The sequence below is a fragment of the Eptesicus fuscus genome, chromosome 4 (assembly GCF_027574615.1).
Source record: "Eptesicus fuscus isolate TK198812 chromosome 4, DD_ASM_mEF_20220401, whole genome shotgun sequence".
NCBI lineage: Eukaryota > Metazoa > Chordata > Mammalia > Chiroptera > Vespertilionidae > Eptesicus > Eptesicus fuscus.
In genome coordinates, this window is record NC_072476.1 from 7,203,777 (window position 1) to 7,343,205 (window position 139,429).

Genomic DNA, 139,429 nt, shown 5'->3' on the forward strand with positions numbered 1-139,429 from the left:
CTGCTTTGGGCCTCCCAAATCTGTTGAAACCTTTTCATCTGTATGTGCATGAGAGGAAAGGAATTGGACGTGGGGTTCTCAGATTCTAAGGGTCACCCACTGCAACATACAGCCTGGAGACCACAGGCCTCAGGGAAGGCTGAGAAAGTGAACCAGGCCTTAAAGAAGAATATAGCCAAACTATGTCAGAAGACAGGTCTGCATTGGGATCGGTGTTGCCAATTGCCCTGCTCAAGATTAGAGTAGCTCCCCGAAGCGGGATTGATTTGAGTCCCTAAAATATAGTACATGGGTGACCCTTCCAGGCTGCTATAGGAACAGGAGATGTATCTGAAGATCATGATGTTAAAATTAAGAATGATATGCAGCATCTTAAACACTGAGTGTAATGAATGATTTGGCATGTGCAAGGATTTTTCTGTCACAAGCCCGCTACATCCCTTTGACAGGAGACAGAGTTCTACTCAAGACATGGAAAACTGGCCCTAACCGGTTTGGCTCAGTGAATAGAGCATCAGCCTGTGGACTGAAGGGTCCCAGGTTCGATTCTGGTCAAGGGCATGTACCTTGGTTGCGGGCATATCCCCAGTAGGGGATGTGCAGGAGGCAGCTGTCGATGTTTCTCTCTCATTGATGTTTCTCTCTCTCCCTCTCCCTTCCTCTCTGTAAAAAATCAATAAAATGTATATTTTTAAAAAGACATGGAAAACTGGATGGCCAGACGATCAGCTGGAGGAAAAATGGATGGGACCCTGGTGTGTGCTTCTCACCACTCCAACTGCTCTGAAGCTGGCAAGGACCCATCACTCCAGAGTAAGAAGGTGCGAAGGGGAAGAATGGGTGATCACTCCAGAGTAAGAAGGTGCGAAGGGGAAGATCATCTTTCGAAGGCAGCATTCATTATCATTGCACTCTTGACCACAGCTGGTCTGGCTGAAGGAAAACTAATTCTGTTCAGAAGAGATGAAAATATTTGGGTGGATTTAACAACAACAACAAAAAATGTTCCTAACATCTCTGACTTTTGCCTTTCACAAGGAACCTATGCAGAACAGACCTTTCCATCTTGCCTAGTAGGAGTTGGGACACTGATTGTGTTATACAGAATTGTACGCGTTCTATTCTTTTTGGGAAGAGAGTCACAGATGGGACCTTTATACACTGGGACCCACTGTCTGAGAAAAGGATGCAGGTTGCTGCAGTAGCTTCCTGTGGTGAGTGTCTGGCTTTGACCGGGTGTTCTGGTTATTGTCTTTCAGAATCTAATAACTACAGTATGTATTGTTCTGGCAATTTCACCCTTCCTTATAGTAATGGACACACTAAGCTGCCAGCTGATTGGTTTCTGATATGTGAGGTACCTGCTTAGTCATATGTCCCTGCCAACAGCGCTGGGGCCTTGTTCCTTAGGACAACTGACCGTCCTTATGCCCCCACAACATCACAGGACCGGGACCAGAAGAGGCCTTCTCATGGCCGTGGCATCAGACTGCAATGATGATCGCCACCTGTGGAGCCCTGCTGACTGTGCTGCTCAGTTAACTGCCACGCGTCCAAACGGAAACCACCCCCACATGCCACGATATTTTGAATTTAATTTAAAAAAATCAATTTGCAATGAATATTATAAAAATAAATATGTTACAATTTGGGTGTTCTTGAATGTTTTCAGTTGAAAATTCTCACGAAAAATGATTTTTTTAAAGTGTCTATAGGTGCTTATGGCGTACAAAGGGTTAACCTTTTTGTTATGCTGGTAATGGTAGGCTCCCTCCTTTCAGAGTTACAGCTTAGGTGAGCCTGGGAGTTGCTGAGGCTAGGCCAGGACTCAGATCAGGAATAAGAATGGGTACAATGGTTACAGATTACAGGTAATATGGGCTGAGGGCTGCAAAGATCGGCACCTGGGGGCGCCATTGTTTCAGCAACAAGGCTAATTTTCCATGATGATAGGCAGTTCTATTCTATTGCTCCCTCCCACCCTTAACATAAGCTCTATCTTCAAAGTATATCCAGAATCTGACCACTTCCATCACCACCACCCAGTACAAATTACCATCATCTCCTACACATTGTGCCATGCATTATTGCAATAACCTAGCAGGCCTCCCTTCTTCTATTCTTGCCCTTCACCCCCCGCCACACACACACACACACACACACACACCATTGATTCTCAACACAGCAGCCAGCATGGTTATTTTAAAATATAAGTCATGCCCTAGCTGGTTTGGCTCAGTGGATAGAGCATCAGCCTTCGGAGTGAAGGGTCCTGGGTTTGATTCCAGTCAAGGGCACATGCCCGGGTTGCGGGGTCCACCCCCAGTAGGGGGCATGCAGGAGGCAGCCAATCAGTGATTCTCATCATTGATGTTTCTCTCTCCCCCCCCCCCCTCCACCTTAACTTGCTCTACGTTCCCTCACCCCCATGGCCTACACGTAATGTATTTTCTCCTCCTGTTACAATACAAACTTCCAAGAAGGCAGGAATCTTTGTTTTGTTCACGGAGCCCAAACACTTAGAACCGTGTCTGGCACACAAAAGCCACTCAATAAATGTTAAATTTAAACATTAAGTGCCCATATTCCCCACAATATTACTATGGATAAAGTATAACAATATCGGATGGTGGGACCCAGGGGTTCTTGGAGTCCCACTACCTTCACCCACACCTAGGAGAACCGTTATTTTGAACTGGAAACACCGAATTGTCAGTCACCGAAGTCCTTTCTCTGCTCAGCTTCTCAAAAGTGTGCATCCCGCCCTCACCGTGTCCAACCTGGGCGAGGTCGCCTTTCTCTCAGCCCCAGACACTCCAGTGACTGTACTTGACTCATCCAACCAGCCAATCAAAATCTCCGTCCATTTTGCCCCTTAAAGGACTTCACTTTCCTTAGTTATGCCCAGAGGGGCGGAACGCAGCAAATCTAGCCAGTGGGAGTGACGCTGGATACGTTGCCTAGGTCACCGCACAGCTTTTCAGGTGCCTGGAGGAAAGTGGGCGGAGCGAGGACGCGGACGTCCCGCCCCTCTCACGGCGCGGCCCAGGATTGGCTCTCCGCTGGCTGCGCCAGGTTGCGAGGACCTGGCGGTTTCAGTCTGGGGAAGGGGTCTCAAAGGCAGGGACCCCTGAGCCCTGCCCGAGTCACCCCCACGGCCCGGCGCAGGGAGAGCTGTCTCTGACCCTGCTCCCTGTGGTCACAGGCCCCGGTTACGCATGCAGGCTGCCGTGCGAGTCTGGAGGTCTGGATCCAGGTCCAGTAAATTCTGAAAAACCTCAGTCCGGGGCTGGCAACTTGTCTAAGTCCCTGTTAAAAGAGGGATTGGACTCAATAGACGATCTCCAATGGCTTCCTCCTGATCAAGTGTGATGGGTAGGATCAGAAAGCCCAGAACCAGCAGTGCTCGGGCACTCACGTGCTGCGAGGCCTTGGCAAGTCACATCCTATTTTTAGTCTGTGTTCCTCATGGCAGTGTGAAGGGATTGGGCTAGATGTCATCTTAGGTCCCTCTAGTTCTTCCTAACTGTGGAACAGCCTTGACAGCATGTGAAAAGGCTCTGTAAATGTATGGCATGTTATACAAATGGTCAGCAATTCATATTGCTACCTTCTCATCCTCCTCCACTTTCTTTACCCAGAAGTCCCAGGAATGGCAGGAAAAGTCTAGAAGGGCACCCAAAGATAAAATAGGGACTCTCCCCAGATACTGGAAAGGCTAATTGCCTGCAACTCAGGAGATGATGCTGGAGAGTGGGCTAATCCTTTACCCTTTAACCCCTTCCCCCTCATTTTATGGAAAGCTTTGAAACTAAGTCAGGCTGCTTCTATAAGGGGGAAACCCAGATTTTCTGACTTGATACAAGGATCAGTCATTTACACATAGTGTTGGCCAACAGGAGGCATAAACATGAAAGAGCAGGTAAAGAAATCTTCCAGAGACAAAAACAGATCATTTCCTTTGTAACATTTCCCACTTCATTTACTTAGTATTCCTATGCTATGGACATTTGGAGTAACTTCCAAAGCAGGAACAGAGCAATAAAAAAACAAAACAGAAGCAAGTTATCTCCCTCTCTTGCTTTTCTGTTACCCTTATCTTCCCAGAAGAGCTTCTCAACTTTATTTATTTATTTATTTATTTATTTTTAATTGATTGAGAAACAGAGAGAGAGGAAGGGAGAAACATTGCTTTGTTGTTCCACTTATTTATGCATTCATTGGTTGTTTCTTGTATGTGCCTTGACCAGGGATTGAACCCACAACCTTGGTGTATCAGGATGTCGCTCTAACCAACTGAGCTACCTGGTCAGGGCAAGCTTCTCAATTTCTGATATTTCAATCCCCCTTTGTAATATTCTTCAGTGGTCACCCATCTTCCAAAAAAATAAAAAAAGGAAAGTGAAAAACCAAATGTGCCATTTATATGACCTGTCCAGAATAGGCAAATCTACAGAGACAGAAAGAACATTAGTGGTGACCTAGATTTGGGGTGGGAATGGGGGGTAGAGATTGAGGAGAATTAAAAAGTGACTTTTAAATATTTTTTAATTGATATCAGAGAGAGCAAGGGAGAGGGAGAGATAGAAACATGAGAGAGAGAAACATCAATCAGCTGCCTCCTGCACACCCCTATTGGAGATGGAGCCCGCAACCCTGGCCCATGTGCCCTGACTGGGAATCCAGTTGTGGCTCATAGGTCAATGCTCAAACACTGAGCTACACCAACCTGGCAAGAAGTGACTTCTTACAGATATTTTGGGGTGTGATGAAAATGTTTGAAAATTATGATGATTGTACAGCTCTGTGAATAGACTAGTACAGTATGTGAATTTTACCACAAAGGAGACATGCCCAAAACAAAGAAGTCCTATGTGTTTACATCTCACTTGTAGGAGACCTGGGTGGCAGTCCGGCCTCTGCCCCTGAGGACGCTTCCTAAATCTCCAGGTGTGTCAGCCCCAGGCTGCCCACCGCCGGCTCCGGCCACCACTTTACACTCTGCCTGGATCCCTGCAACTGAAGGACGCATGCTAGTTCCCCTGCTCACCTGCTCAGCTGCTCAGCTGCCACCTCATTTCCTGGCCACCCTGGACGGCGCTGGGATAAAGCCGGGAAGGACAGACTTGGCAGAACAGCAGTGAGTCTTGTGGGAGATTGGAGAAGTGAGCCACTGTCTACAGCAAAACCAGAAAGAACAAAAGGAACGGTTGAGAAGGCAAAGAATCACTTTCAATCTCTGTGATTTTCCCCCTCCTAAACTATTTCCATAGTGTTTGAGCAGCTTTCCTCACGGTCTGGGTTGTCTTCCTGCTGAAGTTCTATTTTTATGTTGTTGTTTTTTAATTTTTTAGATAGAGAGGAAAGGAGAGGGAGAGATATAAACACTGATGAGACACATCAATTGGCTGCCTCCTGCACATCCCCTTCTGGGGATTGAGCCGCAACCCGGACATGTGCCATGACCGGGAATCGAACCCGGGACCTCCACTGAGCCACACCAGCCGGGCTGGAGTTCTTGGAGGGAGCAGCCCGCAGTTGACTGTTACACATCTACTTCAAGTCTTTTCAAATTCACCTTCCCAGAATCTCCTCTGGCCTCCCTAGCCAAAATGCCAACCCCTTTCCCACTTTTGTCTTATTTTGTTTCTCTGTTCTCCTTAGAATTTAACCTCTGTAAGGACAGGAACTTTTATTTTGGGGTTTTCATTTTTATGTTTTGTTCACAACTATTGCCTTGAGTGCCTAGAAGAGCCCAGAGTAAGCACTCAGATGTATTTACTGAAGGAAGAAGGAAGGAAGGAAGGAACCTACTCTGTGTGGCGCACTTTTGTAATAAAAAGGGAGTCTTAAAGGAGTATTTTGTAAACCTGACAAATTCATAGCTAGGAGGCAAGGGAGATAAAGAGGCCTTTTTTTTCCCCCTCATATGGACCCATCTAAAAAAAAAATCTGGAATACAAGGAGGAGGAGGCCTAGAAGGACATCTGGGCTGTGAGGGACTAAGGTGAGATGGACCCATAACTCCTGTCAGCAGCGTCTTTGACCCAGAAGCGGGGCTGGATGCCGCCACCTTCCTGACAGCCTGGGCGCGCTCCTGGATCCGAGCACCAGCCCCCCGTATCCTTCTGCAAAGTTGTACAACGTGTTAAGGCCTCGCTCCCCTCCTCTGCACCACAGAACAAGGCTACCTTCGTGTTTGTGAGATTCCGCGAGATAAAATCTGGAAGCCTCTGGGCCCCGCCAGGCACAGGGGGGCTCCGCTCACTGCTGCTCCCCCTCTGCCCTTCCTCCTGTGAGCACCGGCTTGTCAGTCAAGAGTTTGAAGTTACAATGTCAGTTTGATTTTTTAAAATCTGACCTTTTCTTTTTGGACTTTTTAGTTTCTTGGTTCTGAAGATACACATTGTAATGCCTTAGGTAGGGAGTTAAAGAAGAATGTAAGAAAAAATGAGTGAAAAGGCACTGAGGGTTGGCATCTGCATGGGGTTTACTACTTGGCACGTAACCTAGAGCCCAAATTGGCTGACAGCTGAGTCTCTGGGTCCTGCCCAGCATCCCTCTTCAGCCTCAGATGTTCGGAAGGAACACAGTACTAAGCACAGGGGCCCTGGAATCAGCCCACGTGGACTTGAACTCCTGGTCCAGCCTGTTACTATTGGCCTTAGGCAAGCTACGCAGGCACTGGAGCCTCCGCCTTCTCGTCTGCCAAGAGGAGATACAACATTGACGCCAGGGCGATGGTGAGGATGGAAGGAGGCCATGGATACAAAGCATTTGGCAGTGCGTGGCTCCGAGAGGGCCCCAGTGCATGTGAACTATTATTGTTCTAGAGCTTGGAATTTAGAACCAGAATCAGGTTGGGTTTCCGCTCACAAGGTCACGCGGACATAGCTGGGTCCTGAATGTGCCTTCGGCTGAATCCTGAACAGAGCCTCCAGGTCAAGGTGCTGTGAAGTGCTCCCCACTTTTAAAACTGAGTAAGGCCTCTGCTCTCTGGGGCTGCCTCTCCCTTCCTTGGCACCTCGAAGGCTTCGGGGATGAGGTGGGGGGGGGGGTGATGCTCCCAGCTGTGGGGCAGGATTGAACCTCCGTATCTGTTGCTGGTCTGAGCCCCCCGCCCCCCGCCCCCCATGGCACGTATTTTCTCAGACATTACCAAGTGTCAGCTATGTGCCAGGCACTGTGCTGGTTGCTAGGGCACCGCAAAGAGATATAATTTGAACCCTGCCCTCAAAGGTCTTACAATCTAACGAGGGGGCTAATGTTTTGTGACTGTGCCACTTACCCAGTTGATAATTATTTACTGATCACCCACCACGTGTAAGACATCGATTCAGGCACAGCCACAGAAACCCAGAGGAGGGAGAGATGGTGGTGGCTTGGGCATACCCATCTAACCCAGTACGTGGCCTCCAAAAATGCCGAGATGAATGGGTGGAGTTGGTGGGATGGCTGTTTGTCAGGGAAGGTTTCAGAGTAGGACTGGCGTGGACCTTGTTGAATAGAATTTACTCTGTGGCCATGGTGCAAAGATACGGCCCTCCGGTTCACTGAGGCTGCGAGGCAGTCACCTAGCCGCATGGAAGGGTTCCTCTAGGGCAGGCGTCCTCAAACTACGGCCCGCAGGCCACATGCGGGTGTTTTTGCCATTTTGTTTTTTTACTTCAAAATAAGGTATGTGCAGTGTGCATAGGAATTTGTTCATAGTTTTTTTGAAACTATAGTCCGGCCCTCCAACGGTCTGAGGGACAGTGAACTGGCCCCTGTTTAAGAAGTTTGAGGACCCCTGCTCTAGGGCCTGAGTAGAAAATTCCAATGGCTGTGGAGTAAGAGCAAGGAAGTCAAGGAGGCTGCGCGCTTGCTCTCTGTTGTCTTCACACGTGCCTCCCTCTTGTCTGCTCTCCATTTGTGCACTTTTGAGAGAGACCAAAGCCAAAGAGCTTCCTCTAGTTTATGAAAAGCATCAGTGCAAGCACAGCCGCTGACCCTCAGGCTCAGAGACAGGAGTGTGTGGCAGAGACGGAGGCGAACTGGGGACACAGCCCTCGGTCAGGGCAGCCACTTCTCAGTGTAAACCAGGTTCTGGATGCAAGAACGCTGGCCCACTGCTGCCAGCTCCACGGACGCTTCAAAAGAAGCTGGAAACATGGGCTTTTTAAATGAAATCGCCCCATTTTAAAATAAGCATCAACTCGAATTTTACGAAGACACTTTGTGGAGCAGTTGAGACAAATTTTCCAACTGTAGCTACTTAGGGAACCAAGGGAAATCAGCTTAGAAAGATGGGCTGCAGCCAAGTTTCAAATGGCCCTAAATGCCACGTTCAAGAGTTTGACGTGAGCTCCCAGTTTTCGTTTTAAGGATCAAATATGGTTTGTGGAACAGGGGAGTGGATGTGAAACAAAGGCAGGCGGGGTTGTAGGCTCCTGCAATAGCTCGGGTCTGTCAGGATCAGGTTGAAGGATGGTGGCAGCGGGACTAGAAAGACGGGTTGTGTCCAAGATGAAGACTAAGCAGAGGGTGAGAGATGAGGGAAGTGAAGGGGAGGGCGGGAGAAAGAGAACTGAGGCTCCAACTTGGCGAGGAACCGCCATCTCCCGGGTGTTAGGCCTGCGAGCTGGGAGAGGTTGGCCTGGGGGTCAAGTCCTCACCCCAACACCTGCGCCCTGCAGCCTGGCCCGCCTCCAGGGGGCGGGCGTCCCCAAGAGCCGGTGTAACGGGCTTTCTAGGCAAGAAGCCCACAAAGTGGGGATGAGGCCGCGGGCTTCGCAAGGCGGCTGAGGGGAATAGAGCCGGCGGCCCGGCGGCCCTGGGGACGGGGAGGGGAGCGAGTGCGCTCTTACCCGGGCTCGGGGAGGCCCGAGGGCCGCGGAGGGCCCGGCGGAGCGCCTGCTTCGGCGGCACGGGCCACCCGCCCTGCCCGGAGACTCGCCGCCGCCACGTGCCTCCCGGCTCGGCCGGCGGGTGGAGGCCCAGAATGCACTGCGGCGGCCAAGTTCAGGGACGCGCCCCTCCCGCGCCCCGCGCGCTCCGGGTCTGCGCGGGCCGGCCCTCCCCTCCCCCGCCCGGAGCCCTCCCCTCCCCCGCCTGGAGTCCTCCCTCTCAGGGCCCTGCCCCGCCCTCCGCGCCTTGCAGGGGACGGGCCCCCGCGGGGAGGCCGGGAGCCGAGCGCCGCGAGCGGGGCCGAGCCGGCCGGGTTCCCGGAGCCCCGCGCGGGCCGGAAGTGCGCTTGCTCCCGCCCACGCGGCGCCTCTCTAGGAGCGGGTGCGGCGTCTCAGTGGGAATAACCCCTTCGGCCCCTGCCGGCGGCGGTGCCGGGAGGAAGGGTGGGTGCGGGCGGGGGGGGGCGGGGGGGGGCCCGCGCGGTCGGCAGGGCTGCCGCCGGGGTTTAGTCCCAGCTCGGCTGAGGTGCTGAGCAGCCCCGGACGGGTTGCCCACCCTCTCTGGGCCTCGGCTTTCCTGTCTGTAAAATAACGTATCAACCGCAAAGGCTGCTGTAAGTACCCAGTGAAGTAACACACGTGCAGCATGAGAGCAGTGCCTGCCTCATACGTGCCCAACACATGCCGGCTAGTATGTTACTGCGCCCTTTAGGAAAGGCCTTTAGGGAGAGGGGCCGTTCTGGGACAGGAAAACGGAACAGGGTGGAAACCACAGTGAGCGCTGCTATGTTTGAGGGCCTTCTTGTGCCCGAGGAAGCTTGCAGCAGGTGGTGCCTGGGCGGGCTAACTAGCCATCTCAGACGGGAACAGGGAAAAACAATGCCTTTAAGGAGAGGGGACTGGGAAATCCAAAGGAGAGGGCTACACAGCCCTGAGCCAAAGGGTGTTGGGCCCAGGACGGCAGCAGAAGCACACTCAGGGCAGTGACACAAGGAAGGGCCCAGGAGAAGCCGCAGGAGCGCCCAGACTGGGCCGCTTGGCTCACTGGGAGGTCAGAGAAAAGGGCGCCTTGGAGACAGGTTCAGGGTTAGCCCGGGACGAGCTGCCACTGCCCATTGCTCCCCTGGTTGCAAGACTCTTGGGGTCCCTGAGAGGTTGGGGGACCGTGCCTGTGGGGGAATGGCACGGGCGTGCTCCTTGGAGGGAGGGCAGGCACTGGTCCTTGGTCCTGAGCATATTGATCGCTTTCCTGCGGGTGGAAATCTTGGGAAGGTCCAGGGGAGGGCCTTGTTAGAATGTCATCAGCTTCCCAGCTGTGCTCTCAGGGTCAGGGTCTCCGCTGACTGGCCGGGGGGTCATTGGTCTGTGCAGCTGGCGCCCAGGCGGCCTGGCATCACTTGTCTGGTTTTGCTGCTCCTCTGGGCCTGGAGCTGAAACACGACTGAGGCCCAGGTGTTATCTCAGGGAGGAAAGGCCAGGGGGTTAAGCCGCCTGACCAGATAAGCTAGGGGAGGGCAGGTCACCCTGGAGGCAAGGTCCTTGTTTTCCCCGGTTAGCCACTTGCTAGGCACCCGGCGTTTTCTGCCTGGCGAGTTTCTGTACCTGCCCATCGTCCTTCTCTGTTCATGTCTACCAGCTACACACCTTCTCTCCGTGTCCTCAGGGCAGCTCTGTGAGGGGAGTGCTGTTATTGTCCCCATTTTATGAAGAAACAGGTTAAGACTGAATGTATGTCAGAGTCTGAACACAAGGCTCTCTGGTCCTCGGGTGCAGCTGTTTCCTCTCCACACGGCACCTCTGGTTTTGGAAACTGTTTCTGGGAATTCCAAGCTAAACTGTCAAAACCCACGAGGAAGCCAGAGACGTCCTAAGCTGAGGAGGCTGTGCGAAATCACCTGATTCCTCCAGCAGGAAAAATCAACAGTGAATAGCGCTGCCCCAGAATGAACACCATCCTTGCTTAAGAGGATCTTGTGACCTTAAAAAGAAGCCAGTTGCAGACATCCAAAGGATAAAATAAAACCACATTTTAATGTGCAAAAACAATTACCATCCAGCCCAACCTTTCACACCATGGGTGGAAACTTCAGAGGCCAGTCCGACTGGCCATTTTTTCAATCCTCACCTGATGATATGTTTTTATTGATTTTAGAGAGGAAGAGAGAGGGAGGGGGAGAGAGAGAGAGAGTGAGAGAGAGAGAGAGAGGAAGAACATTGATGTGAGAGAGACACATCGATTGATTGCCTCCTGCACATGCCCGATCGGGGCCAGGGATTGAGCCTGTAACCGAGGTACATTCCCTTGACAAGAATCAACCCGAGACGCTTCAGTCCTAGGGCAATGTTCTAACCACTGAGCGCCTGGCTAGGGCAAGCATCACTTTTTAGAAAAACACAAAATGATGGTTACTTGTTTTCCCCCTTGCATTTTTCACCAACATATTTTGGAGAATGTTTCTTCTCAGTTTGTATGTATCTGCTTGTTTATTTTCACAGTTGATGAGTATTCCATTATGTGGATATGCCATAATTTATTTAATCAACTCCCCTATTGATGGACATGTAGGTTATTTCAGTCTTTTGCTACTGGAAGAAAATTCCTTTTTTTTTTAATTTATCTTTATTGTTGAAAATATTACAGATGTCCCTTTGTTTTTTTCTTGTTGGCTTTTTTTCCCGATTGACCCCCTCCTCCCCACACCCACCTCCCAAGCCTTCTCCACGCTATGGTCTGTGTCCATGGGCTATGCATATATGCATATAAGTTCCCCGGTTAATCCCTCCCCTGATCTTCCCCCCCCCCGCCCCCCCAGAACATTCAGTGCAATCACTGGACCTGTAGGATCTACAAGTGGACTTGTTGGGTCAAAGGGTGTGGGCATTTTGAAATTTGACCAGTGTAGCCAAATTTTCCTTCCTCCAAAGAGGCAGTGAAGATGTACATTCTTTTTTTTTTTTAATATATTTTTATTGATTTCAGAAAGTAAGGGAGAGGGAGACAGAGATAGAAACATCAGTGGTGATGAAAGAGAATCATTGACCGCCTGCCTCCTGCACGCCCCCTACTGGGGATTGAGCCCGAAACCCAGGCATGTGACCTTGACCAGAATCAAACCCGGGACCCTTTAGTCCGAAGGCCAACGCTCTATCCACTGAGCCAAACCGGCTATGGCCAGATGTGTATTCTTACTAATAATGTTTGAGAGTGCCTGTTTCTGTACATAGTATATATCCAACTCTTTATATTCGATAGCCTTAGATTTGAAATATTTCATGGTTGTTTTTATTTGCATTATGAGATTTGTTTTATAACAAACACTGGTAAGAGGGAATTGAAACCTAACATTGGAGGTGTGAAATTTTAAGGAAGCCTTGTGCTGCTTTGAGTTAGTCCACATCTCCTGATCTTACGGGGAGAAATAAAATGAGATAATTTGCCAGTGAGCGCTCCAAGCCACCTGACTCCTTGGAGAAGAGACACAGAAACTGGAGACAGACAAAGGACATCCCAATTTCCAAAAAAAAGGGGGGGGGGGATATTAATGACACAAACCAAAGGGGATTCGCAGGAGAGCTTTCTCCCAAGCCTCCTATGAATTAGGTAACAAATATTTACGTGGGCCTCTAGAAATGTCAGCAGATCTGTACCCCACTTTCAGCAGCTGTAAAGCAGAGCTTTGTCACGTTTTGTGTCCCAACCCTGGACTCCTGTTACCGTTCTCCCCATGTTTTCCCTTTTCCATTTGATTTCCTGTCCTGTTAATACTTTATTCCCACCCTACCCAGTTTGGCTCAGTGGATAGAGTGTTGGCCTGTAGACTGAAGGGTCCCTGGTTCGATTCCAGCCAGGGGCATATGCCCACGCTGCGGGCTTGATCCCAGGTGGGGGGTGTGCAGGAGGCAGCCAATCAATGACTCTCTCTCATCATTGATGTTTCTCTCTCTCTCTCCCTCTCCCTTCCTCTCTGAAATCAATAAAGATATGTTTTTAAAAAATACTTTATTCCCCCTGCTATCAGTAATGATAGCCAGCATTTAGTGGCACCTGTTGTATATGTAGCTCTATAAATGCCTCAAGTCCTTCTCGAAACAAGCAAGGTACTAGTATAAGTAAACAAACGCAACTGCCAAATTCCCTCGTCTCCTTTTTTTTTTAAGGGTAGAATGATGGGTAAGCACACAGACTTCTTTTTTTTTTTTAATTGATTTCAGCGAGAGGAAGGGAGAAGGAGAGAGATAGAAACATCAATGATGAAAGAGAATCATTGATCGGCTGCCTCTGAGGATGGAGCCTGCAACCCGGGCACGTGCCCTTGACCGGAATCGAACCCTGGACCCTTCAGTCTGCAGGCCGATGCTCTATCCACTTGAGCCAAACCAGCTAGGGTCCTTGTCTCCTTTCTGTTACCCACCTACAGGTGTCTTTTTAACATCTGAGGCCGTAAGTATCAGAGAAAGACTTCACATCTTTCTCTTTATAGTTCTCCTTATGGACCTGTATTTGAAAAGAAACAAACCTACAAAACAGACAAGAATCTCTTAGCAGTGAAAAGCCGTTAGTCACGTGATAATCACCTTACAAACCTAACCCTGAGCCCCAGCAAGGAAAGTGGCGATCACTAGGGCCCCACAAAGAGCCCCGGTACCAGACGACTCTGTGTCGTTTATTCAGTGAAAACAAGGACGGGGGTTGACAGTGACCAAGTGCTCGCTCAGGCTTGACCCTGTCTAAGCTGTTGTGCATGAATGTGCTGCATCCTCACATCCACCCTGTGAAGTGGGAAACATTTATATGGATTTCTAATTTTTTGGTTCATTTTCAATTTTATTTTTAATTGAATTTATTGGGGTGACACTGGTTAATAAAATTATATAGGTTTCAGGTGTACAATTCATAACACATTATCTGTATATTGTATCGTGTGTTCACCACCCCAAGTGGGAAGTATTTTCTACAGTTACAAGGTTACGAGGTTCATAGGCCAAGGAACCTGTATTTAGTTTATATGGATTTCAGCAAGGATGTACTAAAATATCTGCTCCCATCCTTTAGATAAGATGGGCAGATATTAGCGGAATATCCTGCATTTAGAGTCACAAGTAATGACAAGAGAATGCACCACAAAGCCAGGGGAATGGTCACAGATTTGACCCAAAAGGGAAGGGTCACATGGAGAAAAGGGCGCCTTGGAGACAGGTTCAGGGTTAGCCCGGGACGAGCTGCCACTGCCCATTGCTCCCCTGGTTGCACGTCTCATGGGGTCCCTGAGAGGCTGGGGGACCGTGCCTGTGGGGGAATGGCACGGGAGTGCTCCTTGGAGGGAGGGCAGGCACTGGTCCTTGGTCCTGAGCATATTGATCGCTTTCCTGCGGGTGGAATCTTAGGGAAGGTCCAGGGGAGGGCCTTGTTAGAATGCCATCAGCTTCCCAGCTGTGCTCTCAGGGTCAGGGTCTCCACTGACTGGTCGGGGGGTCATTGGTCAGTGCAGCTGGCGCCCAGGCAGCCTGGCATCACTTGTCTGGTTTTGCTGCTCCTCTGGGCCTGGAGCTGAAACACGACTGAGGCCCAGGTGTTATCTCAGGGAGGAAAAGGCCAGGGGGTTAAGCCGCCTGATCAGATAAGCTAGGGGAGGGCAGGTCACCCTGGAGGCAAGGTCCTTGTCCCCGGTTAGCCACTTGCTAGGCACCCGGCGTTTTCTGCCTGGCGAGTTTCTGTACCTGCCCATCATCCTTCTCTGTTCATGTCTGCCAGCTACACACCTTCTCTCCGTGTCCTCAGGGCAGCTCTGTGAGGGGCGTGCTGTTATTGTCCCCATTTTATGAAGAAACAGGTTAAGACTGAATGTATGTCAGAGTCTGAACACAAGGCTCTCTGGTCCTCGGGTGCAGCTGTTTCCTCTCCACACGGCACCTCTGGTTTTGGAAACTGTTTCTGGGAATTCCAAACTAAACTGTCAAAACCCACGAGGATGCCAGAGACGTCCTAAGCTGAGGAGGCTGTGCGAAATCACCTGATTCCTCCAGCAGGAAAAATCAACAGTGAATAGCGCTGCCCCAGAATGAACACTTAAAAGGATCTTGTGACCTTAAAAAGAAGCCAGCTGCAGACATCCAAAGGATAAAATAAAACCACATTTTAATGTGCAAAAACAATTACCATCCAGCCCAACCTTTCACACCACGGGTGGAAACTTCAGAGGCCAGTCCGCCTGGCCATTTTTTCAATACTCACCTGATGATATGTTTTTATTGATTTTAGAGAGGAAGAGAGAGGGAGGGGGAGAGAGAGAGAGAGAGAGAGGGAGAGAGAGAGAAGAACATTGATGTGAGAGAGACACATCGATTGATTGCCTCCTGCACATGCCCGATCGGGGCCAGGGATTGAGCCTGTAACCGAGGTACATTCCCTTGATCAGAATCAACCCGAGACGCTTCAGTCCTAGGGGCAATGTTCTAACCACTGAGCGCCTGGCTAGGTCAAGCATCACTTTTTAGAAAAACAAAATGATAGTAGTTACTTGTTTTCCCCCTTGCATATTTCACCAACGTATTTTGGAGAATGTTTCTTCTCAGTTTGTATGTATCTGCTTGTTTATTTCCACAGTTGATGAGTATTCCATTATGTGGATATGCCATAATTTAGTTAATCAACTCCCCTGTTGATGGACATGTAGGTTATTTCAGTCTTTTGCTACTGGAAGAAAATTTCCTTTTTTTAAATTTATCTTTATTGTTGAAAATATTACAAATGTCCCTTTGTTTTTTTCTTGTTGGCTTTTTTCCCCGATTGACCCCCTCCTCCCCACACCCACCTCCTAAGCCTTCTCCACGCTATGGTCTGTGTCCATGGGCTATGCATATATGCATATAAGTTCCCCGGTTAATCCCTCCCCTGATCCCCGCCCCCAGAAGAACATTCAGTGCAATCACTGTACCTGTAGGATCTACAAGTGGACTTGTTGGGTCAAAGGGTGTGGGCATTTTGAAATTTGACCAGTGTAGCCAAATTTTCCTTCCTCCAAAGAGGCAGTGAAGATGTACATTGTTTTGTTTTTTTTTAACATATATATATTTTTTATTTCAGAAAGGAAGGGAGAGGGAGACAGAGATAGAAACACCAGTGGTGATGAGAGAGAATCATTGACCGCCTGCCTCCTGCACGCCCCCTACTGGGGATTGAGCCCGAAACCCAGGCATGTGACCTTGACTAGAATCGAACCCAGGACCCTTTAGTCCGAAGGCCAACGCTCTATCCACTGAGCCAAACCGGCTATGGCCAGATGTGTATTCTTACTAATAATGTTTGAGAGTGCCTGTTTCTGTACATAGTATATATCCAACTCTTTATATTCGATAACCTTAGATTTGAAATATTTCATGGTTGTTTTTATTTGCATTATGAGATTTGTTTTATAACAAACACTGGTAAGAGGGAATTGAAACCTAACATTGGAGGTGTGAAATTTTAAGGAAGCCTTGTGCTGCTTTGAGTTAGTCCACGTCTCCTGATCTTACGGGGAGAAATAAAATGAGATAATTTGCCAGTGAGCGCTCCAAGCCACCTGACTCCTTGGAGAAGAGACACAGAAACTGGAGACAGACAAAGGACATCCCAATTTCAAAAAAAAAAAAGGGGGGGGGGAATATTAATGACACAAACCAAAGGGGATTCACAGGAGAGCTTTCTCCCAAGCCTCATATGAATTAGGTAACAAATATTTACGTGGGCCTCTAGAAATGTCAGCAGATCTGTACCCCACTTTCAGCAGCTGTAAAGCAGAGCTTTGTCACATTTTGTGTCCCAACCCTGGACTCCTGTTACCGTTTTCCCCATGTTTTCCCTTTTCCATTTGATTTCCTGTCCTGTTAATACTTTATTCCCACCCTACCCAGTTTGGCTCAGCGGATAGAGTGTTGGCCTGTAGACTGAAGGGTCCCTGGTTCGATTCCAGCCAGGGGCATATGCCCACGTTGCGGGCTTGATCCCCGGTGAGGGGTGTGCAGGAGGCAGCCAATCAATGATTCTCTCTCATCATTGATGTTTCTATCTCTCTCTCCCTCTCCCTTCCTCTCTGAAATCAATAAAGATATGTTTTTAAAAAATACTTTATTCCCCCTGCTATCAGTAATGATAGCCAGCATTTAGTGGCACCTGTTGTATATGTAGCTCTATAAATGCCTCAAGTCCTTCTCGAAACAAGCAAGGTACTAGTATAAGTAAACAAACGCAACTGCCAAATTCCCTCGTCTCCTTTTTTTTTTTTTTTTAAGGGTAGAATGATGGGTAAGCACACAGACTTCTTTTTTTTTTTTTTAATTGATTTCAGAGAGAGGAAGGGAGAAGGAGAGAGATAGAAACATCAATGATGAAAGAGAATCATTGATCGGCTGCCTCTGAGGATGGAGCCCGCAACCCGGGCATGTGCCCTTGACCGGAATCGAACCCTGGACCCTTCAGTCTGCAGGCCGATGCTCTATCCACTTGAGCCAAACCAGCTAGGGCCCTTGTCTCCTTTCTGTTACCCACCTACAGGTGTCTTTTTAACATCTGAGGCCGTAAGTATCAGAGAAAGACTTCACATCTTTCTCTTTATAGTTCTCCTTATGGACCTGTATTTGAAAAGAAACAAACCTACAAAACAGACAAGAATCTCTTAGCAGTGAAAAGCCGTTAGTCACGTGATAATCACCTTACAAACCTAACCCTGAGCCCCAGCAAGGAAAGTGGCGATCACTAGGGCCCCACAAAGAGCCCCGGTACCAGACGACCCTGTGTCGTTTATTCAGTGAAAACAAGGACGGGGGTTGACAGTGACCAAGTGCTCGCTCAGGCTAGACCCTGTCTAAGCTGTTGTGCATGAATGTGCTGCATCCTCACATCCACCCTATGAAGTGGGAAACATTTATATGGATTTCTAATTTTTTGGTTCGTTTTCAATTTTATTTTTAATTTAATTTATTGGGGTGACACTGGTTAATAAAATTATATAGGTTTCAGGTGTACAATTCATAACACATTATCTGTATATTGTATCGTGTGTTCACACCCCAAGTGGGAAGTATTTTCTACAGTTACAAGGTTACGAGGTTCATAGGCCAAGGAACCTGTATTTAGTTTATATGGATTTCAGCAAGGATGTACTAAAATCTCTGCTCCCATCCTTTAGATAAGATGGGCAGATATTAGCGGAATATCCTGCATTTAGAGTCACAAGTAATGACAAGAGAATGCACCACAAAGCCAGAGGAATGGTCACAGATTTGACCCAAAAGGGAAGGGTCACGTGGAGAAAAGGGCGCCTTGGAGACAGGTTCAGGGTTAGCCCGGGACGAGCTGCCACTGCCCATTGCTCCCCTGGTTGCACGTCTCATGGGGTCCCCGAGAGGTTGGGGGACCGTGCCTGGGGGGGAATGGCACGGGCGTGCTCCTTGGAGGGAGGGCAGGCACTGGTCCTTGGTCCTGAGCATATTGATCGCTTTCCTGCGGGTGGAAATCTTGGGAAGGTCCAGGGGAGGGCCTTGTTAGAATGTCATCAGCTTCCCAGCTGTGCTCTCAGGGTCAGGGTCTCCGCTGACGGGTCGGAGCCAGGGCAGGGGTCATTGGTCAGTGCAGCTGGCGCCCAGGCGGCCTGGCATCACTTGTCTGGTTTTGCTGCTTCTCTGGGCCTGGAGCTGAAACACGACTGAGGCCCAGGTGTTATCTCAGGGAGGAAAGGCCGGGGTCTAACCCGCATGTCCGGTGATAAGCTGGGGAGGGCAGGTCACCGGGGGCGGGGTCCTTGTTGTCCCAGTTTTGCCCCTGGCCGGGCACCCCGAGTTCTCTGCCCTGGTGAGTTTCTGTGCCTGCCCATCGTCCTCGCTCTGGGGGTCCGTCAGGAGTTAATTTATTATACTTTCTTTTGTATGGTTATCTTACTTTTCTAGGGCATAAAACCCAGGTATTTAAGCCAAAATGGAAGTTGAAGTTAATGGGAAAAGCAGGGGAAGAAGGGAACCACACTCATAGTCAGTGGGCGCCTGTACCTCATTAATCTTCACGCTCTCCTGAGACGTGTTCCCATTGGACAGATGAGCAAACAGAGATGCGGAGAAGGCCTAGCAATGAGGACAAGGTCTCACAGCTGGAATGTGGTGGAAACAAGAATTGTGACAAAGTCTTATTTGTTTCCAAGTTCACACCCTTTGCACTAGCAGGTGTCCCCAAATATAGAGAGGGCTCAGCAAGGCGCCCCTCGGGGCAGACACACACAGGAGGGCCCCTCCCTGGCAGAAGCAGTCCCTGCCCCACAGCCTCTGGCTTTTGGATTAAGCCTGGGTTGAAATGCAACCATATCTGTCCCCGTGGCCAGCACCTTTGTGCCGGCAATGAACTGTAGTAGCGCTCACACAGCCCACGTGGGCACTGGTGGTGCCCAGGTGATCTTGGGTGGTCTCTGCCAGCGTGCGGAGACAGCACCCTGAGAAAGTGACCCGTGGCTCTCCAGGCCCTCTGGTCCCACCCAGGAGGAAGCCTCGGGTTGGTGCTAAGCCTTGAGCATCTCTCAGCTCTCGTCTCTGTCACTCTTTCTCTTTCTCACACATACACACAAGACAAGCCCCTCAGACCCAGAGCCTCACCTTAATTAGACAACAATATATAGGTGGCATTTAGTAACATAATTTAATATCAATTGTAGTTTTTGCCATGGGAAAATTCACGTAACATTCATAATTTCAACATTTTAAAATATATATATTTTTATTGATTTCAGAGAGGAAGGAAAAGGGAGAGAGAGAAACATCAATGATGAGAGAGAATCATTGATCGGCTGCCTCCTGCAGGCCCCCTACTGGGGATCAAGCCCACAACCTGGGCAGGTGCCCTGACTGGGAATCGAACCCTGACCTCCTGGCTCATAGGTCAGTGCTCAACATCTGAGTCACTCCAACCGGGCTCAACTTTTTTAAAATATACAATTCAGTGACATCTAGTATCAAACCATCACCATTATCTAGTTCCAAAACATTTCATCACACCAAAGGACTCTTTACCCATCAGCAGCACTCCCGCCCCCGAGCTTTCTGTCTATGGATTCGTCTGTGCTGGATCCTGCATATAAACAGAATCATAAATATGCAGCCTTTTGTATCTAGTTTCTTTCACTTAGTATGTTTTCAAGGTTCATCCATGTTTTAGCATGTGTCCCTGCTTTATTCCTTTTGGCCGAATTGTATGGATAACACCACATTTTGTTTTTCTGTTCATACATTGATGGACAGTGGGTTGTCCCCAGTTTTTGGCTGTTATGAATAGTGCTGCTATGAGCATTGTGTACCGTTTTTGTGTGGACATATGTTTTCATTGCTCTTGGGTATATTTCTGGAATTGCTGGGTTTATGATAATTCCATGTTTAACTCTGAGGAATTGCTAAATTGTTTTCCTGCAGTGTCAATTCCATTTTACATTCCCACCAGCAGTATACAAATGTTCTAATTTCTATACATCCTCACCAACATTGGCTATTTTCAGGTTTTTAAAAGAAATTATTGCTCTAGCCGTTTGGTTCAGTGGATAAAGCACAGGCCCATGGACTGAAGGGGCCCAGGTTCGATTCCGGTCCAGGGCACATGCCTGGATTGCAGGCTCAATCCCCAGCCCTGGTTGGGGCATGTGCGGGAGGCAACCAATCAGCATGTCTCTCTCACATCTGCTGTCTCCCCCTCTCTTCTACTCTCTCAAAAAAAAAAAAAAAAAAAGGGAAAAATAACCTCAGGTGAGGATTAACAAAATATTATGATGATGATGATTATTACCATTCTAGTGGGTGTGAAGTACTCTGTAACGGGGAACACGTGACCCAACCTGTCCGAAGTCTGTTTTCTCGTGAGTAAAGCGAGGACGCTAGCACATACCCTTGGGGGTGTCGGGAGAACCATGCCTTCTTGGGCAGGAAAGTGTAAACTGTGAAATGTGCCAGAGGGGGTGGAGGAGGCCCAGCCGGTGAAAGCCCAGAGCAGCCAGTCCTCTCTGTGTTGGGGGCGGGGCGGGCAGGGCACGTGGTGCTGCCTGAGAGCGGGGTGACCTAGGAGAGCACTTGGGGAGAGAGGCTGGTTTCAGATGGGCCGGGCCCGCCAGGAGTTTGGACTCACTGTTCTACAAGCACATTCTGGTTCCTTGGGATATGCCAGTGGTAGAATGAGACTTCAAATGTCTCCAGAGTTTACTGATTTTTTTAAAGCATTTTAATGTGTGTGATAACATAATCCTCTCCTCCCTCTAGCTTCAGTCCCCTGTCCCACGCTTAGGCCACAGCAGAGCATTTGTTTTTAGGGGTGACGGGGCTTCTTTAGAAGGTTAGTCCATGGTTCACATTGGGTAGGAAATGAGTTGAATTTGACTTAACATGATTCAGGTCAGTACAAACCTGAAAAGGAAATCAACATGTTTTAATTCCATAATCTCCACCCCCAACTTTATAATCTAAAGAGTTACCATTTTAAAAGTGTTGTTTTCTTGCCTTAGCCAGTTTAGCTCAGCAGATAAAGCGTTGGCCTGTGGACCAATGGATCCCAGGTTCGATTCCGGTCAAGGGCACGTACCTCGGTTGCAGGCTCCTCCCCAGCCAGGGCCCTGGTCGGGGCTTGTGCAGGAGGCAACCAATCGATGTGTTTCTCTCACATTGAAGTTTCTCTCTGTCTTTCCCTCTCTTCCACTCTCCCTAAAAATTAGGCATTTATGTATCCTCCCACAAATAATCAAATACACAAGTTATTCACAAAGAGTCAGACTTAGTGGGTGGAGAGCATCTGATTAGACCCTGTCATTTTGCACATGAAGAAACTGAAGCCCTGCCCTAAACAGTCTGGCTCAGTGGGTAGAGCATTGGCCCGAGGACTAGAGTCCCGGGTTGGATTCTGGTTAAGGGCACGTACCTGGGTTGCAGGCTTGATCCCCAGCCCTGATCGGGATGCGTGCAGGAGGCAACCAACCAATATGTCTGTCTCGCATCAGTGTTTCTTTCTCTCCTCTCTGTCTCTCTCCTCCTTCCACTCTCTCTAAAATAATCAATGGAAAAATATCCTCAGGTGAAAATTAACAAAAATAAATTAAATCAAATTTTTAAAGAAATTTAAAAAAAAGAAACTGAAGCCCAGAAATGTTAGTGACTTAGAGTTATTTCAGATCACACCTTCATTAAATATTTGGTTACAACAGGATACATATATTTTATTAGTATTTCATATGTACACACACTTAATATGTGCTTATTTTATTTACCCAATTACATATGGTTTCTATAGTTATTTTGACTTTTCAAAAATATAAAAATTCTGGAATTTTCACACATGAAAAAGCAAACAGCCCTGTCTTGGCTAGTGAGGGCCATGGAGGCACTCTGACGGCGAGCGGGCGCTTGAGGAGCGGGTGGGAGAAGGGCAGGGCTGGACGCGGGGCGGCCACTGCGGGGGCGCGGGAAGCAGCAGCAGGGCTGCCGCGGCCTGGGCAGGGGGACGAGAGGTGAGCAGACTCAGCAGGGTCCCAACAGGCCTGCAGACTTACTGGCTAAGGGGGTGTCGAGGAGGGCACCCCCAGGCCGGGGCGCGGCGTGGCCAGGGCTGTGAGCAGGGGGAGAGGGAGAGCAAGGCCCCGAGGGCCGGCGGGCGGCCAGCAGCCAAGGGTGTTGGAACTGACCACAGGGAGCAGGAGAGTGTTGAGGAAGGAACGTGAAGGACTTGGTTCTGCGCCTTCGAGAACACGGTAGCGAGGAGGCGCCAGGGGGTGGGATGGGGTCTGAGAAGCCTTGGGAGCCTCTCGAGGTTCTTGAGCAGAGGAGTGACTGACCCTGGAACCCCAGACTCTCAGAGGCAGACGGGAACTCCCCGGTCCTCGGAGCCGGCTCTTGGCCCCCCTCTGAGGACCACAGTCCTGGAAAGCAGCCCCCATACACCTTGTGGGCGTGGCCCTCCCCAGGAAGGGGACCCCACCCTGTCCTGTGCGGCGCCTGCCGCCTCCGTGCCTGTGGTCAGACAGGCTGGTCTGGGAGGTGGCTCATCAGCCTCACCTGCTTGGCCTGTGCGCCTGCCCTGAGCGTCCCCTCTGCCGCGCGGAGGAGGAGGCCTCTGGTGGTGGCCCCGGTCCGCCCAGCTTACCCAGCACGTGGGCCAGACTCCCGCCCCGGCTCAGCAGGCAGGGCTGTGCGCTCTGACAGAGTGAGGCAGAGAGTGGGTCAGCTCAGAATTGTGCATCAATTCACTTAACCCTCCTGCTTCTTGCGAGCCAAGGCTTATCCCCTTTCGAAAGAGGAGGCCGTCTGCGAGAGGCAGTGAGATGGAGCGGGGTGAGGACCAGGGTCCGCCTCCAGCACCCACTGCTCCCACAGCCGCCTGGGCCTCCAGCACCCGCTGCTCCCCACACCAGGCCTGTGTGGAGGGGGCAGGCGCGAGGCTGGGGAGGTGTGGCCACGGAGACCAGGCGGTGGGTTTACATGAAATACGTGGTGCGGGAGGCCATCCTTCCTTCCAGGGGCGCCCCTGCAGGAGAGTCTCCTTCGTGCCGCCGCGCCATGTAGTCAGAGCGCCCTTTCCTCCCTCGGGACAGAGCGCACAGATTGGCCTGGAGAATGCCTGGCCCCAACGGGGTGCCCTGCCTTTCCAGACCCCTCTCTCCAGCTCCTGAGCAAGATGAGGGAGAGACTGTCGGGCTGCGGGGCTCACCTGTGAGCCCAGACCCAGGCGAGCCAAGCAGGGAGCCGTGGTCAGGAGCGCGCAGGCTCTGGAGTCAGCACGCCGGTTTGAGTCCAGCTCTGGCCCTGTGAGCTGTTACAGTGACGCGCTCCAGCCTCGGGGTTACAGTGACACTGTGGCCGTGAGTTGTGAAGTGTCAAGGAATTACAGTCATTCGCCACTTACCGACAGGGATACAGTGTGAGGAGGGCGTGGGCCATTGTGGGAACGGCACACGGAGCCCTCACACCCCCAGGGCCCAGCCGCTCACGCTGCGCTCTGTGGGCCCCGCTGCTCCTGGGCTGCAGCCGGCGCAGGAGGACCGGGCGCGGTGAGCGCCAGACGCAGGAGGCTGCCGCCAGCCTAACTCGGCACGCTGGCACTCAGCACACTTTGTTCACAAGCAGAACGAGTCCACTCTAGAATCAGATAGAAGGAGAGTATAGTAAATGCATACACTTGTAATATAGTCATTATTATCGTTATTAAACATCACGCACAGTACATGACAGTATGTATTTTTATTGATTTCAGAGAGGAAGGAGAGAGAGAAGAGAGAGAAACATCAATGATGAGAGAGAATCATCGATTGGCTGCCTCCTGCACACCCCATACTGGGGATCGAGCCCACAATCCGGGCATGTGCCCTTGACCGGAATCAAACCGGGACCCTTCAGTCTGCAGGCTGACACTATCCTCTGAGCCAAACCGGCTAGGGCTGCATGTGCTATATATACTATTACGACTGGAGAGGCAGTACGTTAGGGTTAGGGTTAGGGTTAGGGTTTGTTTACACCAGCATCACCACACACGTAAGTAATGCGTGCCCGTGACGTTACCACAGCTACAATGTCACTAGGCAACAGGAATTTTTCAGCTCCATTATAATCTCATGGGACCTCCGTCACACGCGGTCCATCATTGAATGAAACGTTATGTGGCGCATGACTGTGCATGTAAACCTTGGATCGGAGCCTGGCACATAGTGTAACTGTCAGAAGACATCAGCCCCATTGTCACTCTGCACCTGGGGACACAAACCAAGGGGTGCAGAACCCAGACCTGTAGTTGAAGGGTGTTGGAGCCCCACCAGGGCACGGTCATTGATAGACCGAGACCACCCCCCGGCCCATGCGTGGGGACACGGTGTGATGCACGGCAAAGCAGTGGCCTCTAACGGAAGCGCTGCCCTGTGAAACACGGTCATGTGCTCACCTGTTGCCATGTGAAAAGCCGGTTTGGCTCAGTGGATAGAGCATCGACCTGCAGACCAAAGGGTCCCGGGTTCGATTCCGGTCAAGGGCACGTACCTTGGTTGCAGGCTCCTCCCTGGTCAGGGCTTGTGCAGGAGGCAACCAATCGATGTGTCTCTCTCACATCGATGTTTCTCTCCGTCTTTCCCTCTCTCTTCACTCTCCCTAAAAATCAGTGGAAAACTATCCTCAGGTGAGGATTAAAAAAAAAAAAAAAAAGTGGGTCATGTTGCCACATCTTTGTATTTTTCCAAAGAAGTAGGGCGTGTGGGTTTGTATGAAATGTACTGATTTTAAAATGTGGCAATTAACTCAGTTTAAAACAAAATAAAACTGCGAAGGCCAAATTAAACTCCTGTGTGAGCCTGCAAGGCACAGCCCTCCTTGGACCACTGTCCCAGGGCCGGGTCAGGCTTTCACAGCCCCAAGCCTCCCTGGTTCCCGCTGTCCTGCTCCCACCTGCGTCTCAGGGTGAGCGGTGAGAGGGGGTGCCTGGGAGTGAAGGGGATTGTGCAGTGGAGGCCCATCTGTCCTGCCGGGGAACTGACCCGGAGACAGGTGACGGGGCAATGCTGAAGACAGTGACCCGCTCCGCTCCATGCACGGAGCACCTACTAACCGCGCGCCAGTCACTGTCCTAGGTGCTGGGGAGACAGCAGCGAGGACCAGAGGCCCGTCCCTGCCCCGTGGAGCCGACACCAATGTGAGTGCGCAGCAGAGCCAGGCAGAGGCAGGTGAGAACAGACCTTCCGCCAGGGGTGCTGCGTGCTGTGGGAAACAGAGGCGGGTCAGGGGCCCAGGAGGGCAAAGGCCCTGAGGTGAGGGTGAGGTGGCGGAGGCGATGGACCAGGGATAAGATGGAGACAGGCAGGTGAGGAGGTGAGGCAGGCAGCACTGGGGCTGAGCAGAGGCTGGCCCAGCGGGGCCTCTCCTGCTGGTGGCCACTCTCTGAACCCAGGCAGAGGCCCAGATTCTTACGTACAGCTCGTTCCTCCCCCGGCCTCACACCGGGACGGACAGCCCTTTGCCCGTTCACCTGCGATCCCTTAGTGTCTATAACACACACCCTCACGCTCCCTGAGGGTAGAAAGCCTGACTCTTGTTCAAGTCGGAGGTGTCCCCACCTGGTTCCCCACGTGCCCGGGAATAACAGGACTCAAGAGACAAACGTGTCCACTGGGAATGACGGCATGGCCCTCAGCACCTTACCTCGCTTCTCGCCGTGGCTTCCTCTCCTGTGAAACGGGGATCAGTGCGGTCCTACCTCAAGGGGTTGTGGTGAGGAAATGAGGTGAAGGATATAAAATGGGAGCCCAGATCCCCTGGGCCTTGGGAGGCCACCCTGTCCCCAGGCTGTTAGAGATCCCTTTTGTTCTGAGCTGCGGAGAACGGCTCCTGCCCTCCTTGGTCAGGGACTCCCGAGGACTTCCCTCCTCCCCAGTGTCCTCCTCTGCGGGTAGCAAATGGCAGAAGAGGGGGCCAGGGGCACAGACTCCTCCCGGCCGCTTGGTCCCAAGCTCTGCCGCCATGACTTACTCTTTCATTTAAACCATTTAGTCTGTGGAGGCTCTCCCTCAGATCCTCCCCGCCAGCCCCGGCACCCACCCCGCAGCCCAGGAGCCGGGCCCATCTCTGGGTCTGAGTCCCAACAAAGGCAGGCCCCAGGGGACCCGCAGCCACCAATCCGCTTCCTCGGCGGCTGGCAGAGCCCCTGCGAGATGGCGAGTGGCCAGAAACCCGGGGACCCTCCCCGGCCCTGGGCCCCCCGAGAACCCGCTCCCACCGGAGACAGAGAACCGGGCCTCGTCTCCCCACCGCCCCGCTCCCAGGCCTCGCTCGCTCCCAGGCCGCGGGAGGCAAAGGGTTAAATCCCATAGAGCTGATGCTCTGACTCCAGGCTAGAGGGACCCGGGAAGCTGGGGTCACTTCCTGCTCCGTCCCAGTCACCCTGAACTGGTCCCCGGGTCCTCAGCCCGGGATCGCCCCTGGAGGAGGACCCCGGCGTCCTCGGCGCCTAGCCCGCCGCCCCCCGGGCAGGGCACTCAAGGGGTTAAGTCCCCTGGGGCCGGACTCTGCCTTCCGCCTTTCCCAGACCCCCGAGCCGTGAGTTGGGGACGCCTGGGTTCCCGAGGGGTGGCCCGCGGCCCGGGAAGGCGGCGGGAACAATGGGGCAGGAGGCGGCGGCCGGCCGAGCCCCTCCGGGCCCCTGGTCTCAGGGTGCGGGCGGCGGGCAGGGGGGCAGGGGCCGAGGATTCTGGGAAGAGCGAGGGTCTGGTGTGGGGGAGGGGAGGCGTGGGCATTCTGGGAGGAACTCACCGCCCGCCGGGCCGGGGGCTGCGAGCCAGCGGGGAGCCCTGGGGGCCCGGGGGGCGAGGATGCCCAGGCCCGGAGCTGGGAGCCGGGAGCCGAAAGAGGGTGGCGGGGACCAGCTGGAGCAGAAGTCCAGGGTCGGGGCTGGCGCGGCCGTGGGGGGGCCGGAGACCGGATGGCTACGTGCCCACTGCCGCCTCCACTTAAGGGTCACCCTGGGCCGCTCTCCACTCCTCTCTGCAAGGCAGCCTCCCTCCCTCCGCAGTCGGACCAGTCGAGGGCCGGGGTCAGGGGCCTGGGCCTAGGTCCGCTCCCAGCACTTCTTGCCTCCCTGGGCCTTCCCACTTTCACACTCCATGGCGGCCTTGTCGCCAACCCCTTCCCTCTCCTCTGCACCGCGGGGTGTGAATGTCTGGAAATAGTCAAGGTGCACCAGGTCTCACCTGCCCGCCGCAAACCCCCCTGCAGGCCTCCTGAGCAGGCAGCCCGCCTCCACCTCCCCAGGACATGTGCCATGGGGGCGGGGGGCTGTTCATCGCCTAAGGAGCTGGAGATGAAGAAATTAATTTACTTCCTAAAATCTAACTCGGTCTCCCCTGCTGCTCTTTAACAGGGCTCCTCGAGCTCCTGCTTCACTGGGGGGACCACCCCGCTGCCTCCTCCTGAGTCCTAGCGTGGCTGTCTGCACCGCTGCCCCCTCACGCACAGTGCCCAGCCCAGAAGCACCCGCAGCCCAGGCTCCCCGGGGGCTCTCCGGAGGGTCTCAGCGTGGTGGGAAGTGAGAACAGCTCTGGGGTCCTGCTCCCTCTGCTGAAATGATCACCCTTTGTGGAGTGAGCTGGCGTGTTTTCCCAGGGGGCCACTCTCCACTGCTGCTTTGCTGTGGGTCCCCTTGCAGACTGACCTGTGAAGGCATCGCACACACAGGCGTTGCAGGAGCAAGGGGCATCTCATTCATTTTCGATCCTTGAACAGAACGTATTGGGCACCTGCTCCGTGTCAGGCATCGCCCGAGGCACAGCGTACAGGAGCGACAAGGCAGAACAAGCCGTAGAGCAGGGGTCCCAGGATGGGACTGACAGGGAGGGCGTCGCTGGGGAGCACTGTTTTGAGTGTATAGGCGCGAATGGTCAGGCTAGTCACTGGACCCAACCCCTCCTGTTACAGCCAAGGACCTCTCGGTCCCAGGAATTTCTCATCCCATCATGCAGGCTGCCTCCGAGCTCTCCCCATCACCGTCCCTGCCAGCAGCCCACGTTTATGAGTTTCACATGACTCCCAAGGTCATCTTCCTCTCAGACTGGGGCCAGCCAGGCAGGGAACCTTGCATTTCTGGTCTGTGCCTCTTCCCAGCCTGTGGTCTTGGAGAATCTCCCCGAGGGTTGGTTTCCTAATCTGTAAAATGGACGATCTGATTCCTGGGTCTCCTCGCGGGCTTGTGGGGAAGATCGGGCGAGACAATGAGGACACCACACAGGCACTGTGGCAGCTGCAGGTGGTCCTCACACACTTCTCCCTTTTCCTTCCCGTTTCCCTCTCAAGGTCATTCCTGCACAGGCCACCAGTGGCTTTAAAATGCCCCCTCCCCTGAAACGGGCCTGACCTTCTTTCTGTGCTCGGATAACGGGGAATGTGCCCCGGTTCTCCTTTCCTGTCGCCTCAGGAAAGTCAGGGTGGTTTTTTTCTTTTAACTCCTGAAGTGTTCCAGGCGCCTCGGTTCTCTGCGAGGCTCTTAAGGAAAGTTTATTGGTCCCAATTAGCAGCCCCATTAAGGAGGGAAATTAGAGTCTTAATGAGCTTCTTCTGATTAGCAAAATAACAGGTTTCCCAGCCGCTGGGCATCATGGGGGTGGGGTGAGAGCCACTTGCCCCGTGGGTGTCAGACACCTCTCCAGCCCCCAGTCCGGGTTCAAAGGGTTATGACTGATGAGCTTTTAATTACACGCTTACATTCATCCACTTGCTCAGTTGTGATCTTAAGATCTGGATCGGGAATCGGGCCTGTGGGGGTGGTGTGGGTAGGGACAGTGAAAACGAATGCCCAGAAAAATGGCTTGGTAGGAAACTGAAGTTTACATAAGGAGGAATGCGAGCTGGGGGGATGGGCCAGTCGGGAGATAGCTCCCATTGTGTGCTCCTCTCTCTCTCTCTCTCCCCCCACCCACTCCCCCTCCCCAGGGTCCCTGGAACACTGGGCAGCCCTGAGCTCTGGGATGGAGCCTGAAGCAGTGCTGTGGGGCCCAGATCTGCAAGGTCCTGAGCAGAGCCCTAACGATGCTCACAGAGGTGAGGGGCACAAGAAGGGACTGCAGTCCTGACAAGACAGTGGCCCCCGTCCAGGGAGGGGCCCAGACTCCGGGGGAAACGCAGGGGAGGGGAGAGAGACGTACCCCGTGTTCTGAAAGGAGATGGGGGCTGGAGACTCCCTTTCTCTCTGTAGGTGCCGAGAGTGGGAACGAAGAGGAGAGCCCTCGGCAGGAAAGTTCTGGGGAGGAGATCATCTTGGGCGATCCAGCTCAGAGCCCAGAATTCAAGGACCCACCAGAGATGCCCCCGGAGAGACCCTCCCAGGATCCCTCGGTCCCCCAGGACCCCCCATCTCCACCGGGTCACCCCAACCCCCTGGACCACCAGACTCCTCTTGACCCCCCGACCCCCGAGGTAGTCCCTACCCCGTCGGACTGGACCAAGGCCTGTGAGGCCAGTTGGCAGTGGGGGACTCTGACCACATGGAACAGCCCCCCGGTGGTCCCTGCCAATGAGTCCAGCCTGCGGGAGCTGGTGCAAGGCCGCCCCGCCGGGGCCGAGAAGCCCTATATCTGCAACGAGTGCGGCAAGAGCTTCAGCCAGTGGTCCAAGCTGCTGCGGCACCAGCGCATCCACACGGGCGAGCGCCCCAACACCTGCTCCGAGTGCGGCAAGAGCTTCACGCAGAGCTCGCACCTGGTGCAGCACCAGCGCACGCACACGGGCGAGAAGCCCTACAAGTGCCCGGACTGCGGCAAGTGCTTCAGCTGGAGCTCCAACCTGGTGCAGCACCAGCGCACGCACACGGGCGAGAAGCCCTACAAGTGCACCGAGTGCGAGAAGGCCTTCACCCAGAGCACCAACCTCATCAAGCACCAGCGCTCGCACACGGGCGAGAAGCCCTACAAGTGCGGCGAGTGCCGGCGCGCCTTCTACCGCAGCTCCGACCTCATCCAGCACCAGGCCACGCACACCGGCGAGAAGCCCTACAAGTGCCCCGAGTGCGGCAAGCGCTTCGGCCAGAACCACAACCTCCTCAAGCACCAGAAGATCCACGCGGGCGAGAAGCCGTACCGCTGCACGGAGTGCGGCAAGAGCTTCATCCAGAGCTCGGAGCTGACCCAGCACCAGCGCACGCACACCGGCGAGAAGCCCTACGAGTGCCTCGAGTGCGGCAAGAGCTTCGGCCACAGCTCCACCCTCATCAAGCACCAGCGGACCCACCTGCGCGAGGACCCCTTCAAGTGCCCCGTTTGCGGCAAGACCTTCACGCTGAGCGCCACGCTGCTGCGGCACCAGCGCACGCACACGGGCGAGCGGCCCTACAAGTGCCCCGAGTGCGGGAAGAGCTTCAGCGTCAGCTCCAACCTCATCAACCACCAGCGCATCCACCGCGGGGAGCGGCCCTACATCTGCGCCGACTGCGGCAAGAGCTTCATCATGAGCTCCACGCTCATCCGCCACCAGCGCATCCACACGGGCGAGAAGCCCTACAAGTGCTCCGACTGCGGGAAGAGTTTTATCCGCAGCTCCCACCTCATCCAGCACCGTCGCACCCACACGGGCGAGAAGCCCTACAAGTGCCCCGAGTGCGGCAAGAGCTTCAGCCAGAGCTCGAACCTCATTACGCACGTGCGCACCCACATGGATGAGAACCTGTTCGTGTGCTCCGACTGCGGGAAGGCCTTCCTGGAGGCCCACGAGCTGGAACAGCACCGGGCGATCCACGAAAGAGGGAAGACGCCAGCGCGGAGGGCTCAGGGCGACCCTCTGCTGGGGCTCGGGGACCCCGCCCTGCTGACCCCGCCCCCTGGAGCCAAACCACACAAGTGTCTTGTCTGCGGAAAGGGGTTCAACGACGAGGGCATTTTCATGCAGCACCAGAGGATCCACATTGGAGAAAACCCCTACAAAAATTCCGATGGCCTCCTCGCACACCCAGCCCCCAAGCCTCCTCAGCTCCGACCGCCCAGGCTCCCTTTCGGAGGCAATTCCTATCCAGGTGCTTCCGAGGGCAGAGCTGACGCCCTCGGACAGCCCTTCAAAATGCCCGAGGGGCAGGAGAGCTTCAGCCAAAGGCTGGGCCTGCTCCCCTCCAAGTCCTACATTTGTTCCCACTGTGGAGAGAGCTTTCCGGACCGGGCCGTGCTCCTCCAACACCAGCTCAGCCACGGCAACGAGAAGCCCTTTCTCTTCCCCGATTACAGGATCGGTCTCGCAGAAGGGGCAGGGCCCAGTCCCTTCCTCGGTGGGAAGCCCTTTAAATGCCCCGAGTGCAAAAAAAGCTTTGGGCTCAGCTCCGAGCTGCTGCTGCACCAGAAAGCCCATGCAGGAGGGAAACGGCAGAAGAGCCCGGAGCTGGGGAAGAGCTCCTCCGTCCTCCTGGAGCACCTCCGGAGCCCCCTGGGGGCCAGACCCTACAGCTGCTCAGATTGTGGGGCCTCCTTCCTGGATCGCCTGGCCCTCAGCCGGCACCAGGAGACACACACCCGGGAAAAGTCCCCCAGACCCGAAGACCCCCTTCCAGAGCCAGTCACCCCATCCCCAAGTCAGGAAGGTGAAAGCGAGGCCCCCACACCCGCAGGGAGCAGCAGCCTTGGGGAAGGGGAAACCCCCAAAACTCTCTTGGAAGAAAAGCCCTATTTGTGCCCCGAGTGTGGAGACGGCTTCACAGAGGTCGCAGCCCTCCTTCTCCACAGGAGCTGCCACCCAGGGGCTGCCCTGTGAAGTGGGTCTGGAGGCCGGGCCTCTCTCTCCTGAGAGGAGCACTGGATCTCCCCAAATATTGTACGAGAAAAGAAAGAAAACCCTATCAGACTGTAGACGTGTGGAGGATAAAGGACCCTGGGTAAAAATAGTGCTTTTATATCAGTGGTAAGAAACCCTATACATTGTTGGTGGGAACCACTTATAATGCAGTAGAGAAAAACCGTTGGGTTAGAAACCCTATAAATATGTAGGAAAAAAAGCCCTTTAAGTCTGTAGCAGAAAATCCCTATAAACCATAGTGGATAAAAGCCCTATTAATTGTAGGATGAGGTCCCGTATGTCTCTAGGACAACCCTAGAAAACTGTACTGAAATCCTTGTGAAACTGTAGGGTCGGGGAAATGCAGGGACTATAGCAATGGCATTGACTCGGGAGCAGTGGCCCTCAGAAGGTGTGAAAGGACCTCCCGTGAACTTGCTCCGCAGTGTTCTCCTCTCCTGGCATGTGGGAGGGAGCGCATTCCCAGAAGCCTTGGGCAGTTACACTGAGTAACGTGGGACTTGGAAAAGGAGAAAAGCAAGGACGAAGTAGGTGATGAAGAACCCTCAGGCCCGCAGAGGAGAAAAGCCCAGCTCACCGCACTGGGCTTCCTGGGGCGCACGGCCAATCCCAGGTAAAGTGTGTGAAGAGGAAGACGCCCTGGGATTCCTTACCAGAAAGAAGCCAAAAATGGGGGAGGAAAATAATGTGACGTTGAGCCTTTTAAAGGCTGAAGTTTGGGGTGCATATAACTTGAAGTGTAAGAATACTGGGGAACCACCACAAAAATGTAGGGGGAAGAGGCAGGATTCTTTGAGGGAAGGAAAGCAAGTGGAGAAGCTGTTCAGATGGAACCCAGCTGACTCCAGGCTGCCGTCCCTGCTCCTGGGAGCTTGTTAAACTGCAAGTGCAAGCAGATCCCAGCCAGGCCGCCAGTCCCCCCCCCCCCCCCCCCAGCCAGGCAGGACGACCCTTCCTGGGGACTTCCGTGCTGAGAGGCCTCCAGGAACGGAGGGTCCCTCCTGCTGACATCTCAGGTCTCACTGACAGGAGGTTCCTCCTGAACTCTAACTGCCGCCCGTGTCGCTGCAGTGGCAGCCGTTTCCTTGAATTCTGTGCTCAGTGAAGGGAGAACTGCTGCTAGTTGACCTCCAAAGAATAAAGCCCTTCAGAGACTCAAGGCCTGTGTGTGCACAAATCCTCTCTAGCGTGCTCTTCTGCAAGTCCGCGGGAGCTGTGCGCAGGTTCCCTGTGGCAACCGGAGACAGCAAGTTAAGAGAATAGAGAGATTTGATTGGTCAGCAATCTGCTCTTAAACCTCACTCTCTCCTCTGAGCTGATAGCAAGGCTGCTGGCAGGATAAGCCACCTGCACAGTGATGGGTGCCCAAACACCCCACAGAAGAGAATATGGAGGCCTGACCACCTTCCTCGCCCCACACCTGGAGCCCTCTAAAGTGACCACCCAGCCTGATTGTGGTCTTGGGAAGGGATGGATTCCACCTACTTGACTCCTGTCCTCCTTAATCAGAAACCTTCAGAGGGAAACGGAAAGATGAGAACCACACCCCTGCCAGGCCCGTCTCCTGTGCTCACACACCACACAGTTGCACACGTTCATGAACCCAGCCAGACCTGCTACCATGACTGGATGTATGCGGCAGGGGAGAGACTGTTGCCCTCTGAAATGGTTGGAGAAAACTCTTGAAACATCCGTAACAAGAACCCATCCCCTCACCCTGGAGACACCATCCAGTGCTGGGTCCAAAGGAAGTGCCCACTCGCCCCAGTGACGCACTGTGGTCCTGGAGTGAGAACCAACGTGCCGGAGAGGTGGCCCCTTCGGGACTCGCGTCCCTGAGAGGGTGACCTGGAACCCTACGAAGCTGTGGAAGAGACCTCTCATTTCATTACCTGAAGTTCAAAAGGTGAAAGTCCTTCACCTTTCATCTACCCTGCCCCCAAAAGGATACCCCTCAAATTCAAAGGATCAAAATCTAGAACACTGTAGGAGGAAAAAGCCAGGCCTGCTGGGGAGGAGAAGGCAGGCATTGCATGATTGTGGGGAGACCCTTTCTACCATCTGCATTCAAGTCCCACCCGACCCAAGTGCAAGGTCGGAAAGCACTACTGAGGGGAGGAGCCTGCCTGCGGAAGCCTCCACAAAGGGGGCGTCCCGGTGAGACGGGACAGGACACAGTCCTCCCTGTCCGTCAAAGCAGATTCTTTTCCCTCTAAGATGGTAGCAGGAAGAAACTCCAGTGGTAGACAAACCCCCTTTAAAGGTAGAAGCAGAACCCCCAGAACAGTCTGAGGAATCTGTCTCCAGAAGAGTCCTGGGGAGCAGCCTTCGAAGTTCGGGGGCCAGTCCAGGGGGAGGTGGTCAGTGTGGTCAAGGCCGGCTGCGGGCCTGTTGAGGACTTGATGTAGCGTATGTAGTGGGATGCTCGCATGTTGTAGGAACGGGTTAGGGCCAGGAGTTTAGGCTCCGGTACTTCAATGGATGATGTGGATACGATGAGTTGGGGTCTGGGGTTTTGTAGCAGGAAAGGGGCAGAGTCAGAGACCTTTGGGGTATGACCTGTTCTCTGTTGCTCACTTCCCCAAACTCCTTAAGCCGGGCGCTCCTCTCCCAGAACAAGTTACATCTGGGGAGGAACTAAGCAGGGGGTTGGTTGGGAGAGGTGGCATTGTCCAGAGTCCCTCTGACCAGCTCAGGCGGAGGCCCAGCGCCCTGGAAGGCCTCTTGTCCAACTCCACGCAGGCCTGGCTCTTCAGAAGGGCCCCGCTGAGGAGCCCAGCAGACAGGGTCACAGAGTCGGTGGTGAAAGCAGAGGGAAGAGTAGAAACTGATCTGAGCTTAGGGTGAAACTCGAAACTGCTATGGATATGGAGGTCAGAAGGGAACTCGAAAGAACTGGGCATGAATCCCGAATGATGGGGAAACTTGAAACTCTCACAGAGAGGGGGTTCCATGGCACCTGCCCCCGAGGTGAGCAGCCCCAAACTCCTTCGCCCTCATTAGGGAAGCCCCACTCACCTTACTTGTGCCCCCGGAGTGAAGAGAGGCCCCACTTTTGAGTGTTGTGTGTCAGTAACAGTGTTGTGTCACTGGTGGTCATGTTGATTAGTAGAAGAGAATAAAGGGAGTAAGATTTCCCAGGTGTTTTCTGTCTTCTCTTTGAACCCTAGAGCCCGCTGAAAGAGCTTGCCCTCTCGGAGAGCCAGGGTCCGGATATAACCTCAAAAGCTCAGCCCAGCTCCAGGCTGCCCTTGCGCGCTTTTCCCAAGGCCCTCAAACCCCCACCCCACGCGTGCTGGTGAAGGTTTGTTGAGTTTTAAAATCCATACCCTTGGGAGAAGGGGAGAAACGTTCTGAGGTGGTGGCAGCGCCAGGCAGCTCTTGCTGATTGATGTCTGGCTTTGGCACCAGCACGTCCTGCTGACTCCTGGGTGCCTGCCTGGTGACTGGCGCTGGCTGGCTCAGGTCCAGCTGTGCAGCTCCACAGAGGCCTCTCTGGCCACAATACCTGCTCCCTCCCCAGACTGCCACGTGGGAAAGCTCCAAAGACCAGTGGCAGAAGCTGGAGGCCACCTTCCCTGGTTCACCTGGGTCCTGGGTCCTGGCCCTGGCCCAGCCCTTTATCTGGACCATAGCGTCCTAGCCTCTAAGGAGACCTGGCTCGTCCTGTCACTCTCGGGCTGCAGTCCACCGCCCTCACCACGTGGAGGGGCTGAGGCTCGGAGAAGGGCAGCCACTGGTCTAAGAGCCACACGGGAGGGAGGGAAACGCGAATGGCCAGGAGCCCCTAACCAAGCCTCTCCCCGCGGTTGGGGCTGCCTGGGCTCCACGCTGGGCCAGGCAGGGTTGCTCCGATGAACCCTCAGTGCTGGGCTTACCTCTCCGCTCTCTCCCAGGCCTAGGCCTGGTCATGAGGCCAGCACCTGCTCTAACCCATCGCCTGCCTCTGCCCCGGTCTGCCGGGAGTCTCCTGCTCCAGCCAGGAAGCTGTCTCCCCACCTTCCTTGTGCTTCTCTGACCCAGACTCCCAGGAAAGGCTCCCTGCCTCTCCGACCCCTTCCCCTACCCCTTCCCCATCTGGAAAGCAAGGGGTGAAGTAGGGGAAAGGAAGGAGGGACTTGCCTTTCATGGAGCGGTAATGAAGGCTGTCCCACAGTCCCCCGTCCCCAGTGCTGGGGACAGCTGAGGTCCATCAGAACTGGCCTCGGCACAGGAGTCCTCAGTAAAGTGAGGAGACGACAGGGAAGAACTGGCACTAGGAGTAGTGATTTGTTCAGCCTTAGAAGGGGCTGGGACCCAGGCATGGTGCCTGCCACAGCACAGCATCAGGAAACTGGCTGGAGGAAGTGACCTAAGGAATGAGGACTGTGGCAACAGGAAATGGGGTGGGTAGGGGCCTGGGGATAAAGGGTGCTTAACAGTTGGGTGTGGGTTTAGAACAGAGGGGGGTGGGGACTGAAGGAAAGTAGAGCAGAGGCCAGAGTGTGGGGCATCTTGTTTGAGAAGCTTCGGGACAGGGCACCGTTGGGGGGTTTTAAGGAGAGTACATGACCTCACCCCCTACCCCCACCCCACGTTTGGCCTCAGGAAAGAGAACTGGGCTGGAGGAGTTGGGCCATAGCAGCTTAGCTGTAGCCGTGGCCACAGATAAACATACCCAGGAAGAGAGGCAGAGTAGAAAGAATTAGGAAGAGGACCAGCAGAAAATGTCAATTTGAGGAAAACTAGGGGAGTGTCGCAGCACAGGGCCCGAGGGAAGTTCTGGAGAGGGCAGTGCTAAATGCTCCACTGGACCCTGTCAATCACAGACAGGAGCCCTAGTTCTGGCTAAAACAGGCACCTTCATCAAAAGGCCAACATCTGCTCACCCTCAAGATGCCAGGCAAGGTCAGTTCTGGCCTGGCCATCCAAGGAACCCAGGGTATCACAGCCTCTGAGGCCACTGGGGTCGTAAGAGGCCAAAACTCCTGGCTGGAAGGGCCTGACCAGCCCCTAAAGTAGATCCTCCCAGCACTGGGCAGCTATTGCAAACCAAAGTTTATGGAGTTTACTTCCGTGGCATCAGTACTTGCTCCTGTCACTGAAATTCTGGCATCTTTATCCCATCCCCTTGGGTCTGAGCTTGAGAATGTGGTTTGAGGCCTACTTGATTAGGCATGAGGACTCACCAGCAGTGTTAAGCTCCTCCGGACATGGAAGGTATCTGGGGAGGCGATGTGTAGGAACTTGCATTTAAGGAGCCCACAGGGAGGTGGCTCCTGGGAAAGGGGTGACTCACAGATATTGGCTGACCCCGACCCACTCCCGGGCACCATGATCCTCTCAGCGCCAAGCAGCCTCACTGTGATGCAACGTGCTGCGTTTCCCCCACCCTTGCCACGGCTGCCCTGGGGCCACGCACATTTTTTCGGAGGCTCGATGCCATCTCCGGCCACAGCCCGTGCCTCGGTGAGCGTGCCCGCCACCTCCAGCCCAGCGCAGGAAGCCACTGCGGCCCGTGCGTCCGTCTCCAGTCCGACCTGGTCCAGCCGTTGCAGCCCCGCCGAAACCCTGGGCGCCAGGTGGGTCCCACACACAGACAAGGCTGCAAGCCCCTGTGAAGGCGCGACTGCAGGACCGCACGGAAGTGGGACTGTTGCCAAGCCCGCGGCCGCTGCCCTGGCCATGGCCCCGACGCCAGCGCCGGAACCGACCCCGGTCAGCACCGGCCTTGGTGCGAGCCCCAGTACAGCCTCAGTGATGGCTCTCTCCGACCCGTCAGCACACTGAACCCAGAAGTGCCCCTCGACACTCGAAACGGTTCCGAGGGGACACGCGACACCCGGCTAGCCGCCGGCGCCAATTGCAATGAAGAAAGTCACACACCGGTGTCCGATCTGTTTGTCTGAGGGGAGGGCCCCCGCAGGACGCAGGGCCACTTCTCGCCAGCAAAACCAGGAACCCGCTCCCCACCCCCACCCAGGACCTGGTTGCTAGGTGCCAATTGGGAACTACATTTCCCAGGATGCAGCTGGGCGCTTCCCAGCATCCCAGCAGCCAATGACTGCCAGAGGTGTGACGAGCCCCCACCCCCCAGGGTCAGCTCTTCCCCGGGGGAGGAGGGGCCAGCTGGCTCCGAAGATCCTTTCTCCCGGCAGGCTCGTTCCTCCCTCGAGCCCAGTCAGGAACCTCGCAGCCGCAGCCGTTAGGTCTAAGCGTGACTGCGTGTCGGGGTGAACAGGAGCAGGGTCTCTCATCTGAACGGAAGCTCCAGGTTCACACGCCAGGCGGGGCAGCGGCAAGACAGGTGTAGCAGCTAAAACCAGGAACCACGTTTAGGGCATGGAACCTGGCTACTCGGACCACAGGCTGAAGGTTGGATGTTTATTCATGACATACAGCCTATATTACAAGACATCTCTAGAGCAGGGGCTGTGAGTCCGAGTGGCCCCTGGCACCTGTCAGCAGCTCCACCTTCCAGGCCAGGCCTGCTGCCCTCACAGCCCAGTTTGCGTGGGCAGGCAGCACAGCAAGCATCGTGGTACAGGCTCAGTTACAGGGTTAGGTGAAGCTCTTCTACCTGGAATGATCAGAAGTTCTGCCTCCACTGCAGTTAAGGCCACCAAGATGAAAGCAGAGTCGGGGCTGGGGACGGGTGGGGAAGCATGTGGTGGGGGTAAGAGGGCTCGGGAGAGTAGATATCCAGAGGGGCCTGATTAGAATAGAAACGGATGATCTTGGTTCAGCACTCCCAAAATAAGGGCAAGGTGACTGCAGCAACCATAGCGCTTCCCCAGGAAGAGGGCTGTTACTCCCCCTCCCCCACTCCCACTCCACCCCCACCCCACCCCCACGCACAAGAGCCAGACTAAAGAGCCCAGGAACTCCACAGGAGAAGCCCTGCCAGGGCCTGGAAGGCAGGGAGCAAGGGGCTGGAACCCGGCCCACCCTGGTCCTCACTTGTGGGTGTGTAAGCAGGCAGTGAGTGAGTCTCCTCTTCCATGGGAGGTCACAGCCTTGGGATTTCCCCCTTAGGGCTGGGATGGACCGACCTGGGTGCTCACAGCAGATCTTTCCTGCATGGTGGGTGCCTCAGCTCTGACTGGAGAAAAGGTGGAACTGAGCTTGGCTCATCCCACTCCCACTAGCATGCACTGGAGACCCCAAACCAACTAGATGGGCAGGGGCTGGAGGCACAACCCCCAGGGTCCACGGTGTTCCAAAGTCCCCCGAGTTATGGGTTCAGCTGATGTAGACTCGGTGGAAGTCATGGGCACCGAAGGCTGCGTTGCACTTGGGACACTTCCTCTGACGGGCCTCATAGCGGCCCCGCACGCACTCGAAGCAGAAAACGTGGAAGCACTTGGTAAGGACTGCATCCTTCTTGCGAGTGTTACAGCAGGGGCAGGTCAGCCGTGCCTGGGGCAGCCAAAGGCATCAATCAGATCAGGAACCTTCCTGACGGTGCCCAGAACCCCAGCCGACAGCAGGAGGTGGTTCTGGCTATGCTCTCACACATACAGCCAACTGCATCTACCTCTCCCATAACCTTGGGAGGTGTGCATGAGCACTCCACATGAGGGACTGAGACTCAGAAGAAGCTGGTCTCGATCGAAGCTACAAAGCAGCAGTCTGGATTCTAACCTGGCAGCGATGGCTGGGGTCACATGTTCCCCTCTCCAGGCCAACAACCCACAGGCTCAGCCTGGGCTTCTCTGCCCTTGGCTTCATCTCTTTCCTCCCCGTTCTTCTCTGGAAAAATCCCAATCCTGACTTAAGCCAAATGTCTACTTCACCTGCACCCCTAGTCACAGCTGGGCATGGCAGAACCACTAGAAATATGCAGTCTCCACCCTCAACTGGGTCCAGAGATCCTGCTGTGGGTCCCTGGAAGTTTCACAAATCTCTGCTCCTATCCTGAAACCTGCCACCAAGTCTCTCCTCCAACTCCAGACAGGAATTCCCTCAACTCAGCATTCACAACAGTTCTCCTTGGCTCGGCTTGAAATCCCAGCCCAGCCACCACCACCTTCCCTAGCTCTCAGAACCCTAACATCAGCATCTGATAGGCTCCAAAGTCTGTCTGTCTCTTGAGAAATCCTTCCCTTATCCACCATAGCTGCCTGCAGTGCCTCTGACCCTTTAAGGCCAAACTGTCTAAAAGATCTATGACCCACCTTCCACCCTCTCTTCACTCGTTAGCGAGTGTGCAAGTAATCTGTCATCTGACCTCCACCTCCACCTCCACCCCTGTCCAAGAACCATTCCCATCAGAACTGCCAAATCCAAGGGGCATCTCTCATCACTCACTTCATTTGCCTTCTTGGCAGCTCTGATTCACCTCACCCCCTCCTCCTCGAAGTGCTTCCCCCATCAACTCCCTCTATGATCATCACTCTCCTCCACCCCAATCCACAGGCTTCTCTCTTCTGCCCATCTTTAAAGCTTTGAGGTTCCTAAGGAGAATGACCCCGTCCCTTCTTATGCCACAGACCCTCACTTCTATTTCTGCCTCAGCTGATACTCCCCAAGCCTCTGTTCTCCAGACCTCCCTGTGCTCTGAGTGCTTTCGCAGGCATGTCCCGCGAGCACCTTGTTCTCAACATCTCTGAACACTGCCCACCAACCCCTACTCCTATTCAGTCTTCCTAACCCCACTAAATGCCACTCTTCATTCACCCAGTTTCTCAAATCAGGTACCCAGGAGTTCTCAGTATTTTTGTCTCCCTCCAGTCACTGAATCCAAGCATTTCTGCCTCTTAAGTATCTCCTGAGCTCCTCTACTTGTTTCTAATACCTTCGCTCAGTATCAGGTTTTGCCTCAACAATTACAACAGCTTAACAAATCCCCTGCCTCTACTCTTTACCCACTTTAACCCAAATCTGACAGCAAATCAGACCACAATGCTATGGTTTAAAACCCTGGCATTTCTCCACGTTGCCAACCTGGCTTACCGCACGTTTTAGGTTGACACTGCCCAATGTTCTCAGGCTCGCTGGTCACCACAAAACCCACATTCTGTCCTCCAAATACAATGTCCAACTCTGTCTTCCAAGACCCCTCTCTCAATTAGGGGCCTCACCTCTGCCTTCCCCTTTGCCAGAATCCTCGTCCCCATTCCTCACAGCCAACTCAGACTCATCATGTTTCTTTTGGATGACATTCCTTCCAGGAAGCCTGCTGACCCCCAGGGCCGGTTTAAGAGCCTCCCTTCCCCTGAGTTCCCACACTGCTGATCACTCAGATGGGAGAATTACTTGGCTGCCTCCTCCAACACACTGTCAATTTCAAGAGCTCTGAGACTAGATCTAGTTCCAAGCCCTCCCACACCTTGCCAAGCACTCTGCCTGACCTGCAGTATGTGTACAATTCTTGGTCAGTTGTCTGATTCTGCATTACAGGTCTGCCCACGTTTTGCTATGCTTATTTCTGGGGTCCCCAGACCACCCACTAGTGCTCTTACCAACCCCTCCTTTAAGATTCCTAGGTTGATGGGGCACAACTGAGCCCCACAGCCCCACCTTGTACTCCTTGATCTCCTCCTGGAGGATTTCATCAGCATCTGCATAAACCTCCACCTTCTTCTGCTTCTCCAGCTTGCGCCGCAGTCGTGAGATGTCCTCCTAAAGCAGGACAGGGGCCGGGCTAAGTACAAGGTCTGCATCCTGACCCCCTCCCCCCAGGCCACACCAGTGACCCTGTCCCCACCATGCGCACACCTGAGCCCTCTTGAGGTTGAAGCTCTCTTTCTCTCGAGCAGCCCGGCTTTCTGCCAAGCAAGGCTGAATCTCTCGCAGCCGCGTCTGCACATGCTCCAGCTGTACCTTCAGGTCCTCAGCCAGCTGGGCTGCTTCCACGGCCTGAGGTGGGGACAGGGAGGAGGGCACCGTTCTCCTGAGCCGACGGAGTAGGCGCCATGGTCCACAGAGGCCTGTGTCAGACATTCCAGTGGTTCTTGCTCTTGGGGTTAAGTCCAATTTTCTTCTCTGGACTCATACCTGCTCCTATTCTCCCTCATTCCTGACACTTTCCTCACCTGCATAACGCTCCCTCCTGAACCTAAACTTGCACAGGACTTGTCCCTCCGCTACAACTCCAATACATACGTCTCCCTGCAACTCCCTCAACTTAAATGTCCCTTCATATTTTTTCATTCAGCCGCCTTAGCTATCCCTCAAGACTCGCTATGATCTGTGATAACACTACTTTGTCTCTGGGATTACGGCTGGCTATCTGTCCCCTAAAGACTGGAATTTCCCTCCTTCTAATAGGACCCTCTTGTTCCCAGGGTCTCCCCAGCACTGAGCACAGGGTCGGGTATATACAGCAAGGGCATGTATACTGTCTAAATCAGGGGTGGGGAACATTTTTTCCCCAAGGGCCATTTGGAAATTTAAAACATCATTCGCTTAATGTAATTCACTTGCTATAAATTTTGTTGCTATGAAAAAAGCTCCCAGATTTATTGAATCTCGAGTCCCACCTGCAGTTGCCTTGGCAGGGCCAGACCAAATAATTTCGCAGGCCTCATACTGATGTCCCCCACCTCCGGCCTGAATGAATGAATGAAGCAGGAGAAACAAGCCCAGTGGGGAAAGAAGTTGAAAATCAATATCCATCTTAAGCCTTTACCACGAGCTAGATATTTCTGTTTTAGTACAACTATGTGACAGGAACCACCCTCCCCATTTTACAGGTCAGGATGTGGGTCCTAGAGCCAAGGAGACGGACCGAATCCAAGTTCTACTCTTTCTTGAGCAAGTCAGTTGACCCCCTGAGCCTCAGTTTCCTCACGGATAACAAGAAAAACCGTCATAGGATTATTATGAGACTAAAATTTGACCAAGTATGAAAAGTCCTCACTCAGCACAGGGTCTGGAACATAGTAAGAGTTTGAGACGTGAGCCTGACTTCTGCAGCTGTGAGCCAGCATCGATGTTGCCTCCCCGAGGCCCGGCCTCACCTTCCTCTTATTGAGCTCCAGGGCCTGGCTGCGCAGCGTCAGCTCCTTCTCCACACCTCCAAGGCTGCCCTGCAAGGCCCGCTCTTTTTCCTCCAGCTTCTGCACAGTCAGCAGCTGGGCATCCACCTGAGGACAGGGGTAGAGATTCAGTGCTGGGAAGCCCCTGCCTCTCCAGCTCCACCCTACAAGCCCAGGGTGACCATACCTGAGACTTGAGGCCAAGAACCTGCTCACCCAGCTCATCCTTCTCTTCCCGCAGCAGCTTGTGAATCTGGTTGGCCTTGATCCGCTCCGACATCAGCTTAAAGTTGGCATCGTCCTTTTCTCGCAACTGCTGCAGCAGCCGCCCATTTTGCTCCTGCATGTCCTCAAAAGCCTGCCCTGTCACATCCATCTCCGACAGCAAAGCCTCCTCCTCCTGTACGGGCAAGGACAGAGGGAATGTGGTAGATGGACAGGATGACCATGGGGAAACCCCAGGAAAACACAGCTGAGCAAAGAACCACAGAGTGGAACCAGGCCATCTGCTAGAAGAACCCAAGACTGGGGGGTGGGGAGAGCGGGTAAAGGGAATCCTAACATTTAGAAGCAAGAGAACCACAAGAGGCTCACACCTGCTTGGTGGCACCCAACTTGCGCTGCAGGTGTTCTATCTGCTCCTCTGCCTGCCGAATTCGCCTCAGGGCATCCTCATCTGCAATCTTCTTGCTCTCCCTTCGATCCCTCTCCTCCAGTTCCCGGATACGACTCCGCAGCTCATCGACCTACAGCCACCAGAAGGAGGGAGCTCTCCTGTCATGGCTTCCTGTTGATCTAGGGCTCTGCTTTGGTCAGAACCCTATGGGGCTGCCTCTCTATATGCCCCACAAGCCCTGCCTGACCTCACCTCGGCCTTGGCCTTGCGTTCAGCTGCCATGAGCTGCACCTTATCCCGCTGCTCCTTGGGCGCCGATTTGTACATATCCAGCAGCAGCTTCATCTCCTTCTGGCTTTCCTGGGCCTTCCTAGGGAGGCACAGGAGGACTTGGTAAGCAGGGCTGGAGGCCACTTGGCAGGGGTGGGAAGTAGACAGGGATAGGGCCTCACTTGAGCTCTGCCCGGAGACCTTTAAGGAGTTCTGACTCCTTCCTCTTCGCCTCCTCCACCTTGGCCTTCTCCCGATCAGCTCTTGCAAGTGCTGAGGCTATAGACTGGGGTCCCAGGCCAGGCCCTTCCCGCTCCCGAAGCTCCCGTTTGGGCCTGGCCTCAGGTTCTCGGCCCCGGGAAGAGGGGCCCTGGGGCCCGGGGGTTAAGGCCTGGGCATCTTCCTCAGAGGGGACCAGCTCCTCCTTCTTTGCTGAGGAGGTAGTCATGGTGGCAACAGGCATTGAAGCTATCTCCTTTCTGGTCTCATGGGCTCCAACAGGGCCTGGCCCACCCTCTTCTTTCCCTGCGGCTGGGGCACTGAGGCCCGAGTCCTCCGAGTGGCCCAGGTTGGGGATGGAGTGCGTAGAGCCACTGGCCTGGGCCCGGAGCTGCAAAGAACAGGAGAGAACAGGGCTGCAGTGAGATGGTCCTCACTGGGCTCTAGCCAAGGTTTCTCCCAGGCAGCACGCTCCTCACCTTGCCAATCTCAGCCTGCACTTCCCGAAGCTTCCGCTTGTATCGCTGGGCATCCCCCTTTAGCTGGTGGTTGTGGTTTTGAAGACTGCTGATCAGGTGGCGCATCTCCCGGTTGATGGGCCCTAGGGGAGGGTCAGGGGTTAACGTCAGACTGGCCCCTAGATTAGGGGCCCAACTCTTTAGTGGGGGGAAGAGGAGGAGCCAGAGCCATCACTCCCATTATAAAGAAGAGGAAAACTGAAGCCTTTATACAGTATGACTTCATCGAAGTAATGCAGACTTTACAATATGATCTCATCAAAGTAATGTAGACTTTACTTTGAAGAAAATTCACCCAAAAGTAACTTCACACTGTGTGTTATTTCTGCTCATGTACATTTTTAAATACTTCCAACTTTCCTTCAAAAGAACACATAACAGTAAATGCACAAAAGTGAGTTAATCTACTTCTGGATTTTTAAACAAACGTCACCTTCTCAGTAATCCATTTCTCAGTCCTCCCCATCCAAAACTGCAACACCCTTTCTCCTAATACTTCCTGTCTTCAATCCATGCTTTATTTTTCTTGGCATATTTGTCATTATCTAAAATACATATTCTATATTTTCTTTTCTATTCCTGCCTTCCCCCATTATAACAGTGCTCCACACCAGCAGGGATTCTTTGGTTTTGTTCACTGGTATAATCCCAAAGCCGAGAACAGAGCCTGGCCCATAGGTGGTATTAAGTAACTCTTTCCAAAATAAATTAATTATCTGAGAGAGACACCAGAAGGCCAGAGAACCACAGGTGGGGCTGACAGCCCATGCTCTCAGCCTGCTCCATCAACCACCTCAGCTGGTTGTAACTCTTACTGTGCCTTCGAGCCAGGTGGTGTGGTACCTGTTTTCCACAGGGAGACGAGGCTCTGTGACAGGAAGGGTTAAACCTCTTGCGTCTGGGTGAGCAGCAGCCCCACCTAGGGCCTAGCAATCCCAGGTAAGGCCCACCTCCACCCTGTCCTCACCACATACCCGCCTGCTCGTTGGCCGCCAGGTTCTGTTCAAACTCGATGCGCAGCATCTCGTACTCCTTGCGTACCTGGGCCAGTGTGTCCTCCAGCTGGATAACCTCTGTGCGCAGCTTCTTCTGCAGCCCCAACTCATCGCTCTGTGGGGTGAGGCATTAAGGACCCACACAATCCCTCTGCTCCCTGGCAAGCCCCCTACCTTAGGCCTCAGTGGCTTAAGAAGAATTTATTCCCAAGGGACCCCTGGCAGGCATACAGGGACTTAACCCAGGAATGCCTTAACCCTCAGGGTCTGGCACCCACAGCCCCCACCCGTTCTTGGGCCATACCTCCATGTGTTCAATGTGCCTCAGGTGGGAGTTCTTGGTGGCCAGCAGCAGCCCCCGGGCCTCATCCAGCTGGGTCTTCACTTGCAGGGACTCATTGTAAAGCAGCGAGAACTGGGCCTGCAGCATTCGATATTCCCCCGTTTCCCGTACCACCTCTTCAGGAAGGCTACGTAGGGCCACCTAAAGGCAGGGATGCCCAAAAGTGGTCAGTGCAAGGATTCAGCCCCCACCTTGCAGTCTTAGGTCCTCCCAGCCCCAAGCAGCCCACCTTGAGGCGCTCATTGGTCCGCACAGCCCCCTGAAGTTCGGCCTGTAGCTTCTCCAGCTCTGCCATGCGGCTATTGGCCAATTCCTGGTTTTCCTCTAACTCCGCATTCAGCATCTCAAACTGTGGAATGGGAAAGGCTGTGCGAGTCAGGGCCAGGCCAGGAGGCATGTTTCCTTCACAAAAGCCTCATTCAAGCTCTCCTATGTGTAGCAATGATGTATTCTGAAGCCCCTGGGACAAGCCAGACCTAAGCACTTTCCTAAGAGCTCCCAGGCAAGTGGAAGAAAATTCAATACTGCATGGTGAATGCTGGGAACCAAGGCTTGTTGTAACTGACAAGGAGTGAGCAAAATCTTCCTGGAAGCCCTGAAGAGTAAAGGAAAGGGACTTAGGGCATGGGGATCCCCACAGCACCAAGAAAATGTGCAACTGCCAAGAGGTGAGAGAGCATCGATAGGACAAGGAATGAGACAGTGATTAAAGGCACTGTCTTAGCAAGGCTCTTCTTCAGCCACCAACTGAGAATTCCAATCGCCTCCAGCACTTCCATTTATCTATTGTCTATACTTTCTCTCTGTGGTGCTTATAGCCAACTGATGTACTATTTTACTTACTTCTGGCCAGTTCTCCCGACTTAAGCTCCATGAAAGCTTTGGTTTTTGTCTATTTTGTTCTCCAATATGCTTGCTGCCTAGCACTTAGTGTTTAGCAATTATTTACTGAACATATTTGTGCATGAATACAACAAAGAGCAGCCTGGGTGACAGGGAAGGACCTCAGACACCATAATTCTGTGGGGAATGTCAAGGGTAGAGAAAAGATTACAGGAGGGACTGGGAAGAATGATACCTGCTCACCTTCTGCATGCTGAGTGTGATCTGGCCCCCCTGGAAGCCTGAGGAACTCCCAGACACATAGTAGCCAGAGTTGAGCTGTGGAGAGAGAGAGAGAGAAAGAGAGACGGACAGACAGGTGAGTGTGGAGGAGAGAACCTAGGGCCCTCGGTGCCCAGCCCTGGCTCCATCTGACACGGCACCCTGGCCCCACCTGCTCCAAGGCCTCCGCCAGGTGCTTATTGAGCTTTTGCTCACGCTTGCGCAGCTTCTCAATGTCCCACTGCAGGTCCTCTACTGTCGTGTCCATCTCTAGCACTTTGGTCTCTGCTGATGTCACTTTATCCTGGAGCTCAGAGTACTGAGAACAATGAAGAGGGCAGATGCTTAAATGAGGAGACTTGGTTCCCTAAGATGCTTGGGTGTCCACCTAACCTAAACCCTGCCCTGGGTCTAATCCCACCCCCAACAATGCAACGCCCACCTCCAATGAGATACGGTGGTGCTTCTCCTGTAGCTGGGTGGCCAAGTCCTGAAGTCGCCGGTTCTCACGGCCCAGCTCCCGGGTGCGTGCCCGAGCCGCCTCACCAGGGGGCTCACTATCCCCTGGGAAGTCAGGGCTCGGGTCAGAGTCAAGTCCAGGGCAATGGGGAAAAGTGCTAACTCATTCTGGGGTCTGCTATGTGCCCAGTGTGATCCACCATGACAAAGCCAGGAGTCTTTACCCCCACTGCTCAAAGGAGGAAACCAGCTCAGAGAGGAGAGCCATTTGCCCAGAATGCCAAGGCTAGAGTGACAGAACGAAGGCTTGGGGAAGCCTGTCTGCCTACAAAGCCTGGGCACTTGCTGCTATGTCTTGTGGATCAGCATCTGCCACCGAGAGTTGTGCAAAGTGCTCCAAAAAAGATATCCCGCCAAAACGGGTTGGCCCCACTAGAATCAACACCTCCTCCTCTTGATCTCTTTAGAGTTCAAATCCAGAAATCAAAGTTGGAGCCCCCATCTACAACCTAACCCTTCCCTGAGAACATGACTGACTTATTCCTTGGGGAATTCTGGCTGCCTCTGGGCCAGAGGCATTGAGAAAGGGATAGCATCAAGATGCAAACTGGTATGGACATCTCTGGGGCGGGGCACAAAGCACTAACCTCCGCTGTATACTCGCTGGCAGAGTTCCTCCACCTGGCGCTGCAGGTGGTCTGAGGCCTCCACGACACGGGACACGGCTGCCTTGGAGAACTCCATGCGGCCCTGCAGCTGCAGCTCCACCTCCTCATTACTGCTGGCACCCAGTGCCACCACAAAAGCCAAGGCTGGCTCACTGAGTGGGGGCCGCAGCTGCACGGGCAGGGTCTCTAGGAGGGATGGAAACACTAATGAGGACAAGAGCAGCAGTTCCAACTCTAAACCAAGTTCCAGACTGAGCCATTCAACACTCTTAGGCTCACTGAATCAACACAACCAACACCTAGAGTGCATTGTTATCCCCATCTTGAAATCAAAACAAGAGATTCCAGAGGTAATTTCCCTAAGGCCACAATGCTCCCAATTACTTCTGCAGGGAAGCCTCCTCTGCCTTCTCAAACTAAATTAGAACCCACACCAGGCCCTGGCTGGGTCACTCGGTTGGTTAGAGCATCAAGGTTGTGGGTTTGATCCCTGATCAGAGCACATACAAGAATCAACCAACGAATGCATAAAGTGGAATAACAAATCTATGATGTTCTCTCTCTCTCCCTAAAATCAATAAATAAAATAAAATAGAACCACACACAAGTGCGCACACACTAATTCCCGTTCAGGGGCCCCTATACTTTTATGATTTACAATCACTTCCTCTCTGATGGCAGTGGTAGTATTTCTTTTTGCTTATCTATGTCTCCTACAAGTCTAGATTAGTGCCAGATACAGTCAACACTCAATATTAACACTTTTAACTGAATGAATATCAAAATATAAAATGCACTATGAACCAAGTCACTCAGATTCCAAAGCTTGTACTATGCTGCCCAAACAAGAAATCAACTGTATGTGCATGTGTGGGAGGGGTGGGAGGGACTCCAGGGCCTAATATCAAAAGTCCCTTCCTCTCCAGGACCTTTCCCAGAACATAATTAAGCTCCCCAGATCCTAGGGCTCTGGCCCTACCCCTCAGTTCTGATGTCCCTGGCTCTGTGAGAGGGGTCTCATCACGGGTCGGCCCCTCCTGGGTTCCAGGCGCCTCTGTCCCTGAAGACAGCTCCCCCTGGTTCTCATGATGCCGGAGAAGGGTTTCCACAGTTTCATCCAGCTGAAGGGAGAAAGCACCAAAAATGTTATGAATTCCTCAGGTGCTTCCATCATAACACTGCTGCCCAGCAGAGGAGTCTGAGAATTGGCAACTGGATCAAGGCCAGGTCCTGGAAAGCAGAGGGGCATCCACCTGGGCCCAGTAGCGATTGACAATGAGGAGCGTGGCATCATCTGTGGCCTGCCGTTTCTCCAGCTTCTCAATTCGCTCTCGGAGTTCATCTTCACAAGCCTGTCGCTGTTCCAACCGCTCTGCTAGTTTCTTGTTCTTGAACTGCAAAACCTTCAGGTCCATCTCCTCCTACCAAGAAAAACAGAAGGACCAAGGAGAAAGTCAAGCAGGGCCCAAGATATCAATGACAGAGAGAGACAGAAGACAGCAAATGGAATGGGTGGAAAGCGGAGTGTCCCCAAACTAACGGCTAACAGGACTTAAAGAGGCGCAGACACCCAGAGAGCGTCTTGGTTGAGGAGGGTTGTCTCTTCCGAACCCTTCCAGGAGCCTGTTTTCCTATCTGGGAAGGGAGGGCAGACGCCTTGTTCTCGGTGTCTTTCATCAGTGTCCTGTAAGGGGGATCCTGCCAAATTTGGGGAACTGGGAATAAGGTTCCGGGCGATTGGGCGGAGAACAGAGTTGGAAGTCTGGTTAAGTTGAGAGGGCTGGAACGAACCGTAGAAGAGATGCCCCCAAGGCGAATGGGTTCTATAAGTGTGGTTGTGGTCTTCTCTTCGCGGCTCAACTTCTCTGGGGGCCCCGAGCCCCCGTCGCCGGCGGCGCGTTTGTTGCCGGGCCCAGACATGGCCGCGGCGGCAGGAGCGGTGCAGGGTCTCCCCAGGAACGTCAGGCAGGAGGCGGCGGCACTTCCGTCACCTGCAGAAGACGGAGAGCACAGATGTGGACGCGACCGGTGCTCCGCAGCCCCAACCCTTCCCCGCACAAACCTGCTGCATCCCGCCCTCACCGCCCCGGGCCCCTCACCTGCAGCAGGATCAGCCGAGCGCCGCCATCTTGGACTTCACCAGACGTCACCCGGCCTCCCCAGCACTGAGCGCAGGCGCCAGAGGCAATGCCGGATGTGGTGGAACTGCATTTCCTGTTTCTATTGGTTGCGCTTTGTCCCTCCTATCGAGTTTCTTCCGAACTTCTCTTTTTCTCAGTGATTGGCCAGTAGACGTTCCTATGGTAACTGACACCACAGTCCCACGCCCAGCCTAACGACAACGTCTGCCTCTTATTAGAAACTTTGGAGAAGCGAGGGGCACTTTGCAATTTATTACGCACGCGCATTCTCTTCTAATGGACGCGTACATTACACTTCCTTTTCTTTCCCCGAGGCGCTTAGCAACCGTCCGGGTGGCGACGCCCCCCGCGGATTGGCTGCAGCCGACCTCTCGGCTGCGAAGATTGGCTGAAGCGTGGGTAGCGGGTCAGACCTAGGAAGTGCCTGAGGAGAACCGGTGGTCCCAGAACCGAGGCCAGGTAGAGCCTGCGGTGACCGCGACCCGGAGGAGCGACGAGATGACCCATCGGAAGTCCAGCCAATTCCAGAGCCTGAGAACGCAGTCGGACCTTGAACAACCCTCCGAACTGCGGCGGGAAATCAAGAAGGACCGCAGCTCAGTGGAAGAACTAGCCTCGCGTTTGGGAATAGGAGTGCGGTCCGAGTACGGCACCAGGGCCTCGGTGGAAGAGGATGAAGATCCTGCAGCCAACTTGTTCCCGGTAAGGACGAGTAGTCCGCTCGTGAATGTTATAAAAGGGCTCCGACAGGGCGCCACCCGTCGTTATGTTTACTAACTTTAAGGCGTCTCCTAGGCTGCCTTGGTGAAGAGGCGAATGGATTGTTAATATGCTCATTAATAGTACTTAGGGCCTGCTGAAGCCCCGCCCGCCCGCGTTGTTCGTTCCTAGTCCTTAAGACGAGAAAGCGAGTTCTCAGGTCCCCTGGAGATTTGCCATGGACCAGGGACAAGGACTTTGGTCCAATCTGCTTTCTCTCCGCAGCCTCCTCTGCCCCAGCCCCGGATCTGCATGTGGTGAGTGTAAAGAGTCTTGGGAAAAGTTACATTTCACTCTTGCGTGATTCCCTTGCTTCCCCAAAAGCCCTGTCAAACAGCCAGGGCAGAAAAAAAGATAGGACATCCCCAGTTGACAGATGAGGAGACTGAGGTCCAGAGATGCGATTACCCAAGATGACTAGAAGCTGGCTCTCCTGTCTCCATAGTCCAAAGAGCAAGTGTGGGAAGTAAATAGAATATCAAAGCTGTCATGGAGCATTGTGCAAATGGGGACACTGAGGCCCACAGGGGTACTTGCCCAAAGTCATACAATTAAGGGAGTGACAGAGCAGAAACAAGAACTCAAGTTTCCTAACCGTAGGCTTTATAATGAAAATAATCATAAGAATTCATTTAGGCCATGGCCAGTGTGTTCAGTGGTTAGGCATGCACTAAAACCTTGCAGGTTCCATTCCTGGTCAAGGGCATATACCTGGGTTGCAGGTTCGATCCCTGGCCCAGTCAGGGCACAAGTGGGAGGCAACCAATTGATGGATGTCTCTCATATCAATGTTTCTCTTTCTTCCCCTACCTCTCCCTCTCCCACTCTAAAAAAAAAAAAAAGTTCATTTAGATCATATCAGTTATTTACAGATGGAAAACATGAGGCCCAGAGAGGGAAGTGGCTTGCTTAAGGTCACACGGCATGTTAGTGGAAAGGCCAAATTTCAAACTCAGGTTTCCTGGTTCCCAGTCTAGTGCTCTAGTCCTGCCATGAGACTAATGTATAATGGCCACCAACACCATTTCTCCTCTTTTCCTATGGCAGGAAGTACCTGGACATCCATTCCATGCACAGGCTGGAGAAGACGGCCAATGCTGAGGAGATGAGGGAGTATGGAGGGGGGAGAAGCAGGGAAGGGAAGAAGAAGTGAAAGGCTGAGGGGTGTACTGGGAAGGCATGAGAAATGCCTGGCTCCAAAGCATGTTGTACACTAGTGTGGGGTAGTGAAGGGAGGCTTCCATTGTCTCTCACCCCATCCTCTCTCCCTCTCAAGGGTGCTGGCCGACCTGTTGGGGCTAGGATGGCCTGAGCAGAGCCTGCGGGATGCCATCACCCTGGATCTCTTCTCCCACGCACTCATCTTCTGCCGCCAGCAGGGCTTCTCAATGGAGCAGACATCAACGGCTTGTGCCCTGCTCCAAGATCTTCACAAGGCCTGTGTCGGTAAGAGGCGCTGCTGACCAGGTTTGAGCCCAGGAAAGAGGCGGCGGCTGGATGGCACAAGTAACCATGGGAAGTAGAAGTAGGGAGATCACCCCCTGGCATCTGTTGTCATTATTAGCAGTGTTACCACACATAGTTATTTCACCTATGAAATCTTCATTTCCTTATCTATAAGAATAATGACTGTTCTGCTATGGGGGGAGGGAGGGCGCAAAAAAGTATACACATTGAATAATTATTAATCCCAATGGGTTAAATCTGAAAAAAGAGCCCTAGCCGACTTGGCTCAGTGGATAGAGCGTCAGCCTGCCAACTCAAGGGTCCCAGGTTCGATTCCGGCCAAGGGCACATGCCTGGGTTGTGGGCTCAATCCTCAGTGGGGGTCGTGCAGGAGGCAGCCAATCAATGATTCTCTCTCATCATTGATGTTTCTATCTCTCTCTCCTTCTCCCTTCCTCTCTGAAATCAATAAATATATATGTTTTTTAAAAATCTGAAAAAGACATTGGAATTAATAATTATACAAAGTGTGTATATATTTTTGGGACACCCTGTATATGAAATATATATATGCACAGTGCTCAGTAAAATAGCTCTTGCTTTCTCCCTTTTATTCCCAGAACTGGTTTTCTTCAGGATGTTTAACAAGAGCTAAAATGATGTATTTCTTGGTTTATTGTATGTCCCTTCCACTAACATGTCAGCCTAAGTAGTGTAGCTCTTGATTGAGTAAAATGAATGGTTATCACAGAGGTGACTCACTGGAGTATCTTGTTTTCCCTCCCAGCAACCCCCCTGGGCAATGTGGAGGAATGTTACCGCTACTTCACCAGTGTTCTTTTTTGCCATGGAGTCAGGGTCAGTTCCCCTGATGGGATCTTCGCTCCTCCCCAGACAAGGTCTAGCCCCATCGCCTGTTCTCACACTCATCACCCTCATCTTCCTCTGAAGGCCACAGTGGGCTCTCCCTGCTCCTGGACAGCTGGGCACTAGGAGAAAAGGCCAGAGCTTCAGGAGGTGGTCAGTCCTCTAACTCCCAGTCACCCCCACAGCGGCCCCCTTTCAGTATCAACCTTTTTAAGGAGGAACAGCTGTTGGCCCTGGCTGATTATGTGGTCAACACCTACTTTCGCCACTTCAAGCTCTACAAATACGTCTTTACTCCCCAGGTATTGGGCCCTGGACCACCCCTCAGGTCCCCTTCCCCTCAGTGCAGATGCCGTCCTCTCAGCTGCCTCTTTGTCTCCCCAGGTGCGGCTGGATCTGTCTTTGACTTATTTAGGGCTGCAGCCACCCAAGCTCTGGCCAGAGGATGAGAGAGGTAAGGGAGAATGCCGGGGCTGGGGCCGGGGCCGGGGCCGGGGCCGGGGCCGGGGCTGAAGGCTCTTCCTGCTTCTGGCTTGCAGAGAAAGAAGGCGGCGAGGAGGTGGAGGAGCAGGCCGTCACCCTACAGGAGGAGGAATCAGAAACGGTGGCTGAGCCACAGCAAGAGCCAAGTGAGGACCTGGAGGAGTTTGGGTTCTCTATGACTTGGGGCAAATGTGAAATGAAGGGTTTAGACCACATCAGGACTTCAGACTTTTTTAGTCATGGTGTCCTTTCTCCAAATGATTCAGCATGCAGAAGTCCAAGATGACAGATAAACACAGCTGCTAGGAGCTCCAGAAAAACTGGTGACAACAGCCAGCACATAACTGATAATACTATGTGCCAGGCAAGCCCTATTTCATTTTATTTTTTATTATTATTTTTTAAATCCTCACCCAAGGACACTTTTTCTATTGATTTTTAGAGAGAGGAAAAGACAGAGAGAAACATCGATGTAAGAGAAACTGGTTGCTTCCTGCATGCACCCTGACCAGGGCCTGGGCTAGGGAGGGGCCTACAACCGAGGTACATGCCCTTGACCAGAATCGAACCCGGGACCATTCGGTCCACACTCTCTTATCCACTGAGCCAGACCGACCAGGGCCAGGCAAGGCCTATTTTAAACATTTTATGTACATTAACCCATTTAATTCTCCCTCAATCCCAGATGCTAGGTGCTATCACTATCCACATTTTACATGGGAGGAAACCTAAGGCATAGAAAGGTGAACTCACCTGCCTAAGTTCACAAAGCTATTAAGTAGCAATCCAGAAAATCTGGCTGGCAATAGCCATTCTGCCCACTTCTCTCTCACAGAAAGGCTGGCTGATATTTTCTGAATTCAATAACATTTCCACCTACGTAGTCCCTAGGGACACCTTGGAACTTGTTTGCCCAGCTAGGGGCAATCTTTCAGCCCCAAGCAGCATCTCTCCTTCCCTGCCCCGCAGGCCAGGTCTCCCTCCTCCGAGCCTACATCAAGACCCAGCTGAACAAGGAGCTGGAGCTGCTGCAGCAGCTGGTGGAGGAGCGGCTCAAGGCCAGCGAGGAAAGGCTCAACAGCAAGCTGACCACACTAGAGCGGCCCTTCCAACTACCTCCAGGCAAAAGCAAGAATAAGTCCAAGTGACCCCCCGTGTTTGCCCCAATAAAGGCCTCGGCCAGAGTGGCCCCATCCGCGCCCCCACCCCCATCCTGAGCAACTTCTGGGCTTTCCTGCCAAAGCCAGACACCAGACATAGGGCATTGGCTCACTGGTGTGTAGGTTTTATTGTATACACAGCACAGGTAGCACTGACAAGGCCAGGCATGGCACTCTTGAGTGGCTCCCTTCTACCTCAGCTCTGATCTGAAAGCCCTGGCCAGTGGGGATAGACCGGACTTTATGATGTACGATGAGTGGTGGCCTGGCCAAGCAGTGGGGCCCGGGGCCTAAGGCCAGAGCCAAGAGGGGCTGGAATGATAAAAATCCTCCTCATGGAAAGTCCTGCTTTCTGGGGTCCCCCAAGGCTCTGGTGCTAGCCCAGCACCAGCATGGCCTCCTCCTCGGTGACAGCAGCTGAGTCCCCCTCCTCTTCAGGGCCCATGATGGGAAAAGGCCCTGGCGGCCGGTGCTGGAAGAGGGCTGCGCGGTTCTGCTGCTCGCCCTTCTTCACCCAGTGCCCATAGAGCCGGAAGGCACAGCCGTCAATGAGGCGCCGCACTGGCCGCAATGCATAGGGGTCCCTTAACAGTGCACTCTTGGTCAGCGGCCGTGCATGGTGGATGCTTAAGGCCACTCGTCCAGCAGCCAACACTGTCCACACTGCCACCTGGGAAGGGGGAGGGGAGTGTGAGCTCCAGTGTAGCACTGCCACAGGGGACAGAGGAACAGGCCAAGACCTGACACTTGGGCTTACCCGGAACCGCTGTCGGGGGGTGAGGTTCCAGGGTTGGCTGCCTTCACAACGCTCAAAGAAGGGGTGCTGTAGAGCTTGCTCAGCTGTCAGACGCTCTTCAGGATCCACTTGCAGCAGCCGTGAAATCTAGGGGAACTCCACAACATGAGGGCTAGCTCTTGGGCCTCCCGCCTTGCACCCTCATGGTCCCAGCTCACCAGGTCTTTAACAGTGTTTGAACGGTCATCCCATTCGGGTGAGTTAAACTGGTACTGGCCTTCCATGATCATGCGTAACATCAGGATCTGACGCCGGTGCCAGAATGGTGGTGAGCCAGCCAGGAGTGTGAACAAGATTACGCCACAGGCCCAGCTGGGAAAAAGACCAAAGTCAGGCAGGAGTAGATGCTGGGCAAATGTACACAGGAAGCGGACGGGGGTACCAGAAACTCACAGGTCGACCTCCTTGCCGTAGCCCGGGTGGGTTTCATCCATGGAGCATTTAAGGATCTCAGGTGCTAGGTATCCTGGAGTCCCACACAACTCTGGGGAGAGAGGGCTGAGATTGGTGGGATGCCACCAGCCCCCTCAGGGCCCTTAACACCAACCCTCTACTGGAGCCTCAACAAGTGTTCCCCATTCTGCTCCTGCCAGACTGCTGAGTCTCAGTACTAGACCCTGGCCCTGCTGACCAACTCAAATACAAGGCTCCTGGTGACCTTGGGGAAATCAAGAAAAGCGTGATTTTTAGATTGACTTCAAGGTCCTATCCAACTATCACTTGCCTCCAACCCTCTGGCCAAACCTACCCATTCCTCACACAACATGTTACCACATTTTTACATTCATAACATAAATGAAAAACAGAACTTTCTGCATTCCTTTCTGCCCAAATCTACTCTTCCTATAATCTCTACTCTGGTTAGTGGAACCACCACTCAAACCAAGGGGAAGGAGTGGGAGTATGGGATTTCTTCAAGTACATACTGGTAAGTCCCTTGTTTAAAACTCTTCCCTGGCTCCCCAATATGGCCTCAAGATCAAGTCTATTCTTATAGCACAGAGCCCTCCATGACTTGATCCAAACCGTTATTTTTAGTTTCTACCACTTTGGTGCCCCAATTCTAACATCCCAGAAATTTCCAAACTGTATTCTATGGCACACTTCCAGGACAGCTTAATAGGCCTAAACTGAACATGACTCTCAGGAAATTCATTCCTAAGTATTTCTCGCCTACCATGTACCATGCACTACATTGGACAGTGGTAAATTAGATGTTCTCTTGCCAAACTTAATGTCTACTAAAAAGCAAATGAGAAATTATAATAGAGTAAGATGGATGCCGTGAAGGGAGTAAAGAACAAAAAGAAAAGGCCCTGGCTGTTTGGCTCAGTGGATAGAATGTTGGTCTGCGGACTGAAGGGTCCCAGGTTCAATTCCAGTCAGGGGCACATGCCTGGGTTGCAGGCTCGGTCCAACATGCAGGAGGGAGCGATCAATGATTCCCTCTCATCATATTTCTCTCTCTCTCTCTCTCTTCCTCTCCCTTCGTCTCTGAAATCAATATATATTTAAAAAAAAAAAAAAAAAAAAGCTCTGAGGAGTCTTGCAGTTGAACTTTGTTTAGTTTTCCATTTGCACCAGAATTATTCTGTCACAACTAATGTATTAACACTGGGTGAACCTGAGTGCCAGAGTACCAGGTTCCTCATTGCACCTAAGACGCACACTGATAGACCTCAAGTGTGCAGCTGAGTCCTGTATCCCCTTCTCCCTTTTTCCTCCTGGGACAAGCCCAGCCTCCCAAGGCCCAACTCAGAGCCTCTGCTCTGTAGGTCCCTCCAGCTAAATCAGGTGCTCCTTTCTCCTGGCTCCCCCCACATGGCCCCTAGCCGCTGCTGTGTGCCATTTATCTGCTCACTTTCCTGTCTCCATCCTCCCCAGGTCAGGAAACCCATTCTGAGCTGCAAACAAGGCTCTACACCCAGAGGGTACTTGGCAAGTGTTGACTGACTTCCCTTTGCTTGGTAGCTGGGACTCAGGTCTCAGATCCAGCCAAGCAGACTCATGTCTGGGTCTCCTTCCCTCTCAAGCACCAGGTCTTAGGGCACCAGGTCCCCTCACCTCGAAGCTTCTCGCCAGGTTCCAAGTGGCAGGAGAACCCAAAATCGGAAAGTCGGATCTGCATATTGTCATCTAGGAGAATATTCTCGGGCTTCAGATCTCGGTGCACAATGTTGTTGGCATGGAGAAAGTTCACTGCTTCCAGCAGAGATCTCATGATGGACCTGGGGGAGGGGCAGTCTCCTCTGCTTCTCCCTGCCCCACCCCACTCCCTGCTCACCCCAGGGGCTGCAGGCTCAGCCATTACCTGGTTTCCTTTTCTGAGAGGGCCACTTTCTCTGTGAGATAGTCAAACAGCTCCCCCTTCCGCATCCTAGGAGATAGGGGTGGTAGGGAGGAAGGTGCGCCTCACAGTGAGGGCTGAGAAAATAAGGGCAGGGAAAATACTATAGAACAGGCCAGTAGAGGGACTTCTCTGGCCTGGCCGGTGTTGCTCAGTGGTTGAGTGTCAACCCTTGGACCAAGAGGTTGTCAGTTCAATTCCCAGACAGGACACATGCCTGGGTTGCAGGCTCGATCCCCATTGGGTGGCGTGCAAGAGGCAGCGGATCGATGATGTTTCTTTCTCATCGATGTTTCAATCTCTCTCTCCCTCTAATATCAATAAAAACATATTTTTTTAAAAAGAGAGGGAAATTCCTCTGTAGACAAACTAAAGGGTCTCAAGACAGAGCACTCCAAGAGTGAGAGGAATGCCAGAGGCAGTTTGGCCCAGTGGGGTGGAAGTTCAAGTATCTTCATTGTGCCTGAGGGGGCTATTTTAGCAAAAATGAATGCCTTCTTGTGCCAATAATTTTCAGGTGGTCCTTGTTATCTAATACTCAAAAAGGCCTTTTAAAGTTGTTTAACACCCTATGCTGGTGTCTATCTATTTATAGCACCGACCAAAATTTCAATTAATAGTGGGGGAAAAAAGTTGTACAGGGCTTTGATTTTTGCTTATTTTGTCTTCTCTTTAAAGAGTGAGGTTATAATTGTAACTTTGTGTCAATCATCATTGAAATATAAAAAACACATCAGGTATAGTTTTGGGAGTATTATTGTTGGGCAAAGTTGCATAATGGGTAAATAAAATGGACACTTCCTACCTCCCGTCAGACTTTTGCAGAGGGTCATTTCTGTATAAAAATATTTTCCAAAGGCCTCTCTTAAATATTTAATATTCAAACCATTCTCTTTTGAAGAACCTTTGCAACTGGTTTGCATTATATGGTATAGCATGAGACATTCAGTTTACATTGACCAGAAAAAGAATTGATGAGCAGAGATAGACACCAGCATAGGGTGTTAAACACTGTGAGACTGGTGAGCAAATATCTATTTTATAAGCGGTCAGCTCCTAGACAGACACTCTCAAATCAGTCCTTTCTTCCCTGCTAACCTTATAACCATGGGGGGTTAAGATAGTTGGGGATTTGGGTCATGAAGACCCTTTGTCTTTGACTGGTCACTATTATTACTCTTTGAAGAATGTGCCTCAATCAAGGCACCAAGGAAAGAGGCCAGAACCATGGACTGCCAGGCAGGCTCTGGCTGGAACAGAGGAAGGTGTGAGGAGGGTGGTCTTCAGCCCACTGTGCTGTGAGTCTGGGGCTGTGCATGGAGGTGAGGCGGCTTCTCAGATCGGGGCAGGGAGATACTCACAGGTCAAACACCAGGAACATGAAGCTAGAAGACTCGTAGGAATCGATGAGAGTGACTGGGGAAAGAGGCAGAAAGGCAGAGAGACAGAGATGGAAAGGAGCGGATGCATATTAAAGGGGCTTTCCACCCTGAGGCAACAGTGGGCTGTTACTGGGAAGGAAAATCACAGGAGGCAGTAGGGACCCAAAGGCTGGCCACACTTTGAGGTGGAACAGAGCCAGGAGGGAGGGAGCAGAGGAGCGGAGGCAGTGTTGGGGGGAATGGGCTCTGGGCAGGACCAGCAGGGCGTGGTTGTCATCTAACAGGAACAGGGGATGCAGCCTCACTGATATGGGGGTGGCCAGCGACCTGGCGAAGGATGTGTGTCTCTCGCCGCGTGGCTTCTCGCACCTCCTCCAACTGCTCAGGACTCAGTCGCTCAGCTGTCACCTCCATGATTTTCACTGCAAACTCATGGCCAGTAGCTCGATGAACACAACGGCGGACCACAGAGCTCACTCCTCTGCCAGAGTCAGACAACACAGGAGTCAGGGCCTCCTACTCTCTCATTTCCAACAGAGTAGAGCCTCAGCATCCTCATATATACTGCACCCGATTCTGAAGACCCATCTGGACAAGGCAACCTCCCAAGAAGCTCGTCCTGGCCTACAACAGATTCACAGTGGCCTCAGCAAGCAACGCAGGTACCCAGGAAGGTGAAACACAAAGCTAACAGGGAAGGCAGGCCCGGGTCCTGGTTTCTAACCCAGCCTCTGCCATGCCTTCAATGGGTGAACCTAGACAAGTCCCTTCTCCACTGAGCCCCAGAACCTGCCCCTTGCCCTGAAACCTCACAAGGAGAAAGAAGAAATTACCTAAGACTCCCTCCAAATTTTACTCACACTTCCTGATTACCCCATCCAAATCCTAACGTTCCCCTACATTAGCTCAAGTACAGGAGGCTCTAAATAAATATTGGGCAACTGACTAGAAGACCAAAGTTGAGAATTAAAGATATAGGTTTGGGCCCAAAATTCGCCACTAATCAATCTCTAAGGAACCCACTAACATAAGGTCTCTGGGTTTCCGCTTCTCCAGCTCTGAAATGCAGCCAAAAATATCCTGAAGGGATGCTGAAAGATACTAAGGTAGAGACAGGAAAGCCCTCTGGCATTGTAAAGACAAAGTCCTAGACAGAGCTTTCCTCGCTCGGGCTCTGTCACCAACTCTCTATGACCCTACAAGTACTTCAGGCTAAGGTGCAAATCTTTCCAGGATCACACCACATCTCAGATGCTGGTTCCCTGGCTGCCATTCACATAACCTCCTGCTGTGCTCTCACCGCCTCCTTGACCTTACAATACTCCCTTTGCCTGGAATGCCTGTCACCCACATCTCTGGTTCGATCAAAGGATGCAGACGATTAACCCTCTGGCTAAACAGTCCATATATGAATTACGTTTCGGTCAGTCCAATATTCTTTCCAAACCTGGATTCATATATCTTAGATGGGACAAGAATCCTCCAGCTGCCACAATACTTCTCACTTCCTACTGTCTTACTCTTAGCCACTTCAGTTTTATTTTGTGCTCAACCACTAAATGCATCTGAGTTTGAAGCCTAGTACAATTATTTTAAAGCTTCAGGCCTTTACACATGAAGAAACTGGTACTCTGGGAAAAGTAATTTAGTGAGAGTGTGCAGGAAAACAGGAGGGAAATAGAGGAGACAAGGGATCATGCTACCACAGTAACCGTGGAAGGAGAGGATAACGACACTACCCTCTGATCTGCCTTTTCCAAAACTGGTCTTTCTGTGCCCCCTGGCAGTGGAACCACCATTCTTCCAGAAGGTTCTTCCTAGCCTCTGTGAATCCTCCCTTACCTGGTCCTGAAACCCCGCTACTCAGGGCATGGATCTCAGCTCTCTTCTTTTCCCAATACTCTCCCCTGGTGACCTCCATCCAGTCCCAGGGGCTTTTAATACCAACTATGTGTAAATGATTCCTGCTACACTGTCCTGAGCCATCATTATTTCTCTCCAGAATTCCGGATTTCTTTTTTAAAAATATATTTTTTTTATTGATTTCAGAGAGGAAGGGAGAGGGAGAGAGAGATAGAAACATCAATGATGAGAGAGAATTATTGATCAGCTGGGGATCGAGCCCGAAACCCAGGCATGTGCCCTGACTGGGAATCAAACCGTGACCTCCTTGTTCATAGGTCAATCCTCAACCACTGAGCCGCACCAGCAGGGCCTCAGCAGCACTTATCACAGCAGACCATGCCAAGCTTGCAGAAGCACATTCTTCCTGTTGTTCTTTGTAACTCACAGATGACATCTCCTTGGTCTCTCTTGCTGGTTCCTCCTTCTCTAACCCATGATACGGCCCAGGGCCTAAGCCCATGCCACTTTCACTTCTGTCTATATTCTCTCGCCAACTAGCTGATGCCTCCCAAATTTATAGCTTTAGCCCAGCCCTCTCCCTTTAGTTCCAGACTCAAAGACCCACTTGACAGCTCCAGTTGTTTATCTCAAAGTTAACATTTCCAAAATGGTATTCTTTTAAAAATATAATATTTTGATTGATTTCAGAGAGGAAGGAAGAGGGAGAGATAGAAACATCAATGAAAAGAGAGAATCATTGATCAGCTGCTTCCTGCACCCTCCCTACGGAGATCGAGTCCGCAACCTGGGCCTGTGCCCTTGACCAGAATCGAACCCGGGACCCTTCAGTCCACAGGCTGATGCTCTATCCACTGAGCCAAACCAGCTAGGGCAAAAAAATGGAATTCTTGACTTGCTCACCTGTCCCCATAATCTGATCCTCCTGTCTTCTCTGTTTCAATAAATGGTACTCAAGTGCTCAAATCCAAACCTTAAAGGTTATTCTTCTATTTTTCTTCTATCTTCTTCTATTTTCCCCTCATGGTCATATCCAATCCTCCAGGAAACTGTATCAAGTCATCACCTAAAACTATCCGTTTCTTTTCATCTCTATCACCCCCACTGCAGTCTTAACCCACCACCATCACTAGCCTAAATGAATCAATAGCTTCATAACTGGTCTCTGTGCTTCCATTCCTGCCCCCTCCTCCTCCACTCTCTACATAAGAGCCAGAATGATCTTTTTACACTGTAATTAACACACCTGTGTTGAGCACTTACCAAGTGCCTGAAAGTGTTCTAAGAGTATCGTATTAACTCTTTTCATCCTCACAGCAACCTACAAAGTAGGATTTATTTTTATTCCCAATTTACAATGAAGAAACTGAGAGCTGGCATGGCTCAGTGGTTGAGCATTGACCTATGAACCGGGAAATCATGGTTCAATTTCTGGTCAGGACACATACCTGGGTTTCAGGCTCAATCCCCTGTGGGGTGTGCAGGAAATAGCCAATCAATGATTCTCTCTCATCATTGACGTTTCTATCTCTCTCTCCCTCTCCCTTCCTCTCTGAAATCAAGAAAAATCTATTAAAAACACATACACATACACACACACAAAAATTGAGGCATAAAAAGAGTAAGTTCCTAGCTCCCAAATCACAGAAATGTAAATTAGTTCATGTTACTTCCTTGTTTGAAATTACCAGTTACACTAAAATTTAAATTCCTTATCATGGCCTAAGACCTTACATAACCTAATCTCTATTTACCTCTCCAATTTAATGTCCTACTTTGTCTACTTCTAGTCACTATGCTCTTCTATCTATTGGTTGACTAGGCCCTTTCCAACCATGAGCCTTTGCACTCATTGTTCCCTCTGCCTGGAATATATCTTACCCTGTTCATTCTCATCCTCCAAGTCTCAGCTCCACTAGTGACTCTCGTTCCATCACTCTATAGTCTCCATAGCACGATGACCTTTATCTTGTTTTTGTGTTTATTGTCTGTCTCTGCAACTACAATTCCCAGAACAGAAACCTTGTGGGTCTGGTATCCCCAGTGCCTAGCACAGTGCACCCAGCACATTGCACATGCTCAGAAACCTCTGGTGAGTGACTGCCTCTGCCACTGCCTCTACAGCTGAGGCCCGCCTTCCCTTCTCTGCACGCTGAACTCCTACTCATCCTGCAAGACCCAAATGTCACCTCGGGGAAGCTGTGGTTCCCGGAGACCCGCAGCACTGTTTCCAGTTCCTGTGTCTCTTTGTTACTTCACTTGGAGTACCCCCAGGGCACAAGCATCTCTTCTTCCCTTTCCGTTTAGCTTTGTGCCTGGCACACAGCAGGTAAGTCAACTGTCTGAACACATAAATGAGTTTGTGGGGGAAATGGGGGTTGACCCAGAATGAGAGTCTAGTCACCAAACTGAGCACTGACCTACCCCGTTTAGGACGACCAGCCCGTAGGTGGACCCCCCGCCGCGGGCCTCGCCCTCCGGCCGGGCCTCACCTGCCAATGACGTCCTTAGGGTCGTACTTCTGGTAAAACTCCTTGGCCGCGGCCCAGTCGGGCAGCTCGTCCTCGGGTCCCACGTCCAGCGTCATTTTGACGGAGGTGGGGGCCTGTGAGGAGGAAACGGAGGGCAGGGAGGCCCACAGGCTCTGAGAGGACGCACATCGCGGCTCGCGGAGGCACAGTCCCTGCGGCTGGGGCGCCAGGATCTTGGGGAGTGGGGACGGGGTTGGGGAAGGAGCGGGGCTGGGGAGGCCCAGCGAAAGGGCCTAAGGGGCGGGAAGGCTGGCAGGGAGGGGCGGGGGAGGGGGAGGCTGGGAGAATGAGGGAAGGGTACGCGGGCCGGCGGCTGTTGCTGCGCAGGCGCACTTGGGCCAGCGCTGCGCGGGGTGCGGGGTCGCGCGCAGGCTCACCCGCAGAGGCGAGGAGAGACGCCGGGGACCCAGCGAGGCCGCCCGGTCGCCGGGTTCGCCTCCAGTCCCTCACCTCACCCGGGGCGCGCCGGCAGCGACCTCCGGCCCCGCCCCGCCCGCCCGCCAATGGCGGCGCCTCCTGAGGACGGAGGCCCAAAAGCCCTTGCGATTGGAAGCCGCGGTCTAATGGGAAGCCGAGACCTGAGGCTGCAGCGGGCGTGGCGCTCCGAGTTTCCCAAGGCTGCGGCGCGGAGGCTTCCCACGGAGCCAATCCGGCACGCACCTGCCGGAGGCGGCGGAGGGCGGAACTTGCTGACCAGGGTGGTGGGAGGCCTGGAACGCGACCGGGAAGCCGGGTTTCCTGGGAAGCAGAACCTCTGGGCTGCTGGGATGCACGACTCGCTGCGCCGATTCGCGGACTCGGGCATGGCCCTCAGTCTCCTCCCAGCACCCTTACCGGGATTGGGCTCTGCGGTCTGTTAGCAGCGCTGCTTTGAGGGGCAGACCCAGCCGGGAGAACTGCCCAACGTGGCCGCTGGTGCGGACTTGGACCTGCCCCGGCCCGTCAGCCTCAAGAGGCTGCCTGCTCGTCCTGTGTCTGCTCTGCCTCTTGAATACTTCTAAAGCCCTAGCTGGGGGTTCTGTTTCCCCAACCCTCCACCACCCCCTCCCCAAAGTTGGGGAGTATTACACTCTGTTTTAAGGCTACCAGGTTATGAGATTCTGCCAGGAGCCACTTGCTTCGTAAGCCTTCTCTGTGCATACCTCAACCCCGGCATTCACTTACTCATTCTTTGAGTATTTGTTCAACCTTTTCATCTCATGGCACACATAAACGACTAAAATTCTGGGGCACACCAAAAAATAGGTTATAATTTTTGCTGATCTGGTAAAAAAAAAAAAAGGTATAATTTTGATTCATTCATACCAGCTGTCTATTGTAGTGTTGGCTGTTGTCATATTTTAATTTGACATTTTAAGGGAAAAGAGGTCAGTGCCCCTGACTAAATAGTCAGGTATTGCATGTTTTAAAAATTTTTGTGGCCACTGGTTGAAAATCACAGTGCTAGACTAACAGCAATAATAATAATAATAATAATAATAATAATAATAATAATATAAAAAGTCCCTACCCTGTGGAAGTTCTATTACCCATGAAGGAGGCACAGAATGAATTAATATAACCTGCTAACAACTATCTTAGAAATGTCACCTTGGGATCACAACCATGTAACGAGTCCAAGTAACTTTTTAATGGAGTACTTTGACTATATCATCAATCTAAAAGACAAAATAGGCCTGGTGTATGAGCCAGGAGGTCAGGGTTGGATTTCCCAGTGGGGCACATGCCTGGGTTGCTGCTAGATCCCCATTGGGGGGGGGGGGGGTGCAGAAAGCAGTTGAATCAATGATTCTTTCTCATCATTGATGTTTCTATCTCCCTCTTCCTCTCTCTCCGAAATCAATAGAAATGTGTTTTAAATAGATAAAACAGGCACACTGTCCCTCCCAGGAGCACATCAGCATCCTTCCCTCCCCTACACTTCTTTCCCCACAGGCATGCATCTCCTAAACTCTAAGGGACCCCATGAGACTTGCAACCAGGGGAGCAGTGGGCAGCAGCAGCTCCTCCCAGGCTAACCCCTGAACCTGTCTCCAAGGCCCTTTTTTCCTGACTCTCCACTGAGCTGACAGCAGCCCCGTGTTGGCTCACTTCTTTCCCATGGTGTTTCTAGAGCCAAAGCAGCCCTGTCTGTCTCTCTCCTGCTGCTGCTTGTACCCTAAGTCCTTCCTTGTTTCACAGCCCCCAGCTTTAATAAATGTACTCTCAAAATAAAAATAAAGACAAAATCATTGTGAAGAAATATTTAACTTTACTTAGTAGGCTTGTTATTTAGTACTATAATGGGATAATCATTCTAAAATTGAGCAAGTGAATAAACATTAGGTAGCCAAGGTCTTACTGTGGGAATAAGGAATTTAGAATAGGGAAACAACAACCCTGACCAGTGTGGCTCCGTCCCATGCACAGAGGGGTTGCTGGTCCTATTCCTGGTCAGGGCACCAGCCCAGGTTTCAGGTTCCATCCCCGGGGGGCGGGTGGGGGGGAGCATACAGGAGGCAGCTGATCGGTATTCCCCTCTCCCATTGATGTTTCTTTCTCCCTCTCCCTTCTGCTCTCTAAAATGCAATAAAGTTATTTTTTAAAAATAGAATGGGGAAAGGAGAGAACCTTATGATTAAGTCAGATGTGATTTTTAAAAAATAAAGTATTTCTAGCATGAACCTCTGAAAGGGCCTAGACGCAGTAACATCTCAATAGAATGAGCACAGCTAGTGTCTAGATTTCAAAGTAACAGTCCCCAGTAGAAGGAACCAAAGCTCATTTGAAGAAATGGCCAATTCCCAGGCTGGAGCAGAGACAGTGCAGGATGAATCTACAATAATTTGTGCCAGAAAAGTAAGTGAAAAAAGTTGGGGACGTATCAGAAGGACACAAGAACCAGGCTGAAGGGGTTGGGTTTCCACTGGCCAAAATCAGGGACAAAAATAATGAGACTGAGAGGGCCATGAGGGAGGCTTCTGAGGTGCTAGAAATTGTCTATTCACCTATTCAGGGGTGGGGAACCATTTTTCTACCAAGGGCCATTTAGATATTTATAACTTCACTCAGGGACCAGTGAAGTTAATTTTGGTAATACAAAATTATCAACTTAAAAATTATCCTGCTATATTTGGTCAAACATTTAATTAACTCATTCCTAATGCCTTGGCAGGCCAGACATTCCACACCCCTGACTTAAGTGGTGATTACACAGATGTGAAAACATCAGATCTGTGAACTTTACAATATGTAAATTATACCTCAACAAAACATTTTAAGAAGGTTAATGACAGTAATGGATGTAATAAATTGAATTAAAGAACAATCCAAGACCATACTGACCCTAAAAAATTGTAAATAAATAATGGAGAAAAGGACCATCTTCATAGTAGAATGCCAATTAACTAATAAGTGTATAATGATAAACTTAAAACAGCAACATTCTGTAAGCCTCATAACTGTGTTGGGCAAACTGGGCATTAAAATGATTGGTGAAAATTTGCTGGGGAACAGGATACTTACACAGATTAGTTTTTAATTACAAAGGATAAAAGTTAGCTTTACCTTTCAGAAGTCTGACAGACACTGCCTTGACCAAGTTGTCAATATTACTACCACCAATAAGAGAGTAACTTGACATCATATGCCTCTTGATGTGATGTGCTGAGGACACATTGACATTATGTAGTATTTCTAACCTGAATCCAATCATAAGAACCTAAATTGAGAAATTCTACAAAGACCAAAAATAAAGTGAGGATGAGCCCTAGCCAGTTTGGCTCAGTGGATGGAAGGGTCCCAGGTTCGATTCCAGTCAAGGGCACATACCTTGGTTGCAGGCTCGATCCCTGGCCCTGGTCAGGGTTTGTGTGGGAGGCAACCAATTGATGTGTCTCTCTCACATTGATGTTTCTCTCTCTCTGTCTCTCCCTCTCCCTTCCTCTCTCTAAAAATCAATGGAAAAATATCCTTGGGTAAGGGTTAACAAAAAAAAAGAGGATGAGGACCTACTAAAAATTGAAGGAGGCTAAAGACATATGACAATTGCCCTAGCCAGTTTGGCTCAGTGGATAGAGCATCAGCCTGCGGACTAAAGGGTCCCTGGTTCAATTCCCGTGAAGGGCACATGCCTGGGTTGCTGGCTCGATCCCCAGTGTGGGGTGTGCAGGAGGCAGCCAATCAAAAATTTTCTCTCATCACTAATGTTTCTATCTCTGTCTCCCTTTCCCTTCCTCTCGGAAATCAATAAATATATATGTATCCATCCACAGCAGAATGATTCACAATATCCCAAAACTGGAAACATCCCCAAAATCTACCAACATAAAATGTAATATATTCATGCAATGGAATACTATACAGTAATGAAAACTATAGCTACACCAAAGATTGATAAATCTCATAAACAACATTAAGAAGCCAGGCATAAAAAGAATCCATAAGAGCCCTGGCCAGGTGGCTCCTTTGGTTGGAGTGTCATCTTGTGCAACGAAAGGTCACGGGTTTGATTCCCAGCTAGGGCACATACTTAGGTTGCAGATATGATCTGTTTGGGGCACGTGCGGGAGACAACTGTCGATGTTTCTCTCTCACTGATGTTTCTCTTTCCCTCTCCCTCTCCCCCCACCCCCCCTCTCTTTCTCTCCCTAAAATCAATAAACATATTCTCGGGTGAGGATAAAAAATACACGAGTCCATTTATATAATGTTCAAATGTAGGCAAAACAAAACTACATTGTTTGAAGCCAGAATGATAGTTACCTGTGGGAAGAAAGGAAGCAGCAGTGATAATAAGGGATATAAAGGAGGCTCTGGAGTGCTGGCAATGTTCATTTCTTGACTTAGTGTTAGTTTTTCAGATGTTTGCTTTAACTTATTGAGCTTTGTATTTGTTTTGGATATTTTCCTGAATGTGTGATATATCTCATATTAAAAATATTAGCAGCCCTAGCCAGTTTGGCTCAGTGGAGAGTGTCAGCCTGAGGGCTGAAGAGTCATGGGTTTGATTCCCATGGGTCAAGGGCACACGCCCAGGTTGCGGGCTTGATCCCCAGTAGGGGGCGTGCGGGAGGCAGCAAATCAATGATTCTCTCACATCATTGATGTTTCTCTCCCTTTCCTTTCCTCTCTGAAATCAATAAAAATATAAAATATTATCAATAAACCCAAGGTAAAGGCTATGCAATCAATATAATCATAGAAATCTTTATATATAAGGGATGGTTGCTGTATTCAATCCTCTCACTCCTCTCTCAACTCTGTAACCAAAGTGTCCAAGTTCAATCCCAGCTCTGCCATTTACTAGCTGTGTGCCCTTATAATCTGTGCCTGTTTCCTCAACTATAAAGCGAGAACAATGGTACCTAGGTATTGAGTGATTGTGAGAACTGAAGAAGTTAAGAAGTATAAAGTGTCTAGAACACAGCTTGGAATATATCAAACATTCGATAAATAGTAGCTGATGCTACTACTCTTGCTCTCTGGCCTCTGGGTCTCTCTTCACGTCTAAGGAAGAAGCTGGGGTCTTTCCAAGAAGAGCTTCCAGAAAAAGAAAAAGAAATCTTTTGTTCTCATGGAAGCAACTAGGCATGGGGAGATGCAGACTGCTGCCATCAGTCAGATGCCCACTCTGGCTCTTACCAAGGTCCCAGGGAAAAGCAGGGGAAGAACAGTAGACAGCAACAGCATTTCACCACTAAAAAAGGCTTTTATTATAAAACAAATTCTAATAAAATCAGGCCTGGTCTTCAGCCCCACCTCTGGGTAGAGGCCCCTAAAATGGGGTAGGTTGGGGGGAACAGGGAATGAACACTGAAAGAATAGAGCAGGCTGACCTCCCCTCATCAGTCTCAGTTGCCGTTTTCTTTTATAAAGGGTTAGGAGAGCTCTTCCAAAGCCCTTTGAGAGAGGCGCCATCCTCCAGCCAGGAAGGACCACTGCTGGCATTCGACCCTAGCAATGCCGCATTGCAGGATTCAGGAGGTTTCGGCTGACTCGCAGCAGAGGCCACCCTCAATCACTCAGCTTGGGCGATGATGTAAGAGAGCAGCCACAGAAGCAGGGGGCCCAAAACGAGGACAGCAAGCCAGATAGCAAAGCTGATCAGGATGAACCTCCGGGCCCGGGCCCCCCAGTGCACTGCTTCCTCCGAGTGGCCTGCCTTATGCCGCTCTTCCGCCTGTGGGGGCAGGTGTTTGGTTAGGTTCTCCCTTTGCTTCTGTCCCAAAATGCCCACCGACCCACTACAATCCTCCATCCTTGTCATGGTTCAAAACCTCACATCCAAATCCTCTACCTTCCTTTCTAGTTTCTGTTTCTCATGCCTCATCTGCAAAATAAGTTACCCATTCTGCTCTGCCTACTTTTCAGAGTGGCCATTAACACACAAGATCATGTATGGTAAAATACTTTTCAATCCTTTTATTCCCTATCCTTTTCTACTTATCCCAGATTCATTCCAAATTTGGAATTCTTGGCAAGAAATAGTGAGCTAGGCCTAATTGGTTTGGCTCAGTGGATAGTGTCACCCTGCAGACTGAAGGGTCCTGGGTTCGATTCCAGTCAAGGGCACATGCCCAGGTTGTGGGCTCGATCCCCAGTGGGGGTGTGCAGGAGGCAGCCAATTGATGATTCTCTCTCATCATTGATGTTTCTATCTTTCCCTCTTCCTTCCCCTCTGAAATCAATAAAAATTTTAAAAAAAGAATACTTAAAAAAAAGAAATAGTGAGCTACCTTGGAGTATTTTTGTATTTTTCACTCATGCCCAGTCACATAACACCCCATTCTCATGTCAATGGGCCTCATCTTTCCTTAAGGATTCTTTTTATGATTGTACCTTAACAAAACCCAGAAGTTTTTATGATGACAGGAATACAGTTTTTTTTGTTTTGTTTATTTTTAAAGGTATTTTATTTTTTTACAGAGAGGAAGGGAGAGGGATAGAGTTAGAAACATTGATGAGAGAGAAACATTGATCAGCTGCCTCCTGGACACCTCCCACTGGGGATGTGCCCGCACCAAGGTACATGCCCTTGACCGGAATCGAAACTGGGACCCTTCAGTCTGCAGGCCGACGCTCTATCCACTGAGTCAAACCAGTTAGGGCAGGAATACAGTTTCTGATGGTTAAAATACAACTGGGGTTGAGAAAATTCAAGCATGGTGTTTAAGTTAGCCTGTGTGACCTTTCAAAAGGTAAATGTGCTGTTTCTGTTAGGTATTTTGAAATGGTGAAACCCTCTCAAAACCCTTATAGCTTCTCCAGACTCCTGCAGACTGCTCTCATCACTGCTCAGCTGCCTCGTTTTCTAATTCATTCTCCATGTAGGACTTGAGAGTGGCTCTTACTGAAACACAAATCTGACCGTGTCACTCTCCTCTGCAAAAACCCTTGAATGGTTCCCCAGTACTTTCAAGATGAAGCCCTTGGGAATCTGGGCCCTCTGGCTTCATCCCTATTTCTCACTGGTCCATTTAGGCTGAACTAATAGTCCAGGCCTTCGTATACACTGCTTCCTTTACCTGGAATGCCTTTCACTCTAATTCACTCATCCTTGAAGGTTATTTCCCTGCCACCTACTCTACTCTACAGACACATGTAATCACACACATAAAGGGTGGAGCAAAAGTAGGTTTACAGTTGTTTGTATGGAAAACAATACAATGAATAATACAAGAATAAATTGTTCTGGATAATTACAACTGTTAACCTACTCTTACTCCACCCTATGTGTCCTCCCCCAGCTCCCAGAATACCTTGTGCTTCCTCTACCATAGTACTGATGAGCTACATCCCATTAATAATTATCCATTTTCACAGCCATCTCTCATTAGAGTGTGGGACCTTTGATGGCAGGAACCATGTCTTCTTCTTACTTCTGGCACAAGGCCCAACACCAAGCTCTGACAGGCACTTAGTAACCGTCTGATCAATGTAGACAGATCAGATATGAAGCCATTGCCTTACTACACCCAACCTCCTGCTCCCATAGGAACTGCATTCCTCACCTTGATGGCAAACACAAGGGCCATGACTCCCAGGCAAGAGCAGCCACAGATAATGCTAGTAGCTGCCAAGTAGCGGAGGCGGAGCCAGCAGCAGCGAATGGGGGATGGAGAATGAGCAGCTTCCGTGTTGCTCACCAAGATCTCCACTGCATTCTCCTCGTCCTCCATCACCTGTGGGCGATACAGTCGAGGTACTTTTAAGCCCCAAAACTGAGCTCTTGGCCTGGCTTTCTCAGACTCCACCCCTCTCTAATCATGTCCTTGTGGCCTAGCCCAACTCTTAAGAATGCCACCTTACTAGGGAATTCCTCTAATGACTCATAGGCCGAGAGGAAATGTGTGACTGGAATCCTTCCTCAGACTAAGATTTCAAGTCTTTAAAGGCATGCTAGCGTGAACATAGCATTATCTATATTATTGTTTTGACAAGTGGGGAGAAATAGAATGACAGGTGCACACTGAGAAGCAGGAAATAGAATCTCAACAGCAGCTAGGAATCTGAGACGATCAAAGTCTGATTTTTAAACTGTTTTTCAAAGGGCACTACAATTCCCCCAAGTTCCTCAGACTGACACGCTAGGCCATTCCCTACTTCAAGCAAAACTGCCACTTCATGTGATAATAATTCTGGAGATGGGAGAAAGGAGGGAAAAAGTACCCATCTAAGCTCTTTATAGTTGAGGAAACTGAACATCAGAAAACACCTTAAATCCCTCTCCAATAGGGCCTCCTTTGCTATGCTGACTCCCTGCCATCTCCTCTCCATTTCAACCCAGGCCACACAACACAATCAGATTAACACTGAGTTTGAATGACCTCATAACCCACACAGAAACCTGCATAATGATGCCCTACTTAACCATTTCTCATCTCCCTAGTTCTCAGGTCCTCTGAGCTTTGAAACCAAACCATTTCCAACCATTCCCCTACCTCCTAGATAAAATGAAACCATTTGCTGTTCTCTGAACACAACCCAGGATAAAAAGGGTGAAAAGAGAAGAGGCAAGATAAGCAGAAAGCAGACTATGTGCCACAAAGCTGCAGAAGTGGGTTTGAGAAAAGAACTCGGATGGAGTAAACAGATACAGACATGATGGGGAGAACACAAGGAGAGGGGCCAGGAAGTTGAGATCAGAGAAAATGTAAAATGAACAGGGGCTCTTACCTGGCTATAGGCCTTGAGGTACTGTGAGTTTCGGCTTCTGCCTCAGGTTTGATTTGGCTTGGGTAGAGATGGAGCTGACTCAGGGCTCCAAGCCAAGCCCAGGGGTGGGGTTCGGTGGCCAGCCACCACCTGAAGAGCCCCAGGAGCTCATATGGGGGTGTAGCTGACTCAAACCAGTTTGGCTAGATGGAGGAAAGCAAGGGAGGAAAATGATGGGAGCAACCCAGGGTAGTGATGCCTGCCTTCTGGAAAAGGAAAAGCACCTGAGCAAGGAAGATAAAAGCAGGGAAAAGTCTAAGGCATCAGAGGGCTTGAGGGAAAGTCCAGGAACTGAGAGAAGAGAGGAGAGGAAAAGTGAGAGTCTGAGTGACTGAAAACTAAAACTTTAGAAATCTTCCCTCTTCTTGGGTGGACATTTCTAGCTCCAAGATATGTAATTCTGTGTTAGAGATGAGGTACTAGGACCTTGGCAGGAGGAAGGGGAATTAAAAAGATGCCCAATTTCCCACCCAACCCTCCACCAGACCAGAAAATCAGAAGCCTCCTTACGCGGATGCTCATACAGAAACTAAGTTTATTATTTTTTCTTCTTAAAAAAAAAAAAAAAGAAAAAAACCTTATTGTAGAGAAGTCCCTCCCCCTTTCCTTAAGGGTGGAGGGCTGTGAAAGACTGCTGGGGAATCAAGTACAAGGGGGTGGGGACAGACTATCTTGCCACCCTTAACACTGCCCAGCCATGTGGGGTGAAAGGGAAGGGAATATGTGAAGTGCCCCATTTCCATGACAACCAGTTTCCTACCCCCTACTTTGGTGGAAAGAAGGGAGAAGGCCCCTGTCTCCCTGGAGGCTTTCCCCCTCAAAAGACTTCAAGTAGTGGTTAACAGAGTCAGGCCTGGTTGTGGAGGGAGGGGCCACGGTGGGGGGCCACGGTGGAAAGCCTCGGTGGAGGGGCAGCCCACTCACGTCTTGGCCTTTCGGCCTCTGTGACTAACAGCGGGGCCAGCTGGGTGGGGTGGGGCACTGCTGCGTAGGATGCGCTGGTCCCCTTGGTTGGTTGCCCCACCAAGGCGGTGGGAGCCAGACCTGCGGCGTGGGGTCCCATCCCCTTCCTCTTCTTCACCGGAGGCTTCAGCCTCAGACTCTTCTACTGAACCTTCAGGCCCCAAGGGACTTGGGGACTGCAGGCAGCTCCGCTTTGCCGGCCCAGGACCTCTGCCAACTGGGACACCTGCCCGTTTGCGAGGCACCTTCTCAGTCTCTAGCGGGGGAACTAGAGAACCTGGACGTAGCCGGGTGGAGCGCAGTTTTGGAGCTGAGACTACGGGAGGTGTCAATTCTAACCCGCCTGGTCCATCTGCTAAATCCAGGTCATCCTGAATTACAGCCACCACCATGGACCCTTCACTTTTTCGTCCCCGCATCCCCTCTGCTTCAAGGCGCAAGCGGGCCAGGCGGGTGAGGGGGCGGCTTCCGTCCTCATCAGAAGAACTACCCTCACTCTCCCCCTGGCCCTGGGGTTGCTGCCGCCTCCCCAATCCACAGCTCTCAAGGACAGAAGACGTGTCACGGTCCAAAACAGGGACCTGGCTGGGCCGTGGCGATGGTGGGTTTTTGGGAGGTCGGCCTCGCTTCCGCTTGGGTGGGGATGTTGAAATGGTGAGAGTGGTGACAGTGTTGGCGACAGTAGCAATGGGACAGGCTAGGAGTGGTGGAAGTGGTGGCATTGGGAGCGGCTGTGTCCGGCTCTCTAAGCTGCCATCCCCTGGAGAGGAAATGGTCCCAGGAATGGGTAAATCACGGGCCTTAGGGGGCCGCCCACGCCTTCTTTTCTCCACAGGTGAGAGGATGATGGGCTCGGGTCTATGAGTTGGCTGGGGTCCAAGAGGCTGGGGCCCAGAAATAAGCTGGGGTCCCAAAACAGGCTCTGCAACAATAAGGGGGTCAGCCCCAGGGACCTGGTCAGCCCCATTGGTTTTTCCCTTTGAGGTGGATGAAGGGGCCTCATCCACCCCTCGTCCAGCATCTGCGGGAGACCTGTTCTTCTTGGGAGGCCTCCCCCTCCGACGTTTCATAGCAGGAGAGGTGATGGCAAGCAGCGCCCCTTCTCCATTCTCTGGGCTGCCCTCTCCAGTCACCCCCAGCTCAATGTGACGGCGAGCTATGAAGGGCTGCTGGGTTGGGGTAGGCAGTATGGATGGGGGAGCAGCTTCACAGGGCCCACTGGTAGGTGGTGAGGATTCTGTCCCCAACATGTTGCGGGTAGATGGGCTTCCTGGGCTGGCACCAGTCTCAGAGACCCCAGGCACTAGAAAGCTGGCAGTTCCCCGCTGCTGTCGCCGTCGCCTCACCAGTTCCTTTTCCTCTACCACAGTCACTAGCCGTCCTGGCAACTTGCGAAGCACTTTGGGGCCTGGAGGCTGCCCCGGCCGACCAGTCCCCTGACCCCTAATTTCTACATCGGCACTGGTGCGACGTCGAGGGGGCCGGGCAGGTGAAGAACCCTCAGGTGAGGAGGTGGCTGAAGATGAGGTTGATGGAGCTGTAACCTCAGCTGAAGCAAGTTCCTGCTGCTTCTGTGGGCTGGATGTTGGGGTCTGGGCTTCCACTAGCTCTTCTGAGTTCTTGTCAGCCTCCAATGGCAACTGAAGTTGCTCATCAGATACTGCCGAAGGTGGGAGCGCCAGACCACTGTTCTCACTCGGACACGTGGGCACCTCCTCACCACCAGGCAGCACTGTGAGCATGGTCCCCTCAGCAGGCTCTGGTACCTCCTGCTCTTGACCATTGGGGAAATTGCCAGTCTCCAGGATTGGGCTAGGTGCAGAAGAGGTGAGAGAAAGGTTCTTTTCTGACATAGGCAGGATCTCAACAGCAACTGGCAACAGATCCTTAGGGGGCACATGAGTAAGCGGGGAAGTCTCAGAGGGGGCCATATCAGCCAGCTCCAGGGACTCACTAGATGCCAATGTCTGTGTACACAGCTCTGCCTCAGGCCCCAAGTCCAAGGGGAGGTTGGTGACTGGGGGGAAGATGGGCACAGAGGGTAGACCAAGCAAGAGAGGGGAGGTAGGGGTTAAGACAGAGGTTTGAGCTGGAGGTGGGGTATGAGCTGGCGGAGGGGTATAGGCAGGAGGAGGTGTGCTGGCAGAAGAACAAGGGGGAGGAATCTGCGGAGGAAGTGGGGGAGAAGGCAAGATATGGACAGGAAGCATGGTTAATGGATTTGGAGCTGAAATGGGGATTGGGGCAGGGATTGGGATGGGAATTGCAGCAGCTGAAGCTGGAGTGGGTCGAGGCTTAGGCGCTGGCCTGGGAACTCGCTCCCTGGCAGGGCTACAGCGGGGGGGCGTGGAAGTGCTGCGGGTATGATGAGTGGATACGACAGGAGTGTGGTTTGCCCCTTGAGTCTCAGCCCGGGCTCCACGAAGACGCTCACTGACTCGAGTCCCTGGCCTTTCAGGGGCCTTGACCTTCTTACTGCGCCGGTGGCTGCCTCCACCAGTCCCACAGGAAACCTCATCCCCAGCCCCTGGTCCCTCCTCCTCCTCTTGGGGTAGGCGGAACACCTCCTCCTTGGCTTGGTCCAGGTCCTTGCGGGCAGCTTCCACTTGCTCCTACCAACAACAGACCCCACAGGGTGGTCAGGGAGAGGCACTCAAGGTGGTAGTGGGTAGAAAACAGTGGCCTCCCACTTCCAATCCCACCTCCTAGAACTACTCACTTCTGCCTGCTTGAGCTCCTCTCGGCTCACCTCCTCCAATGAGGCTTCCAGGAATTTCATAGCATAGCGCTCAATAGGGGTCAGCTGTGGGGAGGAAGAATGGTGATGAAGAGAGGGACTGGGTGCCCAGGGCCCACCCATCAGCTGTGATTATTTTTACCAGGGAAGATAAGAGGGTCAGAGTCCAGAGGAAGGAGTTGAGAACTAGTGGGTCCAACACTGACCTGTTCGACAAGGGCAGCAATTTCCTGCTCAGCTCGGGACATTTCCTCATCCTCAGCCCCAGGCCGACCGGCCTCCTCTCCCTCACCAGCAGGAAAACCATCATTCTCATTGAATTCTGCAAGCTCAGCAACCTGTTCAGCCTTGGCTTGGGTGGCTGCACGGATATCCTCTTCATCTTCTGCCCGACATAATGCCTACAAGGGCATGTGAAAGAAAATCCGTGAGAATTAACAAACTTTACATCCTGTGATTTGATTCTGGCAAAAATTTGAGGCCAAGTTTACAACAAAATAAGGGAACAAAAAAGCACTGGGCTCAAAAACCCTGGGTCCCAGTCATGGTTCTGTCTTTGCCTTTTTTATCATAGACAAGCCAGTTAAATTCTAAGGAGCAGTTTTCTCATCTGTAAAATGAGATCAAAGCACTTTGCCTGCTTAACCAGAGGCATTTACTGTAAACATACCATATGTTTATAATTTATTAAGTGCTATAAAAGTGATATCATTATTGTAAGGACTGGACTAAATTGGTTCTTCACTCTACATGGTAGATTCTGGAATAAATTAAATGTTGTCTGGGTCACAGCCCAGATTTAAAACAACAACAAAAAAACATTTATACCAAACCAGGTTTATAACATTACTAGAGGTCTGGTGCACGAATTTGTGCACGGGTGGGGTCCGGCCGGCTTGCCCCGATGGGGGCCCATCGGGCCGGGCTGGCCAGGGGGAGGGACTGCAGGTGGTTTGCTGGCCAGCCCCGCCCCCGATCAGGGTGGAGCGGGGAGCCAATAGGGGCCTGGATCAGGCTGGTTGGCTGCCACAGTGCACGTCATAGCCATGGGTCATACTGGTCGTTGTGCTGTTCTGGTCGCTGGGCTTTTATATATATACTAGAGGCCCAGTGCATGATTGAATCATGCACGTTTAGGAGTAGCTGGGTGCCTGTTCGCTGGTGCACCAGGCCTTTCAGAAGCCTCCGGCACCGCGGAGGCTTCTGAAAGGCCTGGTGCCTGAGCGGACAGGCACCCAGCTCCCCCGCTTTTGATGGTCTGCGGTGGGACGTGAGCTCCCCCTTCTATGCCACAGCATAGCCATGGCGCAGACGCTGAGCTCGAGCCGCCGCTGGCAACGCGAGCTCAGTGTCCCGCCGGCCCAATCAGCCACCCTGGCCACTCCGAGTCCCGCCCCCCCGCGCCTCCTGGCCAATCGCGGGCATAGCGAAGGTACGGTCAATTTGCATATTTATCTATTATTAGGTAGGATATAGGTAACAGAACTCAACTCTCATCTGGGCCCCCAAGTTACCAAAGCAATGCAGTTGTACACATAGGATGGAACAGCAAGGAGGGTGGGTGGGTGGGAAGAGATCAACCAAAGAACTTACACACACACTAGAGCGCCAGTGCACGAATTTGTTCACGGGTGGGGTCCCTTGGCCTGGCCAATGATTGAGGCCAGCTAGGGGGAGAGGCCTTGGGAAGTTGGCTGGCTGGCCCCACCCCCAATCCGGGCCCATCAGGGCAGGGTTGGGCAAGAGAGGTAGGGGCCTTGAGAAGTTGGCTGTGGGAACACACTGTCCACCAGGGGGAAGCTCCTGTGTTGAGCATCTGCCACCTTGTGGTCAGTGCACATCATAGCAACCGGTCATTTAGTCATAAAGGTCGCTTAGGCTTTTATATATATAGATATGAATAACCCATGGACATAGACTATATGTAGTAAAAGCCTGGGGTGGGGAGGGAAGTGGGCTACAAGAGGTCAATGGGGGGGGAAAGGGGACATATGTAATACTTCCAACAATGAAAAAATTTTTTTAAAGGCAGAAAGTTTTAAAAACAAAATTCTTTTTTTATACTGAGATGTCTCATGGCAATAGACTAACGATATCTAATCTTTCCCTTGAGATATGATGGGAGCTTATACCCAAGTCACTGAAGGAAGTAGCCTAGAGTATGGTCAACCATGAGAAGGCACTAGGTAGAGAAAAACATTTCCATGACACTTTACATCTGTAGTTCCTAAACATGTTTACTTCTGAAGAGCTCTGAAAAAATACATATGATCAGACCTCACCTCCTAAAATGATTTAGATTTTTAGATAAGGTTCAGGAATCAATCCTTTTAAAAGCTTTCCAAGTGATTCTATTATGCAACAATGTTTGGAAAATGAGTTCTACCCATGTACAAAACACTTCTTTTTTATCTTTTATTTTTTTAAATATATTTTTATTGCTTTCAGAGAGGAAGGGAGAGAGAAACATCAATGATGAGAGGGAATCATTGATTGGCTGCCTCCTGCATGTTGGACTGAGCTCACAACCCAGGCATGTGCCCTTGACCAGAAGCAAACCTAGGACCCTTCAGTCCGCAGGCTGATGCTCTATCCACTGAGCCAAACCAGCTAGGGCAAAACACTTCTTTTTTAAAAAGAAATATATTTTTATCGATTTCAGAGAGGAAGGGAGAAAGAGATAAAGATAGAAACATCAATGATGCAGAGATTCATTGCTCGGCTGCCTCCTGCACACACCCTACTGGGGATCAAGCATACAACCTGGGCATGTGCCCTGACTGGGAATCAAACTGTGACCTCCTGGTTCATAGGTCGACACTCAACCACTGAGCCACACCAGAAGGGCAACAAAGCACTTCTTAATCCACAATGTCATTTAACCTTAGTTATTTCCTTGTCATTAGCATTTTAGAAAAATGGAAAGTAAGGCTCAGAAGATTAAACAGACAAAGCTTAACAAATACTATTATTAAAAAGCACTGCTGGCCCTGGCCAGTGTGGCTCAGTTAGTCATTCCATGCACTGAAGGGTCGCTGGTTTGGTCCTAGTCCAGGCACATGTCCAGGTTTCGGGCTCGATCCTGGATTGGGGTGCATGCAGGAGGCAGCTGATCCTATCAATGCTTCTCTCTCACATCAATGTTTCTCTCTTTCTCCCACCTCCCTCTCTAAAAATCAATAAAAACATATTTAAATAAATAAATATGTATATATGTTTTGTTTTTTATTTTAAAAAAAGCACTGCTGCTTTTTTTTAAACTTAGAAATAAAAACTAAATCCTGTCTTTTTTTCTATGAAACCATAGAAAACCATCTATTCACAACTATCAAAGGCCAACTATAATTTGAGAAGCAGCAGAAATAGTTCCTTCCCTCTGGACAAACTCAATAGATCCAAAGACAACACACACTGTAACCATTAGCTCTCCTCTAGGGACCGCCCACTTTTTTCACCTGCTCCAGGATGTGGGTCTGCTTGCTGGCCACAGTTTCTTCCTCCTCTTCAGAGGCAGAGGGTACAGAGGAGCCAGATGACTCCTCCAGGGGCATATCAAACAATTCTCGGATGGTCTGCTTTGGAAAGAACAGGAGAAAAAACGTCAGAGTCAATGGAATGCTGGTCCCAGGCCTACAACTATGAATCTGATGATGGTTCTTAGAAGTATCAGGTGCCACTGGTTGAAGATGCAGGTCTGTAGAGGTCAAAGCATCCTCTTTCATAAGCAGGAGTAATGCTTACAGGCAAAGCAGTTCTATTCTCCATAGGCTGGAAGAGAGTAGTACCTGTTTGAAATATGCTGTGGTAAAGTTGCCTCCCTCAATGGCCATGTCTCCCAACATTCTCTTCTGATTTGCCTTTTTTAGGATGTTCTCCTCCACTGTCCGTTCACTGATAAGCCTGGGGGTTGATGAAAGCCATGGGTAAACAGCCAAATACATCAATAAAATCCTTCCAGCAAAGGGGAAGCAAGGTAGGGGAGACTAGGCAATACCTATAGATGTGAACATCTCGGGTCTGGCCAATTCGGTGACAGCGATCCTGGGCCTGAGCATCCATGGTGGGATTCCAGTCGCTGTCATAAAAAACAACAGTGTCTGCTCCCGTCAGGTTCACGCCCACACCCCCACTCCGAGTTGAAAGGATGAAGCAGAATATACGTTTGTCTGCATTGAATCGTTCCATCAAGGCCTAGAGGGAAAGGGAAAAAAAAGATAACATTGGGAGAAATCCCCAAAAATAGACCCAAGGCTTAGTGGGGCTCCTTCTTGGACCCCAAGGCCTGGAAAAAGGAGACAGAAGCTGAGGTGAGTCTCTTAGGGCTGCAATGCCTGGATTACCTGTCTCTGTTCAACTCTAGTAGACCCATCCAGACGCAAGTAGAGGTGACCGTGGTAGGTTAGAAACTGCTCCAGTACATCCAGCATCCGGGTCATCTGGGTGAATATGAGTACTCGGTGGCCCTCCACCTTGAGCTGTCGCAACAGCACTGCTAACGTTTGCAACTTTCCTGAAGAGACATGAAGGGATGCAGGGAGCTAGCTATAAACAACACTGGAAGGCTGTAGTTGGATGATAACCAAAATTTTAGGCCTGGATTTCAATTAGCACAGGATACCAAAATATCTGAATTAACCTCTTTTCTTTCCCTAAGGGTTCTCCTCTTCAGTCTGCTTCTGTCTTGGATTTAACTTCTATAGTCTTACTAGGGGTAGGGCAATATACACCCTCGGGGGGGGGGGGGGGGGGAAGGAATCTGCAGTAGTGTTTGAGCAAGAAATTTTTAAGTACTACACTGAGTTATACCAGCTGTATCACAGGACAGATTCACAGAATAAATTATCAACAAATCCCGATTCATGGTTAACAGACAGGGATTGAAGGTCACCGAGATCAGAACCATAAAGGCAAGATCCTAGGTTATCTTAGTTCAATGTCCCATCAAACATGGAATTCACTTCTGAAACATTTCTAGTAAGTCAGTCTGAAACACTTGACTTTGAATTCATCTATTCTGAATGATTTCAAACGGTTTTTACTAAAATATATATTGCGTATAGTAATAAAAATCCTGCTGACTTTCTTATTAAGACATTTAGGAAATCTCCAAAAACATGTTACTATAGAAATATCTGTGCAGGATTGTGACAAAAAGCCATTCTTGGTTAACAGAACCTGAATAACACTGTGGACACCTGGCAAGGCAAGCCTCAACCCAACCCAGAAGACAACTCATGAATGATCCTAAATAAGCCAGAGTTCCTTTTTGCCATTTCCTTTTGACAGTGATTGCTCCAGGGATGGGCATATGGCCCAATTTGAGCCAATGAATTATGAAGCAAAGTCAACTGGGAGGGCTTTCTTTCCCAGGAAAGAAGATTTGCTAGGAGTCTTTTGTCTCAACCCCTGGCTTCCTACTCAGAGCATTTGGTGTGCTCCCTGGAGTTATGGCAGCCATCTTCTGACCATGAAGAAATAAGCATGAGAATAAAAAGATAAAAATTAAGGATGGTAGAAAGCAAGGTAGAAAGACAAGAAGATCCTGGATCGATGAAGATACCACTAATCTGCTGAACCAACAACACACCATTATTCTCAGAATTGCTCATTAAGTCAACAATAAACGTTCACTTTTGGTTTTCTGTTACTTGCAGCCTAATGCATTGTAATCAATAGGACTCTAACCAAAAGGTAAGGATTCTTGTCTTTTCACAAAACAAAATTTACTATTTACTGTGCAGCATAAATCTGAAAACTCCATGCTGTGCTATCTTGTTCACCATCGAACCCCAAATGATTAGCAAAACAGATGTTCACAAAATAATCACTGAACAAATAAGTGAGTTAACACACATTTTCAAATTGATCAAAGTCAAATTCATGAATGATGAGAATCCATCATATGTCTACAATTCTCCATCTTGCCCATAAGCATAACCTAAAAAAACTGTCTAATGTTTAATGAAATCTACCAAGACCTTATGTACAACATCCCTGAAAAGAGTAAAAGAGGTCAAGGGACCCTCATTAATCAATGAACTCACCGCAATCGTACTGGATAAGCCTCAAGTCAGGGAACTGGGTGCGCATGTTACACACAATACGGTGCAAAGGACGAGCCCGGGGCCAGAGCTCACAGGCCAATTGCTCCTGGAAGGCTGCCTGACGTGGGGCCAGCCAAGGAGGTGGGTGGCAGGCATGCAGGGAAGGGGGAGGTGCCTCCACAGGAGGCATGACAAAGATGAACCTGCAAAAGGAAGAAGGCAAGCAGTATAAAAGATGAAACTCTGTAGAGTCCCAAGAGATAGCACCTTCAACATGCCTAACCACTACATCCACTCAGAAGCCCCAAGACCCTCTTCCCATGAGCACTTAGTCCTGCCAACCTCTCAATGATTTCAGACAGCTGGTCTAGGCGTTGCTGAGGAAACAGGACAGCCCGGCGGGCAGCCTCAGTATAAGTCCAAAAGGTGGGGTGGCTGGGGCGAGAACAAGGGCCGATGGGGCTGGCAACAGGTTGGGGCAAGGTACAGAAATCCAGGACTTCAGTCCCATACACGGGTGCCAGGGCCCCATGAGCCTCACTAAGTTGGAAAATCCGTTCCAGGCGTTCAGACCGCTGTCGTTTTCGCTTTTCCTCTAGAGAGTCCTGGGGATGAGAGAGAGAAAAACAAACAAACAAACAAAAACAACAACAACAGAAAAAGTAATCAGTGTCCTCATAAAAAACCTGACAGTTCCTCCCACAATTAAACAGAATCTATGGGAACCATAAGATTTTAAAATACATATGCTTTTAATTTTCCAAGTCATCAATAAAGGGCGTTATTCCTTTCACAATTTTTAAGGGAAATAAGTTCTCTGCAAAAGAAAACTGATCTTTCCTTGTATGCCACCAAAGCAGAATGCCTGAATATTCAAATTTAAGAACTGCATTCCAAAAATTTTATAAAATAGATGGTTTGTGGAAATTTTTCTATATAACATTTAACTCCAAAACATTCAATTAATTTATCTTCTTGCAGTATATCAAAAACAAGTATTAAAAGACTTCTCAAATCACTGACCAGGATACAGAAAGACTAATCCACAGCAGGTTTCTGCAAAGGGCCAGACTAGAATGAACTGGGATGGGAACATAACCAGATATTTAGATATCATCACTCTAAGAGAGAAAAGGGGAGTGCCTGGCAGATAGGATATCTGTATGACTTTGACCCAATCCTTTCCTCTATCTTGTGCTTCCTTTTTCACAGGTTATAAAACCACCTCTCTCTATATATGTATGTATTTTAAGCACTTACTACACTTGCAATTTTACTTTTTAAGAAAGGGAAGGGGATACCTTTGATTAATGCCTTCGACCCACTAAATTTAAGGCCCATATATCATAGACCCTATCTGATCTTGTTAACTATAATCACCCACTACCTAGCTCACTATCTGGCACAAAGTAGGCTCTCAATAAATCTGTTAATAGAATGGATCCCAGAAAATGGTCCTGAAAAACAGCAGTGCCCCCTAATTTTTTTAATCCTCACCCGAGGATTTTATTTTCACTGATTTTACAGAGAGAGAAAAGGGGGGAGGGAGAGGAGAGAAACACCGATCTATTGCCTTCCATACACACCCCAACCAGGGATCGAACCCACAACCTGGGTATGGACCCAAACCAGGAATCAAACCCACGACCTTTCGGTGTATGGGACAATGCTCCAACTAACTGAACCACACCGGCCAGGGCCCAAATCCCCCTTTTTGATGGCTACATCAAGTTTAACCTCTTGGCTCCTTGTGATCTAAGTGAGAAAGCATCCTAGCACAGCGAAAAATCAATCCAGGCGAGTTCTCAAATAGTAGCAAAAGAGGAAAGATTTGCAAATCATATATCTGAAAAGGGGCTTGTATCTAGAATATATAAAGGACTCTTATAGCTCAATAATAAAAATAAATAACCCAATTAAAAAGGGCAAAGGATCATAGAGACATTTCTTCAAAGACTAGAGGCCCGGTACACGAATTTGTGCATGGGTGGGGTCCAGCTGGCCTTCCCTGATGGGGACGGACGACAACAACGACACAGGAGGTTGGCCAGCCAGCCCCAAGGGAGGTTGCGGGGGTTGCAATCGGGGCCCCAATTGGCCTGGTTAGCCGCTGCAGTGTGCGTCATAGCAACCGATTGTTCTGATTGCTTGGCTTTTATATATAAAGATACACAAATTGTCAACAACCACTTAAAAGATGCACAACATCATTAGCCATGAGAAAAATGCAAATCAAAACCATTAGGTTCTACTTCATACACAATAGAATGTAATAAAAAAGACAAATAATAAGTGCTGTCAAAGATGTGGAGATCCTGGAACCACCCTTACAGGCTGTCTGTCAATGGGAATATAAAATGGTACAGCTACACTAGAAAACAGTTTGGCAGTTCCTCAAACAATTGAACATAGTTATCATATGGCCCAGCAATTCCAGTCCTAGGTATACATCCAATATAATAGGAAACATGAAAAGATACAAGATCTTATTTCATAACTGCATTATTCATAACAGCCAACAAGTTAAATAATTCAAATGTCCCTATCAACTGATGAATGTAGAAAATGTGCTATATCCATAAAATGGAATATTTAACAATAAAAAGAAATTAAGTACTGGTATGTGCTATAACATGAATGAACCTCAGGAACATTAAGCCAAGTTAAAGAAGCCAATCACCAAAGGCCATATATTATGTGACTTCATAGACAAATCTATAAAGACAGAAAATAAATAAGTAGTTGCTGAAGGCTAGGAGAGATAGCGAAGTTCGGGGATGATGGCTAAGGGTGTGAAGTTTCTCTTTAAGGCCATAAAAATGTTACAAAGTACGACTGTGGTAATGGCTGCACAACTCTGTGAATATAATAAAAGCCACTGAATTTGTGTACTTTAAATGAATTAACTGTATAGTATGTGACATATTTCAAACTGTTTAAGGAAAAAATAGTGTCAAAAAGCTGCTATCTACCTGCACAGCAACCAAAATTTAGCATAGACCATGGGCTGTCACACTTGGGCTAAGATCTAGGTTCTCTTTTACTTCCAGCAAGCCAGACCAACCTGGCAGTACCAGAAAGACAAAAGGTGGAGTTAGTGGCACTGAGAGAGGGTGGGAGACTGAGGCTGAGGCAAAGAATAAGCAGCAGCTCTGTAATAGAATGAGCAAAAGATAAGAAGGCCTAGGGGGATTCACTAGATCTTTCTTCAAATTTGTTCCTGGGTTATTTACTTGAATCTGAGTTGTAAGTTTAACCTAACCACACATATACGGAACTATTTATATGATAGAAAAACAATGGCTACCAGAAAGCTAAGGAAGGGATAGGAAACAGGGAACAGTTCTATTTTTTTTAAATCATCACCCGAGGATATGTTTTTATTGATGTTTTAGAGAGAGAGGAAGGGAGAGGGAGAGAGAGAAAAACATTGATTGGTTGCCTCTTATATGTGCCTTGACCAGGGACTGAACCCATAACCGGTATGTGCCCTGACTGGCAATCAAACCCGCAACCTTTTGGTGTACGGGATGACATTCTAACTGAGCCACCCAGCCAGGGCCAGAGTTCTTTTATTGCCACTTAATCACCATGGAGGTAAGAAACTTTAAGAAATGGCCATCAAAGTCAGATGATGATCTTTGGGGAACTGCATTCCATGGTGTCATCCCTCCCTTAGAAGTTCAAATACTTGATGATGGTAATAGTTTCAGCAACTGAAGAAAGTAAGTCTTTCTGTCTCTGAGGACTGCCTCTTGTGGGGAAGAGGAGAAAGCAATGGAGTCAGCAAATCTCTGTTCTCACAAGCTGTGTAACATTTATAACATCATTTAATAGGCTAGTTTCTTCATCTGTAAAATGAGGCAATTAAATGCCAACACTAACTCAAAAGAGTAAGCAAAAAGAAAGAGACCAGTGATAACAATAAGGCCTTCAACGTATCAGTGAATAGTTTTAAAAGCACATTAGGTCCTCAATTACCCCTATAAGAAAAGTAGAACATGATTATTCCCATTTTACAGAAAAGAATACAAGCTCAGGGAAAAGGACTTGTCCAATGGCACTGAAGTATCAGGTACACAAAACTAGACTTTGTAATTTACCAAGGTAAAAGTGACATTATTCTGTTCCATCCATTCTATCAACATTCCAAAGAAACTCAACTTCCCATTCCCTCTCTTTTGAGGCAGTAAAACTTACCAGATAGAAAGGGGAACGAGGTGGCGGTGGGGGCTGGCGTCGAGGCCTGGGACCACTGAACGAGGTAGCAGTGGAGGGAGGGCTGGGGGGACCAGAGCGCAATGTCAGTGTCTCAGGCTCATCCTTGGAAACAGGCAGCCGGGATACCATGGTGATGGGCAAGGGAGCGGCCCCAGGTGCAGAAACCACAAGGGAGGATGCCTGGGAAACTGGGACCTGTGTTGAGGCTGGGGCCAGTGCCAGAGTCTGAGCTGTGGCTGGGCCCAAGGTGGGCACTGGAACTGGGGCAGGGCTCAAGGTCAGTGTTTGCACTGAAGCTGGGGCCAGGAGTGAAGCAGATGATGATACCGGAGCCAAAGTCAAAGTGTGAGCTGGGGTTGGGCCCATCGAAGAAGCAGGAGCCAGAGAGGGTGCTGGAGCCAGGGACAGCGTCTGAGTTGGACCCAGTGGTGGTCCTGGTGCCAAAGACAGTGTCTGGGCTGGAGCTGGTACTAGGGACGATGCTGGAGTCAATGACAATGTCTGAGCTGGAAAGGGCTTCTGGGGATTCCCTGTTCCCAAAGATAGTGTCTGAGATGGAGACGAGCCGCCAAGAGTGGATGCTAAAGCTGGAGCTAAGGCCAGTGTCTGTGTAGAAGCCGGGCTTGGGAGAGGTGACGGAATCGGGGCTGGTACCATAGTTTGAGTTGATGCCGGAGCCAACACAGGAGTTGGGACTGGTACCAGTGAAGAAGCTGAGGCTAAAGGAGTTCCTGGAGTAGATGATGAAGCCAGTACTGGAACTGGAGTCTGCGATGGAGCCAGGACTGGAAGAGGAGTCAGGGAAGGAGCTGGAGGAGCCAGGATTGCTGTCTGTGGAGCCGCCATGGGAGCCATAGAGGTGGCTAGAGCCTGAGATGCAGAAGGTGTTGGAGCCAGAAGGGAAGCCTGAGCTGGAGCTGGATTTGGTGCTGCCGGAAAAGAATTAGCCAGAGCAGAAGCTGGCACCAGGACAGGTGAACATGCTGGGGCCACAGCTGAATTCAACCCTGGGACGTGTGAAGAGGCTGGAGCCAACAACAGAGGGTGACCAGGTGCCTGAGATGGGGACAGGGATGAAGTTGTGGCCAAACCTAGAGTCAAGGCTGATGCTGATGGGGAAGCCCCAGCTGGTGCCAAAGAGGGAAGTCCAGGAGCCGCTGAGACAACAGGTGCCATTGTTGGAGTCACAGTGGTCAACACAGTTGGGCCTGAAGCCGAAACAGGTAAGGAAGCTGAGATTGGGATGGTGAGTGGAGCTGAGGCTGGGGCAGGAAGCGTGGTGGAGATAGAGATAGGGAGTGAAGATGACACTGGAACGGAGACTGTAGAGGACACAGGACTAGCAAGGGGAGAGGAGTTGGGAACTGGCATTGGAGAAGATGCTGGCCCAGGGAGTGAGGGTGGCACAGGAAGGGAAGAAGAGATGGTCAAGGGAGCAGTTCCGGTTGCTGAAGCTGTGGAGACAGAGGATGAGTTAGGCCCAAAATTCTTTTCTTGCTCCTTCTATTATCCTGTCCCACCCTTTCCCTTACTTGCAAGTTTCACCTGTTTCCCGGAAAACCTTCACTCCCACACCATGAGATCAAAGAATCAAGGAATCTGGCAACTTAACATATCCTTTCCCTCCAAGAGTCCAATAAATGTATGTTGGAATTAGGCAAGGGGTCGGCAGCCCAGTTTTGGGGCCCACTGCATAGCAAGTCAGTATGCTGGATAATGAAGGGATCCGTTGTCACAGAAACGCCTTAGGGCACCCGGCCGGGGTGGCTCAGTGGTTGAGCATCAACCTATAAACCAGGAGGTCACGGTTCAATTCCTGGTCAGGGCACATGCCCGGGTTGTGGGCTTGATCCCCAATAGGGGGCGTGCAGGAGGCAGCCAATCAATGATTCTCTCATCATTGATGTTTCTCTCTCTCCCCTCTCTGAAATCAATAAAAACGTATTTAAAAAAAAGAAAGAAACCTTGGGGCCATTCTATCTCCAATCCTAATAAACATTGCTGGCCTTAGCCACGTTGACTCACCATTGACTTCGGGCGAAGGACTCTGGACCAGCTTGAGAAGGGGCCTCACCAGAGTGGATGTGGGTATGGGAGCCCGGGCAACACCCAAAGTAGGTGTGGGTAGCCGGCCAGGGGTTAATGTGGGCCGTGGAGTCAACACAGCTGGAATCCCAGAGCTCGGAGGCCGGGGTGCTGGGGCCAACGGAGGAACAGGAGTCAGTCCATCCCGAGGGGCCTGTCTCACTACAATCTTCACCACGCCTGTATTATTCACCATGGTTGGTGGCACTGCAAGAGGAAGCTACATTGAGGGAAAGGTAGAAAAGAAACAAGAGACCCAAAAGATGGAAGAAGTCCAGGGGCAGGAGAGGGAAGCAGACAGATATTGGAGACACCAGCAAGGGAAAACAATACTGAGGGAAGGCTGGACAGACAGTAGCCCAGGACATGCCTGGAAGGACCAAGGCCTGCAAGAGCTAAGTAGGAAGGCCAGGAGCCTCACCCTGGTTAGCAGCAAGCGGAAGGCTGAGGCCAGTGGGGGCAGGGGTGGTGCTGGGGGTCGAAGAAGGCAGCACAGAGACAGGGGTGGGGCCAGGGGTCGGGGCCACGGCCTGGATGAGGGCCACATGGGCAGGCTGACTGATGAGGTGGTGCTGCCCCCCTGCTGACACCAGGTGCACCACATTCCCTGGGTTAAGGGAAGAGAGAAAGAGAAGCAGCTATCAGCCGGAGGGAGGCAAAGAGGCAAGGGCTAGAGGAGAGAGAGAATAGAGAGAAGATAATGTCTCTAAAATGACCTCATCCGGCCCAGCCAGCACGGCTCAGTGGTTGAGCATCGACCTATGAACCAGGAGGTCACAGTTCGATTCCCAGTCAGGGCACATGCCCAGATTGCAGACTGAATCCCCAGTGTGGGGTGTGCAGGAGGCAGCTGATCAATGATTCTCTCTCATTATTAATGTTTCTATCTCTCTCTCTCCCTCTCCCTTCCCCTCTGAAATCAATAAAAATATATTTAAATAAATAAAATGACCTCATCCTTATCTTTATAAAAAACTTCTTCCAATCATTCTCTTTGGCCCCACCCACCAAATACTAGGGAAAGAAACACACAGGCTGACATTTTTAAAGAGCCATAAAAAAAACAAGAGGATAAGAAGAGGAAAAAGGCAGGACAGGGGGTGGGTTTTACCTACTTTGCAGCGGGCGGGGTTGCCCCACGGCAAGCTGGCGCACCTGGGCACCAGTCAAAGTCAGCTTGTTGCCCTGGATTTGGAAGGTGAGAGGTTTGCTTCCCCCTGCACTAGCCACTGGACGCTGTGCCAGTGAGGCCAACTGGCCGATGCTGACCACTTCACCTGCTATAAACAAAGAAGGGGCTTAATGAACATAGGGCTCACTCTGCTCAATGCCACTTTGCAGACCCTCATGAGGTACAAGTCTCAGTTCCTCTAACTCTTCCCCTCAATTTCTCATGTTTCAACAAGCTCAGCCTTCAACTAGTCTGAACTTTTGACATGCTACTCCTTCCAATTCTACTCAATTGCTTAACCATTTCCTTTATATCCTCTAAAGCAGCAGTCGCCAACCTTTCGGACCTCACGGACCAACGGCTGGCGACTGCTGCAAAGGCCTGCCACCATACTGAGCTAATTAACCACTCAAAACCCCCCTCCTCTATGCTGCCCTTTTACCTCACATGATTTTCTACCATGAGGCTTACATGTCATCCCTCCAACTAAATTGTGAACTCTTGATTATGAGTTACCAACGTCTGGCAAAATACCCTATATATGTTAGCTACCTAGAATTTGATACTCTCTCATACTCCTGAGCTTTTCTTCTCCAGCTCTGGGGCATATAAGCTTTCCTCCCATCTCAAGTCCCTCACCCTCAGAGCCCTGGGAACTTACAGGGCAGGCGAGCTTGCATATCAGGAGACAGGATGAGGCGCTGTGGTGCAGGAGTAGGAGCTGGTACTGCCGTGGTAGGAGCAGTAGCTGTGGTAGTAGAAGTGGTGGTGGCAGTGGCAGTGGCAGTGGCAGAAGGGAAGGTATAGCCTGGTGGCACTGTCAGGGGCTTCAACAGGCTGGAAGAGCCTGGGGGTGGGGCAGGACTCAGGCGAACAGGGGCAGGTGGGGCTGGCTTCAGGGACAGGGTTGGTGTGGGAGGCCGTGAGGCTCCACTCAGGACCCCCAGGGGGGAAGGTAACACTGTAAACACAAAGGAAACATCTGTCAAATATACCCTGACGAGAGCCTTAGCCAGCTCCCAGCAGCCTCCACACATACATACTCCCTTCCAGCCCAACAAAGACCACACCCGTCTCTAACCCAACTTCTCACTCTATTTTTATTCTTTTGACCAATCTACTTCAAGTACCCCCTAACCCAACACTCTGGCTCCCTTGCAACTCACCCTGGGGAAGAGGCCCACTGTTTGGCTGCAGCGGGGGCAACAGAACAGGGGCTGGAGGCCGGGAGGCTGGAATAAGTGGGGATCCAGTAGGCGAGGGTGACACCATCAGTGGTGCTGGCAGCAGTGGAGGGGTTGGGCAAGGGGTCGGCTGGGCTGACAGCTCCGGGCCTGGAGGGGGTCTGACTGGGGCAGGACCCAGGAGGGTCCGTGGGCTGTTCACTACCACCACTGTCCGGCCTTCTTGCTTGGGCACTGGCTGCAACATCCTATGAGGAAAAAACAAGGAGGTGAGGAGGGAGAATAAGGAGTAAGGAAAAAAAAGAACAAGAAAGACAAGGCAAAAAGACAAAGATTGTAAAAGCAAAAGGGGAAAAGGATAAAGACCCAAAAGAGAAAGGGTGCTTTTTGGTTATCTGAGGGAAGGGGGGTGGGAATCAATGACAAACACAAGGGCCCCTCCCAGGACCCTCTAGTTATTGTCTCCCCTAATACCGCCATAGTATTTTGCACCTGTCCCATATAAACATTCTAGCCTACTCTCCAACTCTCTCCTTGCTATCCTAATCCCCCCAGCCAGCTGTAGTCAGTTTTTCTAGGAATCCATCCCCTTAATTCTTCAGCCCTGGTACCTGTTGACCTTCATCTTGACAGGCTTGGGCCGGGGTGGGGGGTCAGGAGCAGTAGCCACCTCTAGCAGTACCCGGCGGGACAGGCGGTGCCGGGGTAGAAATGTGTCGGCCTCATATCTAGAAATTCGACCCTCCAGGCCAATAAGATCAAAACGACCCATGTCTATCCGCTGGCACAAGAAGGAACACAAAAGCATGGTGTCAAAGGGGTGAATGTGGCAATGATTTCTTAGATACGACACCAAAAGCACAGACAATAACCAAAAAGAACTGATAAATTGAACTCCATCAAAAGACACTTTCAATAGAATGAATAGGCAACCCACAGAATGGGACAAAATATTTGCAAATCACATCTCATAAGGGGTTATATCCAGAACATATAAAGAGCTCCTACAACTCAATAACAAAAACACAAACAACCCATTTTAAAAATTAGCCAAGGCCTTTAATAGATATTTCTCCAAAGAAAATACAAAATAAGCACAAGATACTCATCACTATCATTAGGGATATGCAAGTCAAAACCACAGGATACTACCTTATACCCATTTAGATATTACTTAAAACAAAACAAAACAGAAAAATAACAGGGTTGGCGTCACTATGGAAAACAGTATGGTGGTTCCTCAAAAAATTAAAAATAGAATTACAAATTTCTTTATAATCCAGCAATTCCATTTCTGGATATACGGTCATGTATCACATGTCAGTCAATGTAGGACTGCATATACAAGGGTGGTCCTGTAAGATTATAAAGGAGCTGAAAAACCCCTATTGTCTAGTGATGTCTAGGCATCCTAATATTGTAGTGTAATTCATTATGTGTTTATGGTAATGCTGGTGTATAATCTACTATGCTACCAGTCATATAAAAGTATAGCCCATTTTAAAAATACATTTTTATTGATTTTTTCTTGAGAGAGAGAGGGACAGGGAGAGAGAGAGTGCAACATCGACGAGAGAGAAACATAGACTGGCTGCCTCCTGCACGTCCCCGACTGGGGATTGAGCCTTAAACCCGGAAATGTGCGCTGACTGGGAATTGAACCAGTGACCTCTCAGTACATGGGATAACATTCAATCAACTGAGCCACACCAGCCAGATCTGTATAGTGCATATTTAACAATTATAATGACTATATTACAAGCTTATGTAATTACCACACTATGTTTTTATCATTATTTTAGAGTGTACTTTTCCTACTTTTTTTTTTTTTTTTTTAAGTCTGCTATATAACAGTATGCTGTTAGGCCAGCAGCAGCCCCATACATCTTGTCTCTTGATTGTATCAGTTTCTCTTGTGCTTCACTTAATCTTGTATTGTTTTATAAATTTAACGTAGCTGAAGTGTACAGTTGTGTCCTACACCTTCACATTAACTAACCATTCACTCATCAACTTACTCAGAACCATTTCCAGTCCTACAACCTCCATTCATGCTAAGTGTCCTATACAGGTGTATCATTTTTAACTTTTATACCATATTTTTACTGTCCCTTTTCTATTTTTAGATACACAAATACTTGCCATTGTATTACTACTGCCTACAGTATTCAGCCTAATACGCTTTTCAGGCATTAAACCTAGGAGCAATATGCTACACCATATAGCCTAGGTATGTAGATTACACCAATTAGTTTGTGTAAGTGCACTCTATGATGTTACCACAATGATGAAATCACCTAAAGACACATTTCTCTTAACATATCCCCCTCATTAAGCAGAGCATGACTATATACCCAAGAGAGAATTGAAAGTCAAGAATAATGATTTCATTCATATGTGGGATATAAAACTGAAAGCAACAAATGAACAAACAAGACAAACAAAAACCCCTAGACACATACAACAGTATGGTGGTTACCAGAGGGAAAGGGTTAGGAAGGAGGTAGGAAGGGTAAAGGGGGTCAAATATATGGTGGCAGAACAAGACTTGACTTTGGGTGGTGAACACACAAAGCAATATACAGATGATGTATTTTAGAATTATATACTTAAAACCTGTATAACGTTATTAACCAATGTCACCCCAATAAATTTAATTTTTTTAAAATGAGAGAATTGGGAGGGGGGTGGGATGGAAATGGGGGGACGAGGACAAATATGTGATACCTTAATCAATAAAGAAATTAAAAAAAAATAAAATAAAATGAGAGAATTGAACAGATATTTGTACACCTATGTTCATAGCAGCATTATTCAAAATAGCCAAAGGTGGAAGCAATCCAAGTGTCCAATGATGGATGAATGGATAATCAAAATGTGGTATACATGTATGAACCTTAAAAACATTCTGCTAAATGAAACAGCCATTCACAAAAGGATATTGTATGATTGCACTTATATGAAGTACTCAGAGTACTAAAATTTATAGACGCAAGTAGAATGGTGGCTAACAAGAGCTAGGGGGAGGGTGAAAATGAGGAGTTAATATTTAATATGTACAGTTTCAATTTAGAAAGGTGAGAAAAGTTCTGAAGACAGATGGTGGGTAAGGGTTGTACAAATTAACTGTACTTAATGCCACTGAGTCATATGCTTAAAATGGTTCAAGTAGTAAAATTTGCTATGTATTTTACCGCAAAAACAAAAATGGGCTCGGCCAGTGTGGCTCAATGGTTGAGCGCCAACCTATGAACCAGGTCACAGTTCTATTCCAGGATTTCGTGCTTGATCCCAGCAGGGGGTGTGCAGGAGGCAACCGATAAATGATTCTCTCTCATCACTGATGTTTCTATCTCTCACCCCCTTCTCCCTTCTTCTTTGAAATAAAAAATATATATATTAAAAATAAAAAATTGGGCCCTAACTGGTTTGGCTCAGTGGATAGAGGATCGGCCTGTGGACTCAAGGGTCCCAGGTTCGATTCTGGTCAAGGGCATGTACCTTGGTTGTGGGCACATCCCCAGGAGGGGGGTTGCAGGACGCAGCTGATGGATGTTTCTCTCTCATTGATGTTTCTAACTCTCTATCCCTCTCCCTTCCTGTCTATTAAAAAAAAAAAAAATCAATAAAATATATATATATATTTTTTAAATTGGAGGAGGCAGGTACGAAGTAGCCAAAAAGAGGAAATAGAAAAACAAAATAGTTAAATGTTAACATGCCAGGCCCTTTCAAAAAAAATTAACACAATTCTCACAAACCTACTGCAAAATAGGCCATATAATCCCTATTTTGAAGAGCAAGCAAACTTAGGGTTAGAGATTAATAATTAGCTTGCCTAAAGTAACACAGCTAAAAATAATAATAAAAGCAGGGGAATAGTTTTAAAACGATAGGAGAAGGAAGGATGCAAAAGGTCAGACTTTAGCCTAAAGAAAATAAATGAAGGTTTGGGACAGGGCCAATAACCTTGGGGGCAACTACTTACCTGGAGGGGATGGATATCAGTGGCCCTTAGAACCAGAGAGGCGGTGCTGAAGCAGATGCCTGGGGTGATGAAGGGGGAGGTAACAGGTCTAGGGTCAAACAGGTTTGGATGATTACAGACTTTTCGAAGCTGCATCAAAATGTTGATGACGCTCATGAAATGGCCAGTGGCTAGTGTCTCTTTAGTTCTGAGAGAAAAGAAAAATACATGGGGCATCCTAACTCTCACCTCTGACCTTTGCTACAATCTAGAGTCCCAGGACCCTCCCTCAGTTCTCCCTTACGTAGTTTGTGCCATGAAGTCATCATAGAGATAGCGTTGGCGCTTGGAGAGCCGGCAGCGGATAACATGCTCATACTTTTTAGGCATCTGCTTCTCAACATCCACCTTAACTCGGCGCAACAAAAAGGGCCGCAAAACCTAAAAGTAAATAATCAAGAGACTGACAGGAGAACAGCAGGAGACTGAGCCCTAGTCTAGCCCTTCTAGCTGAGTCTTGGCTTGATCAGCTGGGCACTGCCTTAGCCCTATCAGTAAATACTCATGGAGCTATGCAGCATGCCCAGAACTAATCACACAAAGATGAGTCAGATGCAAGCCCTCCTTCCTCTTAAGGAATTTACTATCTGCTGAAGGACAGACATTAAAGTTATAATACCACAACATAAGAAGTGATAAAGAGGAGTACTGAGGGCAGAGCAACACAGGAGGGATGACTCAAATTACAGTAAATGTAAATATACAGGATTATGAAAGTAAGTCCAGGAGAGAAGCTGAGAACAAAAATTGGGGCAGTGACAGCAGCATAGAAAACAAAAGGCAAATGTGAGGATCTCAGGAGGTAAAATCTGAGAAGACACAGTCATCAAGTTAACATGGAAGAAGTGAAGGGAGATGAAAAGGTATAGTAAAGGAAGACTTCTTGGTTTCTATGATTTACCAAAATGATGGTGTGATTGACCAAAATGGAATAGAAATAATAGGTTATAAAGCTTGAGATGTTTGGGCTAAAACAGAGTTGAGTTCAACAGCAACTTTCAATTAAAGACATAAAGCCAAATTTGTAGGTCACATGGTCTACAGAATTGAGGAATTAAAAACACAAATTGGCATCTTTAAAGCCTTATGAGTGAGATATGTAAACTGGGAGACAAAAAAAGTAAAGATCAGAATGCTAAGAGATGTTATTTAAAAACTGGACAAAGAGAAGACAAAAAAAGATAAGAAAGGGAGGAGGGAGGAAGGGAGGGGGAAAGAGAAAAAGAGAGAGAAGAGAAGAGAAGGAAAGGAGAGGGAGGGAGGGAGACAGGGAGAGAGAAAAAGGGAGGGAGAGGGAGGAAGAGAGAAAGGAGAGAAAAGAAACGCAATAAAAATACAAAGTTGAGGAAAGCCAGGTAGAGAAATCCAAGCAGGGACTGATGAGCAATATTATTCTACTCACAGAATATGCACAGAAATGTCCCCACTAGAGAAAACACTGAAGCTTGACAAATGGGTGAATTCAGCCTGTCTGACTTCCCTCTCCCTAAAGGTTTTCTGCCCTTAGTTCACCATTCCCAAGACCCCTGACAAACTGTTGCAGGCCCTACCTTGTGGAGGCGTTTGACTAGACCTTCATTGTACTCTTGGCTACCCTCAATCATGCCAGTTAGGGGGTTAGAGAACCACTCTTTGAACTCGCGGTGAGACTGGAAGACATGGGGCATCAAAAAGTGCATCAAGGACCACAGCTCCATGAGGCTATTCTGCAAGGGAGTTCCTGTCAGGAGCAGGCGTCTCTGGCTGCAAAGAGACAGAGGGAATTAGAGGGAGGATGGTCAGCAAATTCTCAACCTTCCAAGCATCCCACCCTTCAGACCCAGTCACCCGTCCCAAGAATCTCCAACTCCCATTTCCACCTGTTGAAGTTGAGCAGTGACTGCCAACGCTGTGACTTGAAGTTTTTGATGTTCTGAGCCTCATCCAGAATGAGATAGCGCCAGTTTTTGCGGCGAAAGGCCTGGTGATCCTGCAGCACCAGCTTGTAAGACGTGATACACACATGGAAGGCATTGGGCTTGGTCCAGCCCTGAGGTATCGAGAGAAACAGCAGATAGTGAGGTGAGAGAGAAAAAAAAAAGGGTAAAGGGAAGACATGCTAAGGTTCTTACGGGACAGAAATCAGGTTGAGAAAACAGAAAGTCCCAGAAGCAGAAGTAAGCAATAGAAAGGGGAGGGAAAGAAATTCATCTGAAGAAAAAGGGCCTTAAAAAAATGGGGCATCAACTGGGGGGAGAGAGGTGGTCACATGGAGGAGCAAACCTGCCGCTTGAGCTTCCTCTCTTTCTGGGCTCCATAGTAAGTGAGAATTTTAAAGCTGGGGCACCAACGCTTCAGTTCCATCTCCCAGTTCAACATCACACTGGTGGGGACAATGATCAAATGAGGACCCCAGTTACCTGTTTAGCAAAAGAATGAGAGATGTATAACATGGTAACTATAGTCAGTACTGTATTGTATTATTTGAAAGTTGCTTAGATCTTAAAAGTTCTCATCATAGAAAAGAAATGGCTACAATTTAAGGTTCTTGCTCCTCAGGCCTAACCCTGACCAGTCTGTCCTAATGGCCTTTCCTAAGAATCCTAGCACTTATGCTGGCCTTGCTATACAGTTACTGACCAGTCAATGAAGCTATTAAGATTCTAGCAAAAGAGTATTTCACTATCCTGTAGCTGGAGTCACCCCCAAGGAGACCCAAGAGCAAGGGGCCCTGTCTAGTTACCTTTCTCACAAGCCAAGTGGGCAAGCAGGGAGATGGTCTGGATCGTCTTGCCCAGCCCCATTTCATCAGCAAGAATGCCATTAAGCTTCTTTTCATACATAGTAACCAGCCAGTCCAACCCAATATGTTGGTACTCCCGGAGCTGGCCCCGAAGGAGCAAGGGAATGGGTGTCTTCACCTGGTAGGGAAGAAGAGAGGTGTCAAGGTGAAATGAGGCATCTTGTCACTGAGAAACAGAGAAGTCAAGATATGAGAAAGCAGAAGCTGGGGGCCTGAGGATACCACCTGGGTAGTAGCCAAGGTGTAACCCTTGGGTTGGAGACTTTCAGCTGCTGCAGCAATGTCAGTAATTTCTTTCTTAGGGCCTAGAGTGGTGGTGGGCCCTGGGGTGGGAGGTCCACTGCCCCCATCTGCCTCACTCTGCTCTTCGTCCTGGGCAAGCAAGTACTCCACCCCAAAGTCATCCTCCTCCTCTTCCTCCTCTTCCTCATCTGCTTGGCTCTGTGACTGGGACTCGTCAGACTCGTCAGACTCAGATTCCTCTGATTCCGAACTCCCGCTTGTTTCTTCCTCCTCGGAATGCTCATCTTCCTCGTCCTCACTCTGCTCCTCAGAAGAGTCTAAAGCACAAGACCAAGGCTCAGTGTTAACCATACCTGCTCCTCCAGTGCCTACCCTTCCCAGCTCCTGCCTCATAACCACACATTTACATTTACCTGATTGACTGCTACTATCCTCCTGAGGAGCCTCTTCAGCTTCTGTGGCCCCCTCTGGTTCACAGTCAGAGCTGTTAGCATCAACCTCCTCTTCCTCTTCCTCTTCACTACTCCCAGAACCTGGGGCAGAGGCATCAGAGGCATAGGCTCCTGCATATCGCTGCAGTAGCTCCTCCACAGAGAGCTCACCTGAAGAAAAAAGAGAGTAAGTGCTTGGATGCATCGAGGGAAAGGGACAAGAGGTCTGAAGGTGCCCGTTTGTTTTACCTAGGTCTCTGTAGATACTGCTAGGCCCAGGTCCGAGGGAAGGCAAAAAAAATAGTTTACTTTCAGCACCAGCTACTAAAGCCAAGTCTTACAACATGGGCTAGAGCCATGGATGGCACTGCCTTCCATTGGAAAGGATAATATCAATGTGATGAACCTCCCTTTAAGGCAGGGGGGCGAGGGGGCCGGGGGAGGGGGGGGTGCCTCGGACCGACACTTCCGGTCCACAAAATCATTTGGTCTGGCCCTGCCAAGGCATTAAGGGTGAGTTAATTAAATGTTTGACCAAATATAGCAGGCTAATTTCTAAGTTAATAATTTTCTATGGCCCATGAATGATGTTATAAATAACCAAATGGCCCTTGGCAGAAGAAAGGTTCCCCACCCCTGCTTTGAGGTTTAGGTAAAACATAACCCAAATCCTTTCACAATAGCTCTTCCCTCCATGAGCTCTCACATTACTTTGTTCAAATGCCATCATAATTAGTCATCATAATCTATTTATAAGTATTCACTTATAAATCTATCTTTGTCATCAGATCTAGGAGTTCCTCTAGGAGGATAAAACATGTCTTATTCATCTCTTTATCCCTGCCACTCTGCAGAGGAGACACCAAAGTATTGTTCATTAAAATGTCTAGTGAATGTCACCTTCTCGAGCCAACTCGCTCAGCTCCATGGCATGATCCACCTCCCCTTCCAACTGCTCCTCAGCTGCTATGGTATCCTCTTCATCCTCCGCTAGGAAAGAGAATAAAGCCAAATCAATAGGGAAGAGACACAGGCACAGTCTAAGTCGAAGAGGTAAGAAAGCCTGAAACATTAGGTCCAAACTATTCAAGGTTTAAGGGGAACAGGATAAAGAGAATAGGTCTAACCTTCATCCTCATTGGCAGTGAACTCTTCATCGTCCTCATCTGGATGCCAAGGCTGTTTGGTACGCTGTGTAACAGAGGAGGGTGGGGGGTTTACCTATGTGTCAAAGGATGAAAAGGAAGAGAGCCGAAGGTTAAAACAGGGGAAGGCACAATGAGAATGCGATGCTACAGAACAATTTCTCTGTGCCATTGAGTGACAGCTGCCACTGGCACAATCCCAGGGCAAGGATGCAATCAAGGGTTTTCTTTCAGCACCAGCTACCAAATCCCGGCCCCACTGCCTGGGGGAGGACCTGTGAAAGTGCTGGATAACAAATATAGGCCCCAACACCATTCCCATGCATTCAGACATATGGAGAAACAAAGAAATTAGGTCCAAAAGAGACTTCAACGTTACCATCCCAGCTCCAAATCTACAAACCAGTAAGGGAATATTAGGACCATATCATAGAAGTGACAAGGGCCAGCATAAGTATTTTTTAAGGTCACACAGTAATTTAAAGAGTAGAGTACAGTATACTTCCACTACAGCATTAGACTCTCTGCCCATCTCTGATTGCAACTTGCTCCAACCCAGATTCTTCCTTAGTTACCCCCAAATGAGAGCCCAAAAATTACCTTTAAACAGGGAGAACTCCTGAAAACCACAACTAACCTTATAGACCAGAACTCTATCCCTTCTCCCACTCTGAGCCTCCCCCTATCCCTTCTGCCCATACCTTCAACACTTGAGAGGGCTCTTCTTCACCACCATCTTCAGGTTCATCTCTGGTGTCACTATCATGAGATGATGGGGTTCTTGAGGGGCTGGAAGGCCCTCCTAGCAGCTGAGGGGGAAGGGAACGGAGCAGCTCTTCCAGTGGTAGTTCTCCCTCACGTTTAAGCAGCTCAATCTCACGCCTCTGCGTCTCTGCATCATTGCCTTCCTGCTGTTCTTCAACCTCAATCGTCTCCTCATCATCCTCTTCTTCCTCCTCTTGGGGTTGGAAGTCCCCATCTATAGCAGGAGAACAAGGTCACAAAGTCCACGGGGCCCTGCAAGCCACAGGGTGGGTTTTCAGCTCTTGAAAGGGTACATGAGGAGGAGTAACAGAGCCAAAAAGGACACACACCTTCATCATCCAGCTGGGAAACTGGGGGTGGAGGACTAGAGGCAGCTGAGGAAGAGCCAAGACAAGGGGAGGAGCCAGCTTTGCTGGAGGCTACTGGCTGGTTGAGGCTCTGAGATAGAAGGTCTGAGTACTTTTCAGTTTGCCCCACAATGAAGTCCAGGTGCAGGTCCAGAGCTTTTTTGCGCTTTTCCTCCAGCCGGGACTGTTGCTTGAATTGCACCACCTGCCACAAGCATGACATGGATGGTTCACCAAGATAATCTTTTATTCATGTACTCTTTTTTATGCAAAATTTAGGGAAGTCTCCGCCTATGCTAGGCCCTGGATGGCTTTTTAGGAGGATGAGCTAAATGTACTTAATAGGTTCTGAGGAAAACACAAAGGGAGCACAGGGGAGAGAAGAGCCAGCTTAGCTTCAGGCAACAGAGAAAGGTTTGCAAATATATCTGGAGCTGAATCTTTTTTTTTATTGAATGGACAGAGGAAGAGAGAGAGAAACACTGATATGAGAGAGAAACATCTATCAGCTGCCTCCACACGAGCCCTGACTGGGGATCGAACTTGTCACCTTTTGGTGTACGGGACGATAATCCAACCGAGCCACACCGGCCAGGACTGGAACTGAACCTTAAAGTCTAAGTAGCTCTTCCTTAAGTGGAATGAGGAAAAAGGCACTCCCAGCAGCAGATATAGCCATATATTAACGGCCAGAAATGTGCAAAAGAAGGAATAGTTTGCAATGGAAAAGAGAAAAGGAGCTGGCAGAAAACAAAAGACTGAAAATATAAATAGAAGCCATGCAGTGCTTGAGAAACAATGATGTAAATATATGTGAACAATTTAGTAATGAGAACTTTTATGGGTTAAGCAACAGGCACAAATAAGTTTTAGAAGAAGCATGCTGAATGCCTTGCAAAGGACAGATGGCCTAGAGGAGTCAATAAATCCTATTAATAATCCCTAATCCAATTAAAAATTGGGCAGAGAGAACATATAAATGGCTAGTAATCATCAGAGAAGTGCAAATTAAAACCACAATAAGATATCACCTCACTCCTGTCAGAATGGCTGTCATCAATAAATCAGCAAACAAATGTTGGTGAGGATGCAGAGAAAAGGGAACACTCGTGTGCTGTCAGTGGGATTGTATATTAGTACAGCCATTATGGAAAACAGCATGGAAATTCCTCAAAATAATAAAAACAAAGAACCTCAAAAATTAAAAAAAAAACTACCATATGACCCAGCAGTCAGACTTTTGGGTATATTTCTGAAGAATATTAGTAATTCCAAAATACTAATTCAAAAAGAAATATGCATCCCCATATTCACTGCAGCATTATTTACAATAGCCAAGGTAGGAAGCAACTTAAGTGTCCATGGAGAGACAGTGAATAAAGAATATGTGGTACACCCTGATCAGCGTGCCTCAGTGGTTGAGCATTGAACCATACACCGAGAGGTCACCAGTTTGATTCCTGGTCAGAACACATGCCCGGGTTGCAGGCTCGATCCCTGGTTTGGGGCATGCACAAGGCAGCTGACCAATGTTTCTCTCTCATCAATGTTTCTCTCTCTCTCTCCCCCCCTTCCCCTCTCTCTAAAATCAATAAAAACATTAAAAAAAAAAAAAAAAAAAAAAGATGTGGTACTGCCCTCATCAGATAGAGAGCATCATCCCAATATGCTAAGGTTGCAGGTTCAATCCCAGGTCAGGGCACACACAAAAATCAACCAATGAATGCATAAGTACACAGAACAACAAATCAGTATTTCTCTCTCTCCCTTCCTCTCTTAAAAAAAAAAAAAAAAAAAAAAGATGTGGTACATATATTCAATGTATGTTTTACTCAGCCATAAAAAAGAATGCAATCTTGCCATTTGTGACAACATGGATGGAAAGAGACTGAATGAACTGAGACTGAAAAATACAAATATCATATGATTTCCACTTATATGTGGAATCTAAAAAAATAAGTGAACAGACAAAACAGAAACAACACTCATAGACACAGGGAACAAACTGATAGTTGCCAGAAATGGAGGAGGTTGGGGGGCTGGGTAATAAAGGTGAAGGGATTAAGAAGTACAAAACGGCAGTTAGAAATAGTCATGGGGATGTAAAGTACAGCATAAGGAATATGGCCAATAATATTGTAACAGCTATGTATGGTGTCAAGGGTGTGCTGGACTTATAAGGGGATCACTTCGTAAGTTATACAGAAGTCTGACCACTATATTGCATACCTGAAACCAATATATTAAATGTCAGCTGTAATTAAAAATAAAAATTTAAAACTATCCCCAAAGGCAGGGCCTATTTTCCACTGTATTTCTTTCTTCTTAATCCAAGAAAGACCCAATGTACAACAGGAATGTCATCAGAATTGCTTGAAATCAAAATATTCACCCTCTCACCAAGTTTTGATCATTCCTGCTACCACACTACCCACCAATCAAACCTAAGGCATCTACCTTTCCCAATCCCTGCTGCCTACCTTCTCCACATTGCTCCAGAACTGCCTGACATCTTTGGCCATGGTGGAGGCGATTCGGCGCAGCTTAGCCTGCTCCTCCCTCCGGGCCCGTTCCTCTTTCTGCCGTTGTTCCTCATGGTGCCGGATCACCATTCGCACTACCTGTGGAAATGAGGAACCAGCATAAAAACACTCCATGGCCAGACCCCTGCCATCTCCTCAAGTCAAAAAGCAAAGAAAATAATCAAGGCCAAAAAACCTGGGAAGTCAGCTTGCCTTTTGAGACTTGGCATTAATAAGCATCCTACACTGTTCTGGTTAGTTTCCCTCCAATCAACCCACCCATCAAAAAACAAAAAAACAAAAAGCAAACCTGAAAAAGAAATGGAAAGTAGACCCAGTTGGAAGACATACCTTACGGGCCACACCCCGCTTCCAACGGCGCTCCTGAGCAAAGTCAGCAGATAGCCACTGCATCTCCTCACACAGATAGTCCCAGTGGCCTTTGGGGCGGGGAGGCTCCGGTACTTTAGGCAGCCTCTTCAGTGACCAGAAACCCTCCTTCCGAAGCTCCGCAATCCGAGTCTCAATCTCAGCCTCCTATTAAGGGAGAGCTAGGTCAATCAAGTTATGGACATATACTTCACCTCATGACCATGTTGAACGCCTGAGCACGGACTACGCATAGAAACTGGCTGGACTGAATGTTTTATGCTGTCTTAAGTCCACATCTCAATCCTACAAGTAGATATTAGACCATCTTCAAATAATTAAAGTAACCATCGGGCAGATTATGTGATTTACTTCAGATCACATACCTAGGAAGTATTAACAAGCTGAGAATTAAAAATATGTCTAATGACTCCAAACACCAAATTTAATGCTCTTTCCATTATTTCACACAATCTCCACTCCCCATGAATATGGGCACGACTTCAGAAAACATATCCCAAGGGTACTTCCAGAGAAGCAGGGAGCACAAGTTTCTGTATTGGCTCTAGATATAAGGGTTCTTCTCACTGTAGAATTCTGCTTATGCAGGAGCATGTTCACGAGGAGAAGTATGCTATAAAGCCCAATTTACACAATCTCGTTTGTTTTAAATACTATTTTTAGAAAAATATATTTTGGTGAAAACACTGAAAAGTTATACACCAAAAAATAAAGTGCTTACCACAATAAAAAATAACATTGCTGCCCTAGCCGGTTTGGCTCAGTGGATAAAGTGTTGGCCTGTGAACCAAAGGGTCTGGGTTTGATTCCAGTCAAGGGCACGTACCTTGGTTACAGGCTCTTCCCCGGCCCAGGCCCTGGTCAGGGCTCATGCAGGAGGCAACCAATCGATGTGTTTCTCTCACATCGATGTTTCTCTCTGTCTTTCCCTCTCTCTTCCACTCTACCTAAAAATCAATGAAAAAATATCCTCGGGTGAGGATTAACGAGAAAAAAAACCCACCCAAACCATTATTTCTACATGATTATACAAGGTGGAGCAAGAGTAGATTTACAGTTGTAAGTATGTGAAACATTTTATTCTTGTATTATTATTTATTGTAATATTTTACATATGAACCGTGACCATATTTTGCCCCACCCTGTATTTCATAAGGGAAAAAATAAAAACATTTTAATTTTTTTCATTTAAGAGACATGACTTAAAAACTGAAGACAACTGCCCTCATTATTCTTATGCTCTCCAGACAAAAACTAATCCAGAGGAACTAACAGCCAGACATGTATCACGAAACTAAATAATCTGTTGAAAAAAGTATCAGGAAGAACATGAGCATTTAGACCAACGGCTCTCAAATTTGAGCGTGCATGAGAGTCATCCGAAGTGCTTTTAAAGACAGATTGCGGGCCCACCCTTTAGTTTGAATGGGTAGGGAAGAGAGGAGTAAGAATGCATATCTAACCATTCTCCAGGTGGTGCGAGGCTGCAGGCCCAGGACCACACTCACCACTGGGTAAATAAGCAGCAGCAACCAGTAAATCTTAAGAGCCTCACAGCTTACAAAGCACTTTGATGTCTTTAACGTTATGTCCTAACAGCCTATAGACTACTAGTGACCCAGTGCATGAAATTCGTGCACATTAAAAGGGGATTAATTAGAGGAAATAATTGCCCTTTCTCTATAATAGTCAGAGATGAAAGAAAATTAGTAAAATGTATATGAAAACCTTCCTCCTGTCAGAGTATGGGACACACCACGGGACCCAGAGTCAAGTCCCCGCCCACCCACATGCACCTCAAAATCGCGTGAGACCCAGACCCGGCCGGCCCCTCCCATTGGGCTAGATCCAGACCCGGCCAGTCCCACCCTTGTCAAGCCCTGCCAGGACGGGGGAAATGGCCTGAGATCCCCTGTCAAGCCCCGCTGGGTGGGGGGCACGGCCTCAGGTCCCGTCAAGCCCAGCCAGGCAGGGGGGCACAGCCTCAGGTCCCCTGGCCCGGTGCTGGGGTGGGGGGTGCGGCCTGAGGTCCCCTGTCAAGCCCTGCTGGGTGGGGGGGCGTGGCTTGAGGTCCCCTGTCAAGCCCCACGGGGGCGGGGGAGGGCGTAGCCTCAGGTCCCTGCTGATTGCTTGTTAAGGCTCCTTATGGGGATTTGGCCTCAGCTGTGGGTGCAGCCATCTTTGTGATGGAGTGATGGTCAATTAGCATATTCCCTTTTTATTAGCTAGGATTATAACAGCTCTAGTTCATAGAAAAGGAAATGAGGCTCAGATTTCAAGAGACTAGCTCAAGATCATGTAAGTTAAGGCAGAATTTACACATAATGAGAAAAGTAATGTAAAATATCCATGGAACATAGCAGTTCAGGGAAGAAAATTACCAAGAATCCTCATAAGCCCTCCCAATACATACATGCTTGGCCTGCTCTGCGATCTCAGCATGGCTCTTCTCCCACTTTGGGCCCTTGTTAGCCAAGTCAGCGGCCTGGAGTAAGCTGAGCCCCTCCAGGGACACAGTGGCACCATCTGGGGGCCCTGGAGGTCCATCCAGAGAGGAATCTTGAGCTATATGCTGGGGGGAGATGCCACCTGCCCCACTAGAGGCTGGGGAACTGGATGAGGCAGGGGACACAGGATTGCTGCCTGTCATGCCGTCCGACACCATCTAGAAAAGGAAAAATGAAGATAAAATGAATGCTTTAAACTGTACCAGGAGTTTGAAGTACATTAGTGCACTCTATCTTTACAAGAAAAAAGCTCTGAAGTAAACTATCAACCTCATCTTATAAATACAAACCTAGGTAAAGTTTTAAGGTGTTCAAGAGGGCAGACCAAGCTTATAATAGAAGTCTGGCATGCAAGAGGAGTTATAGCCTGATGGTATTAAAGAATACTATAAGCTATTCTTTCATAGCTATAGTCTTCAAGAATACTATAGCAGATGATTTCAAATTTTAATGAACTTTTCAGGACCTCAATAATTTCACTTACACAAATAAATCCCTATTTTCCCATCAAGTATGGCAGATTCACTTATGCAAATAAATTTGAGCTACCACCAAATTCAAAAGGCCTCAAAAAAACAAAAACAAAAAAACACAAGATCACTTAAACCTCTTTATTACCAGTCTTGGCAGTTTCCTTTACTGGTGAGGTGTAAGGGGAAAGGGATGGGGGGGTTGGTCACTGTCTTCAAACACCCACCTATTATTTTACAAGGTCTTGCACAAGCAATATGAAGTAGAGAACAAAGTCCTACTTAAATGTGGATTGTGAGAGAACTCATTAAATTCACTCCAGCACACAGTGTGCTAGTGTGCTTCAGTGTGCTACTTACATTCCTACTCAGCTAAATGACAAAAGACTATGTCACAAAATTTTCCAGCTGCTCAGGAAAATTACAAATATCAAATCCATAACCATCAAAAGCCTACAGACTAGTTTAAAAAGCCAGGATTTCCCCACACACACTCTCTTAACTTCCTTGGTATGGCAAAGGAATGAACACTACACACACACACACACCATCCATAACGCTTAACTTATTCCAGTTTCGAGAAAGAAACAGCTATTTGCCAAGCAGACAGTCTTGGGAGCATAATGTCCTAACCTCCATTTCCAACCTGGCCTAATTCAACCTTTTTCAGGTAACAAGGAGTTTCCAGACTCTCAGTGATCAATGATACACTAATATCAAGTACAATGTAAGTATCCAACAGGTTTACCAGTCCACCTGAAGATTCTATCTCAGTATTAAGGTAGCTGGGATCATAGAAATATGGCTAAGTCCTGCTCTTCTGCCTCAGAGCCAGCAGCCCACAAAGCAGAAGCAGAGAAGGAACCCTCCCCACTTTCAAACCTGTGTCTGTAGGACTGGGAGTTGAGGGTGAGCAGGGGAGGGGCTGCTCTGCATGGTCCCACTCCCAGGCTCCTCTTTGGATGCCTGAAGTACGACTGGGTCGTTGTCACCACTGCTGCTGGCCGAGGGGTTGGCGTCCGGCTGCAGGGCATGCTGGGAGCTGGCCTCATTCTGGGCCACAGGCCACCGGGACCCGCCTTCCAGGGCCCGGGGCCCACTAGGGCGTCCCAGCCTCCGCTCAGGTCCACTGGCCTCTGGAGCACCTAAAGTAGGGTAGAAAAGAGTAGAAATGGGATTTTTAAAATATTAAAGAATCTTTTAAATAACCAAAGATAACATTAAAAAGATAAGTAAACACTGTTTATAGCCTGCATTTTTGAGCATCTACTGTGTCAGATACTTCACTTTGTACTTGATGTATTCTATACCCTCATATCTACCTTATGAACCAGGTTCTTTTCATTTCATAATTTACTTAGTTCCTCCTACATACTAAAGATAGAGCCATGCAGAAAAAATCCTGACATAAATGGAGCTTACATTCTAGTATTTTCTCTATTTTGCAAGTTAGAAAGAAATCAGGATACAGAAGCACCAAATGACTTGTGTAAGGTCACAATAAGGAAGTGGTTGGAGGACTTAAACTTAGGTAGTCTAATGCCAAAACCATGGAGGACATGCTATTCTTGGTAGAGCCAGGGCGATCAAATCTTTCTCTATCCACAGTCCCAGGTCTATTGTTGCGATGTTATCATCAACCCAGAAGTATTAAGCTATAATTCTCTCATTATCTCAAACATCTCTCTTATTAGCATCAGTATACAAAAATGGTATCTGAACACTTACCTGTGTGAGCTGAGACCACACCCCCTGTGAAAGTCTGTACTTCCACGGTGCCGCCGTACTGAGGGGAATCACAACTGAAACAGAAGAAAACAGCAGTGAGGAATTAATCCACATTTACCAACATCCATCCAAGCCTTCTTTACACCAACTTTTGAAGCTTTTAAATATACCCAAGTCAGTGCAAAGGCTGAAAAAAAAGTTACAGCATTAGGAAACGCTCAAATTTCAGAAAAATCAAAGCAAATCCAAATTCTGACTAGTGGGAAGAGCAGGGAAGCCAAAAAAAAAAAAGTTGAAAAGCCCAAGGGTAAAAGGTTCCAACTGAATGGAGGGCAAATAACAAAGAAAAAAAACTTGTCACATCTAGAAGCTCAAAAAGGTGCCAGTGAGAACAGAACACTGTCACAGGAGAACAGGGCAGGGCCCCCTGACTCCCATACCTGCACTAGGAGACACTTCCCGAAACACTAGAACTACAGCAGGAAACATGAGAGGAACAATCCTATGTGAAGAAGGCCGCATAGCAAAGAAACATGGCCCGGAAACAGGCGGGTAAATCCACACAAGGCCCGGAAGTGTTTCCCCAGTGTTTAAGGAAATTCCTTAACCACGGTGCTGCCTTTGATTCACCCCCTCCTCCACAACAGCCACAGGACCCGCGCTGACTGGAATACAAGAAGCTTGCTAGAACGCTTAACCCAAGGCTTCATTACCGTCTCACACCCCTCCCAACAGTCTAACCCAGCATGACCCCTGACCTCTACCCCAAGCTGCCACTAGCCCTGAGATAGCCCCGCCCCCTCCTGGACTAACACCCCACCCAACATGCGCGAGTGGGGGAGGGGCCCGCGCGTGCGCGGCTGGAGGCGGAGAGAGCCGGCTGCGCGCATCGCCCGGGGGCTCCCGCCAGAACCCAAGCCCACGCACACAAGGGTCGCAGGGCTGGGTAGCCTCGCATCCCTGCCCGTCCGGGAGCCCCCACTACCAGACCGCGAAAGGCTGAGATAAAGAAGGACTCGAGCAGCCAGATCCTGGTCCCTGACTGGATATGGTGGGCGCACGCCCCGACTACTCATCCCACGCCCCCCTTCCTCTTCCCGCGCCCCTGAGAGGGGCTGGGGTTGGTGGGCGGGCAGGAGCACACCTGGGTCCGTCCTCTCAGGGCTCGCTCGCTCGCTCAGGCACGCGTGCGCAGACGGGCGGGAAGGGAGAGGAGACGCGCCCAGGCCCAGTGCCGGCCGGCCTGGCCCCCCTCAGCCTGTCTCTCTATGGGCGCGCGCCGACAGCCTCGCGTACCGGCCCCGGGGCCCCGGCCGAAGGTGCGCGCGCAGCACCCCGGGAAGGAGGGAGGGAAGGCGGTGGCGGAAAGATGCGCGCGCAATCACCCGTCAGGGGAGGGGGAACTGTGGAGCGTCCGCCATCTTGTCTCCCTCTCCTTACCTGCGTCCTCGGGGGCGTACGCACCACCCCCCCCTCCCGCAGCAGAGGAGGGGGGAGGACCCCCTCTTGGTCGCCGCCTTCGCGGCCTTTAAATTCCCCTGGGGCCTGCGACTACTGCCACCGCCTTGCGTCCACTGCCTCCTCTCACACCACAAAGGTGCGGACGGTGAGTGGGAAAAATGAGACGGTAGCCCCAGCGAACCGCCGCCGCCGCCGCTGTTTCCGAGGCCTCACCAAAATGGCCGCTGCCGTCTCGGCCGCCACCACCTGCACCAGCACCACCACAGCTATCGCTACCGCCGGCGCGGCCCGTCCTCTCGCGAGAGACGGTAACTGGAGGTTGGAAATGCGGAGAGGCTCGCGTGCGCTTAGCGTAGGGCGCTGCCCGAAGCGCAAAGCAGGCTGGGAGGTGTAGTTGGCTTGGAGGCTCCGCGCTTGCCCCGCGGCAGAATGTCTGCCCTCCCTCACTGAAGCTGCCACTGGGCTGCGTTGCGGCTGCCAAGTCGAACCAGTTCCCGCCTTTTAATAGATTACCCAGAAAGTTGAAGCAATTTGTCAGGTACTTTCAACAAGTTAACAGTAGAGCCTGGGTCTCCGGATTCCCACTGCAATCCACTTAACATAGAGCTACTTCGTTTTACAGAAGGGTAGTATTCCAGATAGCTCCCAAACACCTGTGCCATCTGTTCGCCAACTTCTAGGTTAATAACCCCTTTGAAAATCGATACCCTAAACCCAGAATAGAATAATAATAACAGTTAACTTCTACTAAAGCCACTTTATACATTAATTGTCTCATTTAATCTTAACAATACACCCATTTTACAAATGAATTGAGGCTTATATATTAACCAGTGACGGGGCCCAAAGCCAAGATTCATAGCCAAGCAGTCTAAGTCACAAGGATGCTCACACTCACAAATTGCACCACCTGCCTGGCTGCTGTTGCTCAGTGGTTGAGCCACACCAGGGCACATACCTAGGTTGTGGGTTCGATCCCCAGTAGGGGGCAGCTAATTGATGATTCTCTCACATCATTGATGTTTCTCTCTCCCTCTTCCTCTCTCTGAAATCAATAAATATATATTTTTAATTGCACCACCTAAAGTCCACCCTAGGAGTCAGGTTAGGAAACCCTGATAAAGCTCTCATCTCCTCTTCATCTACTTAGGTTAGCTCTTCCCTATTCAAATGTTGATCATTCTCTCTGTGTCATTGACTTGAAGTCCTATTTTACTTACAACAAAAACCAGGGGATGAAAACTCAAAAACCTAAAAGGGCCAGGAAGTAGTGTAACTAAGGTGAAGAGAAGCAAAAGAGGAATGTGAAGAACAGGAGACCATATACTCTGTCTTAAAGAACAGCCAACGTTAAAACCACTATTCCAGTGATCCTATAAGAATGTGGGGCAAAATACAAGTAAGCGTCAGATTCAGCCCACAGGTTTCTAGTTTGCTACCTCAGGCCTCTCCGTGAGTCTCAAGGCACCTAGAAGCACCTAGGAGTAGTTGTTTGATTGAATAAATGGTGGCATGCCCAACCATTTAGACTCAGTTCAAAGTCTTTTTCCAGTCCAGGCTCATATATTTATGAGATCTCATCATAGAACCAAACTGAAGTTCCATGAGATTTCACACCATTTGGTCTTCCCATATACCTTTTCATCCTTTAAACCAGCGGTCACCAACCGGTGGTCTGTGAGGTCCAAAAGGTTGGCGACTGCTGCTTTAAACTATTCCTTCTCAGAATTTAGCTCAAGGGCCACAACTCCCAGGTGATCTCTCTTGACCACCCCCAGGCTGGTATAACACCCTTCTGGCTCCCATAGCTTCCTAGGCTTCTTAAAGTACTGATTGCCTTGTATGTGGATTCATGGTCTGTCTACACCCCTCCAAAAGGTATTATTAACCCTTTGAGTATAGAGACATAGTTAATACATGCGAATTCATGATTCCAGGCTCAGAAAGATTCAGGAAATTAGTATGAGCTACTTGCATTATAATACTTTAAAAAATAACGGGTATTGGATACGTGATCTCAAACTCAAATCCGAACCTCCTATTTCCATGACTATTACCCTGGTCCAGTCACCATCACCTCTTGCTTGGGTTACTCCTAACTGGGCTTCCACTTCCCCTCCTATTTCCCTTCACTCTGTTATTCACTCTGTTATTCATACAGCAACCAGAGTGTCTTTTTCATGTAAATCAGATCATGTTGCTCTCAAACTTAAGACATCCAAATGGCATCTTAGTCCACTTAAATCATCACAGGAAAGATATGATGAGCTGAAGAAGCCAAACCTCCTATATAATAAAGGCCTAATATGCAAATTACCCCCTCAGGCGGTTGTTCCACTCGACTAGGAGACCAGGAGTTCTCCGTGTGCTGACCACCAGGGGGTGGCGACCAACCTGGGGGCAGGAGTGACGGGATGGAGGTGTGGTGAGAATGGGGGGTGTCCGCCAAGCTCGCTCTCACTCCACCTGCTACCCTCCCAGGGACACCAGGGCTCTTGCGCCAGGGAAGGCCCCGTGCTCAGGTCCTGGCATGGCCTCTTCAAGGTGAGCCGGGCCTCAGCCGTAGGGAGCGCAGGAGCCAGTTGGGCTCCCCATGGGGGGTTCACACAGGAGCTGGCTGCGAGGCCAGCTGGGAGAGAGCACGCTGTCCACCCAGCTTCCCTGTGGCACCTCTGGGCAGCCCAGAGGCCCACACTGTACCCCGGCCCGTGGTATCTGGCCATGCTCACTGCATCTCTGGCGCCGTGACTCAGGCAGGGGGGGAGGGGGGGGAAGAAGGGCGCGGGCGGGGGCCCAGGTGCTGCCCAGGGCCCAGAGATCAGTTGGGACTTGCTCTTCCACGCCAGATGCTCACGCTTCAATCGCCAGCCAGGCCTAGGGACCGTACCCATGCACGAATTTCATGCATCGGGCCTCTAATAAGACTATATACATATGATTCCATTTCTTTAAAATTCCAGGGCAGGCAAAATTAATTGATGGTGACAAAATCATAGCAATAACTTTGGGGGAGAGGGATTTTACTGGGAGGAGGTACAGGAGGATACTAAAAATGAATTATATAAGAAGTTGGTAAACTATGGTCTGAAGGGCAAGTCCTGCCTACTAAATATTTTTATACAGCCCATAAGCTAAGAATGCTTTTTACATTGTCAAGTGGTTGAGGAAAAATCACAATGAGAGTAGTATTTTGTGACGCATGAAAATTCTGTGTGATTAAAATTTCAGTGTTCACTAAAGGTTTATTGAAAAAACCGTGTGCATCCACTTACATAGAATCTATGGCTTCTTTCCGGCTGCAGTAGCAGAGCTGAGCAGTTGCAACTGAAACCATAGGCCCACAAAATCTAAACTATTTGCTATCTGACACTTTACAAAAAAAGTTTCCTGACCTCTGTTCTATGTCTTGATCTGAATGAGGTTATATCCAACGGAGTGTACAGATGTAAACATTCTCTGAGCTGTGCACTTAAAATTATTGTACCTCGCAGCATGTATTTTATACTTAAAATTTTAAACTAATTTTATAAAAAAATAAATGAAAATAACTCTATAGGCATTGACACCTGCCTGCTTTTTTTAACTTCATTTACCCCTTGCTCACTATACTATAGCCGCCATGCTCTTCTCCAAACCATCCATCAAGTTCATTTCTGCTGCTCCCAAAGCCCTCATCTTTGTTGTCTGATTTTTTTTTTCTTATGGCTATTTCTCCCTTTTCATGAAGATCATAGTTCAAACATTGCCTCCTCTGAGAAGTTTCCTGGCATTAAGCATCCTTTTCACTGCCAGTCACTCTGGCACGTGTTTTCCTCGGTTATCTGAAATTATTAATTTATTTATATGCTTGTTTATTGGGTATCTCCCAACCCAAGATAAACTCTCTGAGAGCAGGGACATTATTACAGAGTTTGAAGTGCTCTCTAGATAACTAATAAGTTAATGAAAAACATTTCAAACAACCTGGTGAGAAAGAGATTGTTGGTTCAACTTTACAAATGAAATTTTGGTTGAATGAAAAATGAATTATAAAGACTCAAGATTTCAGTTTTTCTTCTGAACTTGATCCATAGATTTAATGCAATCCCAATCAAAATCTCAGTAAGTTGTTTTGTGGATATCAATGGACTGATTCCAAAGTTTATAAGGAGGGGCAAAAGAACCAGAATAGCCAACACAATATTGAAGGAGAACAAAATTGAAAACTGACATAATCTGACACCAAGACTATAAAGCTGCAGTAATCAAGACAGTGTGATTTTGGTAAAAGACTAGACAAATAGATCAGTGGAACTGAATAAAGAGCCCATAAGTCGACCCACATAAATATAGTCACCTGCTCTTTGACAAAGGAACAAAGGCAATACAATGGGGCAAAGATAGTCTTTATAACGAATGATGCTGGAACAACTGGACATCCACAAAAATATTAATCTCAACATAGACCTTACACCCTTCACAAAAAGTAACTTAAACTAGAACACAGACCTAGATGTGAGGCACAAAGCGATAAAACTTTCATAAGGTAACAGGATAAAATAGAAGGGAAGTGGCTGGCCGGCGTGGCTCCGTGGTTGTCAACCTATGAACCAGGATGTCACGGTTCAATTCCCAGTCAGAGCATATGCCGGGGGTTGCAGGCTTGATCCGCAGTGTGGGGTGTGCAGGAAGTGGCCAATCAATTATCCTCTCTCATCATTGATGTTTCTTTTCTTTTTTTTTTTTTATTTCAGAGAAGGAGGGAGAGGGAGAGGGAGATAGAAACATCAATGATGAGAGAGAATCATTGACCGGCTGCCTCCTGAATGCCTCCCACTGGGGATCGAGCCTGCAACCTGGACATGTGTCATTGACCGGAATAAAACCCGGGACCCCTCAGTTCCCAGGCCGATGTTCTCTCTATCCACTGAGCTAAACTGGCCAGGGCTCATCATTGATGTTTCTCTCTCTCCCTCTCCCTTCTCTGAAATCAATAAAAATATTTTTTTAAAGATTAAAAAAAAAAAAGAAGGTAAGAGAAAAATAGGAGATGCCCTGACTGGTTTGGCTCAGTGGATAGAGCGTTGGCCTGTGGACTCAAGGGTCCCAGGTTCGATTCCAGTCAAGGACATGTACTTTGGTTGCAGGAACATCCCCAGTAGGGGGTGTGCAGGAGGCAGCTGATCGATGTTTCTCTCTCATCGATGTTTCTAACTCTCTATCCCTCTCCCTTCCTCTCTGTAAAAAATCAATAAAATATATTTTTAAAAAAAGAAAAGAAAAATAGGAGAAAAACCTAGATGACCTTGGATGTGATAATGATGACTTTTTGATTCAACACCAAAGGCATGATCCATGAAAGAAATAATTGACAATCTGAACTTCACTAAATTTAAAACTTCTGCTCTGTGAAAGACAATGTCAAGCAATAAGACAAACCACAGACTAGGAGAAAATATTTGCAAAAGACACATCTGATAAAGAACTTATCCAAAATATACAAAGAACTCTTAAAACTCTACAATAAGAAAACAAGCAAGCTGATTAAAAATGGGCCAAAGACCTTAAGATGTCAAGTATGCATTTAAAAAGATACTCCAAAAAAAAAAAAAGAGAAAAAAACAAAAAGGTGTGCTACATCATGTTATCAGGAAAATGCAAATTAAAATAACAATGAGATACCACTACATATCTATTTGAATGGCCAAAATCTGAAATAGTGACAGTACCAAATACTGAAGATGTGAAACAATAAGAACTCTCATTGATAGCTGGTGGGAATGCATAATAGTGCAGCCACTTTGAAGACAGTTTGGCAGTTTCTTATAAGAATAAGCATACCCTCACTACAGGAAGCAGCAATTACACTCTTTGTAACTCGAAACGGAGTTGAAAACATATGTCCATCCAAAAACTACACACAGGTGTTTATAGAGGTTTTATTCATGACTAGTGGCCCGGTGCATGGATTCATGCACATTGAAAGGAAATTAATTAGAAGAAATATTCCCTAGCCGGCTTGGCTCAGTGGATAGAGCGTCAGCCTGTGGACTAAAGGGTCCCGGGTTCGATTCCGGTCAAGGGCATATGCCTGGGTTACAGGCTCGATCCCCAGTGGGGGGCGTGCAGGAGGCAGCTGATCGATGATTCTCTCTCATCATTGATGTTTCTATCTCTCTTTCTCTCCCTCTCCCTTCCTCTCTGAAATCAATAACAATATATTTTAAAAAAAAAGAAAAAAAAAGAAATATTTGAATATCGCTATTCGCCCTTTATAATACAAGTGTCAACCAAATTCACGATCAACAATGATAGAGGGAAACACATGCGTGCAGCTGGAGCCAGTGAAAGCTTTATATGCATCACGCATAACTTAGCCTTTTATATGAAGAGAATAAACTTACTTAACTAGACCTGTTTCTAATTTAGCTAAACTTTTTCCAGCCCAGTGAAGCCCCCCAATTTCTCTTTCAGTTAATTGTCAGCAACACAGCAGTAAATAGCAACATGAAGCAGATTATTATTGTAGATCATGCAGGGAGAACAAAGGGTAAAATATTTAACTACAGCAGTGTTTGACTATGTTCTGCACAGTGAGAAAACCTGAAGTCATTTTCAAGGTTCACCATTTCTTACTTCTTTTCATTCAGGTCAAGTTTCTAAACTTTCTAAATCTCTTTTTTTCTGGCTAATGAAAAGAAAATAGAATTCTACCAAGTCTCCTATGTACCTACTCCAGGACTTCTGTGAGGATCAAATGAGATGAGGCCCTGGAAAATGCTTCAGACATTTGGTTAAAGGGTAAAATGTTTGCACCTGGCTATAAAGCAAATCGTGTTTCTGGGCTGAAGAAGCTGCAAGGAGGCTAGTGATTGCTAGGGAGAGGAAGCCAGGCGTTGCTATGTGACGTCATTACCCGGCACCTACAGTGACTGTTTCAGGGCTGGGCTGTGGGCCACATTTTGTGACATGGGGTCTTGGCAACATAGGCTGTGATTTGGTGGGCTGTTGCTCCGGAGTGGTGGCCTAGCCTTTGTCCCATTTGGGTAAGGTGACCAGATTTTAACATTGGTAAAGCGGACACCATTGACCGGGGGGGGGGGGGGGGGGGGGGGGTTTCTTTTTAAAAAATTTTTATTGATTTTTTACAGAGAGGAAGAGAGAGGGATAGAGAGTTAGAAACATCGATGAGAGAGAAAAATCAATCAGCTGCCTCTTGCACACTCCCTCCTGGGGATGTGCCCGCAACCCAGCTACATGCCCCTGACCAGAATCGAACCTGGGACCCTTGAGTCTGCAGGCCGACGCTCTATCCACTGAGCCAAACCGGTTTCAGCCCGGGGGGGGGAGGGGGTTCTTGATTAAAAATTTGGTCTATATTGTAATCACTTTTGGTTTTTTTAATAAAAGGAAATTCACTTCTTAGATCATCGTTGAATTTGCATCTTCTTTTCTTACTCATTATGTTAAAAATCTAAAAAATATAATTTAAAATTATATTATAAATTATTATATACATATTGCTTAAAAACACAGTAAGTAGGTACATAATTACATGAACATATTTTATTGTTAGTTTATAAATTAAATTAATTTGATTGTTATAAAGTAACTATTTTTAAAATTATTTTAATCCTATATTTCTTTCTAAATAATAACAATACTAACTTGTATTATTTTTCCTCTGAATTTACCGTAACGTAAGTTGTAGTGTCACTTTCAAGGCCGGCGCTAGACTTTTTGCCGCCACTATAAAATATAAATAATATGAGTACTGTCTGCTAAATTCAAGAAAATTTATGTATTTATGAAATAAATAAATAAGTTACTTACCTAAATTATCTGAATAGCTGATTTGTAATGACATCACTTGTTTAACTAGCTTACTAGCACGCAGTATGATGTGTATCGTCTGAGAGACAGTTACAAAATGTTTTCGTCGTTGCCAATCCCAAAAAATGCCATTGTTCATTAAGTCCAAACAATGGTGGTCGAATTCTAACAACTGATCAACAATGCGAACTTTGATAAGCAGTTCTCGATAATCAGTTCTCAACCATTATTTGTTATTATTAAAGTTTAACATTATAAAATTAACAAAAATAATATAAAACTCATATCCTGGCTAAATAGCCACATGGCTGCCGAAAACCGTATGTTCCCTTCCCGTTCTCCCGCCGTTCCCTAGCTTGTCGTGCATTCTTTCCAAAAATCTGGACTTTTTTAAAACATGGCGGGACGCGGGACAAATTGTTAAAAATCGGAACTGTCCCGCCAAAAGCGGGACGTCTGGTCACTTTACATTTGGGGGAAGCTGAGTGTTGCTTTGTGGGCACCAGGTCCATGGTGCTATTTCTTTGTAAATGGCCAGTGCGCCTCACGGCAGCCCCTGGTGGTCAGTGCATGTCATAGCAACCAGTTGGAGGGGCACTTAGCATATTAGCTTTTTATATATATAGATTGCCAAAACTTGGAAACAACCAAGATGTCCTTCAGTATATGAATAGATAAATAAGCTGTGGCATACATCTGATAAGGGGTTAATATCCAAAATACATAAATAACACTTACAACACAATAGCAAAAAAAACAAATAACCCAATTTAAAAATGGACAAAGGATCTGACTAGACATTTTTTTCAAAGAAGATAAGTGAACTGCTAAAATGAAAAGATGCTCAACATCATTAGTCATTAGGAAAATGCAAATTAAAACCAGAATGAGATATCACCTCGTTTTTATAATGGCCATTATAAAAACAACAAGATACTATATAGAGAGAACCCTAAAGATTCCACACACAAAAAAAATACTTTTAAAATAAATGAATTCAGTAAAGTAGCAGAATACAAAATTAATATTCGGAAATCTGTTGCATTTTTATACACTAATAATGAACTATCAGAAAGAGAACTTAAGAAAATATCATTTACAATTGCATGAAAAAAGAATAAAATACTTAGGAATAAATTTAACTAAGGAGGTAAAGACCTGTAGTAAGAAAACTATGACATTGAAGAAAAAATTGGGTATTCGCAACCGCTCTCGAATGCCTGCGCTGCCTCCAGCTCACGAGCTCCAGGAGAAGGAGAAGGGAGGTAAGTACAGAGGTCTCTGTACCACGGCTCCTACAAAGCAGACTGCCTGCAAATCCACTGGTGGTAAAGCACCAAGGAAGCCACTGGCTACAAAAGCCGCTGGAAAGAGTGCGCCCTCTACTGGCGGGGTGGAGAAACCTCATCGTTACAGGCCTGGTACAGGGCACTTCCTGACATTAGATGTTATCAGAAGTCCACTGAACTGATTCGCAAACGTCCCTTCCAGCGTCTGGTGCAAGAAATTGCTCTGGAGTTCAAAACAGATCTGCGCTTCCAACATGCAGCTATTGGTGCTTCGCAGGAGGCCAGTGAGGCCTGTCTGGTTGGCCTTTTTGAAGACACCAACCTCTGTGCTCTCCATGCCAAACGTGTGACAATTATGCCAAAAGATATCCGGCTAGCACGCCGCGTAACTGGAGAACGTGCTTAAGAATCCACTATGATGGAAAACATTTCATTCTTTAAAAAAAAATTTCTCTTCCCATTATTGGTAGTTCTGAATATTAGGTGTTTTTTTTCCCCCCATGGGGTCAAAAGGTACCTAAGGATATGATTGCAAGTTGAAAATAGGGGACAGAAATCAGATATTGGCAGTTTTTCCATTTTCATTTGTGTGTGAATTTTTAAAATTTAAATGCGGGGACATAAAGCATTAATGTAAGTCAAATGTTTAAGTGAAGAAGTTTCAGCAGTTCAACTTTATAACAATATAAATAAACCTGTTAAATTTTTCTGGACAATGCCAGCATTTGGATTTTCTTAAAACAAGTAAATTTCTTATTGATGGCAACTAAATGGTGTTTGTAGTATTTTCATCATGCAGTTCATTCCATCCATTCACTATACTTTTCTAACTTAGTTTTCCTACATGCAAGTACATGTTTTTAACCTTTTGCACTCAGATGTCGAGTGTGACTCGACACGGTTAGCATTAGAATAAAGGAATCGAGAAAAAAGCAAGCGAGTGCAAAGAGTTAATGTTGTCTATCTTCTGTGCTGTTCCTCTAAGTTTGATATTAAAATACATTAAACTATTTTTAAAAAGAGCCCTGACCGGTTTGGCTCAGTGGATAGAGCGTCGGCCTGCAGACTCAAGGGTCCCAGGTTCGATTCCGGTCAAGGGCATGTACCTTGGTTGCGGGCACATCCCCAGTGGGGGGTGTGCAGGAGGCAGCTGATCAATGTTTCTCTCTCATCAATGTTTCTAACTCTCTATCCCTCTCCCTTCCTCTCTGTAAAAAATCAATAAAATATATATTTAAAAAAAAAGAATAAATTGAAGATACAATAAATGGAAAGTTATGAATAGGAAGAATTAACATTGTTAAAATGTCCATACTACCCAAAGCAACCTACAGATTCACTATAATTCCAAACTATACTACAAGGTTATTGTAATCAAAACAGCATGGTACTGCCTGGCTGCTGTTTTTCAATGGATGAGCATCGACTTATGAACCAGGAGTACATGGTTTGATTCCTAGTCAGGGCACATACCCCGGTTGTGGGTAAATCCCCAGTAAGGGGCATGCAGGAGGCAGCTGATCCGATGTTTTTCTCTCATTCTCTCATGGATGTTTCTATCTCTCTATCCCTCTCCTTTCCTCTCTCTAAAAATCAATAAAATATATATTTTTAAAAACAGCATGGTACTGGCATAAAAACATACATAGGTCATGAAACAAAATAGAGAGCCCAGAAATAAATTCACACCTATATGATCAATTAATCTCTGACAAAGGAGGCAAGAATATATAATGGAGCAAAGACAGTCTCTTCAATAAATGGTGTTGGGAAAATTGGACAGATACATGCAAAAAAACTAAACTAGACCACTTTCTTACACCATAGCCTATATAATAAAAGCCTAATATGCTAAGTGTCCAGTCCACTGGTCAGCCGTCCAACCAATCAAAGCGTAATATGCTAATGATATGCTAAGGCCACTCAACTGCTCGCTATGACGTGCACTGACCACCAGGGGGCAGACACTCCAACCGGTAGGTTAGCTTGCTGCTGGGGTCTGGCCCATCAGGACTGAGTGAGACAGGCCGGACATGCCCTGGAGCTCTCCTGCAGTCCTTCCCTGGCTTGCCAACCTCCTGCATTTCTCCCTGGCCCCAATCATGCACTGGTAGGGTCCCTCGGCCTGGCTTGCACTCTCTTGCAATCCGGGACCCCTCAGGGGATGTCGGAGAGCTGGTTTGGCCCGATCCTGCAGGCCAGGCCGAGGGACCCCACTTGTGCACGAATTCATGCACCGGGTCTCTAGTACAAGAATAAACTCAAAATGGATTAAATACTGAAAGACTTAAAGACCTGAGCCCTGGCCAGTGGCTCAGTTGGTTGGAGCATTATCCCATACACCAAAAGGTTGTGGGTTTGGTCCCCAGTCGGGGTGCATATGGAAGGCAACCTCTCTCTAAAATCAATAAAAACATATCCTCAGGTGAGGATTATAGAAAAATAAAAAAATACTTAAAGACCTGAAACCATAAAACCCCCAGAAGAAAATATATGTAGTAAACTCTGTGACATTGCTCTTAACAATATATATTTTTTTATATGTCTCCTCAGGTAGGGGTTACAAATGAAAAAATAAATATATGGGACTACACTAAACTAAAAGGTTTTTGCACAACAAAGCAAGCCATCAACAAAATGAAAAGACAACCTACTGAATGGGAGAACATATTTGCCAATGATACATTGGCTAAGGGGTTAATATCCAAAATATATATATAAAAAAAACAAAACCCAAAACTCTACAATTTAATATAAAAGAACCCTCAATCTGATTTAAAAACAGGGAGAGGACCTGAATAGACCTTTCTCTAAAGAGTATATGCAGCCGAAACCGGTTTGGCTCAGTGGATAGAGCGTCGGCCTGCGGACTGAGGGGTCCCGGGTTCGATTCCGGTCAAGGGCATGTACCTTGGTTGCGGGCACATCCCCAGTGGGGGGTGTGCAGGAGGCAGCTGATCGATGTTTCTCTCTCATCGATGTTTCTAACTCTCTATCCCTCTCCCTTCCTCTCTGTAAAAAATCAATAAAGTATATTTAAAAAAAAAAAGAGTATATGCAGATGGCTAACATATATGAAAAGATGCTCTTTAATCATCAGAGAAATACAAATTAAAACCACAATGAGGCCCTAGCCGGTTTGGCTCAGTAGATAGAGTGTCTGCCTGTGTGGACCAAAGAGCCCCGGGTTTGATTCTGGTCAAGGGCACTTACTTCGGTTGCAGGCTCCTCCCTGGCCTGGTCCCTGGTTAGGGAGCAACCAATCAATTTGTTTCTCTCACATCGATGTTTCTCTCTGCCTTTCCCTCTCTGTTCCACTCTCTCTAAAATCAATGGAAAAATATCCTCGGGTGAGGATTAAACAAAACAAAACAAACACGATAAGCCCTGGCCAGTGCGGCTCAGTGGATAGAGCATTAGCCTGTGCACCGAAGGGTCTCAGGTTTGGTTCCTGGTCAATGGCACATACTTGGGTTGCAGGTTTGACCCCAACTGGGGCATGTGCTGGAGGCAACCAATCGATATGTCTTTCTCACATGGATGTTTCTCTATTTCTATCTCACCATCTCCCTTTCTTCCACTCTCTCTAAAAATCAATGGGGAAAAAATGTCCTCAGGTGAGGATTAACCAAAAAACAAAACAAACCAAAAAAACCCACAATCCACAATGAGATATAACTTCACACCTGTCAGAATGACTATCTTCAATAAATCAACAAAAAGCAAGTGTTGTCGAGGATGTGAAGAAAAGGGAATCCTTGTGCACAGTTGGTACGATTGCAAATTGGTGCAGCCACTATGAGAAACAGTATGGAGTTTTCTCAAAAAATTGAAAAAACAGAACTACATTATGACCCAGCAATTCCACTTCTGGGTATTTATCCAAAGAAATCCAAACATATGCATCCCTGTATTTATTGCAGCATTATTTACAATAGCCAAGATAGGAAGCAACCTAAGTGTCCACTAATAGATAAATGGTTAAAGAGATGTGGTACATATATACAATAGAATATTTTTCAGCCATTAAAAAAAGAATGAAATTTTACCATTTGTGACAACATGGATGGACCTACAGGGTATTTTGCTGAGTGAATTAAGTGAGACAGAGAAAGACAAATACCATATGATTTCACTTATATGTGGAATCTAAAGAACAAAAAAAATGAACAAACAAAACAGAAACAAATGCACAGATACAGAGCACAAATTGATGGTTGCCAGGTGGGAGGTCAGTCAGGGGGATGGGTGAAAAGGGTAAAGGGATTACAAAGTACAAATTAGTAGTTATAAAAATAGTCATGGGGATATAAAATATAGCATATGGAATATAGTCAATAATATTGTATGTGATATTTGTGTCAAGTGGGTACTAGATTTATTGGGGTGATCATCTCATAAGTATATAAGTGTCAAATCACTATGTTGTACGTCTAACTAATATTATCTGTCAACTGCAATTGAAAAATTAAAAATCTTTTTTAGCCCAATAGGCGTGCCACAGTGGTTGAGCATTGACCTATTAACCAGGAGGTCAGGGTTTGATTCCCAGTCAGGGGACATGCTGGGTGCAGGCTTGATCCCCAGTAGGAGGTGTGCAGGCAGCAACTGATCAATGCTGCTCTCTCATCATTGATGTTTCTCTCTCTCTCTCCCTCTCCCTTCCTCTCTGAAATCAATAAAAATAAAATAAAAAATACTGGAATGTACTATAGAGCAACCAAAAGCTGTATGTGGAAAAGGCTTCACCATGAAGTTTGATCACACTGTACATCAGCAAACTCACTTTAGAGAAATCCTATAGGTGCAATGAATGTGGGAAAGCCTTCCCCAAAAAGTTCGTGTTCACTGGACACCGGAGAACACACACAAGAGAGAAATCTTATGAATGCTCTGAATGTGATAAAGCCTTTTTCAAGAAATCATGGTTCAATATACATCAGAAAACACACACAGGGGTAAAAACCCTTTATATGCATTGACAGTGGGAAAGGCTTCATCCAAAGGGGCAGTCTCGTTGTACATGGGCAGATTCACACAGTCAAGAAACCTTATATGTGCAACGAACGTGGAAAAGGCTTAGTCCAGAAGACATACCTTGTAGCGCATCAGATAGTTCACACACGACAGACACCTTTTGTGTGCAGCAAGTGTGGAAAATCCTGTTCCCAGAATTCAGGTCTCATTAAACATCAAAGACTTCACACAGGAGAGAGATCCTATACCTGCAATGAGTGTGGGAAAGCTTTTGCCTATATGTTTTGCCTTGTGAAATGTAAGAGTATACACACAAGAGTGAAATGTGATGCAGTCAAGGTGGAACATCCTGTCACAGAGAGTCCCAGATTATCACCAAACAGGAGAAAAAACTTGTTAATATGGTGATTGTGCAAGTGCCTTCTGTGGCCATTTAGAAAACATTAAGACATTAAACATAACAAATTTTGAGGAAAACTTTCCAGCTCAGGTTATGGTTTAAAAGTATATTTTGCCTGGCTGGCGTGGCTCAGTGGTTGAGTATTGACATATGAACCAGGAGGTCACAGTTCAATTCCTGGTCAGGGCACATCCCTGGGTTTCAGGCTCAGTCTCCGGTGGGGGGTGTGCAGGAGGCTGCCGAACAATGATTCTCTCATTATTGATATTTCCATCTCCCTCTCCCTTCCTCTCTGAAATCAATAAAAATATATATATATATATTTTTAAAGTATGTTCTGAGATAAATTGTATTAATGCTGAAATTGAGAGGTCTTGATATTCTCATCCTATTAAATATATAAATTGATACAGAGGCATAATCTGATGTTAACCCAGATACATACATCAATTGCTCTATTGTGTCAATTAAAAGAAAGAGGAATGCTGAAAAACAAAAACAATGGAATGTTATCCAGCCATTAAAAAGGGAGAAAATCTTGCCCTGGCCAGTGTTGCTCAGTGATGAAAGCGTTGACCCGTTCATCGAAGGGTCCTGGGTTCAATTCCCAGCCAACGGCACGTACCTGGGTACCTGGGTTGCACATCGATGTTTTTTTTCCTCTTTCTCCGCCCCCCCCCCCCACCTCCCATCTACTCTCTCTGAAAAGTAATGGAAAATATAGCCTCAGGCGAGGACTAACAAAAACAAAAACAAAAAAAGAAAGGAAATCCTACCATTGGGGCCAACAGGGATAGATCTTGAAGGTGTTATGTTAAATGAAATAAGTCAGACAGAGAAAGACAAATACTGTATGTTCTCACTTATATGCGGAGTCTAAAAACAAACAAACTGCCCTGCTGGTGTGGCTCAGTGTTTGAGCGTTGACCTATGAACCAGGAGGTCATGGTTCAATTCCGTCAGGGCACATGCCCGGATTTCAGGCTGGATCCCCAGTAGGGGGCGTGCAGGAGGCAGCCGATCAATGATTCTCTCTCATCACTGATGTTTCTATCTCTCTCCCTCTCCTTTCCTCTCTGAAATCAATAAACATATATAATAAATAAATAAATAATCATAGATATAGAGAGGACTGGTGATTTCCAGAGTGGAGGGTGGGGAAGGGGGAGTTGGAGGAAGGGGATCAAAAGTCACAAACTCCCAATTATAAGATAAATAAGTACTAGGGATGTAATATACAACATGATAACTATATTTAGCACTGCTGTATGGTATATAGGAAAGTTGTTAGGAGAGTAAATCCTATGAGTTCTCTTCACAAGGAGAACAATGTTTTCTTTTTATTGTATCTATATGAAATGGTGGATATTAGCTGAACTGATTGTAATCAATTCACAATATATGTAAATCAAACCATCATGCTGTAGCCTTAAACTTATACAGTGCTGTGTGTCCATTATTTCTCAACAAACCTGGAAAAAATAAGCTGAGGTACATCTAGACAACAGAATATTATTCAGCGCTAAAAAAAAATCTATAAAGCCATGAAAACATATGGAGGAACCTTAAATGCATATTACTGAGTGAAAGAAGCCAATCTGAACAGGCTATGTCAGTATAATTCCAAACTATATGACATTCTGAAAGAGGCAAAAGTATGGAGAAAATAAAAAGATCAGTGGTTTCCAGGGAGGTGGGGGCGGGGGGTGAATAGGTGAAGCACAGGGTGTTTTTAGGGCAGAAAATACTTTGTATGATACTAAAATGTCCTTACACTTTGTCCAAACCCACACAATGTACACCACCAAGAGTGAACTCTAATGAAAACTCTGGACTATGGGTGATGATGATGTGTCACTGTAGGCTCATCAGTTGTAATGAATGTACCACTCTCATGGGGGATAACGATAATGGGGAGACTATTGCCTGTGTGGGGGCAGGGGCTATATAGGAAGCCTCTGCACTACCTTTCCCTCAATGCTGTGAACTTAAAACTGCTCTAAACATAGAAGTCTTAATTTTAATAAAACTTAAAAACCCTCAGTGGAGGATATGTTTTTATTTTTTAGAGATAGGAAGAAAAGGGGAGAGAGAGAGAGAGAGAGACTAATGTGACAGAGAAACATCGATTGGCTACCTCTCATACTCGCGCCGACCTAGGTATGTGCCCTGACCAGAAATTGAACCTGCTCCCTTTCAGTGTATGGGACAATGCTCCGTGCTCCAAACAACTGAGCCACCCAGCCAGGGTAAATCTTAATTTTTAAAAAAGTGAGTGATGCTCATCTTTTTAGACTCTCCTCCCATCACCCTCAGAAGGCAGGCCGGATCAGGGTCTGAATGAGCTGGACCTTGCCTTGCGATACTGTTTTCTTGCTGTGACGATCAGCCATTCACTTCACTTTTCTGAGCATCGTTTCCTTTTTTTTTTTTTTTTAGGGTTCTACTTTCTTTTTTTTTTTTTTTTTTTTTTTTTTAAATTTCTTTATTGATTAAGGTGTCACATATTTGTCCTCATCCCCCCATTCCCATCCCACCCCTCTCCCCACGCATGCCCCAATCCCCTGTTGAACTTAACCGTTGGATAGGCTTATATGCATGCATACAGGTCCTTTGGTTGAACTCTCCCCCTCCCCCCACCCTCCCCCTACCCTCCCCTATCCTCCCTCTGAGGTCCGATAGTCCGATCGATGCCTCCTTGCTTCTGGTTCTGTTCTTGTTCCTCAGTCTATGTTGTTCATCATTTCCTCTAGATGAACGAGATCAAATGTCACTAGATATATACTAATAAGAACTGAATGTGAGACGAGCAATAATATTTATGCTGACAGGCAAATGAATCAATCTGTAGCGAGCTTCCCCCTGGGCCAACAGTTCTTTTGAGACCCAATTTCGATGTCCAGTAGTTCCTTATGTGTACATGTCAGCACTGACACCTCAGCTCTGGATGGTGGACAAATGGTGGTAATGGAGGTCCGACTCCCTCTGGTTTGGTCTCGGCCGAACCCAGGGGCACGGCGTCACCTGGACTAAGGGGCACGTGGCCTCACCCATACCCAAGGGGCGCGTGGTCTCACCTGGGCCTGGGACCCAGCCTCACCCGGATGGATCCAGGGGCGCACGGCCTCACCCGGACCCAGGATCTGGCTTCACCCGTACCCAGGGACGCTTGGCCTCTCCCAGACCCAGGGGCACGTGGCCTCACCCGGGCTTAGTTGCACAAGGCCTCACCTGGATCCAGGGACACATGGTCTCTCCCGGACCCAGGGACGCTTGGCCTCTCCCAGACCCAGGGCCACTTGGGCTCACCCGGGCCTAGGTGCACGAGGCCTCATCCGGATCCAGGGACGCATGGTCTCACCCGGACCCAGGGACGCTTGGCTTCTCCCAGACCCAGGGGCACGTGGCCTCACCCGGGCCTAGGTTCACGAGGCCTCACCCGGATCCAGGGACACATGGTCTCACCCAGACCCAGGAACGTTTGGCCACTCCCAGACCCAGGGCCACTTGGGCTCACCCGGGCCTAGGTGCACGAGGCCTCATCCGGATCCAGGGACACATGGTCTCACCCGGACCCAGGGACGCTTGGCCTCTCCCAGACCCAGGGCCACGTGGGCTCACCCGGGCCTAGGTGCACGAGGCCTCATCCGGATCCAGGGACGCATGGTCTCACCCGGACCCAGGGACGCTTGGCCTCTCCCAGACCCAGGGCCACTTGGGCTCACCCGGGCCTAGGTGCACGAGGCCTCACCCGGATCCAGGGACACATGGTCTCACCCGGACCCAGGGACGCTTGACCTCTCCCCGACCCAGGGCCACTTGGGCTCACCCGGGCCTAGGTGCACGAGGCCTCACCCGGATCCAGGGACACATGGTCTCACCCGGACCCAGGAACGTTTGGCCACTCCCAGACCCAGGGCCACTTGGGCTCACCCGGGCCTAGGTGCACGAGGCCTCATCCGGATCCAGGGACACATGGTCTCACCCGGACCCAGGGACGCTTGGCTTCTCCCAGACCCAGGGGCACGTGGCCTCACCCGGGCCTAGGTTCACGAGGCCTCACCCGGATCCAGGGACACATGGTCTCACCCAGACCCAGGAACGTTTGGCCACTCCCAGACCCAGGGCCACTTGGGCTCACCCGGGCCTAGGTGCACGAGGCCTCAACCGGATCCAGGGACACATGGTCTCACCCGGACCCAGGGACGCTTGGCCTCTCCCAGACCCAGGGCCACTTGGGCTCACCCGGGCCTAGGTGCACGAGGCCTCATCCGGATCCAGGGACGCATGGTCTCACCCGGACCCAGGGACGCTTGGCCTCTCCCAGACCCAGGGCCACTTGGGCTCACCCGGGCCTAGGTGCACGAGGCCTCACCCGGATCCTGGGACACATGGTCTCACCCGGACCCAGGGATGCTTGGCCTCTCCCAGACCCAGGGCCACTTGGGCTCACCCGGGCCTAGGTGCACGAGGCCTCACCCGGATCCAGGGACACATGGTCTCACCCGGACCCAGGGACGCTTGGCCTCTCCCAGACCCAGGGCCACTTGGGCTCACCCGGGCCTAGGTGCACGAGGCCTCACCCGGATCCAGGGACACATGGTCTCACCCGGACCCAGGGTCCTTGACCTCTCCCCGACCCAGGGCCACTTGGGCTCACCCGGGCCTAGGTGCACGAGGCCTCACCCGGATCCAGGGACACATGGTCTCACCCGGACCCAGGAACGTTTGGCCACTCCCAGACCCAGGGCCACTTGGGCTCACCCGGGCCTAGGTGCACGAGGCCTCACCCAGATCCAGGGACGCATGGTCTCACCCGGACCCAGGGACGCTTGGCCTCTCCCAGACCCAGGGCCACTTGGGCTCACCCGGGCCTAGGTGCACGAGGCCTCACCCGGATCCTGGGACACATGGTCTCACCCGGACCCAGGGACGCTTGGCCTCTCCCAGACCCAGGGCCACTTGGGCTCACCCGGGCCTAGGTGCACGAGGCCTCACCCGGATCCAGGGACACATGGTCTCACCCGGACCCAGGGACGCTTGGCCTCTCCCCGACCCAGGGCCACTTGGGCTCACCCGGGCCTAGGTGCACGAGTCCTCACCCGGATCCAGGGACACATGGTCTCACCCGGACCCAGGGATGCTTGGCCTCTCCCAGACCCAGGGCCACTTGGGCTCACCCGGGCCTAGGTGCACGAGTCCTCACCCGGATCCAGGGACACATGGTCTCACCCGGACCCAGGGATGCTTGGCCTCTCCCAGACCCAGGGCCACTTGGGCTCACCCGGGCCTAGGTGCACGAGGCCTCATCCGGATCCAGGGACGCATGGTCTCACCCGGACCCAGGGACGCTTGGCCTCTCCCAGACCCAGGGCCACTTGGGCTCACCCGGACCTAGGTGCACGAGGCCTCATCCGGATCCAGGGACACATGGTCTCACCCGGACCCAGGGACGCTTGGCCTCTCCCAGACCCAGGGCCACTTGGGCTCACCCGGGCCTAGGTGCACAAGGCCTCTCCCGGATCCAGGGACACATGGTCTCACCCGGACCCAGGGACGCTTGGCCTCTCCCAGACCCAGGGCCACTTGGGCTCACCCGGGCCTAGGTGCACGCGGCCTCACCCGGATCCAGGGACACATGGTCTCGCCTGGACCCAGGGGTGTGTGGGCTCTCCCAGACCCAGGGGCGCTTGGCCTCGCCCGGGCACGGGATCCAGCGTCATCTGGGTCCAGGGGCACTTGGCCTCACCCGGACCCGGAGTCCGGCCTCACCTGGACCCAGGGGCATGTGGCCTCAGCTAGACCCAGGGACGTGAGGCCTCACTTATACCCAGAGGCGTGTGACCACACCCGAGCCCAGAGGCGCGCAACCCCGCCCGCACCCGGGTCTCAGCGGGGCCCCGTCTTCCCGATCCCAATTCCTGCCGGTCAATCCCCCCTCAGCAATTCCCCTGGCCATCCTTCCGGAGCTCCAGTATGGCTGCTGCAGAACTCGTTGGGCGGCGGCTCGGCGAAGCTCCGGTGCACCCGGTGCATGGCGGTGGGCCAGTCTGGCGTCGCTGCGTCGGCCCTTGGGTCTGCATCGGTGGCCGGTCGCCGAGCATGCGCACCTGGCCGCTTCCGGGGCGTTGAGATTCTTGACGGACTCAGAGGTCAGCAAGCGCGGAGTCTCCCACCCCATGTCTCATAGGGGCTCGTCTGTCCGTGCTTGGCTGCCAGTGGAGCCGTCCCCTCAGCCGGAGACCGCCGGGGGAACTGCGCCGAGCACGTTCCAGGCCGCTGTTGTATCGCCTGAGCCATAGTTCTTTTGTGTCGCCTGAGCTGTAGTTCTTAAAGTGTGGTCTTTGGGTCACCGGCATCAGCATCATCCCACATACCCCTCTTTTATTCTAGTTGTAGAGCATCTACTCAGCCAGCCCTATGGTGGTCTTGGATGGTGTCTGCTCTGCTCTCTTGTCGTAGTCTCAAAGTTGTTGTGGTAGGCAACAATCAGGCTTCCGCCCTATGCCTCCATCTTGGTCCTCCTTTGTATAGTTAAGTCTTGATTGTTGTTGGTGTCACTGGGGGGGCTCTCTTTGTCTATAAAGGAAGAGTTGCTGTGCAGGAGACACGTTTATGGGCCGGGTCTTGGTGCAGCAAAGCTTTGGCGCTCACTGAATATTCCCGTTGAATGTGTCCCTTATGCACGTGGTTGAAATCTGGTGTCATCTCCCACAGACCACTAGATGCCCTCGTTTCTGGGTCTCCAATGGGGTGTAGATCAGCTACTGCCTTAGGCACTCAGCAAGGATTACAGCAAAAACTGTAGTTTCTTCCTCCTGTCTGAGTGGCCCTGGAGCAGTCCGACTAGAACAGCAGATCATCTGGTCCGCTGCCAGAGGGCAGGCCACCCACATGCATAAGCCGTTGCTTGGGGCGCAGGTGTGCCTGCAAGACTTGCGGGGCAGGTCTTCAAAACGTGCGGGGCGGGTCCCAGGGCGGGGCGGGGTCTCAGGGCGCCAACAGGCCATGGTGCGGCGAGCCTCGATGGCTGTGAGTCTGGTCCTTCTGCCTTCCATGTATCTAAGTCCCCTCGTTCCGCACTCCAGCGCAGCAAACACTGATTGCTGGGCGCACCTCTGCAAGAGTCCCGCCTCTCCCCGCAGGCATCTGGGTCTCCCGGGGTTCGCCAGAAGATGGGTTTCAGGGTGATGGAGAGCTAATCTCCCTTAGGTTTGGAACAAAAGCCCCTTTCCCCCGCCACCAGCCAGACCCACGCACCTCCACACCTCATCCCCTCCGATTTCGCTGGGTGCGAGGCAACAGAACAGCCTTTAACCTCCGCCGCCATCTTTTTCAAACTTCTCAATTTGTACTTCTTAATCCCTTCATTTCAGTCAACTCTACTGAAGTCTAGCGCCGCCGGGAGGTGCACGGAAAGGGCGCCCGGGCCTCCGTCCGGTGCGCGGTGCGCGCGTCCCGCGGAACCAGGCGCGCGAGGGCCGCGCGGCTGGGACGGGCGCTGGGCGGCCGCCGAGCTCCAGGCACCGCCATCGCCGTGTTCCGGACGTCGCCGCCGCGGCGTCCCCCCAATTTATACTTCTTAATCCCTTGAATTCAGTCAACTCTACTGAAGTCTAGCGCCGCCGGGAGGTGCACGGAGAGGGCGCCCGGGCCTCCGTCTGGTGCGCGGTGCGCGCGTCCCGCGGAACCAGGCGTGCGAGGGCCGCGCGGCTGGGACGGGCGCTGGGCGGCCGCCGAGCTCCAGGCACCGCCATCGCCGTGTTCCGGACGTCGCCGCCGCGGCGTCCCCCCAATTTATACTTCTTAATCCCTTGAATTCAGTCAACTCTACTGAAGTCTAGCGCCGCCGGGAGGTGCACGGAGAGGGCGCCCGGGCCTCCGTCCGGTGTGCGGGGCGCGCGGCCCGCGGCACCAGGAGCGCGGGGGCTGCGCGGCGGGGACGGGTGCTGGGAGGCCGCCGGGCTCCGGGCGCCGCGGCTGCGGCGGCGTCCCCAGCGTCCCGGGCCGGGCAGCCTGCGGGGGCGGCGGAGTTGCGAAAGTGAGTGAGTTTCCCAGGGTTTCGCCCGGAATGGGGTTCAGTGCAATCGGAGCCGGTGCTCAGCGCACTCCGGAGCCTTTATCTCCTTCCTGCCAGTGAACTCCGGCCAGGTCATCAGCCGCCCCCTCCTCTCCGGTTCCATCCTCCCCGCAGGCGCGTGTGCTCGTGTCTCCGCCCGTTTCTCCATACCTCAGGCTTTTACGGCTTCCCCGACTGTCCCCGTGGCCTTCTCCTTCCCCCCAGCTGTGGGCATTTCAGTCCGCCAGCTCTCCTGTGGTTCTGGACGATGTCCGTTCTGACCTCTAGTTGTATTTTTGAAATTGTTGTGCCCGGCTGCAGGTTAGGTGTTTAACCTATGCCGCCATCTTGGTTTCCCATCGTTTCCTTTAAAGCGGTGATAGAGCTGCTGATGTAAACTTGCTTTGAAAGCTCTAAGGAACCACCTAAGTGCAAAGGTGTATTGCACTTGGCCGTGTCACACATCTGTCGTAGCTGGTGGGCCCTGGAGCCAGCTGATTTGTGGCCCATTATTCCTACACTACCGGCAGTGGGCGCACTCTCCTGACCGGCATTTTGTCTGCCTGCTGAGTGTCGGGCCCTGTGCTGGGTGAAGTGGGAGAAACGGAGGGGGAAGGTGACATAGTCTCTGCTCTCAAGAAGTTAGCCTCTTTGGGGGATGACTCGTAAGATTGGTAAAAACAACGGCAGAGTGTTTTGATGCCATGGGAGAAGGTGGTCGAGGGTGAGGTCAGATCAGGGAGGGCTGTCCTGAGTAGGTGTCATTTGACCTGGCCTTGAAAAATGCATGCATGAGGGCAGACACTTCAGCAAGATGACACAGCCTGGACAAGGACAGTGAATAGATCAGTTCATCTCTTCTGCGAAGGAGGCGATTGAGATTGGTCACTTGGAGGCGAGTGTCCAAAGGCCCAGCATGCCAGGCTAGGTAGTGGAGCATTCGTTTGGATGTGACAGGGAGCTATTGAAAGTTTCTGAGCAGGATTAGCATGGTCCAGGCCCCACTTTCCAAAGAATGATCTAGCACAGTGATGGGCAACCTTTTGAGCTCGGTGGGTCAAACTCCGCCAAAAAAACTGAGCATAACTCGGGTAGTGTGTCACTTTGAGGAGAAAACATTATTTCGCAAATGTTTCATCCTCAGGAGCAGCAAATGTTTCATCCTCGGCATGCGGCCGCCTCAGCGGTCGCGTGTCATCAGAAATGGCTACGCGTGTCAGTGCTGACACGCGTGTCATGGGTTCGCCATCACTGGTCCAGCAGGATGCGTGGGATGGCTGCAAGGAGAGCAGTGAGGAAGCAGATAGGACAGTTGTAAAGGGGCTACTGCAATGACCCAGTTGTAATGGGGGCTCCTGGACAGGAGGTGGCAGTGGAGATTGAGGGAGAGACTTCAGGGGAAGAAGTAGCTGAACTTGGCAACTGATGGCTAGTGATAAGCCTCGGAGCAGCCTACTTCTTGCCTTCTCTGAAGCCGGGCCTTCCCATCTCCCTGACGGGCCTCTCCTGGGCCCCTCCGTCAGTTGTAGGGCTTCCTCAGCATCCTTCCCGGAATCGCCTTCTCTCATCCAACATGTTGCCAAGGGCAGAGGCAGATATCCTGAAGTTAATGAAGCTTAAGCTTCAGGACACCTCCCTTACAGGGGCCGTCATTGCTAGAAGTATCTGGAGGTTATAGAACAGCCTAGATGAGGCGGGGAAGCCAGGTTGCAACCAGAGAGCATTTGCACGTAAGCTATTTCTGGTAATTTGCCTAAAGAGATTTCAGAAAGAAAAGACATTAATCCCAATAATTTGTCATGATTTCATTGTGCATTCTGTCAACACAAGAAATGTCCAAACTTGCAGAGAATCTTTATGAGTTTATTTGAGCCTAACTGATGACATTGCTGAGAAGCAAGATCGCAAATGCTTCGGAGAATACACAGTTTTGCAGTTTCTTTTATACGTTTGGAATTGAGGATGTAAGGAAGATCACATGGAGGTGGGGAAAGCAGGGGTAGCTAACACGAGTAGGTACTCCCTGGAGGGTATGAGGGATTGGAAAAGAGGGCAGTGTTTGGCATTTCAAAATAAGCCAGATGCACAATGACAACAGGGTTCCATTGCAATGGGGTCAGCAGAGAACAAGTCTGAGAAAGTGCAATATGTCAGGCACTGATGAGGGCCCAGGCCTCTCACCAGAGGTGGACAGGGGCAGAGGTGAGGGGCAGGGAAGATGCCATTTTAGACAAGGAGGTCTTTAATGAGGTGGCAGGTGAACAGAGACAAGGTTTCTCCACACAGCAGCCAGGAAAATTTTTTCTAATGGTAAGGCTAACTGGGGGAGTCACTCTTCAGGTCCTTTCATGGCTCGCTGCGCGGTGGGCACCTGCCAAGTTCTCCAGCCCCATCTCTCCCAGCCCTCTACACGCAGACACCTGGTCTTCCCACTGGTGTCTCCCTACAGGCTCTGTATCCGCGCTGGGCTGTCTCAGACATGGTGTCTCTTTCCTTCCCACCCAGTCACAGGGTAACATCACTATGTTGAGAATCTTTCCCTGGCCCCCAGACTACATTATATCTCCTGTCACATTCTGTGCTTTTTTTTTTTTTGCCTCTCAGCACTTTAACACTAGGAACAAATTCCTGGAATTCCTGAAGGCTCCTGGGAGGAGAGGGGTCACATCTGTCTTGTTTACCTCTGTGCATGTGTCTGTACCCATTGTGTGGGGCAGTGCCTGGCACATAGTAAACATCAATCCATGGGGTTGGTTGATGTCTGCATGCATTCATGATAGCAATTACTCATGTGTTAAATTCACTCAAAAATTATAATAGGGCCCGGCCGGTGTGGCCCAGTGGTTGAGTGTCAACCTATGAACCAGGAGCTCACAGTTCAATTCCCAGCCAGGGCACATGCAGGCTCGATCCTTGTAGGGGGTATGCAGGAGGCAGCTGATTGATGTTTCTCTCTCATCAATGTTTCTAACTCTCCATCCCTCTCCCTTCCTCTCTGTAGAAAATCAATAAAATATATTTTTAAAATATAATAAGGACAAACACTAAGTACCAAATTATGTTTTTACATGAATTAATTCACTTAATTCTCAAAATAACCCCATTAAATAGGCTTTCAATCCCATCTTAAAGGCAGTAAAGAGATGGTTGACACAAAGAGAAAGCAGCAGAGCAGGGACTTGAACCCAGAAGCTGACTCCTGTGTGTGCCCTTAATTGCTGTGCAGGACAGTCTATCAAATCCAAGTCTATGAAGTACCAGGCATCATTCTTGATACCAGGGGGATAATACTGGAAAAACAAACAAGTGAAACAAGCTAACAAACTTCCAGTTTTTATCAAACTTCCACTCCTGATAGAGGAAAACAAAGAAAAAACATAAAAACAAGTAAGAGGCAGTTCCTGGGGGAGGGTATAAAAAAAAGTAAAAGTATAGAAGAATGATGAGTAATGTGTTATAAAAAACACAAAATGGGGCTGGAGAAAGGGAATGAGGGCACAGGTGGTGCTGTTTTATTTTATTTTATTTTTAATGCTCACTTGAAGACATTTTTTCCTTTTTGTTTTGAGAGAGAGAGTGGAAGAGTGAGAGAGGGAGAGAGGGACAGAGGGAGAGGGAGAGAGAGGTGAGAGAGAGACCTCGATTGGTTGCCTTTTGCACATGTCCTAATGGGGGCTGGGATGGAATCTGCAACTCAGGTATGTGCCTTTGACTGGGAATTGAACCCTTGACCCTGACCTCTAACCACTTAGCTGCACTGGCCAGAGCAGGGTGGTGTTATTTCATTTTTATATATTTTTAATTTTTCTTATGTCACTTATTCTCTAAAGTTTAAGGGGAACTTTGTTTAATATATATATTTCAGAGAGGAAGGGAGAGAATCATTGATCGGCTGTCTCTTGCATGCCCCCTACTGGAGATCAAGCCTGCAACCCGGGCATGTGCCCTTGACCGGATTCGAACCCGGGACCCTTCAATCTGCAGGCCGATGCTCTATCCAATGAGCCAAACCAGTGAGGGCAGGGTGATGCTGTTTTAGACAAAGTGGTCTAGTAAGGCCTCTCTCGTGTGACATTTGAATAGAGATGTGAATGCTCTGGGGGAGAGCATTCTAAAACAGAGAGGTATATAAGTACAAAGACCCTTCCCCCACTCTCTCTCTCTCTCAAATAAATAATTAAATAAAAATGACATAAGAACCATCCCAAAGGGTTCCACTGGCCAATGCTAAGACCAGTGAAACCTCAAAGGGTGACTATTGGGCTGAGGTCAATATTGGGCTTGGTCCATTAAATGACTCACAAAGGAGTAAATATCAAGAACTGCACTCTAACAAAAGGTGATGAGCCGGCGGTGTGGCTCAGGAACCAAGAGGCTTCTGGTTCGATTCCTGGTCAGGGCACACGCCCAGATTGCAAACTCAATCCTTAGTAGGGGGCGTGCAAGAGGCAGCCGATCAATGGCTCTCTCTCATCATTGATGTTTCTATCTCTCTCTCCCTCCCCCTTCCTCTCTGAAATCAATACAAATATATTTTTAAAATAACAAAAAACAAGCAAAAATATGTTTAAAAAAACTGAACAAGACCAAGGGATTGCTTGATTAAATAATTGTATAGCTGTATAATGGCTTATTGTGCAATTATTAGGATAATGTGCTAACAGGGAGTATATTGAAAACAGCAGGGTACACAGCAGTTATGATTCCAATTATAAATTAAGAGGATGAATATGTTCGGATAGGCAGAGAGAAATATGAACGAGTGCTCACCAGGCCCTGGCTGGGGGCTCAGTTGGTTGGAGTGTTGTCCATGCACCAAAAAGTGGCAGATTCAAGGCCAGGCCAGGGTACATACCTAGGGTGCAGGTTTGATCCCCAGATGGGGCATGTGCAGGAGGCAACCAATTGATGTTTCTCTCTCACATTGATGCTTCTCTCTCTCTCACTCTATCTCCCCTCCTCTCTCTCTCTCTCAAATAAATAAATAAATAAATAAATAAATAAATAAATAAATAAAATCACCTGACTGGTGTGGCTCAGTGGTTGAACATTGACCTATGAACCGGAAGGTCACGGTTTCATTCCTGGTCAGAGCACATGCACGGGTTTCGGGCTTGATCCCCAGTGCAAGAGGTAGCCGATCAATGATTCTCTCTCATCATTGATGTTTCCATCTTTCTCTCTCCCTCTCCCTTTCTCCCTGAAATCAATAAAAATATTTTTTAAATCAATAAAATTAATTTTTTTAAAAGAGTGTTCAGCCCTGGCTGGTTTGGCTCAATGGATAGAGTGTCGTCCTGCAGACTGAAGGGACCCAGGTTCGATTCTGGTCAAGGGCAAGTGTCTTGGTTGCAGGCACATCCTCAGTGGGGAGTGTGCAGGAGGCAGCTCATCAATGTTTCTCATGGATGTTTCTAACTCTCTATCCCTTTCCCTTCCTCTCTGTAAAAAAAAAATCAATAAAATACATTTTTAAAAAATAATAAAAAGAGTGTTCACCACTATGTTAACTTGGAGTTGCCTCTGAGTGTTAAGATTTGGGGATAATTTTAACTTTTTGTATGCTTGTCTGAATTAAAAATTTTTAATCACATGCATGTATCATTATTATAAAAGAAACACTAGAAATCCAAAGCACCTCAATCCAATCTCCCACATGTAAAATCCAATCTCCCACATGTAAACTACTCTGAATGGAGGTTGATGACTATCCTCATAGACCTTTACACACACACATACACACACACACACACACACACACACACACACACACACACACTTTTTCTTGTGTTGTTTTTTTATTTTTTTTAAATATATTTATTTATTTATTTATTTTTTTAATTTCTTTATTGATTAAGGTGTCACATATTTGTCCTCATCCCCCCATTCCCATCCCCCCCCCTCCCCACTCATGCCCCAACCCCCTGTTGAACTTAACCGTTGGATAGGCTCATATGCATGCTCATAAGTCCTTTGGTTGAACTCTCCCCCTCCCCCCACCCTCCCCTATCCTCCCTCTGAGGCCCGATAGTCCGATCGATGCCTCCTTGCTTCTGGTTCTGTTCTTGTTCCTCAGTCTATGTTGTTCATCATTTCCCCTAGAGAGCGAGATCATATGTCACTAGATATATACTTATGAGAACTGAATGTGAGACGAGCAATAATAGTTATGCTGACAGGCAGATGGATCAGTCTGTAGTGAGTTTCTTTCTGGACCAACAGTTCTTTTGAGACCCAATTTCAATGTCCACCAGTTCCTTATGTGTACATGTCAGCACTGACCCCTCAGCTCTGGATGGTGGACAAATGGTGGTAACGGAGGTCCGACTCCCTCTGGTTTGGTCTCCGCCGGACCCAGGGGCACGGCTTCACCCGGAC

At 49.4% G+C, this 139,429-nt stretch overlaps 5 protein-coding genes, 2 long non-coding RNA genes, 1 other non-coding gene and 1 pseudogene across 12 annotated transcripts; 3 read left to right on the forward strand and 6 right to left on the reverse strand.

Annotated features, from left to right (window-relative positions):
* Window positions 1-4,154: 4,154 nt before the first annotated feature.
* LOC129148778 (uncharacterized) lies at window positions 4,155-9,048 on the reverse strand. Its single transcript, XR_008555742.1, has 3 exons — window positions 8,847-9,048; window positions 5,051-5,177; window positions 4,155-4,376 (listed from the first exon to the last, which is right to left on the reverse strand). It is a non-coding gene; the product is annotated as an uncharacterized LOC129148778 (long non-coding RNA).
* A 12,061-nt stretch (window positions 9,049-21,109) lies between these two features.
* Window positions 21,110-26,678, reverse strand: LOC129148779 (uncharacterized). Of its 3 annotated transcripts, none has more exons than XR_008555744.1 (3): window positions 26,052-26,678; window positions 23,776-24,008; window positions 21,110-21,290 (listed from the first exon to the last, which is right to left on the reverse strand). It is a non-coding gene; the product is annotated as an uncharacterized LOC129148779 (long non-coding RNA). The 3 variants fall into 3 exon arrangements; XR_008555745.1 differs by lacking the exon at window positions 21,110-21,290 and adding an exon at window positions 22,068-23,068; XR_008555743.1 differs by lacking the exon at window positions 21,110-21,290 and adding an exon at window positions 22,068-23,538.
* A 129-nt stretch (window positions 26,679-26,807) lies between these two features.
* On the forward strand, window positions 26,808-33,088 carry ZNF629 (zinc finger protein 629). Its single transcript, XM_008152810.3, has 3 exons — window positions 26,808-26,945; window positions 29,331-29,438; window positions 29,593-33,088. The coding sequence occupies exons 2-3, from the start codon at window positions 29,366-29,368 to the stop codon at window positions 32,124-32,126; spliced, it is 2,607 nt and encodes an 868-aa protein (XP_008151032.2). The 5' UTR covers window positions 26,808-26,945; window positions 29,331-29,365; the 3' UTR covers window positions 32,127-33,088.
* A 5,887-nt stretch (window positions 33,089-38,975) lies between these two features.
* RNF40 (ring finger protein 40) lies at window positions 38,976-50,491 on the reverse strand. Its single transcript, XM_008152811.3, has 20 exons — window positions 50,421-50,491; window positions 50,113-50,312; window positions 49,575-49,742; window positions 49,301-49,442; window positions 48,301-48,507; window positions 47,637-47,758; window positions 47,367-47,513; window positions 47,177-47,251; window positions 46,320-46,439; window positions 46,052-46,231; window positions 45,727-45,862; window positions 44,714-44,835; window positions 44,198-44,625; window positions 43,998-44,115; window positions 43,726-43,875; window positions 43,317-43,529; window positions 43,112-43,237; window positions 41,868-42,008; window positions 41,670-41,771; window positions 38,976-39,566 (listed from the first exon to the last, which is right to left on the reverse strand). Exons 2-20 carry the CDS (start codon window positions 50,239-50,241, stop codon window positions 39,390-39,392), a joined length of 3,003 nt encoding a protein of 1,000 aa, XP_008151033.1. The 5' UTR covers window positions 50,242-50,312; window positions 50,421-50,491; the 3' UTR covers window positions 38,976-39,389.
* Window positions 50,492-50,756: 265 nt separating this feature from the next.
* Window positions 50,757-55,218, forward strand: CFAP119 (cilia and flagella associated protein 119). 2 transcript variants are annotated; one of them, XM_008152815.3, is made up of 9 exons: window positions 50,759-51,164; window positions 51,447-51,478; window positions 52,269-52,334; window positions 52,498-52,667; window positions 53,455-53,525; window positions 53,720-53,836; window positions 53,919-53,988; window positions 54,074-54,163; window positions 54,987-55,218. In XM_008152815.3, exons 1-9 carry the CDS (start codon window positions 50,961-50,963, stop codon window positions 55,163-55,165), a joined length of 999 nt encoding a protein of 332 aa, XP_008151037.1. In that variant the 5' UTR covers window positions 50,759-50,960; the 3' UTR covers window positions 55,166-55,218. The 2 variants fall into 2 exon arrangements, with proteins under 2 accessions (XP_054570446.1, XP_008151037.1); XM_054714471.1 differs by lacking the exon at window positions 53,720-53,836 and having other exon boundaries at window positions 50,757-51,164.
* Window positions 55,219-55,281: 63 nt separating this feature from the next.
* Window positions 55,282-64,564, reverse strand: PHKG2 (phosphorylase kinase catalytic subunit gamma 2). The gene is made up of 10 exons (XM_008152816.3): window positions 64,474-64,564; window positions 64,058-64,170; window positions 60,008-60,183; window positions 59,682-59,736; window positions 58,285-58,350; window positions 58,038-58,201; window positions 56,367-56,457; window positions 56,132-56,285; window positions 55,935-56,060; window positions 55,282-55,847 (listed from the first exon to the last, which is right to left on the reverse strand). The coding sequence occupies exons 2-10, from the start codon at window positions 64,150-64,152 to the stop codon at window positions 55,554-55,556; spliced, it is 1,221 nt and encodes a 406-aa protein (XP_008151038.1). The 5' UTR covers window positions 64,153-64,170; window positions 64,474-64,564; the 3' UTR covers window positions 55,282-55,553.
* Window positions 64,565-69,765: 5,201 nt separating this feature from the next.
* On the reverse strand, window positions 69,766-109,738 carry SRCAP (Snf2 related CREBBP activator protein). 2 transcript variants are annotated; one of them, XM_054714473.1, is made up of 34 exons: window positions 109,662-109,738; window positions 109,054-109,127; window positions 108,208-108,470; window positions 106,762-107,013; window positions 104,310-104,495; window positions 103,917-104,057; window positions 101,419-101,641; window positions 101,026-101,303; window positions 100,307-100,400; window positions 100,080-100,169; window positions 99,162-99,350; window positions 98,731-99,065; window positions 98,446-98,623; window positions 97,986-98,122; window positions 97,583-97,752; window positions 97,274-97,466; window positions 95,968-96,104; window positions 95,685-95,871; window positions 92,308-92,477; window positions 91,679-91,944; window positions 91,174-91,473; window positions 90,457-90,621; window positions 89,763-89,948; window positions 89,282-89,548; window positions 87,236-88,710; window positions 83,378-83,640; window positions 83,036-83,238; window positions 81,332-81,501; window positions 80,986-81,182; window positions 80,777-80,891; window positions 80,447-80,566; window positions 77,198-77,392; window positions 76,974-77,057; window positions 73,807-76,866 (listed from the first exon to the last, which is right to left on the reverse strand). In XM_054714473.1, the coding sequence occupies exons 3-34, from the start codon at window positions 108,259-108,261 to the stop codon at window positions 74,212-74,214; spliced, it is 9,675 nt and encodes a 3,224-aa protein (XP_054570448.1). In that variant the 5' UTR covers window positions 108,262-108,470; window positions 109,054-109,127; window positions 109,662-109,738; the 3' UTR covers window positions 73,807-74,211. The 2 variants fall into 2 exon arrangements, with proteins under 2 accessions (XP_054570447.1, XP_054570448.1); XM_054714472.1 differs by lacking the exons at window positions 76,974-77,057; window positions 77,198-77,392; window positions 80,447-80,566; ... (28 more) ...; window positions 109,054-109,127; window positions 109,662-109,738 and adding exons at window positions 69,766-70,256; window positions 72,088-72,258 and having other exon boundaries at window positions 73,253-74,208.
* Window positions 100,486-100,614, reverse strand: LOC114226840 (small nucleolar RNA SNORA30/SNORA37 family). The gene has a single exon (XR_003612959.1). It is a non-coding gene; the product is annotated as a small nucleolar RNA SNORA30/SNORA37 family (small nucleolar RNA).
* Window positions 109,739-119,500: 9,762 nt separating the features above from the next.
* LOC129148665 (histone H3.3A-like) lies at window positions 119,501-120,021 on the forward strand (annotated as a pseudogene).
* The last annotated feature ends 19,408 nt before the right edge of the window (window positions 120,022-139,429 follow it).

What these genes read in the sequence shown, in the direction of transcription:
- ZNF629 (XM_008152810.3), top strand. Translation starts at nt 29,366, where the DNA reads ATGGAGCCTGAAGCAGTGCTGTGGGGCCCAGATCTGCAAGGTCCTGAG. An exon ending in CCCTAACGATGCTCACAGAG is followed by an intron (nt 29,439 to 29,592) that starts GTGAGGGGCACA and finishes TTCTCTCTGTAG; the next exon opens with GTGCCGAGAGTGGGAACGAA.
- RNF40 (XM_008152811.3), bottom strand. Translation starts at nt 50,241, where the DNA reads ATGTCTGGGCCCGGCAACAAACGCGCCGCCGGCGACGGGGGCTCGGGG. An exon ending in AGGGACATCAGAACTGAGGG is followed by an intron (nt 48,508 to 49,300) that starts GTAGGGCCAGAG and finishes CATCCCTCCTAG; the next exon opens with AGACCCTGCCCGTGCAGCTG. An exon ending in TTCTTGGCCTCAAGTCTCAG is followed by an intron (nt 43,238 to 43,316) that starts GTATGGTCACCC and finishes CCCTGTCCTCAG; the next exon opens with GTGGATGCCCAGCTGCTGAC.
- CFAP119 (XM_008152815.3), top strand. Translation starts at nt 50,961, where the DNA reads ATGACCCATCGGAAGTCCAGCCAATTCCAGAGCCTGAGAACGCAGTCG. An exon ending in CTGGCCAGAGGATGAGAGAG is followed by an intron (nt 53,989 to 54,073) that starts GTAAGGGAGAAT and finishes TCTGGCTTGCAG; the next exon opens with AGAAAGAAGGCGGCGAGGAG. An exon ending in TGAGCCACAGCAAGAGCCAA is followed by an intron (nt 54,164 to 54,986) that starts GTGAGGACCTGG and finishes CCTGCCCCGCAG; the next exon opens with GCCAGGTCTCCCTCCTCCGA.
- PHKG2 (XM_008152816.3), bottom strand. Translation starts at nt 64,152, where the DNA reads ATGACGCTGGACGTGGGACCCGAGGACGAGCTGCCCGACTGGGCCGCG. An exon ending in CAAACACTGTTAAAGACCTG is followed by an intron (nt 56,061 to 56,131) that starts GTGAGCTGGGAC and finishes GAGTTCCCCTAG; the next exon opens with ATTTCACGGCTGCTGCAAGT. An exon ending in CCCCCCGACAGCGGTTCCGG is followed by an intron (nt 55,848 to 55,934) that starts GTAAGCCCAAGT and finishes CCCCCTTCCCAG; the next exon opens with GTGGCAGTGTGGACAGTGTT.
- SRCAP (XM_054714473.1), bottom strand. Translation starts at nt 108,261, where the DNA reads ATGCAGAGCAGCCCCTCCCCTGCTCACCCTCAACTCCCAGTCCTACAG. An exon ending in AGCGGGGTGTGGCCCGTAAG is followed by an intron (nt 104,058 to 104,309) that starts GTATGTCTTCCA and finishes TCATTTCCACAG; the next exon opens with GTAGTGCGAATGGTGATCCG. An exon ending in CTGTCTGAAATCATTGAGAG is followed by an intron (nt 83,239 to 83,377) that starts GTTGGCAGGACT and finishes TTCCTTTTGCAG; the next exon opens with GTTCATCTTTGTCATGCCTC.